The sequence below is a fragment of the Chelonia mydas genome, chromosome 8, assembly GCF_015237465.2.
Source record: "Chelonia mydas isolate rCheMyd1 chromosome 8, rCheMyd1.pri.v2, whole genome shotgun sequence".
Classification (NCBI taxonomy): Eukaryota; Metazoa; Chordata; order Testudines; family Cheloniidae; genus Chelonia; species Chelonia mydas.
This window is the reverse complement of record NC_057854.1, coordinates 21,257,647-21,401,825: the sequence shown is the minus strand read 5'-3', so window position 1 is coordinate 21,401,825 and position 144,179 is coordinate 21,257,647. Positions and strand designations below refer to the sequence as shown.

The 144,179-nt window shown below is 45.8% G+C and overlaps 1 protein-coding gene across 1 annotated transcript; it reads right to left on the bottom strand.

The window, feature by feature from the left end:
* Positions 1-30,277: 30,277 nt before the first annotated feature.
* Positions 30,278-96,738, bottom strand: ADRB2 (adrenoceptor beta 2). The gene is made up of 2 exons (XM_027824731.3): positions 92,549-96,738; positions 30,278-34,986 (listed from the first exon to the last, which is right to left on the bottom strand). Exons 1-2 carry the CDS (start codon positions 93,732-93,734, stop codon positions 34,952-34,954), a joined length of 1,221 nt encoding a protein of 406 aa, XP_027680532.2. The 5' UTR covers positions 93,735-96,738; the 3' UTR covers positions 30,278-34,951.
* Positions 96,739-144,179: the final 47,441 nt, after the last annotated feature.

Sequence of the window (144,179 nt, the reverse complement as noted above, 5' to 3'; positions counted from 1 at the left end):
TCTGCACTGGACACTTCTCTGACCAACTGACCATTACATACAATTTAAAGCAAATGCAAGCTATTTAATCAACAATTAATTTTAAAAAGAATAAGGGAAAATGGGAAAGGTTAAAAGAAACACACCACCCCGCTCTGTGGCAGGGAACATCACAAACAGTGTCTCTGGAATGTCAGGGCAGTTCACAGTCTGTTCCTTGCAAGTCCCAGGCCTTCTTCTCAGGCCCTGGCTGTGCTGTAGGGATGCTGTGGGTTGGACACTTGCTCTGGTGGTGGCCACACAAGGTTCTAAGTGGTAGGGCCCTTCTTCCCAGTGTCGCCCCCGCCCTGTCGAGGTTATGATCCGAGCCTAGCCTGCAGAGCCCCTTGGCTGAGGCGTCTCCCTCTGCTGGGCCCGCTGCCCAGGGTTCTCCTCATTCTCCCCAACTGCTCACCGCACCAAGCTCCAGACTGCTCCAGCCCCAGCTCCACCACTCTGTCTCTGCACTGCGGCTGCTTCTCTGCCTCCAGCTCCCTGGGCTGCTTCTTTGGCCCCTCTGCCTCTGGTTACTGCAGCTCTGCTCCCAGGACAGGTCTGCTCTGCAGGCTGCTTCTGCGACTCTGCTCCCAGCACTGACCTGCTTCATGGGCTGCTTTTCTGGCCCCTCTGGCTCTGGTTGCTGCAGCTCTGCTCCCAGGGCAAGTCTGCTCTCTCTGGGCTGTGCCTCTGGCTTTGGGGCTGCAGCTCTGCTCCCAGGACAGGGTCTGCTCTCTCTGCATCCTGCACAGCTCAGCTTGGGCCCTCGCTTTCTCCTTAGCTCAGCCCCACTCTGTCTGACCCAGGCAATTCCAGCTCACACGGAGGACGGGGCCTCCTGACTTCCTGATTAGCCTGCTTGCCCTGTCATTCAGGCTGACCTGGAGCATTGGCCTCTCCCCATTGTTCCTGGGGACTGTCCGTCTCAGGGTCCTGATTTCCCATAGACCCTTCCCCTTTTAGTACTGGGAGCTAGCCAACCAAAACACCCCACTGAATGTTAGTAAGGGGGCAACAGTCCCCTTACATTTGTGTGACAGCTTTCTCAGACACACTCCTAGAGAATTCAGTCTTTGTGGTAGAGATTCCTGTCAGATATGGATTCTGTGATAAATGCAATCTGTGATCCATGGATTTCCTGACTCAGGAATTTGCCCTATGACATATGGATTATTCCTTCCCATCTCTCCCCACAGCCGGCCTTATGAGTGGGTGACATGGGCATCCACCCAGGGCACCATGGTCAGGGCGGCACCAAGGTCAAGAGGCAAGAAGTGGGGCAGGCCTAGGGTACAAGGCTGTGGAAGGGAGTGTGGGGCAATGGGGGGAAGGGAGGCAGCAGAGCCTGGGTGTGATATAGTGTGGGCGTGGAGTCCAGTTAGGCAGCGGGGGCCAGCAGTGATGGGAGGATGCAGGGTGGGGGAGGCAGCAGGGGCCGGGGCACCAAAATACAAGTTCACCCAGAGCACCATTTTCCCTAGGGCTGGCCCTATCTCTCCCTCTCAAGATGCTTGTACTCGAGCTAGAGAAGTGTATGAGGTTGATTTCCCAATATGAAGCCCTTCTCGGAAACCAGAACAATGGGACTGGTGAAAATGACATGCCTTTGTATTATATATCCTTTCTAACAGTCTTTCCCTAGCAGTTCTATACCTGAAGGCTTAACTTGTTCTGAAGTGTCCAAAGTGTAAGCATCAGTCCCAGCAGGAATCAAGCAAGCCTCTTGTATTCCATTCTAGTGTGAACACCGAGGTGGTCTGTAGTTTCCAGCTCTTTTCTAATCTGAGAATGTGTGATCAGTTCGCCCCCTGCTCTTCACGCAGGGACATCAGATGTCTGAGAGACTGCTCTTCCTCGCTCCCCCACAGGGAGAATGCACACTCAACATGTGCGGGCAAAACACTTGTGACCCACCCCTTTGGCTCGGATGACCCTACCTCAGAATGATATCCTTCTGCACATATGAACTGGTTCTCACAGCATCTGAGAGATGAGTTCTGCAGAGGAATAAGGGCTTTATTTATACCCCAGACTTTACACTCCAAAGCACCTGAGACCAGAGCACAGATCCAAAACTCACTGTCTTTTGAGGATCTCCTAAGCTGCTTTCTTAATGGCAGCCAGGACTAGTGTAATTAGACTCCCTGGGTCCTGGCTGGAGCTGGGAAATGGTATTTGTGACCCTTTTTGTCTGCACGCTGCCAATATTGATATGAGAAACCTCACAAGAGAGCGTGCCCTGAAGACATATTTAAATGTATATTTGCACAACTATTGGTGCTGGAAGGATCTGCACGTGTTGTGTCCCTCTGCTTCAGTAAATACAATGGGGATTCTTTATTGAGGCTGCTGGACACAGACAGAGCCTGTGGATTTCTCTGGAAAGGCAGATTCTGATTGACCAATATAGACTGTGTTGCTTAATGTCACCAAAGGGTCCCCTAAATCCTGTCTTGGACTTCATAGACAGGGAATGGACTCTTGAATACATTACAGCCCGGTTAATTTGAAAGCTCTTTGTGGGGTTAGGAGACATCCAGTCAGGGAGCAGAAACAATACCAGTGTGATTTAGATGGCCAATCACAAAGTGGGAATAGTAAACTATGCCTAATGAACACCTGAAGCTGTAGGCACGGCCAACAACCTTCAAACAGCTGCCCATTGGCTGAGCTAGGCTTCTGTGAACCATTTGCTAAATACTGCATATGGAAGCATCTGTAAAAAGCGAAAGAGTCGGTTCAGAGACAAAAGGGCAAAAATCTGTTTAATACAGTTCACCTAGCTCTAGCCCTGACCTTAGATGTAGACCTAATCCTTCTGTGATTCGATCAAGTTCAGAGGATCAAAGGAGAAGGACTGGTTTAGTGTTAACAAGTCACAGACAAGCTTGTAAGATGGGGGGTGGGGGGTGTCTGTACAGATGGATTCTTTTTCTGTGTATAATAATACAAAACCAACAGAGCATTTTGTCCTTACCAAATGATCAGAATAGGAAACTCCTTTGGCCAGGAACTGGATTGGATGGAATGGATTGTTTATGAAGTCAATTAAGAGTCCTTAGGAAATGATTCCAGCCTGTGAGACAGAAACATAATCAGAAGCACAAGTTCTGGAGGCAGTTTAGTGGTCTACAGGCAAAGAAACATGGAAAAGGATACAAGTGGAACTAGTTAGACAGGACAGAGCTGCCAAAGGTGCACAACCGAGTTGCATGCAGCAAATGTGGCCTAGTAGAGCTAACCTGGAATATTTTGAGCTTCTGTTGGGTCCTCAATCCACGATGTGGTGCTGACTGTAGTCTTGGCAGATGCTGTCTTTCTTTTCCTGGTGAAAAGGGGTCTCCCACAGACATAGGCTACAGCAGAAGAGGAGCTGGGGGGAATGCATATGAGATTCAGCCCGACCTTCATTACAGCCAGAGTCCTAGGTGAACTTTATGACCACATCACACTCAGCAGGTTTGGAAGGGGGAAGTGAAACCTCTGAGAGTGTTTCAGGCACTGATCATTTTGTTGCTGTTAACTTGTATTTCTGCAAAGCCCGTAGCTAGGAAACTGCTCACCAACTGTGCAGCTAGTGCTGCTCAGCGTGACTTTCCTTTTCTACCAGCTCCCAATTGAAATGACAGGGAGATGATTTCCTTTCTCTGCAGCTTAGGCTCAAGCTGGGAGAATTAGAAAGAGAAAAAACTAATTGAACAGAGAGCACATTCAGTACATCCACCAAAAAGGCTTGTCCAATTTCTCTCTAATTAGGTGTGTGGATACTCAGAACAAATCTTATCACCTGCACTTTGCTTCTTTGTTAATGTCCCCAGTGATGGAAGGGGAATAGCTGCTGGGAAACGCTGCCCCACTTGTGTTCATTCACACACTGCCCTCCATATGATCACTCCGGGAACCTCAGCATTCCTTTCAGAGCCTCCAGCACCCTTCAGCCTCCATTTCAAGGCCACAGCACAACACACCCAGCTGTGGACACTCTCTTTTCACTTGAGAAGAAGGAAGACTGAGAAGGACTGGATATAGATTTGATTCATCTCAGAGACCATCATGGTGCTCCTTCATTGTCCAGATGGATTTTGCTCAAGAGATAGGGGATATTCCCTTTGCCAGAGCCCAATGCTTATAGGGCAGTGAAGGATTAACCCTTTCTTTAGTCATTAGCCAAGGCTAAAAATGTTATTCCCTACCGCAGCTTGCTCTACTTAAGGCTTAACAGTAAAGAACTTGCTCCATCCCTATAGGCTGCTAAGGGGCCTAACAAAGAACATGGCAAACAAAGGAATTTTCAAGCATATAAGAGAATACTTTGCATGCAGCGTTCCCATGATCAGAGAGTCAGGCATAACACAAAACATGACTGAGTCACACATCAAGATGACTGTGGAGACAACATGAAAAATCTTCTTCATATACCTTTCCCCCTCCCTCTTTTGGAGGTCCTGGATGCTGCTCCCATCTCCTCTTGCCCAGGTTTTGGTAACCATGTCACTATTCCAGAGTCCTCCAATTCCCTCCTGGCTCATGGGGATAGAGAAATGGGACGGGAAGTGGAACTCAGGGCTCCATGCAGAGCACTAGTCACAAAGCCCACTCGTTCAGGCTTGATTATTATGTATCTAGGTGGTTTCACATGCCCCACGTTATGTATTTTATGATTTTAAGACGAATGACGAGACACTATGGCACCCTGCTGCCACAGTGATGGACATTTTAGAAATGCACTGGCAGAAAGATGTGGGTCTACTTCTGTATGTCTTTACTATTTATTGTAATGAACCTACTGAACAGTAATAGGTCAGCAGAGAGCAGTATGATGAATCTGCTAAGGGGGAATCAGGAGGAAGACAAGGAACCAGGTGCAGGGAGGTTCCTTGGCAGTTGGAAAGCAGTGGATTATGGAGTCAGCAGGGCAAGGCCCCAGACAGGAGTGTGGTGGCTGGAGGCAGTGGGCAGAATGTTGATTGTGATCCAGTAGCTGAAGCACCTACAGCACTTGCCCGGGAGCGGTGTGCCTGACAAGGTACGGGGATCGGTGTCCCATGGCCCCCTCGTGCCCCCACAAGGAAGTGACTGCTACTCTATGTAAACTATAGAAAGGTGACCTAAAGAGTTGTTCCAGGGCTAATTTGTGACTTCAGGCTACAGTGAACACTACTGAAAAGTCAGTGCTCCCCACCTGTTACCCACACCACAGCAGCTGACTAACAGAGTGAGTTTCTATTGTAAGTTATCATCTCGGGCTGGTAAATTTTAACTGAAAACCTAGCACATCCATCATAACAGGAAAACTCTCCCCAGCTATCAGTGAGCTCGGTGCATTTCCCGAAGCATGTCCAGAACCCGCAGTGCATTCCCTGAGCCCAGTTGTCTGCACTGGTATAAAATACCTGTGAACAGCAAGAGCACTCTAGGTGCTAGAGCCATGCAGAGAAGTGCTCTGAGTAACCCCCTTCAGAAGCCAGTGCTGATATTTAGCGAAGCTGGTTCTTATTGGTCAGAGTTTCAGCCCTTTAAAATGAGTGGAGAGACCATTCAAACAGTTCCGTCGGGTACAGTACAGGACATTTTCTTTTTTGGCCCTTTAACACCTTCTCCTTTGTGCACTAATTTTATTACATGGATAATCCTCTGTGAATTAGAGGATCCTGAATTCAGAATCAGTTTGTTTTCTCGCTTAGGGTTGGGGATGGATTCAATGTGGTTCCCCTCCCTTGTTTTTTTAGGTCAAATGATTTCCCCCCACCCCTTATTTAGACAAAGATGGTAGAACCATATAATTTCAAAACCAGTGCATTGTCCTCTTGTTACTATTTTAGCACATGCTTTGTCCAAGAGTATTGCAGTATATGTAGCGAGGGAGACATCATGATTTTGCTTTATCCGCTCTGTGCCTTTAAAGTTCTAGAAGGCTTTGATGTTCTGGGGGAAACTGCCAGTCAGACTCAGCCTGTTCTAGAGAAAACATACACAGGCTGTACCTATTCTCTTATGGAGACTTTACTTTTGTTCTCGTTGAGCCTAAAATAAAAGCAATTAAGACTGAAACTATATACAAAAAGAAAAGGAGTACTTGTGGCACCTTAGAGACTAACCAATTTATTTGAGCATGAGCTTTCGTGAGCTACAGCTCACTTCAGCTCACGAAAGCTCATGCTCAAATAAATTGGTTAGTCTCTAAGGTGCCACAAGCACGCCTTTTCTTTTTGCGAATACAGACTAACACGGCTGTTACTCTGAAACCTGAAACTATATGGTCACTCCTTATGTGTGGAAAACATAACAAGGACAGGATCTACACAGGGGCCTCATTTCAGAAAAATTTCCAGGGCAGGGCAAAGTTGTGTCAGCATATAGGATATCCTCTGTGATTAGTTTATATTCCGCAAGGTCGGGGTGTGTGGAGTGGAAGACCTAATGGGGCATATAGACCAGGGGTTCTCAAACTGGGGGTCAGGAGGTTATAACATGGGGGGTTGCGAGCTGTCAGTCTCCTCCCCAAACCCGGCTTTGCCTCCAGCATTTATAATGGTGTTAAATATATTAAAAAGTGTTTTTAATTTATAAGTGGGGGGTCGCACTTAGAGGCTTCACCAGTACAAAAGTTTGAGAACTACTGCTATAGACCAGTGGTCTCCAAAGTGGGGTGCGCAAGACCATCCCTGGGGGTGCATGGCAGGAGGAGCGCCGCCGAAGGAGTGCCGCTGGCACAGCAGCAGCAGCGCTCCCGGACTTTTGATTCTTTGGCGGCACCTCGGCACTCCCCGCTCCATATTCGGCGGCACCTCTTCTCTCTTTTTTTTTTTTCTTTTTGCTTCCCTAGAGCTGGCCCTGGGGGGTGAGCAATCCAAAAAGTTTGGAGACCACTAATATAGACTATGAAAAGTTGCGGGGCGGGGGGGAGGCAACTTCCCCCCTAAAGCCATAGCAAATCACCCATATGGATCTAAAACAAGGAAGAGCTCAGAGGAAGTGAAGTAGACATAAAGAGGTCTTCTGGTGAAATAGAAAATCTTCAAGTTATGTCCCCACACATATCACTTCCATTATCCAGTCCTCATCAAATGCCTTGAAGAGGCCAATTTCCACATAATCACTCACTGTAGGCAAACTTAGCCTACACTAATGTTATGAATTGGATCTAGAAGCACTTTCATTGCCTGATTTTTGCATAGTTGAAAGTTTCTACCTTGAGGATTTGGTTTTCTTTAAATAACCAGTGACAACAATTGCCTCTACAAGAGCCAGTTAATGTTCCTTTGCTGAATTCTATCAGAAATGGATGATAAAAATGGCAATACCTAGCTCTTAGGTCAGCTTTTCATCAGTGGATCTCAAAGTGCTTTACAAAGGAGGTAAGTCATTATCCCCATTTTACAGATGGGGAAACTGAGGCACAGAGTGGGGGAAATGGACTTGCTCAAGATGGTCAACCAGGCCCAGGGCAGAGCCAGGAACAAAACCCAGATCTCCTAAGTGCTCTAGCCACTAGAGTACACTGCCTCCATCGGGACAGGCACTTGTTGATCATTAGGAGTCTGCAGACAAAACACCTTTAGCAGTCACTGAATCTCAGCCATTGTCAGATACTCCAAAGATTAAGCTCCTTCCTTCTGAAGAAGAGCTTCCTGCTGCTGTTTCAGTGAGCTCCTGTGCAGGTGTTTGGACACAACACCTGCACATCGCTAGGGAAAGGGCTCTGTTTAGACTCAATGTGATGTGGTCACACTATCCTAATGACCCCCATTCAGCAGGACAATATTGGAGCCAGGATAGCAGAGACACCTGTCAGGACTAATTTAGGAAACAGAGACCTCTTAACTCAGCCCTCCTCCCCTTTACACTGAGCTCATACCGTGTCAAGTGAGGTCTGCTGGAGTAAGGGTCATGGAAAGTTCTTTTTGCAGATACAGACTAACATGGCTGCTACTCTAGAAAGTTTTGTTCTTAATGGAAATGTTGGGTCAGGAACTGGCTTACCAAGTCCCCTTGTAACACAGCTCAGGTTATAACTTTGTAGGTTTTTAGTGGCTGCAAAAAACCTTACAAAGAAGCCCACTAGTGTAATTTGCAACCAACTTTGCTCCTAGAGGTTTGCCCATTCCTGGGATCTCAGGTTTGGTTTCAAAGGCACAATGGTTGGATTGAATCCCCATTTATTACAAAAGAAGCGAGAGTTCAGCTCAAGTTTAGACCCTCCAGGGGACTGCATGTCCCACTGGTGTCTTGGAAGGAGTTGGAATTTCACAGCTGCAATGCCCAATCTAAATCCATTAGCTTAGCTCACCCTCTGCCTGCAGCCAGCTTGTAGCTTTCACTTCAGTAACCCTCTGGAGGGACTCTTATCCCAGGGCAACTGCACTGGGAAGAAGTAAAACAGCCCAGATTTGCAGTGTGGACTGTAGACCAGCACAACTAGGAGACCAAACCATAGGGATATCTTAGGGCTGCTTTCCCACATACTAGAGGGCAATGTGAATACACCGCTCAGGGGCAGCATGCACATGCTCTTGTGCAGCAGGCATATTATCAATCATCATCAATTATTTCTATTATTATAGCACCCAGGAGTCACAGTCATGGACCAAATTCATTGAAGAGACAACAGTGAGGAGGTTTTCTCTCCTAGATCTGGGGTCAGCTGGAGATCACATAATGACAAACAGGGGCACTATATCCGACAGGGATGGCTCTAAGGTGGGCTCGGTGTGGCTGGTTTCCACCCTCTTTGTACCAACAAAATCAGTGCAAATGGGCCACAGAGCTACTGTGGCTCAGGCCCATGGAGCGTACAGGTCGACTGAGAATTCTTTCAGTGTAATGCAACACATTGCGTATTTGATAGACAGACACAGGCCAATCCCAGCAGACTCCCAGGAAGCAGGTTTTGGGTCACTATTATTCTTATCACTAACATTATAGCAGTGCCTAGAAGCTCCAAGCAGGAGGGGACCCAGTCATGTCCGGCCCTGGCAGACATACCAACCTGCACTTTTGAATCCTGTAGGTAACTGGTGAAGTTGGCAATACCCTGGGTAGGCTGGAATCAGTGGCTTTGTTCATAAGTGTTAGCCTTGGAGCCACTTTCTGCAGCATAGACTCTCCCCCTCCTTACTATTTTAAGCAGGCTACAGGTTTTCTGCTTCTAAGTGGAGGAAGCTGGGTTGGTCCAGACAGCTTGCAGTGCCACAGTGCAGGAGAGCTGGGTTTGGTTTCCAGTTACATCCTCTGCCATATAGCCTGGTAGCAGCTGGGTGTGCTGCAGCGACTATGCACTTTGGCTCTTTAGGGACAAAAGTATCATAACTAAAACAAGGGATTCTGACACAAACTGTAAAACAAACACAGCAAATGTTCTTTATGCAAACAGATGATGAATCCTCCCCACCAAGGACAGATCTTACAGTGATTTGCATGCAGAATGAAGCATAAATGTACGATTTCTCATCACAGTAGCTGATCTTGGCAGCCAAGTACACTCTTTTCACGATTATATTGCAATTAATTCAACTTAACGCCAGAGCTACTTTTGTTGTTGTTCCATTATTTTTCCAAGGCTTTGTCATACCTGAACTTTCTCTTTAGAATTACTGTCTTCTCAACACAAGGGGAAGTTATTGCCTCTCACATTTAATTTCCCTGGCAACAAATTCATAAACCCAAACCCCAACAAACTGAGTCTGAGAGATGCAAATGTATATCAGGCAAGGACAATCTTTAACCGCTGGGAAAAGAAAGTAGAACAATTCATCCAAAAACAGAGGAACTAATTTTGCTTGAGTTAAACCCTCACGTAGGAACACATGTTGTCAAACTTGATTAGACCATTGGACTATCAAGTCCAGTGTCTTGCCTCCAGCTCTAGCTAGAGTAATACCTGATACATCAGAAGATAAAACAACCCTGTAAAGCCAAGTGTGCAATTCTGTTCTTCTTTTCCCTTACCCCAGGCAATCAGCTGAGGCCCTGAAGCTTGAGCTTTCAATCCCTTTACAATTCCGTCCAGAGCCTGCAGAGCTGCAAATGTTATGGATGGTGGTCGTAAAGTAACCTGGACCTTTGTCAGAGCCAGCCATAATATTTAGCTTGATGTCCTTCTGCAGCAGTTACTCCCACAGCTCTGCCATAAGCTAGAGGGAGACATATCGCCCTCTCTTTGCTTTCAGTTCGAATCTGTACATTCACAGCAGTGATTATAAACTGAATGACATAATAGTTTCTTAACTCAGACATGCCTAGAAATAGAATACGGTAAAGCTAGAGGGTAAGACATGGCAGAGCGCTAACCAGGAGCCACTCTAGGAGACGGGCCAGGATTTTCAACAGTGCTTCTAGGCGCCCGACCTGAGACTAGAACTAGTTGGAAAAATTCCAACAAAACATCGTATCATCAGAATTTTCCAATTCCACAAAATCAAAATGTTTTCTAGAGATAGTTCAGTTTTCCAAACAGAATCCTGCCTACCAAGCCAGCTGCTAGACAGCCTGGGCTCACAGGGTCTGTGGCTTCAGGGCAGCGCACCCCCCAAGGGTCTGCAGCCCACCAAGTGGATTGCCCCTGAAATGGGGACATCAGAGCTTCCAGGTTTCACAGCACTAGGGCAACCAGCCAGGCAGGATCCAGACCCTTTAGAGGTGAATTTCCAAATTTAGGAGCCTGGGGGAGGTGGGAAGGGGAGGGTTGTTCTTAATCAGAATGAAACCAAATGCCAAAATATCAAAATCCTCTGGGAAACAGAATTACTTTTCTCTGCTCAGCTGAGCTGGTTATACCTTAGAAGGGCCTGGTTTCCTGAAAGTGCCAAGCTCCCTGCCTCTGAAAATCAGCCAGCTTTATAGTATTTGAGTCTGAACACCCCAAAACTGAGCCTCCCCAAACCACTAGCTCTTTATGGAAACTGTAGCCAGAGTGCCTTACCCTTGTCAGTAAACACTGTGGTCCCTCACTACCTCTCTAGTCTGCTGGGGTCCCAGTGCCAAGATGGCTCTAGTTTCCTTGCCATGCCCTTGTTTGCTCTTTGTTTAGAGATCCCCTGAGAGCAGCACTCCTGCTGGGGTGAGAGATTCAAGCATCCCATTGCTCACCCCCACAAGGCACTAGAACCTAGACTTCTAGTGATACTCGGGAACCCTCAACTCCCAACTGAAGTCAATGGGAGCTGCAGATGGTCAGGCCCTAGGCGTTCTCATTCTGTATCCCCTCTTCTAAGCACCGTGGTACAGGCATGCATGAGTGTGGGTGATACACAGCATAAGAATAATCCTTCTCTCTTGCTATCTTTTCCTTTAGAAGTCTGCAATGTTCTATCCTTTCCCCAGCACAAAGCTGAAACCTCCCCTTTCCTATGGAAGAGGCTCCTTAGATAATGGAGTGATACAGCAGGAACACAACTCAGCTAAGACTAGAATCTCTTTGTGAAATAGAAAATCAATAGCCTAGCTCCACCCTATTTTCGCTAACCCACAAAGTTAAGAGTTATTTTAGGTGATGAGGAAACAGCTTCCTTGCCCTAGTTCAGTTTGCCAAACACTAGATCTCTGAAACACTCAGCTACTAACTATTGCCACTAGCTAAGCTCAGCTGAGGCAAATTTACAGAAACACCTGCATGATGACCAGCTGTTAGCAGGAAATAAGGCAGTAAGGGCACAGGGTACAGGTACAAAAGGCCTGAGACAGAACTCTAAAGTCATTTCTGTTTGACACTTGAAGGGAACAGATCAGAGTGTAGAAAAGTTAGACTGTAACCTGGATTATAGTTCTGGACTGTGCTCAAGAGCTAAGCAAGCATAAAAACCTTTGTTTTACATCTTTAATTGGCTCTATCTGTATCCTCTTTAGGCAGTGTAGCTTGATGATACGTATATCCATTTCTTTTAATAAGAGCCTACTAATGAGTCTGTTTCCCTAGAGGGTTATCTTACAAAGACAGTGGCTTCTAAGTTAAGGGGGACACCAAAGCTGAGTGGCCTAAAGTTAGATCTGGCTCACCCAGATACTATAGTAATGAAGGTCATATAAGTTAACTCAGTAGACAGGTTATCCTGTCATTTGATTCCTAGTCTAGGAGGCCTGCTGGAAGTGGGCAGCAGGCAGATTTCAGTTGCTTCCCCCTGCTTGATTGCAGTAATGCAGTGGGCAAACAATGTGAGGTCATCTGGTGTTAAGGAGTGTACTCCACCCTGAGTTTGGTGATTGTGGAGGGTAGAACTACTTAAAGATTCAATACAGAGTCAGTATTGCAGCCTGTGTTTGGTGGGAGCTCTTCCTGACTCAGAAGGGCAGTTTATTTTGAGGTAATGGAGGAGAGGATGCTTGATGCTCTTCTACTCTCTTTGGGGTCATATGCCACTGCCATCACCATGGTATCTGTACTGCCAGTATCCCCTTTAAAGCTAATCCCCTCTGGGTCTGCTTGGATAGGAAGTCCAAACTCCTGACCACATGTTAGAGTAGTTGAGCATTTGCAAGCCAGCTCCCATGAGGTAGAGGGTCTCGAGAAACAGCCACCCGTGGATTCTTGCCAAGTGAATGGTTGCTTGTATCTCCTTTGTTTATGGTGCAATTTCTACTTTAATAAATGATAATCTCATTTATGAATCACAAGCAGACAGCCTTCAGCTAAAGCATTTTTCTGCCACTTGTAAAGTATGCCCTGATCAGCAAAAGACAGAGAAATAAATCTGGCACAGACTGAACCCAGCATTTGAACAGGGCAGACAGCTCTTTCTCACCCAGATGAGCACAGAGGGATGAGAGGAAATTTCCCACTCAGTGAAGCCTTTTGTCTTTCTTCTACTAAGACTTTAATACTAGAGGGGGAAGTTGGCAGGTCTAACTCCATTGCTCTCAAAGTACTTCACAGAGGTTGGTATTGTCATTCCCATTTTATCAGGGAAACTGAGGCACAGAGACAGGAAGTGATTTGCCCAAGGTATCATAGTAGTTCAGTGACAGAGGAGGGAATAAAACCCGTCACTGTCTAATCCCAATCCTGTGCCCTACTCTCTGGACCTACTTGCCTCAATATAACTTTATTTGTTCAGTGGGAGGTTGCCTTTGAGTTCACGCTTGAGGAGGCAATGAGGGGGAGAATTCCTGTTACTGGGATCCCTTAGGATCAATCCCCAAACTTCCTCTGCCTCAGAGGTGAGCTCTGCTTGTGTAAAGTCTCCCTGGTTTAGGCTGATGGGCAAGGACTCCGGAGGGAGTTACAAACAGAGAATATGCATTCATCACTGCATCAGAACTTAGCTTGCTCAGTGGTCCTAGACTCACCAGGCACCAGATCTGCCTCCTGTGATTAAAAAAGTCTCTTTAGCAGTTAGACAAAAGCTAGTCCCATTCCTTGAGGATAATAAAAGTCCCTCAGAGCAAGGAAAAAGCAAGTAGCTCCCCAGGCTTCTCTCCACCTTTTAGAGTAATCCCAACACACTCTCCCTTCCTCAAACCAACCTTCTTTCATCTCTTGATCAGGATCTTCCTGCCTTATTGCCTCTCTGCAGGGAGGGCAGACAATGGAAGTTAGGAACCTAACTACCTTTAAAGATCTGGGTCCTGGAGACTTCGGAGCGGGAGAGATTTAACCCTTTCACCTCCCAGCATAGGGCATGTGGAAGTTTTGGGAAGCAGACCCCCATTGGAGAGGTTAGACTTCTGCCTATTTGAATGTTCCGGGCAAAGCAGGGCTGGTCCCTACCGAGCCTCAGAGGGTGGCCTGAACACAGTGGGCAGTGCCTGCTGAGCACCCAGCCCAGCAGCCAAGTTTCACTGGGAAAGGTCAGCAGTGCTTGTGAATAGATTCCTGGGTGGGTGGGCTACAGACGGCTGGAAAAATGGAGAGGAAAAAGACTAGTCCAGCAAGGCCATGTGAGGAGCCCTCCAGCAGCGCCCGGGTAGCTGGGAGAAGAATGTTAAGGGCAGTCGTGAAGGGCACTTCTGTCATCAGGCAGACATCTGCATGGGGCAGGCCAGAGCGGCTGAGCCTCCACAGGCAAACAAGGCCCTGGAAAGACTAACGCCAAAAAGGGGATGGAAAAGTAGCTCAGTCATGAACTTTCGTTCCCTGGTAAAGGGTCTGGAGGGAAATTCAGACACAGGTGCAGCCAAGGCGAGGATGCAGTGAGCCAAGTTCTTTTTCCTCCGTCTAATAATACCATGTGACCTCCCCCCGGAGAAGTGTTACAGGGGGTGAGTTGTGCCCTGGGTTACATTAGGTCACATGGAGTCAAGCACTGAGGGAATCTGAGCTGGTGAGGCTCCGGGGGAGAGGCAGCGGTCAAGTAATTCCACCCGTGGACATGATCCTCTACTCAGTTACACCCGTTATGCAGGGATGTAGCTCCTCTGGCTTCATTGGAGTCACCCTGGATTTACTCCAGCATAACTGATAGGGGATCAGGCCTAGTAAGCCTGGGCTGAAATCAGGGTGGTTGATGCAGATACAGGTGGCTGCAAACTCCAGCAGGGACTCTGCCGGGGATGACCTCTAATTAATTATATCAGCTGGTGACTCTTTCTAAGAGAATGAAAGTCCCAATGGAGGCACTCTTCCCCTCCCCCAACTCAGCCCTACAGCACCCCTGAGAGCTTTTAGGGTACCCCAGGATTTGGAGCTGTGGGCTCCCCTGGAATAGAAACTAACAGCTCCTCTGGCAAGTGAGAGGATGCTGTGGGGAGCTGTTAGTGAGAGAGCATCTGCAATGCACCCCCTAGAGCAGTGTTTCCAAACTTGTTCTGCTGCTTGTGCGGGGAAAGCCCCTCCCCGGCTGGGCCAGTTTGTTTACCTGCCACGTCCGCAGGTTCGGCCGATCGCGGCTCCCAGTGGCCGAGGTTCGCTGCTCCAGGCCAATGGGAGCTGCTGGAAGTTTGGGAACGACTGGCCTAGACGTTAGTGATTGGTGCTACATAAATAAACCCTTTCAACAAATCCAAACTGTCTCCTCACCTCAACCTCCCTCGCCGAACGCCCTGCATGCGACTCTCAAATACGAATCGGATTCATTAACAGCACACACATAGCAAACAAGCCTTTATCATCTCCTGAGCCTTTGGTTGGGACAGAAATCCAGGCATGAAAAGGGAACAGACTCATGCCCCCTCTACCACCACCCTGACATGTGATCCTAACAGGGTGTAGGACTGTTGCACTCTGGAGGATAGAAGCTATGTCACGCGCCAAGGATATCATCCCATCGGATGCTGTGCCAAAGTTTCAGGGATAAACCTCCTGTACTCGGGGCTATATGATGGATCAATTAATAAAGATTAAAGCTTCATTGAGTTGCCTCCTGTTGCCATAGAGCCAGAAAGAAGCTGGAACGCTCAGAATTATAAAGCACTTTCCCTGCAGACCTACCGCTGAGCCCTCCCTGCCAGCTACCTCCGTGCCAGAGTAAGAAGAGGGGCTTAGAAATGGCTGCCTTTCTCCTTCCAAGCACCTCCAGAGGGACCCCCTCCTCAGGCCAAATCCTTGGCCCATTTCGTACCAAGAGGCAAGATTTGGGCTGTAGGTCCTGAGAGGGGCAGCCCGATTCAGGCTTCTCTATCCAATGGCAGGCTCCCCAGGGCTGTAGGTTGCTTGTATAGCAGTCCAGAATCCACACAGCTCTCAATGGGGGTATGACCTCTCTCAACTCCAGCTCTGACCCTGCAGTGCCAGAGCTTGCAAGGGGGGCAGCATAGGGACACATCAGCCCTACCCTGCTCTTGCACCTGGGCAAGGTCTCCCTTGGTACACTGAGACTTTTGCTGTACTCAACAGGAACGGTATAAAGCGGACAGAGTAGGGGGCAGAACTGGCACTGCTGTCTGTATTTAGGCTGCCAAAGGCACTGTGTTTATGCTTTGGGCAATTTAGAACCCCTCCCACACCTTCCCTGTGAGCTCATTTCATGTAGGCCAGCATCATCCCAGAGCTGCAGTAGGTAACAACACCTGGTCATTGTTGATCGGGGCTAGATTAAAACCAGTGAGCAAGGAGTTTGTGTCCCACTGCCTACCCCCTAACACTCTGTCACCATCAGCAGGTGGCCTCTTCTAATTTACTGCACCTTCAGAGCAGGACAAACCAGGATGTGATCTGGGTTCATTCATATTCATTTTCCTTCCATCTTCCTGTGTGCTCACTGCGAGCGATTCACATCTGCTCTCACTCGTCTTGCAACCCCAGACATTCTCTGCCCCTTCTGCTGGCTTCAGTCAGTCCAAACCCTGTCTGATGATTTGGACTTGCCTGATTTTTCTTGACAGTTATATTATTGTAACCTAATGTTTGCTCAGTCCAGACCTTGCCTACTGCTGCTGCTCCTGGTGCTACTGATTGTGTGAGGCTATCCCCCCATTGTAGGATCATGCTCTTGTTAGATTTAATTACTCAGGCATTGAGTGGGTTCATTACTCAGATACTGACTCAAAATGCGGTGTGGGACCTGCTTCTAGAGATGGAGCTGGTAACTGATTCATTACTCGGCTTATTGAAAGAAAGCTGTGCCCAGTTTTGCTCATCCCTAACTAGCTGAATATTCGAAAGGTCAGAAAGTATCTCAGAATGAATCAGATGTGAGATGTATATTTGAGCAAAAGGATTTTTATTTCAATTGGCAGTGGAAACCATCATGCTTATAAAACTTAGTCCAACTTTTCCGCTCTGAATATGACTCTGCATGAATCCCTGCACCTTCTGAACTCCTGCTTCTAATCCCCCTGGCTCTCCAAATGCCCTGAGATTGACAAGAGGAGGAGATGTAGCAAAATAATTTGATTCTATTTCTTTTTCTCTCCTATCACAGCTCTTCTGCTATATAATAATGCTTCTTCTCTTTCTTAGTGTTGATTAAAGCATCCAATTTCCTCACTGAAACTGCCCACCTAGATCAGTGAGAGGAAATCCCGGTGTGCCAGGTTTGTTAATTAAGAATTTGAGAATTAAACCTTGTGTTTCTTGGCATAAACTGATCACCATCAAAGTAATCAGAAAGATTCCTCATTTTGTTCCAACCTCTCCCTCTCCCCATGCTGAGTGCTGAAGTATTACAGGCATTCTGGTGGTTTACTTTTATAACTTCCTCTAAAACACTGGCTGCTCTTGGAGATAGACCTAAGGTCTATTATCCTGGTGTGTTAAAAGGCAGGATGTCAGACTAGGTGGAACATTGTTCTCTTCCAGCACAACAGGAGGAGGGATACCAAGCAAGAGAGACATTTGATCTTTTAATAATTATTCATCCTTTGTATTATGGTAGCACCTAGACCCCCAAACTGAGATCAAGACATGCAGCAGGTCACTGGATGAGCTGAGAATAGGTCCCAGGTCTCCTGACTTGTAGGCTGATGGCCTATCCACACTGCTCCCCAGCTGAACCATGCTGATATGGACCATGTGTACCAGATGTAACACCTTGCACAAAAAAAGAAGAATGGCATATTAATGCTTTGCATCAGTACAGATTCCTGTGGGAATATCTATGAAACCCACATTAATACCCTATTAGTTCATTAGGATTCATGCTGGGGCCAGGAAGTCTTCACCAAAGGAACGAATAGCAATGAGGCCATTATTTGACAGGGTTTACTGGAAACAATTACTTTTTTTCCATGCGGTATTAGTGTAGCGTAGCCAGAAGGTGATGTTCTAGGCAGAGCTGAGAGACGTTGCCAAAATGCAGTGATCTCGTAACTACTACCAATTGGCAGCTGAGCCTCTCTTCGACACTCCAGGGTCATGCTTCCCTGATTATTTTAGAGGCCATGACTTCCTGTCTGATAGTAGGAAACCATTCCAGAGCCATTGCAACCATGCAAGGGGTCACCTGGGAGAATCCAAAACTGGTCAAGGGAGCGACAGCTGCTGACTTCTTTTGCCTACTTTCCTCCTTTTTCTCCACTGCTTTAGGAATGTGGGACTGGGCAAATGGAACCGTGCCCACCTGTTTGCACTGTGAGATCTGTGTCTTTCCCCTGTCTGTCTGTCTTTCTTCCCTTGGATTCTTTTCTCAGTATGTCTCACTGTCTTTTCTCTTTCTCTCTCCCTCTTTCTGTCTTTGTTCACTTCCCTCATCCCCTCTTTTTCTAAGGCTGTGCTCTCCCCTTTTGCATGGGGAGAAACAGGGTTTGGCTGCCACTGAGGCGCAGCTGCAAAAGTGACATTTTGAAATCAGCACTTACTCTGAAAACAACCCCCTCGGAGATGTTCTGACCCTACCCTGGCACTGGGTGTGTGCATGCACGCAGGGTGGGGTATGGTCTGGGATAATGCGTGCTATGCCTTCACCTCCTGAACAAAACCCCCCAAACACCTGCAAGGCTAAACTCCTCAATGCACAATTTAAAATGAAGAGGGGAACGGAGCAGGCAGAGCCAGGGTCCCCAGCCACTGAGGAACAGCCTTAGGCAATACAAAATGGTGTCATCTCTCGCAAGCTGACATGCAGGTGTCCGAATATGGTTTGCTTTCTCCCAGCTTGAGTGCCTGGACAGCCTGACACTGCATGAAGCCAGCTTCTTCTGTTGCTTGTTTTCTCACATGGAGGTGGAAGCACGGTCATGCTAATTCCACCCTCAAAGCTCTCCATGTGCTCCCCAGTACAGGTGCAGATGAAAATTGCCTTCCTTGTTTTTTAAAATCCTCCAGAGACTCACCCCAGTCTCTCTCCCATCTCCTCCCTGATCCACCAGTACTGCGCTCCATTTGGTCCTTCCACATGATCTGGCTGCTGTTGACAAAAGTCTCCTCCTCCGTATCTCCTGCCACCTGGAACGGCTTCCCCTGTCTCTCCAGATGATTGGCTGTCCATCTCATTTCAGATCTGATGAAAGTCATCCCTGTTCTCTCGCATCCTTCCCATCCCCTCCCACATCCCCTGGCTATTTTTCTCTGTGATTCTATCACCCAGCTCTGTAAAGGGTTGAGGGATACAGTTGTACGAGACGCACTGGGCTAAACAAAGTTACACTACATTGCGCTGATAGCGGGCGGATAGCAGCTTTGTCCCCACATTCATTGTTTCCCTGCATTTTTGTAACAGCATCTGAATGTTGCCTGCTTAGTAATTTGCCATGAGTCAGAGGGGGTCTCATTTTAGATCAGCTTCTGACCTGGAACTGAAACCAAGTAAAGAAAGGCCTGTCAAGTCAGGCTGGGTTTTCCCCTCCAGTTGCTCCTATGGCTGGGATAGTACTTGTCCTGAGCTACTTTCTCTTCAAACTCTGCTAAAAACGGCTCTTTGAATTTTGGTCCCAATAATCCCACCTGCTCTCGAGTGCCTTCCAAAAACAGTGCCATGACTCTGTGCACACTACACATGTAATAGTACCCATAGGCTCCATCTTCTCTCAATTCCCCCTAACATCCACGAGAGCTGTGGACATGCAGTGTGAGGAGTCCATGGGAGTCTTTCGATTGAATCCACTGGGCTTTGGATCAGGTCCAGTGGGAAGAATGGATTCGTAAAAGGGCAACATAGCTCTGAAAAGGGTCTCCTTTCCCTCTTGGAAGAGGGGCAGTAGCACTGCTTTTCCTGAAGCATTTGCACTTGGTGAGCAACTCTCTAACCTGCTCTATTAGAAGTGGCAATCACATGTAATTACACTTAGCATGAAGGTTGAGTAGCCCCATCAGGGCTAAATCTTAAAGGTTAAATTTTATCTCTATTAATGGTTGAGCAATTTAGGCTTACATAGAGGCATAGTGGTGTTCAGGGCTTCACTGATAACTGTATCTGGAAATCATACATAGATGTGATGAGCTATTTATGCTAATGATATCTATATATGATTATCATAAATAGCTGGTACTGCATGGGTTTGTATTCCAGTAAGACTAATGAAAGCTCACTCTTCTTCAACACTCAGTGACAGAAATAGCATTAAGCTAAACTTACCCAAGGGACTCTAGTTTGAGGAGGAGGAGACCCCAGGAAGTATCTCTTTCCTGATCCTGAAACCTCAACAAGCTTGTGCTGAATATTGCATTTTTGGTGTCCATATGGCAATGATTTGTAAAGTTGCTTATACTTTTTGAAGAAAGATTTATAATAAAAAAAATCTCAATAGGGATTTAATATGTGCAAACTATACTGTAAAATGTCAGGTGTTTCTTTAATGCAGCACATGGAGTTTATACCCTCTGAAATATCAATGCAGGTTAAAATGACAGGAAGCACACAATCAGAATCAAACAATGCATGAGCTTTCTTTTCACTGCAAAAGATTAACAGCTGCAGGAGAGAAAGGCATTTCAAATACCTGCTACTGCACCTGTGACTATTGCATGGCATGCCTGGCATCTTCATTTCAATGGCAGGATTTGTGCAGACACCAGGCTATATAACTGAGTATGCCTTGAATCCCCATGTTATAGTGCCAAGCACAAATGTAGAAGGGTGCGGGTGTTCAAGCAACTCAGTAGCTAATTTAATCATCTCAAGGTCTACTTTCAAAGAAGTAGGCTCCTGAATGTCTATGCTATGGCTAACCAGAGTCCGTATACTCCTAAGACATGAGACGCTCACTGGATGGGTAGCTTGAAACATGACTGGCTGTTATTTCAGTAGAGCTGGCGAAAAAATTTTAACCAAAAAGTGGGATTTCATCAAAAAAGAATTTTTTTCAAGGGAAAATGTCATTTGTGACTAAAATTTTCATAGGAAAATTATGAAGCACAGCCAAACGTTCCATTTCAATGTGAACTGAAATTTTCACTTAGTTTCAGTTTTTGAAGACAGAACAGTTTTCAAAATGTTGAATTTTTGTTTTCCCCCTTTCTATTCCTTGGTTTGTTTTGGTTTTTCTGAACGCAATAGAATGAACAATATTGAAGGTGTTTTCCTCACACTTTCCCCGCCATTTTTAATTCCAACCTGTAATACTTTAAAACGTCTCCAACAAAAGAAAAAATAGAAGGATAAAAAAAAGAAAGTAAAGCAATTAAAAATCCTGGCCATTGTTCACTTTATCGCTCTCAGGCAAAAAGAGAGAAGTGTGGGGAGGGGTGGCAGCGGGAGGGGTAAAAATAGATTTTTAAGAAAAAAAATCACGAAACATTTTGCAAAAATGACAAATTGTTCCATTTTGATCCTTGCAAAATGGAAACAATTTTGAAATTCCAAAATTTTTGTGAGATTGTTCTTCCATTGTTTTGACCCACTCTGTATTTAACCTATTCTTCATCTTGACTGATGAGTGGAGATGGCCAGTTTTGCAATATTTGTTGTGGTATGTTTTTGCAGTGGCTGTGGCTTATGTGTGCTTTTGCAATAAACCAAGCAGGACTAGATGATGGAAACCAGACTGGAATTTCAGTTCTCCAAAGCTGCGAGGCTAATGCATTCATCACTTTGCTGCACTCTAATGGCAGGTGAGGTAAAATGTATCTCCACCACTGATCCACCTGCCAGGTATATTACCTGTGTTGGGCCTGATCCAAAGCCATTCAAGTCAATGGGAGTCTTTCCATCCAACTGAATAGTCACAATCAGGCTCATTGTGATTTCATTGGCACTTCAAAGACAACCAGCTCACCACAGAAGTTGCAGCAGAGAACAGCAGCATTAACAGTTCATCCTGAAGCATCGAGTACCCTTCTGCTCCTTCAATTTCAAGTCAGAAGTCTTGTCCTGATGAGGGGAGCAGCATCAATAAACAGTCTATTTTTTTGGCCAGGCATGGATACTCTTTACTTTTATTTTCTGGGATTTAATTACCAACATTTTCATTTTGGTAACACCATTTTCTCCCCTGGTTTCACTTCCAGTTGTCAGATCAGGGCCTTGTCTGCACAGATCCACATTTTCATTATGAATTTCTTGGGCAAAAAACATAAATAAAAATTAAAAAACCACTCTATGAGCCAATGAGGCAAAATCCTTCCCAGCAGTGCATCCTCTGCCAGGATTATGCAATTTAAAGGTGGCCCTTTTGTCAATTTCCATGGAAACCAAAGCGGCGAGTCAGAGTCTCAAAGTTCTTTCATAATACTCAAAATTATGGTAAATTACCAGCATGCAGTTATTTAACCCCACATTTACTGACAGGTGGTTTGTGCCTAATAGATTAGAAGGTAGATGTGATTAGGAGATGCAAAGATCTTCTTCCCAGCCTGACAGGCAGGGCAGAGCTGTCTGGCATTGTGAGAATCTATTAAAACAGAACTGGAAGCAACACTGGTGCTTCTTCAGTGGGGAACTAGTGGTGGCAGCAGATCCGAGAAGTCCTGCTGGGGGAAGGCAGGCATCAGGAATGGCAGGATAAGGCAGGGAGAGCAAATGGAGGGTCTTTATGCTTCTGTCTCTGGCTGACTTGGGGCAAGAAGATTGAGAGGCTGACGATCATGAAATAGTGGTGTCGTAGGCTCCCGTGAGTCAGTGGGTATCTTATACGTGTCTTAATTTTACAGCAATAAATTGATATTTAACTCAAGATGGCCAGCTGGGCATTATATTCCATAGCATAAACCAATCTTTTGCTGGTCTAAACCAAAAGGTGTAGTCAGAGTTAGGCCTCTGTTTCGTGGGTTAAAATATTAGAAATCCATATCTGTTGGCCCCTGGAAGAAGCAGCCAGCCTTTTCTATCTTCCCTCCTAAGCGGTGACTGGCTTCTGCCTGCTCCCAGCTCTTCTAGACACTGGGGGACCAATTCATTTTGGATTTGCCAACTGCTGATTCTGATTGGCCCTAGGCAGCTCATGGAGGTCTGAACTTTCACTGCTCTTTTTCTCCTAAAGTATACCTGCTTCAGGCATGCCAACGGGCCTCCAGCATGAGGCAGCAAATGCCTGGTACACCCCATCACAATTCAGGACTCTAGAACAAGAAAACATGAATGTTGCTGGTCTCTGGAGAAGAAGAACTTGAGAGGGAAGTTCATGCAAAACCAAAGAGAACACTGGCTGAATATCATTAAGACATACTTGGGTCACATCACAGGCCGAGAACTATGGTGGCTGTTGGCAGATCATCGTGCAGCCATCTTTTCATCATCATCTTAGAACAGCACGCATTGCCACAATATCCGAGTCTCTGTCACCTTTGGTTTCCATGATATGATGCCTCTGTTCATGAAACCCAAAATCTCATTGGTCCTTTCATTAAAGCCAGTGGTAAACAGGATGCTAAACAATAGCTACTAAGTTAGACATTTTAGAATCAGCAAATCCTGATAATGTGAATCCAAGAATTTTAAAAGAGCTGCCCGAGGAGCTCGGTAGACATTAATGAATTTTTTTTTTCAAAAAAGACTGGAAGAAAGCTAATATGCCTATATTTTAAAAGAATAAATGGCATGACCTGAGTAAGTTTAGGCCTGTCAGCCTGACTTTGATTCCAGGCAAAACAATGGAGCCGTTGCTACAGGACTCCATAAAGAATTAAAGGAGAGTAAAGTAATTCATGCCAATCAAAATGGATTTATGGAACACAGATCCTGTCAACATAACTTTATATCTTTTGCTGATGAGATTACAGACTTGTTTGATAAAGGTACTAGTGCTAATGAAATATACTTAAGACTTCTGTAAGGCGTTTGACTTGGTACCACATGGTATTTTGATTAAAAAACCAGAAGGATTGAAAATCAGTGTGGCACACCATTAAGTAGATTAAAAACTAGCTAACTGACAGGCCTTAAAGGCAATTGTAAGCAGGGAATCATCATTGAGCAGGTGTGTTGCTTAGTGGGATCCCCCAGGGATCGGTTCTTGTCCCTTTGCTATTTAATATTTTATCAATGACCTGGAAGAAAACATAAAATCCTCACTAATAAAGTTTGCAGACGACACAAAGATTGGGGAAGTGGTAAATAACAAAGAGATCACTGATACAGCGCAATCTATACTGCTTAGCAAACAGGATGCAAGCAAACAATGTGCATTTTAATATGGCTCAATGTAAATGTGTACATCTAGGATCAAAGAATGCAGGCCATGCTTACAGGATGCGGGATTCTATCCTGGGAAGTGGTGACTCTGAAAGAGATTTGGGGGTGCTGGTCACTAATCAGCTGAATGTGAGCTCCCAGTGTGATGCTGTGGCCAAAACAGCTAATGCGATCCTTGGGATATAAAAATGGGAATATCGAGCAGGTGTAGAGGGGTTACATTACCTCGGTATATGGCACTGGTGTGACTGCTATTGTGTCCAGTTCTGGTATCTGCAGTTCAAGAAGGATGTTGATAAATTGGAGGGTGTTCAGAGAACAGCCACAAGAATGATTAAAGGATTGGAAAACACGAGAGAGATTCAAGGAGCTTAACCTATTTATTTTAAGAAAGAGACTGTTAAGAGGTGACTTAATTACATTTTCTAAGTACCTACATGGGAAACTACAATTTGATAATTGGCTACCAGAAGGAGGTATAACAAGATTCAATGGCTGGAAGCTGAAGCTAGACAAATTCAAACTGGAAATAAGGCACACATTTTTAACAGTGAGGGTAATTCATTATTGGAGCAATTTACCAAGGATTATGGTGAAGTCTCCATCACTGGCAATGTTAAAATTGAGATTGGCTGGTACTTTGCTAAAGGATATGCTTTAATTCAAACAGAATTAATTCAGGGAAGCTCTATAACCTGTTTTATACAGGAGGTCAGACTAGATGATCACAGTGGTCCCTCCTGGCCTTATCTATGAATCTATAAGCCTGGCCAGATTCAGCACTCAGAAACTTAAATTGATACAGCCTTGAGATAAGTACTGGAGTGGAAAGTAAACAAGAGAAGGCTGCAGGAGTTTGCAATGCAGAAAAAGAAATGATGGCCAAGGTAATACAGATGCTATTGAAGGGGTGTGTGTGTGTGTGTGTGTGTGTGTGTGTGTGTGTGTGTGTGTGTGTGTGTGTGTGTGTGTGTGTGTGTGTGTGTGTGTGTGTGTGTGTGTGTGTGTGTGGAGTTATAAACATCTTGCCTGACCTGCTGCAGGCCTGGCACCGTGTTCATAATTGTAGCTGCCTGTCTAACATTGCTGTGATGGCACACTGAATCACTGCACAAATAAAGTAAAAATGACACACCATTAACTGAGACTCAGGGAGCTGGAAGTCAGGTGATGGCAGCCCCTGCCTAGGAGGAAGGTGCTATTTCTTCAGACCAAAGAAGCTGAGTAATGAGACCTGAGCCAGAGAATTTAAACACCTTGAACCACCAAAGATTAGCAAAGGATAATGCAAACAGGAAACAAAGTTTATATTTAAGACCAGTCCATTCTCTGCTCCTTCCCTTCTTCCTCAGGCTGAAAGAGCAACAGGACTCAGAGTACCATGAACATTCTTCTGGACCACTCTCTCTGTCCTTTTTCCATTTGCTGCTTCTTGTGACTATCCAGGGTAGAGGAACTCTGGAGAGAATCCAAGCTGATGGTTATTCCCCAGCTCTGCTAATGCTGCAACTCTGTGGATAAATCTAAAGGCATGGGGCATGCTCAAGGGTGCTAAAGTTGCCCCCCATCCTGAAAGCAATCCCAGTTTTGAACTACCCCACATCCTCCTAGGCTAGAGTTGGTGATGCTGGGAGAATCTGAGGCTGAATTCGTTAACCTCTGACTATAATGTTCTTTAGGCCCCTCTATCCCCCCATTTCAAAGAAGAGCAAACTATTATGGAGGTCTCATGATGTCACCATGCCATGCCCCTCTTTGAATCCTTTCATGACCTTCCTACTACTTGCAGCACCAGGCTCAAATTTCTCATTCTCATCGTTCAGGTCACACACAACTGTCTCCAGATGTTGTTATAATTAATAATACCTAGCTTTTATATAACACCTTTCATCTGCAGATCTCAAAGAACTTTACACAGGGAGGTCAGGATCATTATCCCCATTTTGCAGATGGGGAAACTGAGGCACAGGGAGATGTGACTTGCCCAAGATCATCCAGCAGGCCGGCAGCAGAGGCAGGAATTGAACCTAGGTCTCCTGAGTCCTAGTCCAGCACCCTGTCTCCTAGGCAGCACTGCTTCTTAAGGCCTCCACTTCTAAGCCTCACTCTGAGTCATGTCCTTTGTATCCCACTCTCATTTTTAAGCTTTTTTCCATGCTGTTATGGAATGCTAAACTGTGTTATACTGTTCAGCCACTAGGTGGCATTGTGTGTAAAATACCTTATTTAAAAGAAACCTCAAGGATTCTATGATGAACACATCCAGTGTGTGTAAGTAAATTCTGTGACCAGTCCATATTTGGAACAAAAGAACATGACATGGTGTCAGGAATAAACTAAGAACAGAAAGAGAAGGAAAACAGCAACAAAGTTTGCAGACAAAAGGAACAAAGAAACAAAGGTGGCAGGAACTCAACATATCACTCTTCAATGCACAAAGAACTTCAGCTTTGACAAACTGTCAGAGTGGATAGACTGGAAACAATATTTTGCATGACTTGGCATTCCAAACAAATTCCACAAAGAAACTGGAGATATACAGGTATGGTCTTTAACTTATGCTATGGGGAAGCAGGCAGAGCATATCTTTAAATCCTTTGACTTTACTGAAGACAGTCATACAGGTGACTATGAAAGGGTTCGGGCTAGGTTTGAAGTATACTTTTATATCCCAGAGAAATGTGGTTCATAGGCACCGACTCCGTGGGTGCTCCAGGGCTGGAGCACCCACGGGGAAAAAAATAGTGGGTGCTCAGCACGCACCGACAGCATCACGGATCAGCCCCTCCCTTCCCCCTAGCACCTCCCACCCGCTAGTGGCCTTGCAGATCAGCTCCTCCCTCTCCGTCCCAGTGCCTCCTGCCTGCCACGAATCAGCTGTTTAGCGGCGTGTAGGAGGCACTGGTGGGGGAGGGGAGTAGCAAGGGCGGGGTGCACTTGGGGGAGGGGGCGGAGCAAGGGCAGGAAGAGGTGGGGTGGGAGCTTGAGGAAAAGGGTGAAGTGGGGGCAGGGACGGGGTTGAGCACTCCCCGGCAACTCATAAAGTTGGCGCCTATGATGTGGTTTATGAAGGAGCGTGTTTTCACCAGAGAATTCAGCACCTGGGGAGAATGTTGCATGTTTTATAAGAGCTCTGCATAGGCTGGCTGAAAGCTGTGGTTTGGGGAATGCAAAACACGAAAATATCAAAGACAGGCTGGTTATTGGGTTAACAGATAAAAGCCTTGCACAGCAGCTACACTTGAAGAGAGATTTAACCCTAACCACAGATATACTGGTAACAAAACAGTCAGAATTAGTCAAACAACAGAACAAAAGGCAGGAGCAACTTGAAAACCTGAAACTAGCTTTGGAGCTAGAAACAGACACATAAATGTTAAAAGCCATTATCAACCTCCAAAGTGGCCAGACAGGAAAAGAGTAGCCAAATCTGATAAAAAGGCTAGAAGAGCTTGTGAACACTTTTACAACAGAAGTCACTCAGTTAGAGAGCTACCAGGTCTAGAACCTGGTGACTGTGTTACTGTCCAACTGGATGGAGAAATAGGATGGACAACTCCCGCTGTTGTGAAGAAAAAGAATTCAGCGCCCAGATCCTATGTGATTGAGACCAACAGTGGAGAGTTGAACGGAAACCGTCGACGTCTACAGTTTGTTCCTCAGAAGGAACAATCAACAGAGCAAACTCTATCGATGGCAGATGCAGAACAAGGATTCCAAACCAACCACAGGTTCCAGGATTCCAAACCAACCACAGCCAGTCATTGCCCCTACTGGACAGCCTGATGACCAATTTGTCATGCATTTGGGCCATGTAATTAGAAAACCAGTACAATTCTGGGACACTCAACAGACTGATATGTACTGAACTTCAAAGACAGCGTGATAGTGTAAATATTGTAAATGGTAGGAATGTAGAACTTAAAGGGGGAGATGTAATTGAATGCTAAACCGTATTATATAGTTCAGCCCTACTGATGAACCTCAACCATACGTGGCAGAGCATTAAAGGATCTTATGATGACCACATCCGGTGTGTATAAGCAAGGTCTGTGAACAGTCCCTATCTGGTACAGAAGAACATGACACATGCCATCTCTAATGCTTATCTGTAAGAAGCACAGATACAGCTCAGAGGGGCTGTACACCACATAGTTCACATCAGTTGCGGTGGATGCCCTCCTCCAACATTAACAACGGGCTCGCCACCTTGGCTAGATAAAATAATTCTGAAAGTGTCAGTAACAAACAAACAAGTTGCAATTAGTTCAGGAGCAATGAAGTCTTTCCTGCTGCCTTGCTGTAGAAGCAAACTGGATGAGTGAAAGATTTGTAATATCTGCTGCATTCTGCACTCTCTACTGTTTGCAAGATAGTAACAAAACCAAGACACATGTGGTTTTAAAATTAACCAATTTACAGTTGCAAAACCTGATCAGCTGCAAAAATGACACAGTACCAGAGAAATCTAGACCGTAGAATGAGCAAACGGATATTAAAAGCAGTCCTTTTGCTGCGAGGTATAAGCAAGAGCTGTTTGCCTTTTGGAGAGATTAAATAGATTAATAAAATACTCCCACTTGGACACCACTGTTTGTGAGTGCGGCTGGTTCAGTCAGATTAACAACAGCCACATAAAGCAATTTTACATTCTCCTATCAAGACAATCTAAGATGCCATAATTCATGTTTGTACATCTAACCATGAAAGGATGAAGCTGTGTTTTATTGCAGCCATATGCCTAGGAATATCTCCTTGCAGTTATTTTTTGGGATGGGGGAGAAGCTTTGGGCTGCATGAAACTTTTTGGAAAGTAAGAAAAATATTTAGATCAATTGTGGAAGTCTGGGTATTTAAAAAAAAAATCTTTTGGAAAGCATGGCTCAATTAATCACTTTGCCCCATCCCAAAAACCAAGGCAAACATCAGTGCTCGCTCAATTCTAGAAGCTAAAACATCCACAATGTTCAGTATGTGGGGAGTATAAAGAAATGTTGAGTTGATAAATGGTTGGTGGATTAGGTAAGCCCGACTGAAACTATGTGGGTTGGCAGGCTTGGATCTGGAACTAGACAGAAAAAAGATACATGAGGCATAATTAAGTTTTGACACCCTTTGGTGCAAGGTGCCATAGGCATACAAAGTGCCATTTCTGTGCCTTCAGCTGAGTTGTGCCCGCTGATGGCACAGCTGAATATGCCCTACCGTTTTCTAAGCCCTACTTCTTGGAATCAGTGTGTCAATGCATGTGTTGGAGACTGAGAGATGCGTTAGCTCCACAGAGCAATTATCTGTTTTCAGGGTCTCCAGTCTCGTGGCAAGAGGAAAGTAGGTGGAAAATGATCCAGTGAGATGAATAGGCCAACAAAAATACTGAGAACACCAGGACTGGTTAATAGCCAGTGACATGCTGCTGCTGGAATGCAGGCTTGTCTGACTGATGGACGGTTCTCCCGCAAAGGATTTGCCAGCCTCTCTCTGAGCAGCCGTCGTGCCGTTACATCCTTTCGATGTTTGTCTCTTCTGAGTGGGAGAGGACAGGGAAATTGCTGCTAAGGGAGCGTTGCAGACGCCATCCTGACGGGGGAGGTTCGTGGCTCAGTGGAGAGTGAAAAGGCCAGACTATAGATACCGTCCCAATGTCGATCAGAAGGTTCACTGTGCGTATAACACAAGGCACACTTGTAGTAACATTAAATGACTGGCTCAGATATTGGGAAATATTAAGGCCCTGGCTAAGCTTTCTTTTATGTTTAAGATCCAGATGATGTTTCGTAAGGCATGGTGTAAGAGTGAAATCTGGTTATAACAATGTGTCGTTTACATTCTCTAACGATGCAGGCATTGAATGCTTCCCCTGACCGGTGCTTTTGGTAAAGCTGTAGAGCTAGCCCCCTATCCACTCCACCCACCTCACAACCATAGGACTTCACTAGTGGCCGATACCGGCACTAGCTGGGGATCTATTAGAGAGGAAGTTATGGTACATGCGATGTTGTGGGCTGAAGTTATTCAAAGAAGCCTTCAAGTTACAGACCTTAAAGAATTAAAGGGTGATCGTCTCTCCTCCAAAACCTTCTATCAGGATACTCTTACACCCTGGAGAGCCCCAAGTTATTTCCACTTTGATCTGGTTCTTGTTCTCCTCCTCGCTCCAGTTAAAAAGATGAGTCTGATACAGTTCTCGCTTGGTCTACGCTGGCTCACAGGCTGCTCTCCCTAAGTTGAAGGATCCTCGCTCTCCCGGACAGCATTGCTGTTACCAGATTAAGCACACACCCCCACAGCAGCGACTGGAGTCAGTGGATATTGATCCCTGTCCTGGGACCCTCCCTCATCTCAGGTGACTTGGGCAAGGAAATAAAGACCAGCCCCTTGTATTCTTTGTGTCATGCCTTTATTGCAGCTGGAGTGTTCAGTGCTCGCTCAGGCTCAGACTTTTAGAGGCATTGGGGTGTGGCTGCACTCAGTGATCCAACACCTACGTCTCCTTTTCAAAAGTGATTTAGGCACTTGGGAGCCTAAATCCTGTTGACCTAGCCCCACAAAGCCTAAATACTTTTAAAAATATGGGACTCAGCGCTTAAGATGCTTGCAAGAGATCTGCTTAATTTTGTGTCTGGTTCCAGCTGGCTATGTGCTGGGGTAGCTTTAAGGGGGTTTCATGGGTTCAACTGAACCTACAGAAATCATGGAACCAAGGGTGCAAAACCAAGCAGACATAGACTTCTCCCAGCCTGGTGTGGAGGGGAAGCCCCGGGCAGTTGGGTGTTGGAAAGTGAGCCCACCCTGCATTCATCTCTGTCCCACAGGGCTGGGTCCGGCTCCTCCATCCAGGCATTGTGACCTGGTGCATGGGGTCACAGTGCTGCTCAGGTTTGGCCCAGTTTCCCCTTTGTCATGGGGTCCCCGGGGCCACTCCTCCGCACCAGACAGGCTTAGGGTTGCGATGCCAGGGCAGAGGTGCTGCTGCAGGTGGTCAGTGACCCATTGGCAGTTTAGTTTAGTGAACCCACTGAATCAGGAAGCTACATCCACCCCTGCTGTGTATAACAAGAGATTCACAGTGCCCTGGCCAGACTCTGTCTGGGAAGCTGAGCCCTAAAAGGCACAGCCTTTGATACCAGCACAGCCTTTACTTATTTGACTTTGGGGCAGAGACCATTAGTCACGTACCAATGAGGTCTTTTCTCTATGACCGCAGCATAGACTCTAAAGTGCTACTGAAACATTTCTCACCAGATGCATTTGACAGGCGACTTTTGGACTGGAGTTTTGGTGCCCACCTGAAAGGCAGCCTGCAAACCCTGCCTCTCTCTCCTCTCCTCTCCTCTCCTCTATCATGCTGCCACAAACTCCAGTGTGACTGTGCTCCTTTCTGTTCTCTTCAATCTGACGAGAGTCCCTTCTCTGATCCACCACAACTTTTGGTGTACAGTGAAAATTCAGGATAAAGGAACAGGGCATTTCTGACTTTATTTGTGAGAACAATTTGTTCTCTGGAGAGAACAGAGGACGTCAGGTTCACAATAGCACTCACAATAAATGCAGCGTACAAAGACTCCCTCTGCAAGCCTGCCACGTGCATTCACTATGCTTATGTGCAGCTTTATTCTGCATGCCTACAAGGCACATGTGCTTCTGTGGGTTGAGCAGTATACAATGGCGCTCTCAACATGAACTGTGGCATCAGCCAAGGTGGCACCAGAATAAACTGTGCCCGTATGCCCACAACTGGTCTTAAAAAACCCTCTTCCCAAGAGCCACGGGTCAATGCAGTCACACAAGCTGCTAAATGGTGCTGCCCACGCCTCCACTACCCAGTTTGAATTTGTGGGAGCTGGATTACTTTGGGATGGAGATTTGGTCCTATCCTGTCTTCAGCAGGATTTAGTCCCCTCCTGGATAAACTAGGACTTGTCACTGAACTTGTTCCAAATTCTCCCTGTGTCCCATGACATGGTAGCTGTCTGACCCCTCATTGTGAAACCTGTGTTCAATCTTCCCGGGTGGTGAGGGCAAGGTCAGCCTCACACATGCTACTGGGGAGCTATCCGTGTGCGGCTAGTGCTTCAGGCATTGCTTCTAGAGCTAATTTGAAAAAGGCTCTGTCACAAACTCCTCGCAGCTGGAGTCAAAATTGAATCAGCCTATTTGTATGTCAAATTAGAAGGAGTTTAGAGAATAGCAACCATCAGGGAGCTGGAGAGACTGATCTGTGAGGAAAGATTAAAAGAGTTAAAGGGGCAGTGCTTGGAAAAGGGACATCTTCCCTTAGACATGATAATGAGTGACATGGACTTGAAAGGTATGACCAGGTGTAGGTGTGATATTAGTAGAAGCTTTCTGACCTTGGCTGTGGAATGGTCTCCCAAGGGAAGTGGTGAAAGCCCCATTGGCTGAAGCATTTAAAAATAGACTTGACAAGCCGCTAGCAAATGTAACATAGGGAACAAACCTGTAGGGCCTCAGCAGATGGACGGGATAGCGTCTAAGAGATTTCTTCCATCTCCTATGACTCTGTGAGGAAGCAATTGGCGGTAAACAGATCATAGATGACTTTGGGGGCGTGTTTGTGAGCTACCAGTGAGACTGTGTCCATTTTAGTTACTGTCAGCTGCTGCCACGCCCACACAAGAGAGTATTAGCAGGAAAAGTAACTGAAAGGATCCTGTGTTGCTCTTTGGCCTGAAGAGAAAACTCATGGTACCATTTCTAAGAGAGACTCCATGACTAATCAGTCACTGTAATGACTCCTAGGCTTTGTTCTGTAAAAGGACAGTCCTCAAACGTTAACAGAGTCAGGCCCAGAGTTCTCTCTCCAGCATAAGAATTCACGGGAAAGTGTGCTAAGGGATAAAGAAGTGAGGTTCATGGCCTCATTCAGTCACACCGGTTTGAATGGCCTAGGCTGAGGGTGAGCTGTTGAGGAGAAGAGAATGCCTACCCCATTTGCCTACAGAGTCACTTCGCACCCAGCATCTAACCAGCTGCACTATACTGTATAGTAGTGTAGGGCACGTTGGAGATACTGAGCCAGATCATCAGATGCTGCCAACTGATGTAGCTCCTCTTCAGTGGAAATATGCCAACTCGCAGCAGCTGAGAACCTGGCCACCAGGCGCTTACAAGGCAACTGTATATAAAACAAATTTGATTCTGCTGTAGATGGCAGCATTGAGAAAACAATATTAAGAATATAAAGTACCAGAGTCTAATTAGCGTACAAACGTGTTTTCTTACACACACATACACATACACACACACACACACACACACGCTCTGTACTCTTCACATCCTGCACAGCAGATAAAGAAGGTCAGACTGCAGCCTCTTGTTTTCTAAACATCAGGCTACCGCAGCGAAATGGCTTGCTTTTATTTTGCTAGAGCTGAAGACCAGCTTACGGCATTACACAAGTTGTCAGTGGCTCCCACTTGCAGACACAGGTTCGGAAGCTGCTCTACAACAACGCTCCGCAGTCTTGTTTTTGTGTTACATCAAGCAGCAAATAAAGAAACCCAACTGTACGTTAGTGAGAGGTTTTCCAGGTGGAAGCCCGGCCTGTCTGCACACTTCTTGTCAAAACAGAGCTGTGTGCAAAGCTGAGAAATTCCGTTATCGCTGCTGGTGCTCAGAACTCAGGGGGCTGTTAAGCAGGCTGATAAGCAGAATCCTGCACTCACTCAGCTGAGCCGGGTGCTTGGCATACAAGACTATCCTTTTGCCATCCAAAACGGCAAGAACACCACAGCTTTCCTACTGTTTGAATTCGTCTTTCCAATGGTTCGCTGCGTGGACCTCTAGCTCTCTGCCTTTTTCTTTGCAACATGGGTAAAGAGATGAAGGGCTTCCTGATCTTTTGAGATGCTGAGCTCCTGGGAGGTGCTGGTCACCCAACGCCCCTGGGTGCCAGTGGAGGTTGAGCGTCTCGTGGACAGTGCTAGGCAGCCTCTGAACCTCACCAGATCAAGCCCTTAATAGCCAAACCAGGGCTTTTCATTTTGAACCCTTTTATATATTTAATAAGCCAGGGAGCTCAGTTTTCAACAAGGATTGACTTGCCCATGCACTGATTTCAATACCCGAATGAGGGATTTGAGCCTTGTATGGCATTTGGGGCTCAGGTCTGAAAACTGGGCTCCAAGGGTGTGGCGAGTGCTGTTTGACCATCAGGGCTGAAAAGTGAAAGGTGAAGCAGCTCTCTTCCCACCCCTGCTAAGTGCAAAAACATGGGGTCAAATTCTAGCGCCTTACAGTCATTGAAGTCAGTGTCTTGGGGTCTGTGGGAGTGTTGTCTGAGTAAAGACCTCAGATTTGGCCCATGTTAATGTTCCTCTTCTATCTGAGTAGGACTGAGTGGCGTATTGGGAATTTATTAGTTTCTACCCATGACATCTTCTCTGTTTCTTCCTCTGTAGAAACAAACACAGAGTAAATAAAAGCAAACTTCAGTGTTCCTTGTCTTTCTCGTCTTTAAAACGTTCCTGTTTCATCTGAACTCCACTGCCAGCATGTGGACAAAAACCCATGGCCATGTTCCTAGCAATCCCTTGGCCTGGCCAGGAGGCAGTGAGCTTGGCTTCTTTTCCATGAATTGGCCAATGGAGAGGACAGGGCAGCCCTAGAGATTTCTTGCCTTTTGAAACTGTGCTTTCCGAGGTTGACATGACAGGGAAACCCCTAGATGTCTTTTTTCCTCCTGCATGGAAACTCAACTCATTCCGTGCTGTGTTGTTGGGCCATGCTATCTCCTTCCCACAGTAGATCCAATTTCACATGGTTGGTTCTGGAGATGATGCTCTTTCAGGGCAGATCCTGCTTTTACATCCCCCTCAGATGCTTGATGCGCTGATGGATCCTAGCCTGGGTCGCTGCCACTCCTTCATCAGCTTCTCCTTCGGGTGACTCACTATGGGTGATGGGCTGAGATGAAGTCAGTTGCCAAAGCAATAGTTTCCCACCGTTTCACCAGCCTCAGAGAAGCATGGCTGTGCTCCTGCTTTCTCTCTCCAGAGCTCTTGTGAGCTCAGTGTGGTAAGGAAGACACTTCAGCCCATTCAACTTTCCACCATTCCCGGACACCCAGGGATCTCTGTGGAGCAGAGAAAAAAATTATCAGCTTTTTACATTACAGTTTTACAGGCCTAGAAAAAATGAAGACTTTATACTGAGTCCTGGGAAAGGGATTACACCTCCCCCACTGCAATTTATCTGCTAGTGGTGTGGGCTGTATCCAGCAACTACAGCCAGGTAACTTAAGCACCCAGTCCTGCTCCTGTTAGTGTCAGCAATAAAAGTCTCCTTGGCTCCACATGGCCTATACGTGTATTTAACCAGCTAATGCAGACCTCACCCGGCAGCTCTACTCACTGAGCATGCAAGGCACACATTACCATAGACAAGACTCGAACTGGGAGACTCAAGTGAGCAAAGCCTGACGTCCATGAATTTAGAAGGAAGCTCACCAGGCACCATATCCCAGGGGAAGCCTGCTCTGGCATTTCCAGTGTATTTACAGGGTCTGTCTCCTCCCCGCAGCATAAGCAAATAAAATATCTAGCCGCATTCCCTTCATGCAGCTTTAAACTCCATAACAAACTGTAGACAGAGGACAGCACTCCCCAGAGCTGCTCACTGTACAAGCAGGATACAAACTCAACAGGAGCTGCTTGTGTCCTTCAGGGAGAGAAGTCAGTTTCTGACTTGCAGACAATGCGCCTCTCCCTCTTTCAAGCCTCTGAGCCTAACTAGGCTCATCCACAGCTAATTACCTCAGCTGCAAGCAGCAGGCCTACCTCTAGCTCAGGGAGCCTCCCAGATGGCAAAACTAGTGAAGAACCATTCTTGGGACATGAACCCCTATAAGACCCTCCCCCACCCCTTTCAGACACCCCCTCAGGACACCACTAGCTATGGGGCACCAAAGAACCTGTACCCCTCATTGTGATCCTCAGCTGCGGGTAGCTGTGCTGTGCTCCCTTTGTCTGGAGAATGCTCTTTGCACACGTCAGAGTGCAGCTGATGCTTCTCCTTCTGCAGGTAGGTGGGGTTCCGCTGACACTGTCCCTAGAGACATTTCCACAACAGTCCTGTGATCTCCATTCAGGTTCGCTGAACAATCTCACAAGCGGCTCAGCAGAGAGCACACACAATTCTGGACATTTCAATTGTTAAACAATACTTTCCTCCCAACAGCAACCTCCCCGCCTCCCCCCCCGCCCCCAATGGCTCAGTATCACTTCCCTGCAGAGACCAAATAACAGAAATAAATAACGAATGCCTCCTAAGCACTCTTAGGGTATTACAGATGATCATAGAGCTTAAGACCAGAAGGGACCATCTAGCATGACCTCCTGCACATCACAAGCCACTAAACTCCTCCCAGTTACCCCGGTATTGAGCCCAGTAATCAGGATTAGACACAAGTATTTTAGCCTTCAGGAGACTCAGCTAGCATAATGGTCCCTTCTGGCCTTCAGATCTAGGAAAGGGTGGAGAGTGCAGTCTGTCAGAGGGATTTTTACTTTTCTTGGTTAAGTTTGTGCTCCTATACCCCAGTGACCGTAATGATAGAAGAAAAGAAGAACTCTCAAGAAGAACTTCCTGAAAATGGAAGAGTGTCAGAAAGAGAGAGAATATCCTGGGTCTGATTTTGTTTTTATTTTTATTTTTAAATGCTATTTTAATGAATGACTTGATGATTTTGACACACAGACCTAGCTTTATGGATCTTGGAGGGCTAGGGGAGGACCTTTCAGTTCTATGAAGGCTGAAATAAAGCAAAATTTCTGTTGTGAATGGAAGTCAAACTTCCATAATGAGACAGATGATTTACAATAGTGTTGGCTGCCAATTCTGTTTGGTTTCAAAGCAACCATTGCTGTCTCTGCTCTGTAAAATACAGACCCCCCTCCACCCTTCCTTCCTTCTAACTTACAGGATTTCTGGCTCTTGTGATGATATTTCTGCAGGGCTTGAAGATTATTTTGTACACTGAAATCAGAAGAGGGCGGATGGGCGCTAAACTCGCTGAGATGAGAACCACATTTTTCTTGAGGCTTTGTGGAGAGAATTGCACAGCATGGATACAGAGAAATGGGGCTTCCCTGGGAAACCATAGCCACACTGAGACATGGAATCAACCCAACAGCTGAAGAAAAAAATTGCAATAAAGTATTCCCAGACACTCACTATGGGCCTGATCCAAAGACTACCCAAGGCAATGAAAAGTTTCCCATAGACCTCAGTGGTGTTTAGATCAGGCCCCGATGTGAGTAATACAGTAGAAGAGTTGGTTTAAACTTTCTGCTGTGGCTTTCACACAGAGATTGATTCCTCAGCTGGGGGAAAGGCTATCAAGGGTTCTGGCCTGAATGAATAAGCCAGTGAGTACTCTTCTTTCCTTTATTGCGATTAGAACTCCTAGTATCCAGGCTTCAGAATTATCCAAAGAACCATCTCCACGCATGCTTCATGTAGCAGCCCAATGGCATTGTTTTGGCAGCATTGGGTCGTGGCTGGCAATATCTGGGGGAAGAGAGAGGCAATGTAAATAGGATTAAATTTTAATTTTATTCCTCATGAAAGTGAGGGGGATGGCTAGTGCTGACTAGATCCAGGATAGCATGGGAAGAAGCAGTGCAAGTTCTTCTCACTCAGCTCTGCCAAGGCACTATCAAAAAAGAACTACATGAGTTCATGGCAGATAGGTCCATCAATGGCTATTAGCCAGGATGGGCAGGGATGGTGTCCATAGCCTCTGTTTGCCAGAAGCTGGGAATGGGCGACAGGAGATGGATCACTTGTTCTGTTCATTCCCTCTGAAGCACCTGGCATTGCCACTGTCAGACGACAGGATACTGGCCTAGATGGACCTTTGATCTGACCCAGTCTGGCCATTCTTATGATGTGTACCACCTTCTTCTATGCCAGCTCTTCTCATAAAAAAAGACTCTGATCTATTGTATAGTGGTTTTGTGTGGATCGGATAAAGATCTCCAAACTCAGTAGTGACTTCAGCCGTGTGTGTAGGGTAGCTATCCAATAACAATAGTAGTTACAAATACTAATTAAAGGAAACTTAAAACTAAACCTCAAAGACAAAAACAGAACACTTTAAAACACTTTAATTATGATGAAAGCTTCTATTAGCCACACAAAGAAAAAGGAAGAGAACATGACCATTGGTATTTCCCCCTCCAAAAAGGTCTACTGACAGTTAGTATTTCTGTTGTTGGTCTGATATACACTTCACACAAAGTTAGTGGGAAACCGATTCAGTAAATAATCTTGGATTCTATTATTAATAATAATTATTTTATGTAATTTGTTTCTCTCATTGTCCACAGTGTATCATAAACTATTGAACCCTCTAAGAAATCATGTTTCCTGCTCCAAAAAACTTGCAATCTAGCAGCTTACTTGAAATTCCTTAAGGCTTCCTAGGTGCAATGTGGTAGATATCAAGATTCCATTGGTTTCAATGCATAACGGCACCACATTAGGTGCAGTGAAGGACCTGGAGCTAGAGGTTTAGCACCAAAAAATAAGAATATTGTAAAGTCTAAAGTACCATTGCAAAGGTGAAACAAATCAGTCTCAGCAATGAAATGTGAAAACCACCCTTGAGTGAGACAGGAAAACTGGAATCAGTAAGTGATGCTTTTCCTCCTATCTTACCAAGTTGGAACCTGAAGGGATCTTTTTCAGTTCCCCTACAGGTGGAGCTTTTGAGCTGACATTGACAAGGAAACTAACTTAAAACCTGGGGTTTGCAGACGTGCCACACTGCAACCTCTGAGAGAAGATCCTAATTTTTGCAAGGGATTCACTTTAAAATAAGGGAAAGAATATGCCGGGGAAATAATCTGTATGAAATCTGAAATAGGAAGTCCAAAAAGCAGATCAGGATTGGGTTTGATAGGACATAGCAATGGCAACATAACCACCCATTCTCTAACTTTGGAAGAGCCACGTTTTGGCTCTGCTACACACTCAGTCTTGTAGGTATTGACTGCCCAGAACTCTTAGGTCTAGGCCTCAGGTCCTTACGCAATTCTTACTCAGACAAACTCTCATAGAAGTCATTCTCTATCTGTAGGAAGTTTATGAGGAATTTATTGTGATTATTTGGTATTCTAAATTCAGTTAGTTTTGACTGGACAAATCGGTTACATTCCATATTTCTGCTTCCTGACTGGACAAGCTGAGCATTTATACTCAAATTTCCAGTGCCAACAATCACCGTTTCATTCGCTTTTTGTGACTATCTTAAAGGGTGCTGATTCCTGCCAGTGAGCTCCTCTCCTAGCATAGTCACAGACAGCAAACACAAAAGAGGCAGGAAAAGTTATGCAGCATTTCCCCATCTCTAATCATTCCCATTTCAGTATCACTGAGCAGTAATTTTCATCTTCCATTCATGCTTAGATCCAGGAGTGCTGCCTCTAGGGAGTTTTTTTCACTTTGATGGGACAATAAGTGTGAAATGAAAGGCGATGTCTCATTCTCACACTACCATACACATCCATACTGTCCAATCCCTTTCAGCCACATGTATCTCAGGCAATAAGAACTTAAGGGGAGGAATACATTTCTTCTTGAGTTTGTCATGTTCCCTCTGTCTGGGACACTGGCCACTGCTGTTCTGTGACGGGATTTGGAGCTTCTAGAATATCCTCACAACTGAGCGTGCCAGGAATCCTCTTTTTTTTTTCTCTCTCTTTCCTGGGGAGATTCATGACGCTCTTCCTCCCCTTTGGTGCCTCATGCTCTGTGACTTCTCGGGAGTTGCAGCAGGTGTGGAATCACTTCACTGTGTAAACTCTGCTGATGACACTACTTTCTTAGCACACAGGTACTAGTAAAAAAAAACAGTCCTCTAAAAACAATTAACAAACTGGCCAGAAGCCAATAAAGGACTTCAGGCCAGTGTGGGTAAACAGGAATAGCTCCACCACTGACTTTAATGGAGCCAGATGATTTAACACCTACTGCAAGTCTGGCCCTCCACTTCTCCCGCCATGAGAGCCATAAGAACCCCAGACACTTGCCAATACTTCCTCAAGCAAAAGCCTCTTTAAATCCCTGAAGGTTGACAAGCTCAGGCTCCCACAAACCCTCTAGGAAATGGAGTTCCTGAGCCAAAGGCCCTTTCCTGAAAGATCTGTTTCCACCTTCCCTTTCTGTTTAAAGCTAGGGGCTGATGACAGCTCGAGCTGCTGTACCATGACAGAAGGAGAGAGGCAGCCCTGAGGTAGCCAGGACCAAATAGTACACGGTCAGAGTCTCCCACTTTCACTTCCTTAGTCTTCAAACCGTTCCCATTGGGAGTAAGGGGGAGGGGGGAAATCTGGCCCACAGAAATGTAGATGCCCTGAATGACATCTAGTAATGAAGTAGAGGACAGTGCAGAATATTTAGACCAGGTGCCCCATGTTTCCTGCAAGCAGCACCACAAAGCAAGCATCCCACTGCATTTTTCCCGAGGCAGTTTCAGGTGCACCTGCAGACGCAGTGGGACATCTACATTTGGGACCAGTAGGTGCCATTCCAAATTAATTAATTACTGTTTCAAGAAGGTAAGTAATAAGGCACAACAGGGAGAGGCTGATGCTACTGCCTAGGGAGTGTAACCTGGGAGGCATGAGGCAGAAGTGTTTACAAAGGCGCCGGGTGTGGTAGCGATATTGGAAGGTATCGCCCGCCCTGCAGAGTCTCACTGCTATCATAGTATGGCTGGTGAATTAAACTAGATGGCCAGATTCATTCCTGGTGTAACTCCACTGAAGATAGTGGATTACCCCATGGATCAACCTAGCCCAACAAGCTTTATGTTGGAGCATAGGTTAATGCTTTGCTGAAGAAAAAAATAATCTATTTATTTGCCCCTGATACTCAAGATCTCACACTGGGATGATGACAGGCCAGATTCTGATCTCTGTTACACCATCGTAAATCAGGAGTAACTCGAATGGAGTTACACTACATTTATATTAGTGTAACTGAGATCAGAATCTGGCCTGATTTCATATTATCCTGGTTGGGAATATCCAGTGGTCATCCAGTTTCTTATTTCTGAACATTTTGGGCCCAATTCTCCTCTCACTGGCACTGGGGTAAATCAGGAGTAACACCATGAGAGTCAATTGTGCTGATTTTCCTCTCATTTACACCAGTGTAAAACCAATGTAACTCTCTTGACGTCAGTGGAAAAACTCCAGTGTACACTGGTGACAATGAGCGGAGACTCAGATCCAGCATGTTTACACTGCTGTAAAACTGTTGTGAGAGGAATATCAGTTCGGCAGCATACAGTATATACAGGCAGTGATGGAAGACAGGGCTAAGAACTGCATCACCTAAAGAATTCTTATTTATGGTTCCTGAATGTGTGTGCACATGTAGGAAGGAGGCTAGGAAGATGACAATTAAAATAAACTTCAGGTTGTTTTTCCAAAACATCTGTCATATAAACACAAAAATCAGATGTTGTTCTGGAATGCGAGCTATCTGCTGCTCTGCATAACCCAGCGGGAGCTGCAGCTTGCCTGACCTCTCATGGTCTCGCCTGTGATCTGGGAACTAAATTCCTGAGAGTTCACAAACTAAAACATGGGTTTCAAAACAGAAGCCAACTGAAGAAATCTCCCAATCCCTCTTCATGATTCCCAATCCCTGCTTGCCTATGAGAAGCCCAGACTTCATAAAGGAACAGACATAACGGTATGATGAACCACCTGCATACCAGAGTGCAATGGACATGACCAGGAGACTGGGCTGTGTGCCAGACGGAGGAATGTTACAGCCGGCATATGTGTGAATCTTATTAACTTATTGTATTTTACTAGGCCAGTCAGAACTCATTAACCATATTTCCTGGTTTTGTATCAATATGCCCTGTGATGGGTTTGGGCCCTTTGGGGTGTCACCTGATGTGCTGGGGTGCTACTGAGTCAGCCTATTCTGCCAGCCTGGGTCCCCTTTACCTGGCCTTTGCTGGGCTAGGCTCACAAGCCTCTTGCAGTCAAGTACACAGGCAGGGCCACACCCAGCTGCACAGAGAGACAGAGATCCATGCTGGAAAGATTCAGCCTGAGGGTCTTGCCCCAACACCCTGGTGCCCACTCCCTTTAAGGGGTACAAACCCAAAGGTTTTATGAAATTCGCTCCCTCTCTCAATGTGGAGGGAGAGATGCACAACTTCTTGTCCCTGTCCCCAGTTAGAAATTACATAAACTGGGTTATATTATAAACAAGAAATAAGTTTATTGACTACAAAAGGTGAATTTTAAGTGAATATAAGAGATAACAGACAGAACAAAGCAGATTACTGTCCTAAAAAAGCTAAATATGCAAGCTAAGCTCAATATACTTAAGAAACCGGTTACAAAATGTAAATTCTCACCCTAAATGTTATTTTAGGCAGGTTGCAAAGTTTCTGTGGTTCAGAGTTCCAGTTATACTCCTTTTCAGACTGGACCCTGTCTCAGTCTGGACTCCCCGGCACCTTCCCTTCAGGTGGCTTTACCAGTCTTTCTTTCTTGGGCAGACAGGCCATGGAGAGGAAGAGTCCCGTTTGCCTTCCTCCCCACCCTTAAATAGGATTTACATAAAGCGGAAATCCTTTGTTTCCCAAATTTGACACACACACCCATTCCCTTCCAGTGGAAAGTTACAAGAAGTCCCAGGTAATGTTTAGTATCAGGTGACAAGACCACCTGACCTAGTAGTGTCTCAGTTACGTCCCCAGATGCCTCCCAGGAGGAATAGGGATTAGTATCTTCGTGGTTTTGTTGTTCCTTCCTGATGGCTCATCAAATTTGATGGCCTGTCGTCTGCTGGGTGTCTTCCCAATACATACCCAGTTGTAATTGCATACAAATTGGATAATCACTTCAGTAAATCATAACCTTTCCAATGATACCTTACAACACCCATCTTGCATAAAATATATCTCATATTCATATCATAAGTATATTTCCATAAAGAATATGGAGTGAAACGTCACACACCCATGAAAGAGGTGAAAAACTAGTGGGGAGAATGCTTCTGTTCCATTGTGATAAGTCCAGCACAAGCTTCAGGGCAGCCATTTTGTAGGGGCACTCATTTGTTTGTGAGGAAAATGAAAATGACACTTGCACACACAAGCCATCCATATTTCTAACTGGATGTCAAAGGGCACTCTGAGTAATGGGTATTTGTGGTGAGGGGTTCAATGGGGGCTGGAGGGGGATAAATCATCTCCAGGCTATGGATTGACAGCAGAATGCTTCAGTGGCCTCTACTGTGTCCCTGTAGGAGCCCCTGTAACATGCACACCGTCTGAGAGGGCTTGGAGGATCAGCACAGTCATGGACTGCCAGCCCCCCCCCTCATCCAGCTCATCCCCAACTCCCCACCCTGTGTTGAGGAGCAGAGAACCACAGCATAGCAGGGAGGAACGGACACCCTGTAGGCAATCTCCAAATCCTGCTGTCCCAGCGCAGTAGAACCACACTATGTCCTGGATGCTTGGTGTCCACTGGATTTGGGGTTAAGTGGTGGCTGAGGCAAAACTGGGGTTAGGATTTACCCTAAATCTCTCCAGCATACTCAACAAATCAGAAGAGTCCATTAGCTTAGCATTGCAATGGCTCTGTGCTGACGAGAGAAGTCTCTTTTTGTGTTTTTGTAGTCACCGATTCCCACATCTTCACCTCACTGCCCTTTTTGCCTCACCTGAATTGCTCACGTATGAAAAGAGAACTCATCAGGAACTCTTCTTATTATATCTCATGCCCCAACCACCTGCCACCTGTAGTTTGCATCTGGCCACACGGCTCAAAGAGTGCATGCTAAACGGCTACCGCTCTGTCCCACAAAGCAGAATACAAAATGGCTCTAGGGCAACTGACTATAAAGTAATCTATCAGTTACTTCTTCATCTCATACTAAAGTACAAAGGAACCTGATTCCCAATGCGAAACAAGAGGAAGAGTTGTATTTCCCCAGAATGGCTGCAGGACCCCTCTAGTGTGTCAGCTCTGCCTGGCAGTTGCATGATGATAGACGCCGGGAAGCTGTGGTGTTCTATAACCCAATTTATTTAGGAAAAGGAAAGTTTGAGCATCAGACCCGTTGGTCGAATGTGAGCTAGGCAGAAGCTGCCCGGAAGATATTAGGATTGGCCGGAAAACAGCAATTCCTTTTTGTGAAAAATGCTGAGATTTTGAAATATATTTTTGTTCCAATGAGGAACTGAAAAGAGGCATTTCTTGAAAAGACCCACACATGAGAGACCAAGCCCTACATCCGAATAGCCAGTAGCCTGGTGGAGGAGACACAGCTTCAAGTGCCTGCTCTGCTGGATTCAGAGTGATCCAAGATGAAAAGCTCTGCTCTGAGTCAGGCAAAGCAGTGGTCTGTAACTAGGTCTCCTACATACCACGTCAGTATCCTGACCGCTCGCATATCCCTAACTCATTCCAAAATGCAAAGCATGGGTTTCAATCTGCAAACAGACATCTCGACCCAAATCTTTGCAAAGACTTTCGAAAGTTTTCCGATTGTTTTTATTCCAATGCAGAAAAAAAATTGTTTATTTTGAAATCTATTGGCTGCTCTGGGATGTGTGTCTGTCTGTCTCTCTCTGGGTTTGACCAGAAATTCCATCCTGGAACAGAGAGACCTTCCTGACAAAAATGTCATCTAAGTTGATATATTTCCCTGAAACAACATTTTTTAAAGGAAAAAAGGGTCATCTACCTTTTTCCAGCCAGTCCTAGTAGATATATAAGTATGCTCAGGAGGATGAGAGCTAGGGTTGCCATCCATCCTGTCACAGAAGTGTTCCTTCAAGGTTTTGTGGTCTGTCTTGCATCACGCTGGGCAAGCCAAAGCCGCTGACATTTGGATTGCCCCTGCCAGGTGAAATCAGTGCGTCAGGACATCACAATGCCAGATTGCAATAAGAGGCATGTCTCTTCCCTGCTGTTAAACACCCATGGCTGGCCCCTGTCAGTTGACTCGGACTCAGGCTGTGGGGCTGTTTTAATTACAGTATAGACATTTGGGCTCGGGCTGGAGCCCAGGCTCTGGGACCTGTAAGGAGGAAGAGGAACGTCTGTGCCACAGTTTCACAGCCCCGTAGCCAGAGCCCTACAAGCCCAAGTCAGCTAAAGTGCACCACCACGGGTGTTTAATTGCAGTGTACACATACTCATGATGTTCTGCTTTTGCATCATGGCAATGCTAAATGTTTCCATTCTGATGTAAGGCTACAACACAACACCCTCTCTAATGTGTAGTCAGGAGTCTATGCCACAACTGCTACATATCGGCTGGGACTTAGGGAGTATGTCTACTCTGCAATATAAGCCTCGAGTGAGTAGAACTCAGGTTAGGAGACCGTGGGTTTGTTACCCTAGGGCTTGACTGTCTACGCTCATTTGTAACCCGAGGTTAGAACTGTTGAACCCTGGCACCCAACCTGGGGCTCTAGCATCTACAGTGCATTATGGGGGCTCAAGTCCAACCACCCGATATCCCAGACTTCCTAGCATGCTCCCAAAACATGACCACCCTAGAAAGTCAGCCTCTGGGACTGTGGGATACTTTAGGTGGACTCCCAGAGCATGAGGCCATTGGAGCTGCATCTACACTGCAAAGCAATCAGACTTTAAACTCTGAGTCCGGGCTCGACTCAGTCTCAGACCTTCCATCGTTGTGGGGTCCTGGGACACTGGGTCTGTGCTCTGGGTTAGCACAATTTGTGTGTAGACAGAAGGTTAGGCTTGAGCCTGATTTTGAGCCCTGCACTTACGTTGCAGTGTACAGTGGTGAAAGTGGAATCCATTTCTTACTGATATGGGGGGAGGACACGGAGGGGCACGTGACCTCCTCACGTGATCCCCCCACATGACTCCTCCCCACCCTGCCACAAGCATGGGGCCCCCACGCTTTTCCTGTCCCCTCCCCATTATCCAACCTTGTACCTGGGGAAGGTGGGGCTCTGTCCTCCTCCTGCTGTGCCTTCGGAACCGCAGCAGGGAAAGGAGCAGAACCTGGTGCCACTGGGCAGCCCCACGCCGGCAGCTCCTCCGGCGCAACTGTACTGCCCCAGCCCTTCCACACAGGGTCTCATCCGTCTCTACAGCAGCAGCCTCACCAGAGGACAGGGATGGGGCGAGCTTGGGACAGTATAGCAGCCGCGCCAGAGGATCTGCCAGCGTCGGGCTGCCCAGCGGCCCCACGTTCTGCTCCTTTCCCTGCTGTGGGTCCTGGGAGAACTGCAGGGCTCTCCCGGGAACCACAGTGGGGAAAGGAGCAGAACGTGGGGCCACCGGGCGGCCCCATGCCGGCAGGATACCAGTGAAAATCACTGGCTCCTAAAGTGGTGTACATGACAGTCCAGCTGCTAAGTTCCAAAGTGGGTTCTCATTTACTTGAGTGAGAAATAACGTCCAAATACTATTTTACATTTCAGAGACATTTTCTCTTCCTGGCAGTGGATAATTTGAGTAATTCTGGAGTTTAGTCAGAATGTGGAAGAGCTGCAAGGCAGCAGGAGTTGAAAGGCAGTGTTATCCTATTTCTCCTTCTTGTTTGCCTGGCCCAGCTTTTCTGATTTTGTTTTTAAGTCCCTGAACAATTTGGACCTTGGTCCCAGAAGTGCTGTAAGTCCCTTGAAACTCTGTAAAACCAATCTATAAAATCTCCATTCTGGCAGGAGTTTTTGATTATATGAGAGTCAGGAGGGCTTGGGGTGTTTTTGCCAACAATATTTTTTTTCCTCCCTTGTATTTCCGTGACCGAAAGGCTACGTGTGTGTTAGTGCATGCACGAGAAAATATTTTCATGTGTTGAGTTTGTGCCCTCAAATCTGTGAAACTGGTTTCCTCCACTCAACAGAGCTACTGTGATGTGAACTACCAGGGGAACAGGGTAAGAGAGGAAGGCCTATGAAGATGGACGCCAGTCCTCCCCCTCCCCCTTGCCCCCGGATCAGAAGGGGAACTAACAAATAGGCTCACCCAGAAATATTGGCAGCAGTTTCATTTCCACCCAGGAAGCATTTGGTTATTGTCAAGGAGGAAGGGAAAGGAGGTGAGTTTTTACAGAAACCAGACTGTTGGGTTACTTCCCTAAGTGGGATTCACAAGGGAACATACAACAAAGATAAAGAAACCACAGCCTTAGAGTACACATTCCTTATATTCAAGGCCCTGACAGCACTGTAACAGCTACATCATGAGGCCTGGTTATAGATGAGCACGTGCCCAGTGTGGTGACATTTCTATCACAGTTTGCTCTTGCAGTGTAGATGGAGCCCACTTGAGCCTACTACAAGCTTGACCTTTGGGCAGCTGCAGCAGAGTTTGCGAATGCTTAAAACATGCTTCAATCTTGTCTGCCCTGCAAGACCAAAGCCCGGGTTTTAACTATGTCAGAGACAAGAGTTTGTGACCGAGTCCCCTGACACTGTAGTTATACTGTAGGCTGGACCCTAGTCTACCCAGTGCACATTCTTTCTTGTTGCTGATATGGTTCTAGTGTAGTATGGACAGGACCCTGGCTTGGGTTTAAGTACTATTATCAAAACAACATGTTCAACCGCTACACCTGGAAAAAATAAATAGCAACGTTACATTGACTAGAAATTCTCACTTTGCCTGTAGGGATAATGGAGCAGTCTAAATGCACCGCCGCTCCTCCATCTATCTGTGTTCTTATATGGCATCTATCATGGTAGTATCTGAGCGCTGGAGAGATGTCAAGGGATGCATGGGGGGGCATGCAAGGTTGTGTGCAAACCCCCCTCCCCCCCATTTGCTGCTTTTGCTGCCTGGCTTATACCAAGCATGCTCACACGGACTCCCCCCCACCCCCCACTGCTTGGCTTGTACTGAGCATGCTCACACGGAATGTCCTCCCATTCCTCCTCCCCCACACTATCGGCAGGCATGGGTCATCGGGCTTCTAACTCCCCATCCACCCAAATCAAAGCAGAAATGGAGAGCGAGAGAGCTTCCTTCTACAATATTTAATGACTGCAGATTCCAGTTGCTCTCTCTAAAAATGTGGATCCAGACACAGCCTTCCGTCTCCCCACACTCCTCTACTGACAACAGAAACAAAGTTCAGAGGAGAGGTAATTGCCAGGCAGACATCAGTGATCCCAACAGCTGTGTTTAATCCCTTCTATCGGTACTGATTCTGTCTCAGAATGTCGCACAACATGGCGGTGGCTCATATACATGGGGATAGCAGCATCCCTCTCTCCCTACCAGGCTTACCCAGGCAGCCATCATGTGTAAATTGCTACATTTAATTTCCCTGCAAACTGCCTACTCATGGGTAACATAAGACACCCTCACTCTCTCTCTCTCTTCCCCAGTCAGACATTAAACTCTGTGTGGCAGGCTCCATGTGCTACCTGATGGCAGTGCTCTTGAGAGGGGTTGGGTGTAATCGCTGCTGCACTAGAACAAGGAGAGGCGTCCCGGCTGCAATCTCAGTCACGGGTTCCTTTGCTATTAGTCAATTCCACCAGCAAGAGCCATTAACTAAAGTGTTGCTCTGGTCTCTGAGTGGAGAGGAATAATATATGTGAAATCAGAGGGGTCCTGTCAGCTTGATTAAGCCCTAAACCGGACCTCTTTAAATATTGCTCCTTTGATTCTGAAACTTTGAATCCCCTTCCAACAACTGATGTTTTAATTAATGATACAATGAATATAATATAGTTTGGGTTATTTTAAAAAACTGTGTCTAGCCTTCACAAAAGCTACCAAACCTGACACCCCGAGAGTCTGAAGCCCTCCATGCACTGAAAAGGCACAGCACCAGTGCAAATCTTCCCCTTGTTGTCTCCCCAGGGCTATGTGCCTCAGTCTGGATGGGGTGAGATTCCCACTGAGGATGGGATGGGAGTTCGGTCTCCATGGCTCATTCAGTCCTTTGCCGTTCTGCTAAGCTTGCCATCAGTAGGGGTCCTTAGTGCCAGTTCTGGTGGTGTTTTTAGTGAGGTGGCTACCTGTTCACTAGTAAAGGGACAGAGACCCATCAGCCTCCCCAAAGCCGTCAGCTGGAAATGGCTTCCAATGGCAATGCATGCTTTGGGAGCTGCCTATCCTTGTTATTACCACATGTGTTACCAAGCCAGTAACAAAGATAAGCTCGGCCAAGATTTTCAACCCTGACTAGTGATGACAGTGTCTTGGTTTCGGAGTACCCAGAGGGCAGGTGCTCAGCACCTTCTGAGGATAAGGCTCCTTTATGGTGTCTTGAGCTGGGCAGCTCAAAATGGAGACAACCAAAGCCCCAGGTCACTTTGGACAGTTTAAGCCAAGGTCCATGCGTTGTCTAATTTTAGATGCAACTCAGTGAGTGAGAGTAAGGAACAAAAGGGCCATGGGCTGAGGAAGGACAGGTCTACAGTCACAGGACTGTAGGATTATTCAATACTGGCATGGGCACATTTTGAGGATCCAAACAAACATTACTTTCAAATATACCACATTAAAATTGGTCCTGAGTCTGAAGGAGGAAACCCTTGTGGACACTTGGCTTCAGGGGATGGAAATACTTCCCCAGCTGTAAGACAATCGTTTGTGAAACTTGAGTATGAACTGCAATTCCCCCCTGACTGCTGAGCTGTTATAACAATTCCTGGGAAACTTCATGAGTGTATTTTTGGTGGCTTGTTTGATTGTGGTATATCGTTATGACTGTGCTATCCAAAAATAATTGAGGGGAAACCAATAATAATTCTTACTTTAAAAAGTCCAACTTCGTGACCATCCAAGATATGGATAAAGCTGTGCACACAAGTAGAGTCCACTGGTTGTTTTCGGAGCACACAAAGGTAGCTCTAGTTGTTACCATCAACAAGCAGATGGGTGATTTCTTGTTGTGCTGTGCATTTACGGCAAGAGGATCTGGAGGGTGACAACTACAAAAGAGAATCCCTTCTCAACTCTGTTGAGGGATTAATCAAGTTGACATCTCCCATTTATATGCCAGTAAAACCCATCCTCCCTATGCTGAAACACTGTTGAGGGTCTGACTTGAAATGATGAAGGCTGGGAAATTCAAAGTTAAACTGAGTATCAAGGTTAATAGATTTAACATGAGACCTGTCAGCTTTATTTTATTGTGAGAACACAGTCACTGCAGTCTCCCTTCCTACTTCCTTCTTGTGAACTGGCAGGGCCTAGAAACCTACAAGAATCCAACAAAAAAACACCGCAGTGACAACACAGCAGCCACGGCAGCAACCCTACAAAAACCAATCACTGGCTCACATATAACTCATGTAACCAGCCCCAAACCCACAAGTAACCCTACATTTACACTCTACCATGTGCAGCCAAGTGGCTACGAGCAACCCTACAATAATGCATTTTCCGCTTATATATAATGGACGCAACAAAATTGCTAAGGAAATACATTGCCATTCTAAGCGCCACACTTGCACTTAGGAGTGCGGCAAAAATGAAAACCTTTTGTGGGGCCAGTAGGAAATGTCACAAGGTAAACACAAGATTGGCCCTGCACTGACTGTCCAATCCAAAGACACTGAAAAGGCTCCATTATGGTCCTCCCCATGAACTCAACCTGAACGAGTTTACTTGCAGGAAGAATCACTTTGAATAGCTGGTACCTTACTTCCCAGCCTCTTTTGTTTTCATTGTTTCAATCCCCATGTAATTGCTATTAGTTTTATTACTGGAATGGTTGCAGTGTTTGAATATCAATGTGTGTGTATATATAAGAAAATTCCAACAGCATCCCTGTTTTAATCTGCTCTCTGGATTGTAGAGGCATTTTTGCAAAAGCCTCTGATCCTGCAGCGATCCCACTGAGATTACTTCTTGAATAGAAATACCGCTAACAGGCCCGATGAGGAGGAAATTCTCTATCCCTTGGTCATGTGCATTTCCTGCTCTGTGGCTGCGTCCCCGGCGTAAATTGTTCCCACGTGAGCCCACCATGCGGAGGGTCAGTAACCCAAAGTGGACCAGAGCGGAATGTGGGAAATGATTTACAGCTTTAGAGCCAAGTCCCTAAACCCCAGGCAGCCTATTAACCCAGCATGTGCGTGGGGGAATAGATGCAGTGCGCAGGGGTTGGAGTCAAACACTTTTACCTTTCTCTTTCAAATCGGGGTGCCCCCTGCTGCACCACAGCTGGTGGCTTTATACTGCAGGAATTCATTACTGGTACATGTTTCTTTTCTGCAGGTGAAATGGGACAATTAAGCTAAATAGAGCTGAGCTGGGAATGCGTGCTGCTGTGACAGAGACTGCTTCCCTTTTGCTCCTTTGCTCTCTCCCCAACTTCCAATGCACTCTGTTCCTCCCCCACATCTTCTTCCCCGTGGGCCTAGTGTACACTTAAAACTTAGATTGACATAGCTAATTCTTCAGGAAGAATCCCCCCCTCTGAGTGTTGTCGGCTCTGCTGACCTAACCCCCAGTAAAGGCACAGCAATGCTGATGGAAGAATGCTTCCATCAGCCTAGCTGCCATCACTCAGGGAGACGGAGTTAGAGAAACCCTTCCATCGCTGTCATCTGTGTCTGCACTGCAGAGTGATGCAGGCATGGCTCCGGCACTGTAGCGATGCTGCTATAGTGTTCGTAGTGTAGACATGGCCTCAGTCTTCTCAGTGTCGCTTTCCTCCTTCGATGACACACAGATGGTGGCAGGGTGAGATGCAAAAGCTTTACACTCCCCAAAAGCCAGCCACTCTGCTTGAGAGTAGGAACTGTTAAGAGCAGAATGTGGCTGCATAAAGGAGATGGCTCCCTTAACCCTGCTGAAGAGGGAATGTAGTGCTGCTGTATGAAATTCATGGTGGGCTGAGGTACAGATAATGCAATGAGTCCAGGTATGTTCCTATACACTTTATTCCAGCCAAACCCCTGGTATTTTGGGTGTACAAGCAAGACAGGATCCCGTCCATTGTTATTAATGTAATAATACATCGCTCTCAGATAGTACCTTTCATCTGTTGCTCTCCAAGCATTTTACAAGGGATATAAGTGTCATCATTCCCATAGGGTGAAACTGAGGCAAAAAGAGGTGAAGTGACTTGCCCAAGGTTACACAGCAAGCCACTAGCAGTCAATAATAAAACCCTTGTCTCCTGAGTTCCAGTCCAGTGCACTGTCCTCTGGACCAGTGACCAAGTGGCTCTTTAATGTGTCTCCTCTGGCTCTTTGCAGCACATGATATTCAAACACTGTGTGATTTCATTATTAGCCCATCCGGATGCTTTCCCTACATTATTAACCAATTGTAAGTTGATAAAATAATAATACTCGATCAATAATTTTGCTGTGAGAATAAAATATATATATCTATCAAAACTATTTCCCCTGTGATACTGTTTAAATATTAATATACAGTCCTATAATAAATGAAACAATGAATTCACACGACTGTGGCTCTTTTGGGTTATGCTGATCACTAATTTGGCTCCTGAACCACTGAGTTCTGAGTGTCACTGCTCTGGACTATCGTGCTGTCTCATACTATGAATTATTCATAATAATGTATACAATAACACAGATGTGCATGGCACTTCACCAGCAAATAAACAACTAGATCCCTCCTTTAGGAGTTTATGATCTACATTTATTTCTTATTTAGTTAATTTTTTTTGACTGATAAACTGGATCTGACCCAGCTATAGTTGATGGGTTAGGGTTAGAGTTAGGGGGAAGTATACAAGAGAACAAAGGAAAGTCCTGAGATGTGCTTTATTGTATAGTACACATCTTGTTACTTCCTGGGCTTTACAAATATTAATTAATTATATTTGCTTATAAATATTTGAGAACAGTGTCCACTCCAGAAAGAACTCTGGGTCACGGGTCAGGTCAATGATCATAGAATCATAGAATATTAGGGTTGGAAGAGACCTCAGGAGGTCATCTAGTCCAATCCCATGCTCAAAGCAGGACCAACACCAACTAAATCATCCCAGCCAAGGCTTTGTCAAGCTGGGCCTTAAAAATCTCTAAGGATGGAGATTCCACCACCTCCCTAGGTAACCCATTCCAGTGCTTCACCACCATGATGTAAGCCACGGCCCAAAAGCAGTGAGTTCTGAAGATGATTTTGATGATTTATTCTTTAAGCATTGTTTTTCAGAGTTGTACCAGTACGACTTCACATTCTATTCTGTTCAGTTTCTTGTACTGGGTCCATCGCTGTAGTATCTGACGACTCAGTATCAGTGTATAGTTTCGGGGTGCAGAGGGATATGTATTAGTTAATCTTGTTTCAGAGGGATCCTTGAGGATTTCTGTGGGTGTTCAGGGCACAATGTGGCTGTCTGGTCGAGGACTCACAATCCCTTTTGTAGAGCTTCGGTGGAGAGCTAAAGCTAAAGGGGAATGATCAATGAATTTTAGCTCTAACAGGGGCAGGCAGTGTTGTCAACTCTCATGATTTTAACATGAATCTTGTGCTATTTGGTGGTTTTTCTCAAGTCCAGGGCCTGGAGGCAAGTGATTAGGTGAGGATCTCAGCTTTCATTATAAAATAAAATATAAAAGAGTACCTATCCCTTGAGTTTCCAGAGGAAAGCTTAAAAACTTGACAGGTGTTCACCCTAACAGCTCATTAAGCAGAAGACAGAGAAAAAGGACTCAAACGTTCTTCTCTAAAAATACCCAAACCCATGATTTCTGCATGCTTCGAGTGGGAACTGTTGGGGAAGAGGTTACATTACAGCTGGTGGAATGATTCCGCAGACAGAAGCCCGTCACAGTCAGCAAAACCTCTTCCTCAAGAATTAGTGTCGACAATGAGAAAGTAATGTAAGAATCAGAATGTAGACAGGTTGGGCATCATTCCAATTTGAAAACCCTGGGTGTACAGCATTATTTCCCCAAGATATACCTCACTCCCAGTAGCCATTTTTAAAGCCCTTCTCTGACACTGGTGCATGGTAAGGGAGAAAGCTGGACTGAAGTTAACCTTTGTTTGCGAGGATCCAGATAGTTTCCCTGCCCCTGACATTAAACCCTAACCTGAACTGTTTGTAGTACATGTGTGTGTGATTTCCATAGAAACAAGTGTGCAGGAGATTGCTTTTTGTGTGTGTTTATTTTTAATTGGAAACTTCATTTCCCCTCTAATGATGGAATCTGAAACACAGCAGCCTTGTGTTAGCCTAGGAGCACCCCGACTGAGACAGACTAGAAACAGCAGTGACACTGACTAACCTTCCTCTGCTCTCTCCTCCTGAGCGGCGTGTGCAAATGAAACTAGCAGTGTGTAAATGTTGCACGTACATTGGATCCTTTACAGTTCTCTCAGCTGCAATGAAGATGTTGTTAGTGACACAGATAAGGACATTTGTTTTAATAAAACCATGCTAGCCAGCTTTATAAATACCACAGAGAACTGCAGCCAGCCCAAAGGATCTGTGTTTAGCACTCTGTGTAGCAGGCAGGAGACTCAGGCTCAATGTCCTTTCTCTTACTCCCTAAATTAGTTAAGGTTTGCCAACAAGGTGTCTTGCTCAGCAGTAAGAAGAACTAGGAGTACTTGTGGCACCTTAGAGACTAACAAATTTATTTGGGCATCAGCTTTCATGGGCTATAACCCACTTCATGAGATGCATGGAGTGGAAAATACAGTAGGAAGATAGATAGATAGATATACAGAGAACATGAAAAGATGGGGGTTGCCTTACCAACTCTCATAAGACAAATCAATTGAAGTGGGCTATTATCAGCGGGAGGGAAGATCACTTTTGTAACGGTAATCAGGATGGCCCATTTCAAACAGTTGACAAGAAGGTGTGAGTGACTCTTCTGGCCAATCTGAGTCTAATGCTGGTGATCTCAAAAGGGAGTGCAATCCTGCCCTTTACATCTGAAGGCAGGTAGCAATGGCACCAAGCCGTAATACATTGTGGGGTCTCTGCTGTAGCACAACACAATCCCAATTCAACCTGGATGCTGCAGGGTGGGGTACAAGTGCCTGTTGATAATGCAGATTCATCTCCCTGCAATGACGTCTGTGTGGCTGCTAAAGCCTTCTGCTTTAAAAGCATTTTATTTTTTCCCTTGCAGATAATTTGACCCAAGTAACCATCTTTCCACTAGCTATAGGCTGACATACACTAAGGACCCAATCCTGCTCCCTTGGAAATCAGTGGCAAAGCTCCCAATCATTTCAGCAGGACCAAGTCCATAACATGCTCCTCACCCTAATGCAGCAATGCCTATTTATTTATGAATACTCCTGTTCTGGGCTGAGTTGTGGGGAAAGAGCCCAGGGACCTACGATTGAGTTTGCTAGTTTAGAATGTAAGTGCGCTCCAGTTAGTTTTGGGTGCCTTGCATCAGGACTCCGTATCTATGTGAAAGTGACGGGTGCTGCAATAGTTGCAGAGAAGTCCAAAACTCTTTTAATATTAACACTCTCTTGGGTCTGTGTCTAGCTCCTCCACGCCACAGAAGAGCTCTAGCAGCAGCTGCAGAAACTGAAACCACATAGAGCTCCATGGCCTCTGACATCAGGCTTCTAAGTATGTTTCCTTATCAGGAGGCCAACCAGCAAACAAAGACCAGCATCCTGCAGGCAGTGACTACCTTCTGACCCTGCTCATTGATCTTGTGTGCCCTACTCTCCCGACAAAAACTAACTGCCACCAACAAACCAAAAAAGGGAGCAGAACAAAATGCCATTTCACTCCAGAATAGCCTCTTCCTATGATTGCACATCTTTCCCCTTCCCCCACCTACTTTGCTGGGGGCGGTTTGGGGAAGAGAGTCCTCTGCCAGAAACCAAAGGATCCCTCTCATTTGGACTCCTGTTCACGCTGTCACTTTCATCCTCGAGGTCTCACTGGGCAGTCTTCATCTATCAGGGCACTGAGGACTGGACAGGGTTCCCCTCGGGGCTGGTCGGCATTGGTCCTTAATGGAGGGTACTATGCAGCAGCACAAGACATCTCATTGCCTTACTGGGGTGGTCGGTATGTTTCTTTTGCAGTGGTATTTTTTTGTCTGGGTTGTCCAGGGCAAATGAAAGCATGACGGAGAGAGCTAGGAACCAACAGTTAAACCTGCACTTTGGTCAGTTAAACTCCAATTAATTCTCCTCCAATTAATTCTCCTCAAGGTAGACCTGATGGGCCTAATTAGTGGGTTAGAATGGGCGGGGGGAGGGCTAATGAGCAAATTGGCCCATTAACACAGGAGGGATGAAAAGGCACAGGAAGGATGGGCATGGGAGAGAGAGGCAGGGTAGCAGAGCTAGAACCAGGAAGAATTTCTGGGTAGAAAGATCTCTTCCCTCTTCTCAGCAGAGAATTGAGGAGAAACTGCAAATCATTAGGAGCAGGATGCTGTCCTGTCACAGAGAAACAGGGGATCGGAATCAAACTCAAGTCTCCTGCATGGCAGTTGCAGACAGCCCTGGCTTTGCCTGCTAGCCCAGGGTGAATGAGAGACCAGGAATGGAAACTGAAAGTGGAGCTCTCTGATGGAAATGTAGAGCACAGATACAAAACCTGCAGGCTAGTTGGCAAATCATTGTGCTCTATAATAAATCATAGGCTGGTGAGTTCCCGCACTGTTGCTAGCTCCCAGGGAAGTAGACATGGAAGGTCTTAGTCTGGATTCTTCTCCTGATTTGAGACCGAGCACTGCTCAGTGAGCAGCACTTTTGACTTTCGCCCTTCATGCCTGTTGGATGCTCCTCCAGTGGAAAGCCTACCCTGTTTCCTTGCACAATACATCTGTAGTGTCTCCCTGCCTGAATGTATGGCACCTGACTGTTCTCCTCGCTTTTTTCAGTGATATGTAACCTGAACAGAAAAAACTCAACAGGCCAGATTCTCATCTCAGTTACACTGAAGTAAATGAGAGTAAATCCATTCACTTCAAGCCAGTTATGCTGCATTTACACCCAGACAACTTGGCTAAAAACAGGCATTGAGCCACTTTTTCTAGCCTGGGCTGTGCCATTTGGGGTTCTAAAATGTTATCTTTTATGGGAAATCCATGGACCTTGTTACTTCAGTAATGGTCATACTAAAATTATGTAGCTGGATGAACGGATGGGATAGGGATAAAAAAAATCACTTGTTTTTTAATTCTCCGCTGCAAGATAAATCTAGGGTAAAAGTTTCAAATGTACCCAAGTGACTTAAGAGTCTAAATTCCATTTTCAAAATTGGGCAATAGTTCACTCATCAAGGGTGAGTAATTTTTATTTGACAATATGTGGAACAAAATTGATTTTACCCTAATCTGCACCATGAAGGGTGGAGCAAGTAGATTTTCTGCTTGAGCAGATAAATGTCCCTGAGTTTTACACTGGGGAGCAGAAGAGTCTGTGAAAAGGATGTCAAGGCCAAAGGTGACCAAGTTATAGTACTGTCTGTTTGGCCTAATCTATCAAACCAACATTACAGCCAGCTAAGCAACGGGTGCAACTCTGAAAAGCTGGGCCACTGATGGTCTAGCAGACAGAATGTAACATGACATGATGCAACCCTACAGGAGGTGAGTGACCTAGTTCTGAAATATAAACAGAATAAAAGTAATGACCTGGAATTCATGGGTGGAGCACATGTAACTCCCAGATAAATAATGTCGCAGCAATGGGGCCTGTTTTTCCAGGCCCTGGCTTTGTGTGGTGATTGCACCATATCAGCCCTCGGGGGCTTTTCTGCAGAGATCTCTAGCAATCACCATCTTAAATGAGCAAGAGGTTGGCATCTGCCACAAGGATATAAAAAGATTTCCATGTGAGGCAAAGCTCTGCTTGCTGATGATATCATGGTTTCAGTCACGGTGATGTTCCATGCTTGGTTGGAGCACCCACTCCAACATCCTGCTTGCTCCCTGCTTTGTTAGCAATTTTTTTTTTGGTTGTGCTTTGAGCCAGGAAACCCAGGCGCTCCGAACCTGCTGATCTCCAGCTCAGATCTCATCCTGACGTATAGCTCGACGTAAGGACACTTCCTCCCTATCCCCAGAAGGGATGGTAGAGATCAGACAAGGCTTGGAAAAGTTCCAAGAGGGGAAAGTAAAATCTAAATGTCGCCATCAAGATTTGGAAACAGCTGTTGCAGGATTTTAAAGGCACACGGCGGTCTAACGATCATCAAATCCTTACATCACAATATCATGATTCTACAGCACAATTTCACCTCATATGGTGAAGGCAAAATGTAACATGGTACCAGATTTAAAATGTGGATGGTCCCATGATATTTGGCAGTGACAGTTTTGTACCACAGGCCTAACTGGACCTTCGTCACTACTGTGATGAGCTCCTGGGGAAAGTCCTCTGGATTCCTGATTTTTTTAAAAAAAATTTTTTAAAGGTAAATTTCATCATGACAAAAGCTGTGCCACTGACAGACCTAGAGACTGAAGTCCTCGATTTACCCGAAAGAGAGGTACAGTACAGGCAGTGGTAGTGGAAGTTTCTCCACCACTGGCCTCCAACATATCTTAATCCTGACCCAGAGGGAACCCAGGAGAGATCAGTCTTCATGACCATTGGCCTCTCTGCTGAGATTGCCAATAAAGTAAAGGTACAATTACTATCATTTGTGGTGGTGGTTTCAGTGACATAAAAACCCATCCACTGAGGCTTAGAATGAGGGCATCAGAATTTATTTCACATAAGCTACTGAACAGCCATCACATGCTAACATCTTCCAAAACAAGCCTGGTAAAAGAAGGTGCTGGCAAGTTACATTTATTCTTCTTCTTCGCCATGACCTTGTCCAGACAATCATGGTCAGTGGCTCTCATTCTTCATCTCCAACAGTTCCAGTGTTGTGTGTCTTCCACGATGACAACAATATTCTTCATGTCTTTCTTCAGCATCTTGAACCATTTCTTGGATCTTCCTTATGGCCTTTGTTCTGTGACTACTATTTCTTGTATTCTCTGGCCAACATATTATGTGCTTTGTCATATCACATGACCCAACCATCTCAACTGATACTGCCTTGGCTTTTCTGTGATGGAGTCTACCCGCATCATGGATCGTACCATTTTACTGTGTAGCCTATCAGCTCTCATCTTACCCAACATCCACCTGAGCAGACTCATTTCAAAATATTTATATGTCTACTTAATTCTATTAATCTCTCCTCATAAACCAATCCTTCGGTTGGTTTGATTGCTCGTCTCTGAATTCTCTATTATATGTTATTAAGAAGAAGAATTTATTTATTATTTGTATTGCAGTAGCACTGATGAGACCCAGTCGTAGGCCAGGACCCCATTGTGCTAGGTGTAACACCGACAGACCCCAGTCATCAGCGGGTGGAATTGAACCTGGGACCTCTGGAGCTTAGTGCATAAGCCTCAAGCCAATGGGCTGTTAGCTAAGGCTGTAGAGCAGACTCATTTAACTCTCTCTCTCTAAGTGGTCTCGGTGCCACTAGATGGGACAGAACACCACATCCAGGAGGTGTGTAGGTAACACTAGGCACTGTACAAACACAGAATAAAAAGATGGTCTCAGTGTCAAAGAGTTTATAATCTCAGTTGATTGCATTTTGTTGATATCTTTCATATATTGAAGTGCTCAGAACTGAGGGCATGGCTACACTTGCAGATGTAGAGCGCTTTGAGTTAAACCTGCCTTCGGAGAGCGCAGCAGGGAAAGCGCTGCAGTCTGTCCACCCTGACAGGAACAACTGCACTGGCATGGCCACATTTGCGACACTTGCAGAGGCATTGGGCAGCTATCCCACAGAGCACCTCTTCCCATTCTGCCACTGTGGCTTGTGGGAAGGGGCGGGGGTGCAGGGCATTCTGGGTCCTGTCCCAACGCCCTGTGATACATCAGTTCGCATCCCAGCAATCCCTGTGCTTCCGTCCGCTTTTGGCGCCATCTTCCCAATTTTTTTGTACTGCGTGCTCTGTCTTCCCTTTCGGTCTGTGGGAATGGAGCCCAAACGGCTGAGGAGTATGCTGATGAGTCTCGCCAGCACGTCACGTTTGGCAGTCGAGTTACTCCTTACGATCCAAAGTGTCAGCAATGGCTCCAACGACGATATCGACTCAAGTAACGCATATGACACGAGTTTGCTTGTGGCATTCACAGACATGCTCACCAGCGTGGAACGCCACTTTTGGGGTCGGGAAACAAGCACTGAGCAGTGGGATCACATCGTCATGCATGTCTCGGATGACGAGCAATGGCTGCAGAACTTTCGGATGAGAAAAGCCACTTTCACAAGACTGTGCGGAGCTCGCCCCCACCCTGCGGCGCAAGGACATGCGATTGAGAGCGGCCCTGATGGTGGAGAAGCGGGTGGCTGTTGCAATCTGGTAGTTGGCAACTCCAGACAGCTACCGATCAGTCACTAACCAGTTTGGAGTGGGAAAGTCGACCGTTGGAATCGTGTTGATGCAAGTTTGCAGGGCCATTAATCGCATCCTGCTCAGAAGAACCGTGACTCTGGATAACGTGCATGACATTGTGGATGGCTTTGCACAAATGGGTTTCCCTAACTGCGGAGGGGTGATAGACGGCACACATATTCCAATTCTGGCAGCAGCCCACCTAGCCTCCAAGTACTTTAATCGGAAGAGGTATTTCTCTATGGTTCTCCAGGCGCTTGTGGATTACCGCGGGCGTTTCATTGACATTAACGCAGGCTGGCCCAGAAAGGGTGCATGATGCACGCATCTTTCAAAACACTGGCCTGTTCAGGAAACTGCAAGCCGGGACTTTTTTCCCAGACCAGAAGATCACGTAGGGGAAGTCAAAATGCCCATTGTGATCCTTGGAGACCCCGCTTACCCTTCAAACCCTACACAGGGAGCCTTGACTGCAGCAAGGAACGGTTCAACAACAGGCTGAGCTGGTGCAGAATGACTGTGGAGTGTGCTTTTGGCCGTTTAAAGGGCCGCTGGCACTCTCTGCATGGGAAGCTGGACCTGGCCAATGACAGCATCCCACGGTTATATCTGCGTTCTGTACCCTCCATAACATTTGTGAAGGGAAGGGTGAACAATTCACTCAGGCATGGAACTTGGAAGTTCAACACCTGGAGGCTGAATTTGAACAGCCAGAGGGCAGGGCTATTAGAGGGGCCCAGTGTGGGGCTGCAAGGACTACGGATGCCTTGAGGGAGCAATTTGAGGCTGAAAGCCACCAGGAATGTCTGGTGCCCTGCAAGGGAGTGAGGCGCAGTAGTTCCAATGTTAGTAGGAATCTGTGTTTGCTATGCTGACTTGCAGTGCCTGTTTCTTTCCTGGGCTAAGGTATCTTTTACTTTATGCAATAATAAAGAATGTTTTCAAAGCCAAAAAAAGTCCATTTATTGAAAAGAAAATTCATTTATTGCAAAGAAACACAACTGCTTGGGAAATAGAAAGGGCAAAAGGGTGGGGTGAGGAGCGGAATGGTACAATCACAGATTTGCATATGTCCTGTTATGGTACTCAGCCTTTCTGTCTGGAGTGCTGTGCAATGAGTGCTGCACTTCAGGATGGCTATACTGCATGGTGATGGGGGTTGATTGCAGAGGGTAAGGGTGGTAGTTTTCAGGGCTGGGTGGTGAAGCTTCGGGGGTTGGAGGCAGCTGGTGGCGGTAAGAACCCGGATGTTGGGGAAAGTGGGTTGGAGGTGAAATGGGGACACAAGGGAAAGAGTTTTGGGACAAGGGCTGCAGGGGGAGTTGGGCACGGTAGTGCTCCACCTGCATGGCTACGAGCGCCTGGATTGAGTCCGCTTGGTGCTCCATTATGCTTATCAGCCGATCCGTGCTTTGCTGCCGGAGCTCGGTGCTTTTGTGCCAGCGCCCCTCATTCTGCTGGTGGATCCTCCTTTCACTGTCCCGCCACTCCTGCACTTTTTGATTTTCATTACTTGAATGCTACATTACTTCATGCAACATGTCTTCCTTGCTTCTGTGTGGCCTCTTTCTGATTCTTTGGAGTCTTTCAGCCGGTGATAACACAGATGGCTGAGATCTCAAGGTTGCATCTGTAGAGGCAAAATGCAACACTTAACAGAGGCAGCATTGTTCAAACCAGACAGAGCAATGATTCCCCCGTACTTAAGGGCAAGAACAGTCTACAAAATAGCATAATTTGGCCTGTCCCAAAGCGAGCACACATAACCCACGGGAGCCCCAAAATGGTGAGTAAGCACAGGGTCAAGCATGACTGATTGTTTCATGGCTGTACTGTCCTCTGGGTTTCTGTGCCTTGGGGAGAGCCAACAGCGGCAGGGGACCCCTATGCTGAACACTGTCCCCACATTTTCCACAGGAGTTCGTCCTAGAAGATATCTCACTGCTGAGGGTGAACTGGGAAGCAAGGGAGGGTCTTCTACTGCAATGCGGATTCCGCCCTGGCCCATATGCAGCTTGCCTGTGTGCAGCAATGGTCCCCCTGCCCCTCACGGCACAATGGCGCGGACAAGTTAGCCTTACTGGGACAAGGAACACAGTGGCTCTCCCAAGAAACCTGCACAAGTGCATTGCCCAAGTTCTGGATGAGACCTTTCAAGAGATCACTGAGGCCGATTACCACGATGTGAGAGAGTACATCAACGCCCTATTCCGCATCTAGCCATGCACGCAGCCCTAAACCTCTACACCCCAAGAGCCCGCACCGAATAACTGCCTTCCCAAAATACAAGCCGCTTACCGGGAACGTCCTCTGGTGTTTGTCCTTCCCCAAGCACCGGCCGCCATGACTGGCTACCTTCCTCCTGACTTGAGAACAGCTCCTGGCTGCATGCATCTAGGGATTCCGGGGTGTCTTCCTCTGCCTCATCACCCTCGCTCCTGCTTTGCTGCTTCTCCTCCTCCTGCTGCCTTAATGAACTGGGCTCTGAAGTGTCCATGGTGGTACTTGGAGTGGAGGTGGGGTGGGCCCCAAGTATTGCATCCAGCTCTTTGTGGAAACGGCAGGTCACAGGGGTAGCACCAGAGTGGCTGTTTGCCTTGCTGTTTTGCGGTCGGCATTCCGCAGCTCCTTCACTTTAATCCTGCACTGCAGTGTGTCTCGGTCATGGCCCCTTTCCATCATGTCCCTTGATATCTGCCCAAAGGTATCGTAATTCCTATGGCTGGAGCGCAGCTGGGACTGGACAGCTTCCTCCCCCCAAACCCTGATGAGGTCCAGCACCTTGCCATTGCTCCATACTGGGGATCGCCTGGCACGTGGAGGCATGGTCACCTGGAAAGATTTGCTGAGAGCACTCCATGCCTGGCTGAGCAAACAGGAAGGGGATTTTCAAAATTCCCAGATAATTTAAAGGGCAGGTCTGATGGTTGGTCACCTGAGGGCAGGGCAGTAGAGTTCAAAGTGATGACCAGAGTGGCTAGAACAGGCATTGTGGGACACTTCTGGAGGCCAATCAGAGTGCACTAACAGACCACGGCGTCCACACTGGCGCCGCGGCACTCCCAGAGGGGGCGCACAAAACGTTATTCCACTCACCGAGGTGGAGTACCAGGAGTGCTCTGGGTACGGAGTCAGAGTGCTCTACGTGCCTTGCCAGTGTGGACGAGTAGTGAGCTAGTGCACCCGGGGCTCCTTTAATGCGCTGTAACTAGCAAGTGTAGCCAAGCCCTAAGGAAAGTGTCCAAAGGACTTTTAAAAGTGAGAATAACTTAACAAGGATTGCAGTGGATTCACCATCACTGGCAATTTTTAAATCAAGATTGGAGGTTTTTCTAAAAGATCTGCACAAGTTCAAACATGAAAGAATTCAGGGAAGCTCTGTGGCCTTGGTATACAGGAGGTCAGACTAGATGATCACACTGGTTTCCTCTGGCTTTATCATCTAAGACTCTGTGATGAACCCATATATCTTGGTAAATCCAGCAAATGAAAGAACATGAAAGGAAATACTGAGATCATGAGGAGATATTTAAAAGCATAGAACATGCATAACTTGGCCAAACGACAGCATAAAGGGACTGGTGGAACATAACTGATTTTAAATGTTTGAGAGAGACAAGGTGGGTGAGATAATATCTTTTATGGGACCAACTTCTGCGAGTGGATGGGACAAGCTTTTGAGCTTCACAGAACTCTTCTGCATGTCTGGAAGGGTTTGTCTCCTCCACCAACAAAAGTTGATCCAATAAAAGATATTACCTCATCCACCTTGTCTGTCTCATATCTTGGAACCAACCCGGCTATAGCAACACTACAAACCATAAATATTTTAAGCATCTAGATACCAAGGAAGGAAAATAATTATTAAGATTGCAAACTAGTGGGAGCAAGAACCAAGATTTCCTTTGTGTCTTGTATGGCACGTCTCACGCTGTCAGTACCGAACAAACACATTCTGATAATAATCATTGTTTAGCGTGGTTCAAGCAGAAATAACTAGTAGCAATGGGATGAAATTGAGCAAACATCAAATGTAGGCAGGATAAGAGAAAATACAAGGCACTAAGGTATATTGGACAGATCTCCCAAGGAAAATGGGGGAAGCCCCATCATCTGAACTGGGTACAGTACTCAATATTTATTTTAATAACTTTGCAATTATTTACCCAGTGACGTCTAGTCACAACACAGGTGTAACTGTGTGCACTGTAGTGCAAGAACAACCCGGCACTGGGCTATTGGCAAGGGACAAGATGATCTAATAGTTCTATTTATCATCTGTTTGTAACAACTAGCATGTGGAAATCATGGCTGAAATCCCTAGGGGCTCCCTCAGAAAAAGCCAAGACAGGATCTAGCCCTATGATTCTATAATTAGTGTGTGTACAGAAACTTACCCAGTAGAACCCTCCTGTTCCCCTGGCCTGATTCACTCAGTGATTTTGCTCTGGTGTTTGTGATACAATTGCTTCCTTGATGCTGGGTTGTTATATCACAAACAGCAGAACGTAGCATCCCTGAATGAATCACGCAATAGGGTGGGTATAAAGAAGAAAGTCCTGTGTAAACAAAAACCCTCTTGGCAATCGCCATCAAACATGCATAGTCTACTAAGGACTGTCGCACCAGCCAGAGTGACCACGGTTGATGGTGTCACACCAGGCATCGTGTACTGAAGTTCCTAGATCAAGCTCAATCCTGCAAATCCCCAGTTCTCTGGGATGATCCTGTGGGTGGCACCAGGGCGTGCAGCTCTTTGCACATTGATGGAAACTTTGAGAGCACAGTGTGCTGGGATGGTTTTATCCCTGCTGGTGACACAGCCAAAGAACACGCAATGCCACTTTGGATATAATGAACAATTGAAGAAAGGCCAGATATTTGCAAGTTTGTAACATTTCACATAAAGTCAAACCACTTTATGCTCAGGATTTTGCACATATCCAGTCAGCAGAGAGAAGGAAATACAGAAAAAGTTAATAAGCTCTTAGTGTGAAAGAAAAGATAGGTTTTTGTGCAGGGGACCGTTGGTTTTAAATTAGACAGGATTATACAGAACTAGCTGACAAATATAACGCCAGGGCCAGGGCCTTCTACTGCTACTAGCTAAGAGTTATTACTCTGTTATTAGCTCAAGTAATTATGTCCTGGGCTTTAAAAATGAAAGCCCTGGGTTTTCTCACTGGCTGTTTTACAGACAATCTCACAATAGTCTAGGTAAGAGCTGGCAATATAACAAAATGTGTTGATTAACAGCTAGCAAAGTCTTGCTGAATCTCTGTTGGTAACCGGATCAGGCTGAGGTTCAACTTCCCTTGAGGATGCCAAGTAATGATAATTTCTGGCACTTATAAAGGTTCTCACCCCCTTTGCAAAGATGAATGAATTTACTCTCTCAGCCAGCATCTGAGGTAGGTGAATAATATTAGGTGACCGTCATTCTGGGATGTATTAGCAGGAGAGTTGTAAGCAAGACAGGAGAAGTAATTCTTCCACTCAGCATTGATAAGGCCTCAACTGGAGTACTGGGTCCACTTCTTGGCACCACACTTCAGGAAAGATGTGGACAAATTGGAGAAAGTCCAGAGAAGAGCAATAAAAATGATTAAAGGTCTAGAAAACATGACCTATGAGGGTAGATTGAAAAAATGGGGTTTGTTTAGTCTGGAGAAGAGAAGACTGAGAGGGACATAACAATCTTCAAGTATGTGCAAGGTTGTTATAAAGAGGGAGGTGATCAATTGTTCTCCTTACCCATTGAGGACAGGTACAAGAAGTGATGAGCTAAAATTGCACCAAGGGTGGTTTAGGTTGGACATTAGGAAAAACTTCCTAGCTGTCAGGGTGGTTAAGCACTGGAATAAATTACCTGGGGAGGTTGTGGAATCTCCATCGTTGGAGGTTTTTAAGAACAGGTTAGACAAACACCTGTCAGGGACGGTCTAGTCTTGCCTCTGCACAGGGGACTGGACTCTATGACCCATCAATGGTCCCCTCCAACCCTACAGTTTTATGATTCTAGCTCGATCTTACTGATGAGAGAACTGAGGCATGGAGAAGTGAAATGACTTGACCACAGCTGGGAACAAAACACAGATTTCCTGACTCCCAGTTCTGTGCCTTAACCATAGACTATTGTTTCCAGAGCATGGGGGTGATTTTTTCTCACCCCAACAGATCCTGCCACTCACAACCCCCCTATTCTCTCAGAGAATGGAGTCAGTCCTCAAATGAGCCCCAGGTATTGAGGAGCCTTTGTGCAGAACCGGAACAATTAAGCTTGCAGAGGCACACGCCACAGACTCGCACGGGTTTTAGTACCAATAAAGATGCAATCGCCACCCACTAACCCTGACAATTGTGACTGCTCGTCAGTGGAGACTGCAGATGTGAGATTGAGAGTATGTCTACATTAGTCAAAGGCCACGTCTACACTATGAGCTAGGGGTAGGATTCCCACCCGTCATACTCATGCTAGTTCCCACCGAGTTAGTGCCAGTCTGAATAGTAGCGTAGCTGCAGTAGGAGTGGTGGCATGACTGAGCCATGCTGCATACATACCCACCAGTTTCAGGTGGGTTTATGCTTAGCACAGTTTAGCTATGAGAGCTAGAGCGAGTATGTGTAAATGAGCTGGGAATCGCACCCCAACTCATAGTGTAGACTTAGCCAAGAGGTTAGCTAACATCTTAGCTTATCACTTACTAACCGTAACTTTTTCTCTAGTGTAGACACCGGCAAACATCTTCTACTTCGCTCTGGCTGGTTGACCCTAGGGCAGTCAATAGGTTACATATATGCATAAAGTAGAGCATGTGTTTAAGTGCTAGCAGGATGGAGGCCTTTGACTGTAAACTCTTCAGGGCAGTGACTGGCTCTTCCTGTGTGTTCGTACTGCACCTAGCACTATGGGGCTGTGACCCAGACAGGGACCATTGTGAACCACTGCAAACTGACTAATATGAATTAAAAATAAACTAAGATGAGGGAACAAGAAGAGATGGACAATAGGGCAGAGGAATCCTGCACACAAAGCAGAGTCCCAGTCAGTGAAAAGCCCGTATTTGAACTCCTTTCTTTCCACACTTTCTATGCATCTTTCTATGGAGAGAGGTAAACAACTTTGATTGCTGCAGGGAAAATGCCACATTATTCACACATTCATTGGCTTTCAACAGGTGGCCATGCTTAAAAGCCAGCCCAGTCCCAGGGAGGGAGATACAGGAGAGAGTGAAAAGACCATGCAGATTCATCTCTGTACCTGTCGGACGCACTCACTGAAAAGGGATAATGACTCAGAATAACAGCCACACACCTGCTCCACACCCATTGTAAAAATGGGTTTCAGGTAATTAGAGCAGCCTTGGAGAAGGAAGCTGGCTTGCTATTAATCTTAAAGGGACACATCAAAAAACAAAACTCCAACAATCAAGCCAAGCTTGGGAAGGGACACAATGAAAGAACTGTATTGCCACAGATAGCCTGATGTCTGCAGGGCAGGATTAACTTTTTGTGGGCCCAGTGCCAAACATATTTGTGGGGCCCCCTGGGGAATGAAGGGGTCGGGGGCAAGAGCACAGAGGGCAGGGTGGATTTGATTTAAATCATGATTTAAATCACTATTCAGGAAGACTCGATTTAATCATGGTTTTCTACAGAAAAGTGCATTCTTGTTGGTTGTTATAACCTTAATACATATTCCTCACAACTCAGAGATAGATGTAGGTTTCATTTTTAGAAGGTACACACTATACATTTTTAAACAGTGATTTATTTTGAAAACTTTTCAGATGAACTTTACAGCTATATCAGAAAATGAATGATTGGTTATTTCATTTACCAAAGATAATTGAAGCACATATTTATGAAGTCATTGGGAGGTGAACTATCTCCAATTCAACAGGTTAATCATTAATATTTGGAGGATTTTCTTGTCAAGCTGTATTAGGAGGAGAACATCACCAGACGGACATTTAGATTGTTTTATTTAACTAAAACAACAATATTAAGTATTCTGGATTTTTTTCTTCAACAGCAAACATAATATTTTAACAAAAAAGCATATGTCCCTCGCTTCTCACATTTATCTCCAGACTTCTTCTTGTCCAGATCTATTCCGCCCCCAAAAATCTTCTATTCATTGAACTTTTTGAAACTTCACTTTTAAAGAGAGGTAAGGATTGACTCTGTACACAAATTTGCAGAGGGACAATAGAGTTGAGATCTGTTATTTCTCACCTCTATATATTATTTATTTAAAAACATTTTTGCTGTTAACAAGCATGTTACCTCTGGAGACACAAATCCACAGTTTGAGAACTGCAAAACTAAGCATCGCTGATGGTATCTTCTAGACTGAGTCCCATTGGGTAGATAGAAAGATTAACCTAAATAATCTATGCAGAAGCCTATGGAACCCCATAAGATTGGGTCCTTAATCCATGAACTATTAGAACTCATTTACAAAACTTTTCTTAAACATTACATGAATATATTGTCTCATACTATAGAATTAGCATTTATAATCCCTATTCCATGATGAGATATAATAGGTTTTTTCCCTCAAAAATCCAATTTAAATTTAAAAAATCCGATTTATTAATTTTTTTTTAAAAGTAATTGATTTTTATCCACCCTGACAGCGGGGCATGGTGGGGGGAAGGATTGGTCCCCAGCTGCAGCGAGGCAGGGGCCAGGGGCAAGATGAGCACAGTGGGGCATGTGGGGAGGATTAGTCCCTGCTGACTGGAGCAAGGCAGGGGCCAAGGGCAAAAGCACAATGGGGCAGGAGCTAGGGTTGGTCTCTGGAGCAAGGGAGGGGCCGGGGGTAAACTGCAATTGCAGCAGGGCTGGGGAAGGGGTAAACCGGATTCCCCCCTGCCCCTGCCCACATAGAGTCGGTAACTACCTTCTCCCTGGTTCTAGTCCATTCTCTTCGTCTCTCTCTGCACTGAGCTGAGGGTGGGGGTGCACTGAGCACAGGGCTGGGAATGCAAGGTCTGGGAGGGATTTAGGGTGCAGGAGCAGGGTTGGGGTGCAGGGTCTGGCCAGGAGCTAGGGTGAGGGAGGGGGCTCAGGGTTGGGGCAGGAAGTTGGGGTGTGGAGCGCTTACCTGGAGCAGCTCCCATTTGGTGCAAGGGGTGCAAGTGAAAATGTGCGGGGGGGGGGGGTTGCAGGAGCTCCCGTTTGGTGCTTAGGTGGGGGGTGGGGATGGAGGGGGTGCAGGAGTCAGGCATGGGGTGTGGAGGGGCTGGGTATGTGGGGGGGTGCAGGAGTCAGGAGTGGGGGCTGGGTATGTGGGGGGGTACAAGAGTCAAGGCTGGGGTTGTGGAGGTGTGTGGGGGGTGTAGGAGTCAGGGCACAGGGCTGGGGGTGTGAGCTGGGGTCGTGGGGGTGTTCCCAGCCTCCTGCAGCTCACGGCAGGGGGCTGGAGGGGGTATGCTCTGATTCCACCCCCTTCCCCAAGCCCCAGCCTCCTCCCCCGCCTCCTCCCCCGAGTGGCGAGTGCGCTGTGGCCCCGCTCCTCCCCCTCCCTCATGCCAGCAAACAGCTGTTCGGTGGCGGGGGAAGCACTGGGAGGGGGAGGGGCAGAAACACGGCATGCTCAGGGGAAGAGGCGGGGAAGTGGGGAGCTTGGCTGCCGGCTGAGCCGGCCCTGCTGCAGCAGCAGGAGTCGGCAGGACCAAGGTTCTGCCCGTTGCCCCCGCAGAAGGGAGTAGGGGGCGGAGAAGAGCAGGCTGGGCCAGGGCCCCTTTGGAGCGTGGGCCCGGCAGCACGGTAAATCCGGTACTGACACCAAAGCCGTGCATCCAGGAGCAACGGGGGAGGGGAGGGGCCACTACTTTGCCCTCCCTCCACATCACAAGCCCAGGAGGTTGTGGCTGCAAGAAAACCCCTTGGTGGCTGCATTTGAGAAACGCTGCATAGACCACAGGAGGGCTCTTGCTGGAGGAAACCTCTTCAGTGAGGCTTGCAGGTCTCTAAGAAGGATTTAATGAATGCTCTTGGCTGGTAGTATTGTGAGGACCCTTGCTCTGTAATCTCAGCCTTGGCTGAGTGAGGGTGCTCAGGTCACGCTGGGTTATGCAGAAGAGCTAATCTATACGTGTACCTCAGTCACATAGGGTCCCATGTACGCAGCCCATTGAAAAACAAGGCACCTTTTGCCAAGATTTGTCTATGAGGTCACTGTTTGGACCAACAGCTGCTGGACTGTTGGCTCCCGACTTCCAGTGAAAACCTCTGACAAAATGCAAACTTCAGTGTTTATGTGAAATGAGTGTGAAATGAGGCTTGGGGCTCATGTGGAAATGCCACAGGGAACTCAGGCTGGAAGAGAATCAATGCCGAACAAGGTTTCTGTTCATCTAAATTCCCAGAACTAAAGCAAGGGAAGGCCCCACTTGACAATGCTTCCAGCTAGTAGCAGCTCTCGCAGGATTAACATATCAGCGAGGCGTGTCACAGCCGCCGAGTGGAAGGAAGGAATGTTCTGAAACGGTTTCTGTGGCGCTGGCAGCTGAGACTACAGGATGGTGGGGAGGGGAAAGACGACTCTAGCCTGCTAGAATTTGGAAGAACGTTCTTCCCTGTACAACAGATGATGGGGCAGGTATAGGTGAGAGAACAGGGGAGAGGTGGCCATGCAGGATGCAGCTGAGGGGCCAGGTGCAAAGAATGCTGGAGGGGGCAGAGAGGGTTCAAACAAGGGTGCAGCGTGCAAGTCAAGCTGCAACTATCAGGGCAGGGTGATGGGGCTGTCCACACACAGTCCTCAGGCACAACCGCCATGAATTAGATAAGTAGCCTTGCAAACTCTACTGACCCTGGTGCCAGTAATGCCTTTTGATGGGCGAGTAAAATGTCATTCAGTTTTTCCATTGCCACCATCATTCGCATTAGTGCAAAGGGCAGGAAAGTAGATTTTATGACTGGGTAGTCAATTTCACGTCACAGGGTTTCAAGAGATTTAAAAACTGCAATAATACACCCTCGCTGGTGATCTGCATTATCTTCATCACAGGTATATTCACACATAGATATATTGAAGTCCTAGGCACATTGCTCATGTCTGCATGACTATTTTGCCTAATGGGGGATGGCAGTATGCCTTTCTTTCTTTCTTTCCTTCTTTCTTTCTTAAATCTCCTGAAATCCCAGTGGTTGAACCTAACATTACAAAGTGCATTGGTTCCCAAAAGCAGCCATGCATTTTATTATTATTAATCATGTTTATTAGGGTAGAGCTTAAGAACCCACCAAGAATGGAGCTACATTGTGCTAGGCACTGTACAAACAGTCATAGATGGCCCTTGACCTGAAGAACTTACAATCTAAGTAGGGAAGCCAGATGTAGGGTGGGGGAAGGGATAGAACACACAAGCAGAGTGAGCAATGTGATGGCAACAAACATTGTGTTAGTTCCAAATGGGAGGGGAAGGGAAGGGGGATTTAGTAAGGAGGGCATCAGCTAAATGCACAGGCCAGAACAGTGTTCCTGCACTTTTGCCACACGGCATGACCTCACGCGTATGCCAGTGGGAGTGTTCCCGTGGTGTGGAGCCCATTCAGGGGGACAGGAAGACCAGGATAAGAAGCAGCTAGTGTAGAGTGAAGCTGAGGGGAAGAGACAGTGAAGGAGGGGCCCAGGGAAAGAGACGGTGAAGGAGGGGCCCAGGGAAGGAGGGAGTTGGAGTAAACAGCCAGTCAGGGCAGGGCAGAGAAAGTCCAGTCAAAACTGTAGGAAGTTCTCCGAATGTTTAGATGTTCCTCCTTGGGCTGCTTCTGTTTCAACCGGCTGCAGTCTCTGGATGGATCCTCTCTGCAATTTCCCCCCAAGGTCACATAAGAGGGGGAACCACCTGCATCCCAGGGACCCCAAAGGTGAGGGGGAGGCTCCCTGCACTTTTTAGGGTGCTGGGGAGAGGGGTGGCCGCAACTGGGCCCCTTTTTACCTCCTCCTCCCAAGTGCAGCAGTCACTTCTTTGTCTGCTTCTGCTCCTACCAGCTGGAGTCTCCGGCTGGCTCCTCTCTACTTCTATCCTCACTAGAGCAGCACGTGTCTCTAATGCTCAGGAGGGGGGAAGGCAATACCAGCCTAGCTCTAAGGTACCCTGTGCCAATGGTTGGCATTGAATCGTTACTTGAACAGGCGGGAAGGGGTGGCAACACAGTCAAAATGGAGTTCCTCAGCCTGCCACTCAATTCACTCTTGAAACAAACAGCCGTTTAAAGAGGTGGAAAGCCCCAGGACCCAGCCTGCCTATGCACATTCCTCATGAAGAATGTTTTCCAAATAAAGGCCCTAAATTGTGTACAAAGTAACAAAAAACACAGAGCACAGGTGTGTCCGAGTTGATTCCTGCAAGAAACTCTAGCTGTGACCCTGAAGTCAGACACCTCCACATCGCCAGTGGGTGAATGGTAACAAGTTAGCTCCAAGGTAGACCTCTTTCTGCTATTTTTAATACTTTGTGGCTAGGCCTGGAAAGTGGAGGACCCTGCATGAAGATGCTGCACATGGACCAGACTCACCAAATGTTTCCGTGACCTTGTTTATGTTCTGGTTTCATTTCAGAGTCCTATCAGACATGGGATCATGACCATCCCTAACACTACACTAAGTCAAACCTGATTGTCAACCTAGCTGCCAGAGTTTGTACCCAGGGGGTCAGGCAGGATGGTACTCGGGTGACTAGCCCAAAACACCACCCATGCCACTGAAGCCTCGGTCCTAGCTCGAGCACACTTATTATGTATACATCCACCAGAGCTGGAATTACACCTCCCGGCTACTGTGTAGATGTGCCCCTACTGAATGCACAGCATCTGGGGTTGGTTCAGAACACTCATAGCCCACTGGAGCCAGGAGCTTTTCCATTTTCATGGCTTCATTCAAGACCTCCACTGGAAACCTGTGGAATTCCATGGTGGACAGCTGTGTAACTGGAGAGACATGGCCATTTTCATCCCTATTTTAACTCCATTTACTCTACTGGGGATACATGAGGGCTGAATTTCACCCATGATGTTAAATTGCAATGTAGAGTCTTAAAAGTAAAGATGTGTTTGAATCTTGGATCTCATATATTCTTTTTACATTGATGAATCCTGCAGTTTATGACCTAGGAAACTAAGGGTCTCTCTACACTACAATTAGACACCTGTGGCTGGCCTGTGCCAGCTGACTCAGGCTCACAGAGCCTGGGCTAAGGGACTGTTTTATTGCAAGGTAGACATTTGGGCTTGGGCTTGGACCCGCCTGGACTCCAGCCCCAGCCCAAACATCTACACCACAGTTAAACAGTCCCTTAGCTTGAGCCCTGCTGGCCTAAATCAGCTGGCCCGGGCCATCTGCAGATTTTTAATTGCAGTATAGACACACCCAAAAGAAACAATATGGGGGCATAAGTGACATAGCAGATTAGTGCCCTTGTCTTTCCGCTCTGGAGATGTGAGTTCAAATCCTGCCTCATGGTTACCAGTGAACACAAAGAATAGGAATTTCCTCCTAGGATTAAATGCTGGCCAATGCCACAGCCCCTTTTGCCTGCTCCAGGGATGAATTTGGCACATACATTGTGGCCAACTCTTGTAATTTTTAACAGGAGTCTTGTGGGTTTTGGTGTTTTTATTATTACATAAACATTGCAGCTTTTTTTCTTTTTCTTCTTTTTAAGTTTCTGACCTTCCTGGCTGGAAAGAAAAGCTTGAACATGTGAACCCTAAATGCTCAAAACCCAGAAGGGAAATAAACAGAATCCAAAATGTATTCTTAAAAAAACCCTCCGGATTTTTATGTTAATCTCATGATTTGGGGAGGCCTAGCTCATGGATTTTGAATCCTTGGGGTTGGCAATACTGCCATTAGTTATTATTATTATTAATTATTATTTGTATTTCCTAGCAGGCCCAGCTATGAGCCCAGGACCCTATTTGCTAACACTGTACATAACAAAATGATGCCCCTGCTTCAAAGAGTTTAGTGCTATTGTTGTTCTTCCAACATTTTCAGCTTTAGGGGAAACTCTTATGCAGCAGAAAGATATTCATTCAAGCACATGAGGTTTGCTGTTCACCTCTGGCATAGAGGATAACATGATAAGAAAAATACTCCAATCTATGGAAAAGCCCCAAGAGCTTTGCAGAATCACCGTAGCACAAATGCTAGTGTTTTGGTCCATTCCCACAGAACCCTGTAGTGCTGTCCTACAAGGGCAGACACGTTGTGATGTTTGCCCCGGGTCAGAGGGCAGAATGAGCCTGATAAATGCCTGCGTCCAGAGGGGAGATAGGAAGATGATGTCACGTCTCTGGACCTCCCTGAGCCAGGAGCTGGAGGGACATCCGAACGTGCGTGTGTGATCAAGATCAGCAGAGCAGAATGTTTCGCCAGCCGGCAGCTACGAAAGCCAAAGAAGTTGAGGCTTTGTGATTTGTTTTTTTCTTCCCCATACTTTGTTTTTATCTCCACAGGCCAAAGTAAACGAGTCACACCTAAAAACAACAGCCTCATCTGCCCTGTCCTGCCTGCTGCCGCCCCTGCCTTTGGTTCTGAGTCTGGTGACACTTCATTTGCATGCTGTGCTCCTGACCTTTCCTTGCTGGGAATGGCCTGGGCCCTTTGCCACGGATCACTTGACTCTTGTGCTCCTCACGCTGTTAGGTACAGTGCAGCTGGATAAGCCACCCCCCCGCATCCTCCCCCATCCCCGCCCACTGCTGGCGACGTACAGCATGTCATCACCTTTTATTGCTAGTGAGAACTGACCACAACTGTCACTTACGGTCTGCTAGCAAATGTCAGCCCACAGGCTGCATTGGGAATTGGAGGATGGGGAGGGGGAGCACAGACAGAACAGGGTGTACGTTACTCTCCTTGTGGGAGACTGAAAGATGTTCATTCGGGAATGGACAGTTCAGTGATACCTCTTTGCAGGGTTCCGGCCTGGAAACAAACATTTCCAGGAACCCCTGGGAGAGGGGATTATCTCCTCTGCTGATCCCCATGCAGGGGCTTGGACAACCTGCCAATTTTTCAAAATGAACTGAATAAGCGAATGGCACATTTAGTGGGTGCTGTCCTTTTTTAAGTCATACAATGCCTTTGCCATGATTTTGTTCACACACACACACACACACACACCCCTCTTCCGGCCCTTCCCCCAGGTCCCCTCTCCCTCTCTCATTCTCTAATTGCACTGAACACATATTAATTAGTTCAAATGGTCTCTGATCCTGCCAGCTGCTGAGTCCCTTCCATTCCCCTGTACTTGGGGTGGGGGCTCTCATGGTCTTACAGCCACCAGCGTCCCCACTCTGCAGGTGCCCAGGACACCACGATCTTCCCAGATCTTCTTTGCCATTTGCAAATGTTACCCTGTGGTGAGTGTGTGCTACAAGAGCCCCTTTGTGCTGGGCCACAGAGGCTCTGACTCTGATGTAGAGCAGTGATGCTTTAGTTGAAGCTGTAGCCCCTCATATGTTTATCTCTGGAGGTCTCTGGTTCAATCCCTGCTAGGTCAGCTAAGACGACAGCCCTCACAAAAAGACAACATCCCCAGCCAGTTGGGGTAGGAGCAGAACTTGGGAAGGAGGCAAGGCCCGGCATGGCCGGGTGTATTTGGATCTCAGCCTCCTGGGCAAGGAACTGTGCTGGCTCCGTGGGGACTATTATATGTCAGGTTTGCTCCCTCAAGAAGCAGGCTGCTATAATTACCCCAATCACAGGCTGCTGTCCATTTTCTTTTTTAAACTGGCTGTTGTCTTGGAGGGGAGATAATGTTTTAGGTGAAGAGTGACAGGGGAAGGAAAGGTGTCCGTGAGTGTCAGGGTGGGAGAGGCAATGGAGGGCTGGTTCTGATCTCACCCTGGTTTTGCACTGCTGTAACCACTGACTTTAATGGTGGTATTCTTGATTTATTCCCCCAGGAGAGAGGAAACTACCAACTCGATTCTGACTAGAACTACAGGCTTGTACATGGGCGCTGGGCACAGTTGCCAACTTTCACAATAAGACAAAAATCAAGCTAATCCCATTTCAAAACAAGGTCAAAACAAGCCAATCCCTAAGAACCCCAACACTCTAGGCGACTAGATCCCCATGACGTGCAGTCCGGGACTGTGGTGGGCCCGCTGTGCACCCCTGACTCTCTCCCCCCTTATCCCTGCTTGCCCCTTGCCTCTGCTTGCCAGGAGCCAATCAAAAAAAAAAAAAAGAAGCAACAAGCTACAAGCCAAAAACTAGCCCAATTTCTGTGTTTTTTTCGCGGATTTGGCATGTCTGGCACTGGGAGGAGTAAGCCCCCATCTTACGCTCCTGCATAGGCAACCAGGACCACAAAGGTGTGACTGGGCACTGCATGCCTCTTTCTTCCCCTGGCACTGGCCAAAGCAGGCAGGAAGCCTTGGCACTGTGCCCCAGCCCACCAACCGGCACAGCACAGCCAGTGCAGTGGGTGTCGTAACTTGGTGCTAGTATAGAACAGCAAATTACTGCTCCCCTGGAGCAGGAGGGAAGCAGGGAAGGAACTGTACCTCCAAGGGATATCGCTGAGGCACAATGCCCCCCTCAGGCTATGCCTGGTGCAGTGCATTTTGCATGAAACCCCCTAGTTCAGGGCAGTGACTAATGTCTCACAATCAAGCCCTGAGCAAAATACAAACTGAAGACACTGATACCTTGTCTACACCAGGGAAATTTGCCACATTGAGTAATATTTGTTCCACCAGCACAGTTGTGAAAGCCACCCTCTCCGCAGTCGTTTCACAACCATGCCAGCAGCCATGCTTCACAGATTATGCTTTTTCAGAGTTTAATATCAGCTGTTGAACTTGATGTCAGTGGAGTGAACTGCAGATTTTCACCAGTGTGACAGAGAGCAGAATCTGACTGTGAAAGGACAAACAAGCTGAATAATAGGCAATTAAAATCAGTGCCCCCGCAGGTCACAACACAACCAAACCTACTGGGGAATTACAAGAGCTGAAGATATTTGGGTTTAATAAGGATGAGTCACACAGGCCCTTTGCTTCTGAGTCCTGACCAATTGACAGCACATGTACAGAGGGTGGGATCAGTGAGGGAGGAGACATGGGAATGGTAAAATGGGGATCTGCATATAACAAGGTGTGATGGGGAAGATCAAATCTTCTAGTGAGCACAACCTAGAACCTATCCTCTGAGATTCAGCATTAATTTAGCAACCCCAGACCAAGGCAGTGGTCACTGTGATGTTTCTCCCTCTAATTATCTTTGTTTCCTGACACAAAGAGAAGGGATTTCTTTTTCTTTCTATTCTTTTGGTTGCTAGGCTAATCACACAAACCTTATACCCAGGAGACTTCTGCACCTAGAACAAAAGGGATATTTTAAACCTAGAACGTGCATGGAAAGAAAAAGGGCCAGGTTTTCAATTCAGCTGCACTAGTGTAAATCTTCAGTATTATGATGATTGATTCATATTACAGTAGCATGCAGGGACTTCAGTCAGGACCAAGGCTCCATTGGGCTAGGCACAGTACAAACACACTGCGGGAGACAGTCTCCCTTCCCCAAAGAGTCTGCTGATTGAAAGCAAGGGATGCCAGGTTCATTTACACTAGTGTAACAGAGACTTGGCTCATGGGGCCTCATTTCAAGCAGGAGCTTATTGGATATGGAATGACAACCTATATTTAACATACACGGCTACCTGCCATCTAGTCTCAGAACAAATAAATCAGGTGGGACCAAAAAGGGTGGGGGTTCCTGAGCCAGGAATGAGAAAACGCTTGGATAGTGAACGGTCCAGAACTGGGGACCAATATTAATATATTGATAAATGAATTAACAAATAATTAAGGTAGTTCCTTCTCTCCCTCCTTCCCCTACCCCTGCAGGCACTGTAACTCTCCAGGAGCTATGTCCCATGAAGCAATATCTCCTTTTAAAAACATGTGACCGAGAAAAGCTATCTTATCGAGCCGGATTGTGAGCTATTTACTCAGGTTTTATTCAGTGCTTACTCAGGCAAAACTGCTAGTAAAATCAATGAGTAAAGACTGAGTAAATGCCTTCAGGATTTGGTCCTGGATCATGTAACATTTATGAGCCCAGTTACACCCAGGGGTTTGAGAAGCAAGTGTTCAGGTTGCAGTGGTGAGATTCAGAAAGGGTGAGTAATGCTTTCAGCTGGGTGGCTCTGATAGGAATAAGGACTGAAGCCTCGGGGCGAGAGAGAGCCCTTCCCTCCAAGCCCAAGGTTCCCTGAAGGGTTTCCTCCTCTTTGTGGACCTAAAAAATCAAGCAAAAAGAAAAGGAGGACTTGTGGCACCTTAGAGACTAACCAATTTATTTGAGCATAAGCTTTCGTGAGCTACAGCTCACTTCATCGGATGCATTCAGTGGAAAATACAGAGAGGAGATTTATATACACACAGAACAGGAAAAAATGGGTGTTACCATACACACTGTAAGGAGAGTGATCACTTAAGATGAGCTATTACCAGCAGGAGAGTGGGGGGGGGGCGGGGGGGGAGAAAACCTTTTGTAGTGATAATCAAGGTGGGCCATTTCCAGCAGTTAACAAGAACGTCTGAGGAACAGTGGGGGGAGGGGGAAATAAACATGGGGAAATAGTTTTACTTTGTGTAATGACCCATCCACTCCCAGTCTCTATTCAAGTCTAAGTTCATTGTATCCAGTTTGCAAATTAATTCCAATTCAGCAGTCTCTCTTTGGAGTCTGTTTTTGAAGTCTTTTTGTTGTAATATTGCGACTTTTAGGTCTGTAATCGAGTGTCCAGAGAGATTGACGTGTTCTCTGACTGGTTTATGAATGTTATAATTCTTGACATCTGATTTGTGTCCATTTATTCTTTTACGTAGAGACTGTCCAGTTTGACCAATGTACAGGGCAGAGGGGCATTGCTGGCACATGATGGCATACATCACATTGGTAGATGTGCAGATGAACGAGCCTCTGATAGTGTGGCTGATGTGATTAGGCCGCATTTTTCCAACTCCTCAGACAAAGACAAACACCTATGAGCTCTCTATCAAGCATTCTTACAACTACAATACCCACCTGCTGAAGTGAAGAAACAGATTGACAGAGCCAGAAGAGTACCCAGAAGTCACCTACTACAGGACAGGCCCAACAAAGAAAATAACAGAACGCCACTAGCCATCACCTTCAGCCCCCAACTAAAACCTCTCCAGCGCATCATCAAGGATCTACAACCTATCCTGAAAGACGACCCACCACTCTCACAGATCTTGGGAGACAGGCCGGTCCTTGCCTACAGACAGCCCCCCAACCTGAAGCAAATACTCACCAGCAACCACATACCACACAACAAAAACACTAACCCAGGAACCTATCCTTGCAACAAAGCCCGTTGCCAGCTGTGTCCACATATCTATTCAGGGGACACCATCATAGGGCCAATGAGAGACTGCTGAATTGGAATTCATTTGGAAACTGGATACAATTAACTTAGGCTTGAATAGAGACTGGGAGTGGATGGGTCATTACACAAAATAAAACTATTTCCCCTTGTTTATTCCCCCCCCCCCCGCCACACCCAACCCCCTACTGTTCCTCAGAGGTTCTTGTTAACTCCTGGAAATGGCCCACCTTGATTTTCACTACAAAAGGTTTTCTCCTCCCCCTCCCCCCACTCTCCTGCTGGTAATAGCTCATCTTAAGTGATCACTCTCCTTACAGTGTGTATGATAACACCCATTTTTTCATGTTCTGTGTGTATATAAATCTCCTCACTGTATTTTCCACTGAATGCATCCGATGAAGTGAGCTGTAGCTCACGAAAGCTTATGCTCAAATAAATTGGTTAGTCTAGCCACAAGTACTCCTTTTCTTTTTGCGAATACAGACTAACACGGCTGCTACTTTGAAACCTAAAAAATCAAGGAGACTCTTGCACTAGCATGCACTTGAGAGAAGCAAATATTTATCTAAGGAGAAAGGACTTGGAAGGGATTTCCCTGAGGCTCCTTTTGCTGCCTATACATTTCACAGGACCGGGTTGAAGCTGCAGAATTCAGCTCTGGAATTTGAACACCTGGAGCCCAGGAAGGGGGTGTTTGGAACTGTGGGTTGGGATGGTCTATAGTAAGGATCCCTGCCTTCCAGACCAGGTTTCCCTGCTGCTTGAGCCTGCCATGAAGTCAGGTGTTTGTGAGACTGCAGGTAATTTTCATAGTAACCACTGTGATGTCACATTGTCCTCGCTACAGTGACATCACTGCAGGATCAAACCTGAGGAGGAGGCAGGTTGGGGAAGGAGGGAAGCCCCGGTTCAAACACAAAGGGATTGGAGAATTGGTGGTCATGGCTCATAAGGGTAAAATGCCTTTCTATGTAGTGTGATGTGGCTGGAAATTTACTCCAAGATGAGGTCCCACTTGAAAGCGTAGGGCTGATCCTGTGCGGTGCTGAGTGCCCTCAAAGTCCATTGAAGGTCTGGCACCAACTCAGCGCCCACCCTGTCAGGAAAGGCTTGGATCTCTCTAGTGTTCTCAGTCCTTTTTAAAACTAATACTTATCAATGAAGAAAATGATTAGATTCTGGATAGTCGTGGTGGCTTTGGCAAAGACTGGATTTAACCATTTCCCTGCCCAAGCTGTGCTGTGCCTCTGCAAAGTCCTGCTATTATTTTCTGGGAAGGGGGAATGCTGAACTACGCAGGGCATACACAGGCCTTTCACTACAGAAGCCCTTATCACAGCCCTATGTAGCATGAAGAATGCAAAATACTCTTCATTGCAACACTCTGGGCTGTGTTTCTGGCTGACGTTAACCATTTTGTTTCATCTCGGACACCTGCAGTGATGGGTCCCCTGGAGCAACCAGAGGAATGAGGTTCTGGAACAGCCTTCCACTAGGAGTAATGGGGGCAAGAAACCTAACTAGATTTAGGATGGAGCTTGATAAATGTATTAATGTGGGGTTGCCTGTGATAGCAAGGGACTGGATGATCCAGGAGATCTGTTACAGTCCAGTGTTCTTATGTTCTTCACCAGAAATCTTTATCTGCATGGTGCAACGAGCCATAAAACTATCATACTTTTCAAATACCCCATCTAGTTGCTCCAGTCCTGACCTGGAACTACCTTCAAGGAGTTGTAGAGGGTACAAATGGAAAGGACCTATCAAGGTATGTTATTGCCATTCCCTGCCAATGTAGGATTGGTCTCCAGGATACATTTTCTAGTGCTCGGTCCCATCTCATGTTAAATGATCTAATCTAGCAGGGGAATGCTCTCAGTATTTTATATCTGTTTCTCTGAAGTCCCGCTGGAACACTGGCACTGGAGATCAGCAACCAAACGGTTTAACAAAGCTGTAAATAAGTGCATGACAGCACCTCCTAAGCAGGCCTGTTCTGTGGCAAAAGTACATTATTCATTCAGGATACAAGGGGGCGGGGGGTGTGAGGTAATATCTTTCATTGGCCCAACTTCTGTTGGTGAAAGAGACAAGATTTCAAGCTTAAAAGCTTGCCTCTTTCACTAGTAGAAGTTGGGCCAGATTCAGATTAAGTTGTGCTTAAATTCAGCCGGAGTTGTCCGAAGCAGAGCTCTGGTAAACATTTCCAAGCCCCAGTGTGCCTCCCATGGAGCTGAAGCCCCAAGCCCCAGTGCACCCACCCCTAGGGGGCTGAAGCCCCGAGCCCCACACCGCACAGGGCAGAAGCCCTAGCCTCACCAGCCTGCAGGGCAGAAGCCCTGAGCTCCACTCACCCTCCCCCCACCCCACCCCAGCCCAGATGCTGGAGCCTGGAGCCCTGAGGCCTCCTGCTTCCCCTCTCCTCCCCCACCCTCCCCTCTCCCCACTTGGTCCTGGAATTTTTATAGCATGGCGCAGGGGGCGGGAACGACATGTCCATTATTTATCATATCCGGGAAATAATCTGTGAGAATTTAAGCCCTCAGTTGGTCCAATAAAATATATTACCTCACCCACTTGATCTCTCTAATATTCTGAGACCAAGATGGCTACAACGATGCTGCAAGCAGTATTCATTCAAGACAGTGATATGTTGTTTGCAATGTGATCAGACAGAAGAGCAGAGACGGATTGTTTGAAAACCATTAGAATGATAGCCCTCGATGGTGAGATGAAACAGAGAGAGGGCCCTATCCTGGGAAGTGCTAAACACTCTCAATTCCTGCTGGATTCAGGAGATGAAGGTGCTCAGTTCCTCATAGGATCAGGCCCCAAGAGAGGAAAACCTTATGCAAAAAAGGTTATGCAAACTCAAGAAGGTTTTGCATCCTGCCTGCTAATGCATGGTTGGTGGCTTTGTTTTGTTTCCAAATCTTGGAGGATTTATCAGCAGTGTTTGGAGGAAAGTGTGCGACATACAACCAGCCAAAATGACAGCAAATCAACGGCAGAAGCAGTACCATAAATACTCTTTATTTAAACACATGTCAAACAGTAGGGCCTGTAATAAATACTCAGACTTTGTACATACATATTTTCATATATCTCTCTCTCTAGCTAGCTATAAGAACAAAAATATATTTACATTTCTTTACTCCATATTTTTATATAAACAATTGTGCAAAAATGACCTTACCAAGGACAGTAAACAAAAAACTATTTCCCCATGCACTCTCACTGGCACCAGCAATATTGCACAGGAATTCAGATATCCTTTCCTGCCACTGGGAAGATGAGAAGATGGGAGGAAAGCTGTCATTATGTTAATGGAGGACCTGCAAGCCCATTTTTGTGATTCAACAATATTCTCTCAAGGTCTGACACCTTGCAAAATATTGGTCCTGATTCTTCACTCCATTACACTATGATTCCTGTGTAAAATTGGAGTCAGAGTGGTGCATCATGGTTATTTTGGCACGATCTTATGAATAGCCCCTGGCAGCACTTTACGGGCAAGTTGGCCCCAGGAATTCTACAGTGCAGCCTGTAGCTGCCTTCATATTTAGTACAGATAGAAACTACAGCTCCCACTATGCTCTGTCTTGATCCAGGCTGCGTTACTGAGACCTGCTGGGGTACTTCTACGTTAAAGATTAGGCTAGTTCATAGTCTGCTCTGATCCTACAGCTAATACATACGTGGACTGCGGTGCCCAAGCAGAGCCTGTTGTAGCTTCAGAGCAGCACCCCGTGCGTGAAACAGTCTGCCCTGTGCGATCAGCTGCAGCATCAGGGCCTTAAAGTGCAGTCATAGGGCTCCTGGCACGCTGCAGTGTTGGGCAAAGGTTGAATTCCCTGCTTGTAGTATCACACGAAGTGGCTGGTCCTGTGCACTCCCTTCAGTACCCACTGCGTATGTCTCCACTGCAATTAAAAGCCTGCAGCTGGCCCGTGCCAGCTGATTTGGGCTTACAGCACTTGGGCTAAGGGGCTGTTCAACTGTGGGGTGTTGACATTCGGCTGAAGCTGGAGCTCTGGGACCCTCTCACCTTGCAGGATCCTAGAGCCTGGGCTCCAACCCAGGTCTGAATGTCAAACACAATTAAACAGCCCCTTAGCCCAAGTCAGCTGGCATGGGCTGGCCCCAAGTTTTTAATTGCAAGGTAGACATACCCATTATGATCAGTCATAGTTATAGGTGTTGCCATACCCACTATCACGAGAGTGATCAATTAAGGTGAGCTACTATCAGCACTCTCGTGATAGTGTGGATGGCAACACCCATTTTTTCATGTTCTCTGTGCGTATATCTATATCTTCCTACTGTATTTTCCACTGCATGCCTCCGATGAAGTGGGTTTTCGCCCACAAAGCTTATGCCCACATAAAATTTGTTAGTCTCCAAGGTGCCACAAGTACTCCTCATTCTTTTTGCTCAGTATGTGGCAGTTACTGATAACAAGGTCATGCAGGAACCTTGTTCCATCCTACTTTATAGGGGAGGGCAGTTTCCATTACACAGGTGGGGCTCAGCGATCCCAGACAGCAGAAAGTGAACCTAGCAAAGGGAGAGTAAACAATGGAGGGAGCCTGCAGCCTGGGGAAATGACCCATTCCATAAGTTGATCTCATTGGGAAACAGATTTGCCAGGCTGGTGAAAAGAAGCAAGCAGAACAAGTGGAAGAGAAAGGCGAGAGAAAGCCAATCTTTCCTGTTTGCCAGCCTCAGTGTTTCTAACTCCTGAAGACAGGGCTGTTGTAACACAAGAAGGCAGGGAGATTCAGTGGGAGGATCTCAGCATTCTGTTAGCTCTTGCTCAGCACTGTCAAAATTGGAGGCCTCGTGCACTGGCTAAAATAGGTCTTTTACAGTAAGTAAGTAAATAAATAAAGGGCTTGAAAAATGTAGAGCCTTGTGACATTGCCAAGCTGGAGAGCATGGTATGTGCTCGCTCACCCTTTTGTTACCTCTCCAGAGAGGCAGGGGCTCTTTCTTGTTTCTTAACTTCTTTAAATTGCAAGCTGCTAATATTTCTGGATATTTGGTAACTAGCTCTCCTCCTCCCTTTCCCTGCCTCCGCGCCGTGTCTCAACACAGCTCTTGCTCTCACCTTTAATGTGCCCAGCACATTAGACTTCAGCCATTTAGGAGCTAAACGCCTGGCCCAGAATGCATAGGAATGGGGGTAGATTTACATGTACAGTCAGTGGAACCTCAACTGTTTGCACTTGATCCTTCAGCTCACAACCTTGGCTCCTCTATATACATCCATCCATACATGCCCTTTTGATACCATGCTACACTATAATATGCATTGACCTGCAGTGCCTTTCGTCACTAACTTCCTATAGCAATCAGCTGTTTTCTGACTTTGGGGATATGAATTAGCTAGGTTCTACAGCATATACCATATGTCTGAACTAAGGAAAGCACAGCTGAGAGAGAGAGAGAGATTCCATAGTAATTAGAGATGGGCAGAGAGCAAAACCCTGCTTTCAAAATTCACCATAGGCAGAATCAAAGCGCAGGGTCCTGAACTTGTGGGAGTGAAATATAGGTGTAAACCTGGACTTCTCCAGATCTTGGGGTGTTTGGAATTGGCCCATTACAGAAAGAGGTTTGAGCTGTGAGAATTCCCCATAACTGGGGCTCTGGATCAGCATACTTCTCATAGGTTAATTGTACACACATCAATAATTCTCTGATATTGACAATTCATCTTCTGAGGCCAAGGCATCTCACAAAACAAAAGCTCTCCAGGAATGTCTCCAATGAAGCAAAAGACTGACACAGTGGAGGGACTCTACATACTATGTCTGCTTTGGAGGACGGAGCGAAGACAGCTCCTGAAGTGGAAAATGCAGCTACCAAAGTAAAAAAAGACTCAGGGGTCTGCAGCTACACCATTATTCTGCAACACTGCTAAAGCAAGAATTACAGCACCAAGACTTACAAGAATTCAAAGAATTACACAACTGAGCGTGGATGTTATGCAAAACTCTATTCATCCAAAGTGCAATAAGCAATAGATGGGGAGGGCACTTATCCCCCACTATAAAATATATTCACAGGGACTATACATATACATACACAAAGGGTACAAAATATTCTACTTGCCTCTGGTGCAATCTCAGTGACACGGCAGTGTTTGTGGGAGGTATAAATCAGCAGCACAGAATGTAGGCCTGTGTGTTTTCAGTGGAGCACATTATCTTAGGTCTGGACATGGTATTTCATTTCAGTGACAGTGGAATTCTCTAGGATTTTTTTTTCCACGAGTGAAAGCAGCACAATGCGTATTATATGCTCTGAGCCAGATCCTCAGCTAGTATAAACAGACAAAACTGCATTGAAGTCACTTTACACCAGCTGGGGATCTGGCCCAGATACTTTATCTATATATACCTGTTTCTGCTGGTTTTTAGGATATTTTCTTCATTACAAAATAAATGATCAGGCAAGAGGTTTTCCTTTCTGCATTTTTTAATCTCCACATGGCAGTTTCTATAGGGGCCCATTTATTGTCTGTGTTATATTGTAACTGGTTGGGTCCATGACAGTTTCATTCTCTGAACTGTCATGTTTCTATGGAAAGTCAACAGTTTTCACTGAGCCAAGTCCAATGAGAGTTTTGGCTGAGTAAGACTGAGTAACACATGACTAAGCACCTGAGAATTTGACCTATTGTTTGGTGGATTTCCAAAGAAGTTGCTGATCCTTTCCTTCAGCTTCAGCTAGTTTGAGACCTCCACAGCTTACACCCCACCTGTGTTGACGTCAGAGAGAAAAGTAAAACCTGAAGCAATTGTCAGGTGATCTACATGCAAATCTCAGGACTAATGATGCCTCCTTTACCCATCCTGTCTGTGTTGATCAGTGCCACCATATCCTGGTCATCTTCCCAGCCTTGCCTCACAGTGAATAACCTATTGCTTCCTGACCCTTCCATCTTCCAGTGCTTGGAACAGCACTGTGGTTCTGAGATAAGCCATGTCCCTGTTCACGCCTCTTCTTCAGATACACACAGCAAGAGCATTTGAAGTTTTAATACCAAATAGCCAAACAAATCTGGTCATTGACAAAATATGCACAACACTAGCAATGAGAGTGTGGCATTGTTTGCACTCAGGGCCCACTCCTATTCCCACTGAAGTCAATGGAAGTTTGGCAGTAACGTCAATGACAGTAGAACTGGGCTCTTGCTAAAGAGAATGTCACCCTGCCACTTGTGAGGGGTTGCCGTTTCCCCCCTACTTGGACCAATCAATCTTATAAGCTACCCTATCCTGGTGTGTATCGTCCATGTCACATGTGCATGTAATTCCATTCATGAGGGTATATTCATATTCATATTCCAAACACTGACAGCGATTGTTGGTTGCTGGTTGTTCAGACTAAAAAACACAGGAGAGGAAATCGAGAACCACAACTTGTACCTAATTTTTTACTTACTCTGGACTGCTATATAATAATAATTAATATACACACACACTGATGCAGCATATGCAACATGTAGATAATGAATGTGTGTGTTTACATGCACCTACTGTACTGTACAACAGCATTCTGTATCTAAATCCTCATACTACCCAAAACGAGCTTCATTAACAAATGGCACCTGATTTTCTGAGTTCCTAAATCTTGCACTGTGTCAGGTTTCATTCTGCTAGGACAGCGTGTTAATGTTTATCTGGAAAGAGGTTGTTTTTGTAGACCCGGTGACTCCCCTAACAGCAATTGCATGTACCCTGTAACGTCATCACTATGTGTTTGCTTCAATGGGACTGGCTGTATTTTAAAGGCTTAATATGGGAATTGAACTGTGCACAGGATCTGCTTACAGCCTGACATCAACAGCAGGGAGCGATGCACCAGGCAACTTTCTTAAAGCAAACCCTGTTCTCTGCTTGGTGCTAGGGGGCAGTCAATGGCAGATAAGCAGGGATATCTTGGAAGTCATCTCCCATAGGAGGGAGACAGCTAGTGAAAGAGAAAGAAGCTTTCTCAGGCCACATTCTCTTTCTCTGTATATACTTTGGGCTCAGCCCTGCAGTCCTGACCCAGGCAGAACTCTTTGTAATGGCAACCACACCTCCCATCCTCTGAAGGAGGATTCAAGGATCCGGCTCTTTTAGCCACTCTTCCCAGAGGACCAGGCCCACTTTGCTGGGGAGAGGGAGGAGCAGCCATTTCAACTCCTCTTCCCTATAAAATGCCCATAGTTGAGACAAGGCTTCACGGACAGGGTTCAAAATGTCTCAGAGCTGAATTCACCCTAGCACCTTGTATCACCATTGCTACCAGTGCAAAGTGAGCGTGAAAACAAAGCAGAATGGCATCGTTTACACCTGCTTTGAACTTACTTCACAATGGGGCAAATGACTACACAAGGTGCAGGTCAATGGTGAACTGGACCCTAAAGGGAATGTGGGCGCTACACAGTTATCTCTACAATCCTTCCACAGACTTCCTCAGGGTTGAACGCTCCGCATGTTTAAAGAATGCCTGGTATTTTTCTTTTAAATTTTGTTGCCATTATTTTTTATTTCACATTCCACATTTTTAGAGGCGATTTGAATCATTCCCCCCCATGCCGCAAATTCCTTCATTTTCCCTGCACACACACACTTTTGTAGTCTTTGAGCTCGCATCACCTTGGCGGAAAAGCCATGACATGGTGGCCCCCCTTTAACTTGCAGATACTCCTTTGCAAAGTAGCACAATAGTGCAAGTGCATGTACTGTGACTGCAAGGTCTCCGCTATAAATAGTCCCACTTCATTGTGTTGCATGGTGTCTGGCTTTGTCTTTTAATTTGGCCTTCTCCTTTAAGGACAACTGTTAAAGGTGCAAAAGATAACGCAGCATTGTTTTTGTGGAGATTTGCCTTAGCATTCTTCTAATTTCACAGATGCAATGAGTCTCTCCGTTAATCACACTTCACAATTGGCCCCAAGCTGCAGGAAGGGCTGTCAGAAAGCCCCATGCATTTTGCTCCAAACTCTGCTGCAGCATGTCCCTCCCGGTCACCTCTCTTGAACCTGACGGCAGGCTTTTTACTGTCTTAATAACCACCTCGCCTTAATAAACACTAATCCCAAGCATGACTATGCACAAATTGGAAGGTTTATGAAGGTGGTTCGGGCTACATATGCTTACTAGCTGCTAAACTAAGTGCTTTCTCCACTTGGAGGGTAGGTGAGTGAGTTGGGCAACAGGAAGAAACACTGTACATTCTGCAAAGAACAACGCAGCATACCTTTTACCAGTTTGGCCGGGGAGGGGGCTCCGCTACTTAGTTACATCCCTCTGGCATCTGCAGTTAACAGACACAACAAAAGATCTAACCTGAAAGAGAGCAAACTACAGATTTCTGATCAAGATGCAGAGACTTTAGCTTGTAAGAAATCAGTAGGCAAATCCTCACCACTCACTTGACAATCTCTGCAGCAGGCCTCACTTGAAAGGATAACGCTTAGGAGATCGAGCTTCCTGACTGCTCAGCAGCTCCCAGGAACCACAGGAAACTTCCCCAACTATGTGCCAAAAGTATTTTCAATACAGAAAGAACATAAGGCAAAGCCAATCTATGCTTTACATGGACAGCTTTCCAGGAGTTATCACAAATGATTTGCAAAGGCTCACTCAGAAATTCATTGGAAATACCAATTACAGTCAGTGACGATATTCTTGGTGGAAAGTTTTTTCAAGGCAAAGGCGTGGGTGTGCGGTGGAATAAATGCTGAGCTTGGGAGCAGCTCACCATTTGAAAACACCACGACTCTTTGCATTTGTTTTTTTGTTTTGTTTTCTCTGATATTTCTTCCCACTAAGACACTGTTCCAGGAAACTCCTTGTTGGAATCCTAGGGCACAGGTCAAAACAGTCTTGGTTGCCTAACCCATGCCTGACTCCAAGATTGACCAAAAGCTATTTCAAGCAAATTAGTCAAAGCTCAAAGCAGTTCCCTAAGACAGCACGCCTGTATTAACAGAGTGCAATAACAAAGCAGTAAAATAGAAACATACCAAGATATTAAGCATTCAGATACTCTGTTGAGGGATCTGGCATACAAATACATAGAACAGATTGGAATGGAAATGTATCACTGCTTTGTAAGGGACCCAGTGTGTGATCTTCCCCCACCTCAGTCTTTTTCACGTGTTTCGAAAGGATCCTTCTCTTTCACATTCTCTTTGCAGCCATGCTGCACCCTTTTAAAAAAATGTCTACGTAAGCCTGAAGGAAGAGTCCCGTTTTCTGATCACTGCTTCCTGCATTGAGAGGCTGCTCTGCTGAAGGGTAACAGTCTCCTCTCGCTGCCCCACAGGTCTCTGTACTCCTCCCCACCTGCACCTGTCCACTTGTGTCTGAGTATTAGCTTCCCATCTGACAGCCCCGGGGAGCTTGCAGCCAACATGAAGCAAGGTTTGCAAACCAGGAACAAAATGTAAAACCTGCCAAGAGGGAAAGCTAATAAATAAAACGGGGCCAGAAAAACAAAGACTGATCTAGCCTTCCATATCCACTGTCTCCTGAGACCAAACACTCTCTGAATTAAATACACCTTGTTATTTTATTTTAAAGATTGGGAAAACCTTTAGCTAGAGGAATTTTCTGTGATTTTTAGCAGCACACAGGACAACTTTCCAGCTACCTTCTCTGGGAAATTTACAGTCATAGTCTTCTACATTCTCCCAAATTCCCCAGGCCTGTTTCTTTTTTTTAATGAAAAAGTCCCATAGAATTGAACAGAGAACATTAGTTTATTTGTTTCTTTAAATCAGCCTTCCAAATTTAACAGAAGTATCTCTCTTGTATAGAATTCTATAGAGCGATTCTATCTCCCCCTACAGAAATTATCTGGTTTCCTTTAAAAATCTAAAGGTTTGATGGTAATTTTAAAAGCACCTGACAGAACTTTGTTGGCTTCACCCTTGTACAATTCCAGAGGACTTTTCCATAAACAGGGATTTGTCCCAGACCCTCCACCTAAGGCTAAAATTGATTCATGTTTTGACCGCGCGTTTCATTTGATTGTTTTGTTTTGTACATGAGAAATCATGTTCAAGAGCTGGTTTATTGGATGTGGAGGGGGGATTTCACTGTACAACAGCCTGGGGTGGCCTGGCTCATGTTCCTGGCCCTCATGTGATGGGGGACACAGTCAGACATTACACAAAATGCTTTATAAGAGCACTATAAAGGGCAGACTGCCAGCCCCATGATCCCCTTAGCGCTGGGACTCCAGCGGGGGTGTAACCACCGTTGAAAGATGGGAAGACTAAAAGGGGAAATTTCAGGAGGGGGAAAATACAGCCCAGATGAATTTGCTCAGTGACCCCCAAAGCCCATGATTTAGAGCTTAAGCTCGCTCAGACCGGAGGGGTACAGCTCCGAGCACACTGAGTGCTTAACAAATAATACAGAACATAATGACCCAGATCAAACCACCCTTTATTTCGCAGGTCATTGCCTAAGAGCCCCCACTGCGTGTCCTAGCCTACTCGACGCTTGGACCTCTGAGGCCACTGAGACCCAAATAGACAGGGGGAAAGCGCCTCTATTGCGAACACTGCCACTGAAGTGGCGTTGAAATGTCTTTAGAGTCCCTCTGTAAACGGAACAAGCTGTCAATGGGAACTGCTCACGGGCCACTCCCTGAGCTGAAACCTGTTGGAACCTGCCGAGCACTGCTCTGCCCACCTTTCCAATCAGTGCTCGCTCGCCTCCAGGGCAGAGCAAGCTCAGCCACGGGGTGGTGGCAGGGGAATCAGGTTCAGTGTGGCCAGAAGGGAAGTGCTAGTTATCGTGTTACAGCCCTCGCTGAGCTTCCCAGCCGCCCCCGCTCCCTGCTTTTGGATGATGTCAACTGCAGAACCCTAGTGCTAACAACTTTATAATTATGGGCTTAATCCTCATGAATTCCGCTGGCATTTAGGCTCAGACCTCTCCAGATGCCAAGAGGGAACAAAGATCCCAAGTGAAGAACACTATTAGTGTAGGAAGCCTCTAGTAATGGGGAAAGGGGCTGGTTTCTTCAGCATACACGGACATTGCCCATTAGTTTCACAGCCAAGTCTTTGGGATTTAAATAATGCGCAGTAATGAAAATGTGACCACCATATTTGTGTGGGTGGAAGGGAAGCTCAGATCTCAAAGGAAGGGCAGTTGAAAGGTATGTTTACTGCACTAACATGAAGACTGACCAGCTGAACTGGGATTAATGGGGATTTGGTGCGGGGGAGATGAGCCATTCCTAGCAGAACTGAGTATGAAGTCATTAGAGCATCATTTAAAGTTGTCACCATACTTTTATACAGTGGACAGGAATTTGGACAAACAGGTGCAGTGAGGTCATCCTTACACCAGTATTCACTGCACAAAGAAGTAAACTTCAGACTCGATTCCCCCAAACGACGGCAAATCGAGCCCTGACTCATCCCTGAAGTAAAGGCCCCATAGACAGGCCTATCATCTTCCCTTCTGATGGGAGACAGCCCACTCACCAAAGAGACAGGAGTCCTGCTAGGCTTGAGGGCAGCAGTTACGTGCTTATTATTACTAGATCTCTGAGGTAGATAAACACAAACACCACAATAGTCATCAAGTCTTCATGGGATGAACCTCATCCACAGTCTTAAAATAATCCCCGGTGCATATAAATATGTACTTGCCCGAGGATTTTGTACATCCTGCAAATAAACAACCCCCTCCCGCCCCTAAAGGGGGCACTCCCACATACTTGTATAAAGGTTGCTAGCTTTAGTTCTCTTGCAGTTACTACATTAAAGGTGCCTTTTTCATTGGACTGGGTTATTTTTGTTTTTGGTAAAGGCTCATCTCTCTACAATATGCAATCGTGTGTGCTATGACTGATGCTCTGGGACTCAACGCAACCGTTCAGCACAGTACCTTTACAGTGCAATAAGTCCTCACTGGCAGGTGGCCCCGCTCCATCACACAGCAATTCACACGTTTTGTCTTGTCCCAACTGATATCCATCGTCCTCCTCGTTGAAGTCACTTTTCCCGTTGCTGTTGGAATATCCATTGGCGTGCATCTTCAGGGCAGATCGCCGGAGGCACAGGAGCTCCTGGAAAGCATACCTGAAGTCCGGGCTTCTGCAGTAAATAAGGGGGTTGAAGCCGGAGTTGACGTATCCCAACCAGTTCAGGAGGATGTACAGGTAAGTGGGGATAATGTTGTCCTGAATCACGTGCACGATGTTGACTATGAAGAAGGGCAGCCAGCACAAAGTGAAGGTGCCCATGATGATCCCCAAGGTTTTCAGGGCTTTGTGCTCCTTCAAACAAAACTTGGAGGTTCTCTTGTGACTTGCTCTCCCGTTCTGCTCCTGCTGGTGGTTGTTCTGGTTATGAAACCTCCTTTCACATTTGTCTATCTTCTTCAACTGCTTCTTGGCTACCTGGAAGACCCTGGCATAGACGAAGACCATGACCACCAAAGGCAAGTAGAAGGAGATGATGGAAGAAGCGATGGCATAGGCTTGGTTGGTGAAGAAGTCACAGCAACTCTCATCTTTGTAACACTTTTCGGCTACCGGGCCCTCTGCTCTGTACCAGTGCATCTGGATTGGCAAGAAAGAGGTCAAAACAGACACAACCCAGACCACGAGGATGACAATCCTGGCTTTGCTCTTGGTCAGCAGGCTCTGATACTTGAAGGGGGAGGTGATGGCGAAATACCTGTCCACGGCAATGACGCAGAGGGTCTCGATGCTGGCCGTGACACACAGCACGTCTAAGGAGGTCCAGAACTCGCACCAGAAGTTCCCAAACTTCCACTGCTTCAGCATGATGTGGCTGGCTCCGAAGGGGACCACGGCCAGCCCCATCACCAGGTCGGCGCACGCCAGGGAAGTGATGAAGTAGTTGGTGACGGTCTGCAGCCGCTGGAACTTGGCGATGGCGGTGATCACCAGGATGTTGCCAAAGACGATGGCCAGCACGATCACAGACATCAGGATGCCCATGCCCACCATCCAGACGTCTTGCGACAGGCTGGAACTGCCCGTGTCCTCGCTGCTGCTCACATTGACCGCAGCAAGCCCCGGGCTGGTGGTACTCACCGATCCCATGGCTTCCTACCCGCAGCAGCGCACGTTCTCCGCTCTGCTCCCCGTTGACATGCAAGCCTCGGGCGGCCCCGCGTCCGATCCCCCGCCGCACAGCGCCGGGGCTCTTCGCAGGCAAGTCTGGGACAGGCCGATGCCCAGTGCGCAGCGCCGGCGCTCCGCTCGCGCTCTTTACAGGCCCGCTGTCTCCTGCGCTCGGTGCCCGGTGCGCCTGGCTGGTGCCCTGGAGCAGTCACACGCGCGCTGCAGGAGATCCAAGCTGGCCCCCCGAGAAATGCCGGCGGTGGCTTGGCCGGGCTGGGGGCCTCTTGCAGTCAGACCTGTTGACAGACTGTTTGGTGGCCAGGGATTTGCATTTGTTTGTTCCCCCTTTAGCCTGCTCCCTCCACTTCTGCAGCTGCAGCCTGGGCAGCTCCTGCCCTGCCGGGAGTCTCGTCTACAAGTGTCCTGAGTCCGTTATGTGTTGGGGAGCTTATAGGAACACCCAGCCGTGACATCAGGCAGCCCCCAGCCAATGGGCTGCTAGCAGGACACACACACACACACACGGCTGACAGTGGTGCCGGTGCTCCTGCTGCTCTGTCCCCTAGGGTGGTTCTCGCAGCCCCAGTCCCGGTCTCTCCCGGTGCCGCAGTTGACGGGGGAGCCTCCGCTTTGATCCGCTGCAGCCTGCAGACGTCCCTCTCTCCTCACTCCCCAGCCCCGGCCACGGGTGCTTCTGGCAGAGCTCGCAGTCAGCCCGGATGGCTGCTTGCCCCGGTCGCATCTGCCTCTCAAAGCAGGGCGCTCCCTGGGAACACAGCCCGCAGGTTGATCCCTGGCTCCAGGCGCTTTTGCTGACAGAGCCAGGCGCGCCTTCCCTGGCGCTTTGGTTTCACTGTTGACACTTCGGCCCTTTTGCAGCGAAGGTTTCGAGTCTGCGACCGAGTGGCATTTTGCACAACTGTCTGCGTTCACCCTCCCGCCTCACTTGTGCATTGCCAGCGAGGTTGGTTTGCGTGCGCCACGCTCCGTTCCCAGCGAACATTACCGCTTCGCGATCAAGAGAACTTCTTCTCGCCAGTAAGTGCGTGCTAGGTCCGTGTGTGTTTTCAGACACACAACTGCAGCAGCGTCCTGTGGAAGTGGATTGGCCCGGAAACCACCTGTGGGGCGGCAGACTGAAAAGTTACAGATGCTCACTGTAAAAGAGAGGACGAGGGATACTTTCTCAGCATACCGCGCCACCTAATCCCCTGGGGACCTGCTGCTGCATCGCTCGCAAAGGCAGTTTGCCAACAGCCTGTTGTTATTCCTTAGACCTGAAGTTTCTCTTCTTCAGCTTTAATTCAAATCACCGCGTAGCGCTGGGAATGGTACATTTCTAGTCTCCCTGCCAATCCGCCAGTACCCTGATATGCAGTTAGTTAGAATCACTGAGACAGCTACCCATCTGTCTAGCTACTTTCAACAGTTAGCCCATTTACATCGGATATAGATCGGTATGTGTAGATATGATCGAAATCAAAGGTTTCGAGCAGTAAGCGCAACGGCTTTGTTTGCTGAATTAGGCTTCGAAGTAGACTGTGTCTCTCTGTTTACAGCATTCATCTTCCAAAGCCTCCTTTTACATGCATGTCTAAACTTAGCACGGGATCTCTGAAACCAAGTCATTTAACCGGTGTAAAGAAAACTTCCTTCCCGGTCATGGAGGGGTAGAAGAAAATATAACGCATCATTTACTCTGGAGAAAGCAAAGAGCCAGAAACCGAAAGAACAGTGATATATTGACAAGGCACGGTCACTTTGAGACAGGATCCGAATCTGCCTCCCCCTCCAATTATTCCTGCTAGAGCTAGACCCATTCAGCGAGACCACTCGCACAGCAAAATAGGGCTCAACAGGAGTAAGGGTGGCAGAATCGGGCCCTTTACTATTTTTCAGTGTTTGTTTTAAAAGCAGGCACAGTACGCCATTGCATGGGGAAGTCACGTAAACAACGGACAGCGCAACACTGGAACGGAGGGAAGCTTCCCCAGATCTGATCCTAATGAGAGGTGTTGAGGATACAACAGTACAGATTTCTCATTGTTAGTTTCCATCCAGATACTATCTGTCTATCTCCCTGCCCGGGAGCTATCACCTGGATCAATCCAAGAGAAAAAGAGAGGATGGAGGGAGACCATGTGTCTTGGACTGAGTTGGAAGATGGCAGGGGAAGTGGAGTTCAAGAAATCTGGAAGAGGTGAGGCCCCAATCTCAGACACATTGTTTGAGCTACATCTGTGCTCTCAGAGGCCATATACAATTAAAGACCAATATAGTCTTTTTTATAGTCAGTTTAGCTCATCCTGAGGCCCTGAACACAAATAGGAAGACCTTATTCTTCGTTGGATTGTGCTGCAATTTAAAGTTTTCTGATTTCTTGGTAAGTAGAGATATCTTTTGACTGGAGAAAAGGAGTATACAAGGAGAGGAAGGAATTTTTAATGTGCTTTTCTTACATGATAGCTTTCTCATAGTTTTCCCCCCCTCTACCTTTCACTGAAATTGTTATTACAGATTGTACCTACTTTATCTGGCTGTACACTCAAAAGATAATCTTTTCAAATTAAAGATTAATAACTTTTAATTTAAATGATTTGTGGCACATGCCTGGAGTGAGTGCCCTTTCTCTCAACAGCTCTAAAGGTTTCTCCTTAATGCACATCTGCTTGTAATCACAGCTGTGACCCATCTCCAGTAAAACCAGGGAACTGAACAAATGCATTCAGTTATTTCCCAAACACTTGAGAAATACTGTTAGAAATATGCCTGAGCTGACCATGTAACTTCAGTGCATCCCACTTGGTGATGTTGAAGCCAGATATGGTTAACCTGGTGGTCTGAGTGTAAAAGCATTTTCCCCAAAAGCAAACAGTTTGTTGTGTTAGGGAATAAAGACTACCACAAGCTCCTTTTCATCTAAATGAAGATAATTTTGCCTTTTATGTTTAATATCTGCTTGTTTATTTATAATTAAACCATATTCACTCAGCCCTTCTTGTTTCTGAGATAAATTGCATTCCATGCAGTGTGTGAAGTCTTTTGGACATGACTTTAAAACTGAGGTCCTGTGGGCTGTGATTTGAATGGACTTAAAGATCTCCTGGCATTTAAGATTAAGGATTGCAGTGGTGTCTTTGGCTAAAAATACACTTCCATCCATAATGACAGGTTTCAGAGTAGCAGCCATGTTAGTCTGTATTCGCAAAAAGAACAGGAGTACTAGTGGCACCTTAGAGACTAACCAATTTATTTGAGCATAAGCTTTCGTGGGCTACAGCTCACTTCATCGGATGCATTCAGTGGAAAATACAGTGAGGAGATTTATATACACACAGAACATGAAAAAATGGGTGTTATCATACACACTGTAAGGAGAGTGATCACTTAAGATGAGCTATTACCAGCCGGGGGGGGGGGGGGGGGAGAGAAAATCTTTTGTAGTGATAATCAAGGTGGGCCATTTCCAGCAGTTGAGAAGAACGTCTGAGGAACAGTGTGGGGTGGGGGAAATAAACATGGGGAAATAGTTTTACTTTGTGTAATGACCCATCCACTCCCAGTCTCTATTCAAGTCTAAGTTCATTGTATCCAGTTTGCAAATTAATTCCAATTCAGCAGTCTCTCGTTGGAGTCTGTTTTTGAAGTCTTTTTGTTGTAATATTGCGACCTTTAGGTCTGTAATCGAGTGACCAGAGAGATTGAAGTGTTCTCTGACTGGTTTTTGAATGTTATAATTCTTGACATCTGATTTGTGTCCATTTATTCTTTTACGTAGAGACTGTCCAGTTTGGCCAGTGTACATGGCAGAGGGGCATTGCTGGCACAGGATGGCATATATCACATTGGTAGATGTGCAGGTGAACGAGCCTCTGATAGTGTGGCTGATGTGATTAGGCCCTATAATGGTGTCCCCTGAATAGATATCTGGACACAGTTGGCAATGGGCTTTGTTGCAAGGATAGGTTCCTGCGTTAGTGGTTCTGTTGTGTGGTGTGTGGTTGCTGGTGAGTATTTGCTTCAGGTTGGGGGCTGTCTGTAGGCAAGGACTGGCCTGTCTCCCATCCATAGTTGTGCAGTGTGCTGTGCACCTGGTAACTGCTGCCCTCCCCCCACAAGAGATAGCTGTATTTCTGCATTTCAGTGGTGATATATATACACACACCCTTATTCACAGAAGCAGGCCTTACTCACAAGAGTAATCCCATTGATTTCAGCAGAGCTACCATGTAGGGACTGCTTATGTATGCAAGTGTTTGGAAAACGGGGCCCACAGTTTGCAAAGTTCTTTGGGGTGAAAGGTGCTATTCAAATGCAAATATTATTCTTAATTGAATGGGTTTGAAGTAGAGGACTGATGATTAATCTTCTTCAGATTTCTGAAGGATTAGTAATGTTGAATCACACTTTAAAGTTATTAAGACATTAAACATGCATAGGGTTTCAGGATTCTGCCTCATTTTTCTATTGCTAATATAAAAGTAATAAAACCTTAGATGTTAAGTTCTGCTGAGTAAACCTGCCTACAGTTGCTCTGCTTCTCTCATTGTACCCATCACTTCTCTGGCCTTGTGGTATGAGCAAACTGCTCAGAACCTACTGCTTCAAAGCCACTACTAGATGTCCCATGTCATGCAAATGCTGCTCTTAGAGGATGTATTTTTTCAGCCCAGAGCTGCTATTGTTAGAGCGCTACATTGGTTATAGGAAGTTTATATAAAGTTTTGTGGTTTTATAAAAGAAGGGTTAGTGAGGTGCTAGAAACAAGAAATAAGCTGTGTGGTTTTTGCTAAATGTTGCAGAAGTTTCCTTAAGAAGTATCAGCCACAGTACTGCAAGCATTTTCTGACCCTACCCCCACATTTTGTAGTTAAAAACCACCCCTGCACGCAGGGTCTTTAACATTACTAAAATGAACAGTATTTAAAAAATAAAATTGATGCTCTATACACCACTTGTTTCCACTGGAAATATCCAAGGCCTCTGGAAAGAATAAGGTTTGGATAAGCAAAGCATGCGGAATATTACGCTAGAGAACATAAATGACCTTTGATAAAACAGGAGTTTCAGTTAACTGGAGATTGAGTAAATGGGGTTATACTCTAAATACATCTCTATCCATAGTTATAGGGCCAGATCCCCAACAGGTATAAATCAGCCTAGCTCCATTGAGTTAAATTGAGTTACACCAACTGAGGGGAGGGAGAGCTCAGTGGTTTGAGCATTGGCCTGATAAACCCAGGGTTGTGAGTTCAATCCTTGAGGGGGCCATTTAGGGATCTGGGGCAAAAATTGGGGATTGGTCCTGCTTTGAGCAGGGGGTTGGACTAGATGACCTCCTGAGGTCCCTTCCAACCTTGATATTCTATGATAGCAGCTGAAGATCTAGTCCATAATTGTTTAATGTAGTCCCACTTGCTTCGAGACCATTTAATAGCTTGCTCTTAGCATTCCTCTTTTGCACATGCATTCAACCCTCCTCTCACCAAAGCTAGTGGTACACACTTTGCAGTGGGTACACTGAAGAAAATAATTGGGAGAGCATGCGGGGTATTAGGAGAGCAATATCTGAGAGAAGATAATGGGCAAACAGAGTAGAGAAAGGAAGGTAGGATGCACTTGGGACTTTAGGCACCTAACTACCTTTGGGGGTCTCGGTTTGTCACAACACCAAACCCACTGGCTTTTTGTCCTGTCTTAAGAGCTGGTCAAATAAATCAGAAAATGATCAACAAATGTTTTTGTGAATAAAGTAGGAAGTTCACTTCGCTGTACTTTGTGGCGTATGATATTATTTATTGATTGTATTTAAATATCTGCTCCAAGAATTCAAAAAGCATATGACAGTCTCATGACATTTATTTCTAACCTCCATTGCATAAAATCTCCATATCCCTAAACATTCCTTACACACACATACACAGTATATGCCTGTTTGCATCATTTCAAAAAAGCATCATATCTTGAAAAGAGGAGGAAACTTACTGGAAAATACCTGGGAGATAGTAAATGCTGAATGATTTGTTTCCAAGTCCAAAAGTGCTGCATGAGGCCTTGCTGCTCTCACTCTCTCTCTCTTACACCCACACACCCCATCTACTTCAAGCAACTGGCCCATTTGCTCCCATCACAACTGATCTCAGAACTCTAGAGCTCTCTATCATTTTGGGTGGAGAGAGCCACTCAGCCCACTTTAATTCTTTGCTGATTTACAGACTCCATGAACCACTGCCTGGTTAGCAGGGTACGGTGGGGAAGTCGGGCAAGGAAGATTTCCACTGACTCAGGCAGGCGCCTGTTGGCCAAATGGTGAGACTTGTCTCTTTACAGACATTCCATGGAGTTTTTGTATGAAGATGGTCCATTGACTGATTTGTCTGGACCTTGTCCACTTTATTAACTCAATATAATCTGCTCTGCTGCTCTGAAACTGAAGATCTCCATTTGTTATCTCCAACACAAAGTTTTCAAGAGTTGATTGTATTGTTAAGAAGTAAGGGGGCAGGTTCTTTGGTCCACTAAGGCCATTATACCAGCCAAAGATTACCAGTAGAGAATTCTCCCTACCTAGATGTGACAGGGAGGAGGAGACATGTTGAGTAGGTGATGGGGCTGAGGTCCACGTCACCAATCCTCTGCTGGTTGAAGGACCCTTATGCCAGCAGTGCCAGTGGCATGAGTTAGAGCAGGATCTCTCCTACTCTAACTTACACCAAGGCCTGGCAGCTCTGAATCAGACATAGTGAAGAATCAGGGGGGTATGGGAAAATACTCTGTGTGAAGTGCTGGCTCTGGTGAAGCCAATTGCCAAATTCCTATTGACTTCAATGGTGCCAGGATTGCACCACAGACATCTTGTCAGAGTGAAGCCTTCAGAGGTCTCTGGGGCTTTAAACTATAAAATTGGAGCTCTAGTAACATTCTAAAACATTCACAAGACACCACATGCACATCATAATGGATGCTGCAAACTCTGGGACATGTTTCTGCAACCCTTTCTGTGTAAAGAAGATTATAAAGCCGTAATACCACTATTCAAATAACATTGACCCATTCTAGTTTTTGTGGTCACTCAATAAAACCAGACTTTGTTGTGGATGGACAAATAGTGTAGATTTTTGATCTGCTCTGGGCATAGCTACAAGGGGCAGAAGTAAGATTGCCCTATTCTCAGAGGTTAACGAGAACAATTTTTCTCCCTCCTTGTAAAAACCTTGTATGTACTTGAAAACGGTTACCATGTCCCCCCTCACTCTTCTCTTCTCCAAACTAAACAAACCCAATATTTTCAATCTTTTCTCATAGGTCATGTTTTCTAGACCTTTAATAATTTTTGTTGCTCTCCTCTGGACTTTTTCTAATTTGTCCACATCTTTCCTGAAATGTGGCGCCCAAAACTGGACACAATTCTCCAGCTGAGGCCATATCAGGGAGGAGTAGAGCAGAATTATTTCTTGTGTCTTGCTAACAACACTCCTGCTAATACATTCCAAGAGGAGGAGGATCTTTTTGTTTTCTTTCTTTCTTTTTTTTTTTTTTGCAACAGTGTTACACTGTTGACTCATATTTAACTTGTGATGCACTATGACCCCCAGATCCCTTTCCACAGCACTCCTTCCTAGGCAGTCATTTCCCATTTTGTATGTGTATAATTGATTGTTCCATGAATACCCTGAGAGAATCTGATGCAAGAAAGAAAGAAAACCTTCTCCAACCTCACACCTCTACTTGTCACCCCCATACTGGAACCCATAAGGGTATCATCAAACCATTACAATCCATACTCAAAGGGGACCCCATGGTGAAAGAACTCTTTTCTGAACCCACTCTTCTGGCCTTCAAACAAGGCCAGAACCTCACCAAGCAAGCTCCCCCACAGGCCAGGACACACAAACTCAAAGCAGAACCAGACCCTGCCAGAACAACAGATGCAAAACTTGTAGCCATATCTCCACTGCTACAATGATCAACACCCCCCACAACACATCTTTCAAGATCCAAGGGTCCTACATATGCCTATCATTCACAACATATGGAGAAGTGTTAACGGGCCACTTAACCTTCAGTGGTCCCTTGAAATATGAGTTAACTACTTATGCTAAACAATCGGTTCCACCTTAGTTAGCTGTGAGCCTCTGAGTACATTTCTCAGACCTGAAGAAGAGTTCTGTGTAAGCTTGAAACCTTGTGTCTCTCATCAACAGAAGTTGGCCCAATAAAAGATATTATCTCATCCACCTTGTCTCTCCTGGGGCTTGTCTACATTTAACACAGTACAGCTACACTGCTGTAGCACTTCAGTGTAGACACTACCTAAACTGATAGAAGGGATTCTCCCATCTCTGTAGGTATCCACCAGGCAGTAGCTCTTCTGTTGACCTAGCACTGTCTACACTGGGACTTAGATCATCTTAACTATGCCCCTCGGGGGTGTGGATTTTTTACACCTTTAACCAACATAGTTAAAACAATCTAATTTTCCAGTGTAGACCTGGCCTCAGTTTGACTCTAACTCTCTGAAAAGGAAATATGCAGTCAGACCATTACTGTGTGGCTGCTGCTCTGGAGTCCAGTAGCAGAAATCAAATGCAGTCCCCACAGCAACATCTGTGGCAGGTATGACTGTTGTGGTGGAGAATTAAAAAAACAGAGGAAGGGAAACTTCAATGGGTGGGTTCACAGCTGATGCGGGATTTGTCCAAACTTCAAACAAAAGAGCCTGGCAGGCGGCATGTAGCTTTTATGAGGGGATTGTTGTGGTAACAAAATAATCTGGCCTGGTGGTTCTTTATTTCTCTTTCCTTTCTCTTTTTAAATTGTAAGGTGCGGCAACTTGAGATTAACCTGGCACCATGAATCACTAGAGAAGGAACGTGTTTATATTTGTTTTGAGCCACAGCCTGCTTGCCTTAGTCTGATTTGAAATTAACACTGAAGTGACACATGAACCTGAGTTTTTCCTCTCAGGGTTTCCTCCATTTCCCTATGAAAGTCCTGAGGACCCCCCCCCTTCCTACCTTTTATACCCTCACTCGTGAGGCCCCACTCTGAAGCTGCCATTCCTACAACCAAAAAGGAACTAGATGGGAGCTACCTTCAGAATCTGTCAGCACTTCTACCAGAGGGCTTGGTTTACCAGGGAATAAAGATGCAGCAGTCCCTTTCTTTTCCTTTCCCACAGCGGGAGAATGTGCCTCCTCTGAGCTCTAGGAAAACATGCTCCCCTATATAATGAGAAGACATTTACGTTAGATCTAGGCTAATGGCCTGGGCGCAGTCTCCAGGCTGGCAGGAGCTGTAGGTAATGGAAGGACACCTTAGGTGGCAGATGACAAAGAAAAACTTCTTGCTTCATTCAGTGATGATATTACCTCTTGTTTAAGGAGTGACGTTGGCCTACTGGATGGCTCAGCATATTGGCTGTGAGCTATTGTTTCTTTCATCTCTAAGTCACCAATCCGAATCCAGGTCAGTAGTGATTGGAAGGTGTTGCTGTTACAACCTGGCCCAGTTTTCTCTCCTGGACCCAAGTCCTGGGCCCCACACACTTCCAAACCCCACCAGTCTGGGTAGTGACTGATAACAATTCCTAGCTCTGGGTCTTTCAGACACACTCCCAGGTGCAGACCCTTTGTCTGACACCCTTCTTGGGCACTAGGACCCAGGAATCCAGCTGCCTTATCCCCTGAAACCAGTGCTGCAGCCCTCCCAAGCTGACAGTTGCTTAGACATATTTCCCCAGAGTGCACTTGGCTGTGGGAGCTGTAGTTTCTAGATAAGCCCTGCTGGGACAATGTGGCAGGAAAGCAGGGAACACAGGCTTAGCGGAGGAATTTCTTAACCAAAGATACTTTATTCTTAATAAAGCACACTAGAGGGCTATAGCCAGCAAAATCCTGAACATACACCACATAGTCTGATCTCACCCCTCCTGCGAGTCCTGGGGTTGGTGAGCTTCCTGCTTTCTTTCTCCTTAGTCTGGAGTTCTTGCCTGTGGTGGTGCTCTGACCTCTTGCTTAGAAAAGCACCCTTCTTCTAAGACAGACTCTCCTGTTTCCCCATGTGCTTCAGCCAAGAGACTTCCATATTGCAACTCCCCTTTCTGTTTCTGAGCAGACAGACATGCAAAGGCAATGGCCCTACCAGAAGAACACCCATTGTTCCAATACAGGAGAGTCATTTAATGTTGGTGGCCTCTGATTGCTCTCTCACAACTTCTCAGACATAGCCTTCCCCTGAGGTGTCAAGTCCCCATTACAAAATGGATGCTCTAATACAGTAGTTTTCACCCTGTGGTTTGTGGTGGACACCTGGGGCTCTGCAGACTATGTCTAAGGGGTCTGCAAAAGGTGACCGTGAGAATAAAGTTTCAGATCCCAGAAAAGGCATTCCATTTTTCTGATCAATCAAAGGTATACGAATATCCCCGCCCACAGGTCGAAACCCAGAAGCATTGTCATTACCCTAGAAGCCCACAGTTTAGCGCCCGTTCTCACACTGTGTCAAATGCTGTGCCGAGCACATGCAACATTTGTAGTTGAATTCTGTTCCGTCAGTTTTCAGTCTTAAGGCTTCTATGGCAGCTGTCCACGGACCACAGGTTGAATTTCCAAAGGGGTCCGCACCTCCATACAAAATTTTTAGGGGACCACAAATGAAAAAAGGTTGAAACTGTAATTCATAAATGAGGGTGCAAAGAGACCGGAAGAAGGTCACACTCCAAACAGAAGCAGACAACACAAAACCAGTTCATGGTGTGACTCAGAAATCTCCCCAATCTTCCATAATTACCAGAAATCAGCCTGGTGGGTCTCATTCCAGTGAACAGGTCTCTACATCACAGTGGCACTGTCTGGATTTAGGGCACTTGATAGTCAAGAGCTGAATGAGTTGCAGAGATCTTTTTCCAGGTCAGGAGGGAAGTATTTCCACTGCCCAGCCGAGTCAACAGATGTTGAATGTGGTCTCAACTCCTTACATGAACAGGCCCTATGTGGGGACGGTGTGGGCGGTCCGCAGGAGCACTGTGCGAGAGGTATTTTATTTTACAGCAGGCTAAACAACAGCCTCTGATCTTCTTTCTGCCTTCTGTGGAGTGTGCTGGAGATTAGGATAATCAGAACTGCCTTTCAGACAGGACCAAGGGAACGGGAAGCTGGTCAAGATGAGTAATCATCCCAGTATATTTGATCTGCTTAATATGAAATATGATATTGGATACAACAGCTGAACACTGGGAATTTATAGTCTTCAGAACAAGTGCTAAATTGTTCCGGTAAAAATCAATAACAATGCTGAATAGAGGTTATAAAATGACACAGTGTGAAGGCAAAAGAGGAAATAAAGAAAACTCCAAAATAATAGTTAAAAGATAAATGTGTTTTTGAAGAAGCTTCTATTATTACTAGGGATGGGGGGTGAATTTTGTGCTCATAAATGTGGGTGACAGATAGTGCGAGCTATCACCAAGCATAATGCTGGCTGTGCCTCCACCCCAGAGCTCTGGCAATGGACCTTGATCCTGTCCTGCAAACATCCCCTTCTGTTGCCTCCCTGTCCGCCCCAAAGCTCTGGGATGGCACCTCATGTCCTGAGCTGCAGACCCCATACTGTCCCTGGGCCTCTCTGGGGCAGAGACTGACTCTAATGGTGAATAGTGCAGGGATTTTATGATGTTTTGAAGGCTGGGTTGAAAGCCCTATAACTTAGTTTTCACTTGTAACCTAATTCTGAGCCAAATTCTCATATATGGACAAGACTCCCACTGAAATCAACTTGGACTATGTATGCACAGCTAAGGGTAGATATCCAGGTGTCCAGCAGTGAAAGGTTCGATCTTTTCTTAATTGTCATTCCATGGCTTTTCAGTTGCTGGTAACACATAATGTTATTTGTAATGTTCCAGTCTAGAGCAAGCCCTCTCCTGTCAGACACAATGGCCCCAAATCATCCCCTGTGAATGGAGTTACACACCAAGGACGAATTTGTACCACAGGAAGTAACTACATCATGTTTACTACATGAAAGTCAGCTCTGATAAAGAGAAATGGTAAATACTGATAACGAGCCCACTGCCTATGTTCCTGCATTTGGAGAGTACATGCATAAAAATAATTGAACCGTAATCCTCCCCCATATTCTGCTCAGGCAAAAGCTGGTATCTCGGGCCTTGTAGCGTGCCCTCAAATTCAGGCTCTGATGGAAAAGCTTGAGGAATGGTCTCCCAAGTCAAGGATCCTTCAGATAAAACATCCTGACCTAAGACTTTTACATATGGCAGTGTCAGGACCCAGGACTTTTAAATAAGGCAGTGTCAGCATGGGCACCTCAGCTGATTCCAGCCCTTTTAGAGGTGGTCACTAAGGCGTCAAGAAAGCCAAGCCTCCCACATGGGCTGTGTAGTCTGATGGATAGCACTAGAGTTGGGAGTCAGGAGCTCTAGGTTCTATTCATGACTTTGCTACTGAATCATGGTGTGGCCGTTGGAAATCGCTTCCCCTGCATGTGCGTCAGTTTCCCCATCTGTAAAATGATGGTAATTATCCTTAATCTCCTTTGTAACCCACTCTCAGATCCTCAGAGGAAAAGCCATATTAAAGTGTTGTGTATCCTTATTATCACTAGACAGGACTCAAACCACAGAGGGTTTACAGATTTCTAATGTCAGACAACTGATGCTACTAAACCTGTGGGGACTTGAACAACAAGAAGGAGCAACATGGTAGAAAGCATAAAGAATGCATAGGGCCAGCCACCCTTCTTCCATTTCAACCACGGATGTGGGATAGCAATGGACTGAGAGTGAAATCCTGGCCCCACTTAAGTCAATAGGAGTTTTGTCATTGACTTCTATGGGTCCAGGATTTCACCCCTGGTTTCTAATTTTAGAAAGGCTACTTAATGAGATTATAGGAAAGGGAACTCTATGTGCTGCAGTATGTGCCCAGCTCTATTTAGTCCAAGAGGAAATTCGTTTTTTCCTGAAAGCTTTCTTATCAAATCTGCTGCATATCAAACCCAAAATAACTTGTGTGGCTGCTGGTCAGAGAGATTTTTCTTTCAGTTCTATGGGATCATTCCAAGGGTTGATGGAAGGAAGATAGAGCCAAGAAGAGTCATGGGGGTGAAAGAGCAACAGGGTATGAAGAAGTGGAAGTGAAGTATTGCCCCTCTGTTCCTGATATAAAAAACACTGTCACATCTCTCCTTCCTCCAGTTTCTCTCCATAGGGAAGGGCCAGCAAGTGTTCTCTCCTGAACAAGAGGGTCAGCTGTGGAGGAGGGGAAGAACTGCTTTCAGTTTCTCACTCAAGATAGTGAGAATCCAATCCCCTCAGTGGCTGATACAGTCAGAACCTAATGAGGGACGACAGTCCAGCCACTGACAAAGTGTGAAAGAAGGAAAGTGTAAGGAAAGGATGAAAAGTGAAGAAGGGTAGTTTTGTGGTTAAAGCACTAGATTGGCTCTCAGGAGAGCTGCGTTCAGTTCCTGCCTCTGCCACAGGTGTCTTGTGTGACCTTGAGCAAGTCACCTAGGCTAACATTTTCAAAAGTGACCTAAGTGACTTAGAAATCTAAATTCCCATTGAAAGTTATAAAGAAGGGCTGTGATCAGTGGGATTTAGATTCCTATCACTATATCACTCAGGTGCTTTTGAAAATGTTATTCTTGATCTCTGCGTGCCTCGGCTGCCACTCTATAAAGTGGGAATAACACTTCTTTACCTCTCAGAGGTGTCTGGAGGACACATTCATTAGTGTTTGTGAGGTGTTCATTGGCAAGGGCTACATAGACAGTGACTGGTGGTTATTCGTTCCCTGTTGTACAATCCACAGCAATGTTCTGGAAGAAGGTTGTTCTCTTGGCCCCTAGTCTGTTTGTCTTAGATATGGACCTGCCCTTTTCCTGTCAGTCTCTGTCTGCTCTCCTGGTTGGTTCTTTCACAGAAAGGGAGGGAGTTGGCTAGAGTAAGAATAAAGTATTCTAAGGCCATGCCTATGACACTGTCTCGCTGTGTCTTGGTTTCCCTGATTGTCTATTTGGATCCATCTGTTATCTCTTCTTTTATACTTCGATTGTAAGCTCTTTGGGGGCAGGGAGCATCTTTTTGTTCCATGCATATACAGTGCCTAGCAGAATGGGGTCCTGGTCTATGGCTGCCTGGGGCTCCTATACACTATGATCATACAAATAATAATGACTCTCAAACCAAGAGCAATCATCTCATTGATAATTGTCCATGCAGCTTATATTCTTTGCACTCCATAAAGCATGATCTACAAGCCACTCTTCCAGTTACATGTTTGTTGTTAAAAATGGGATCAGGTTGTAAGAGTCCAAGTAGGGGCACATGGTCAGTTCATGCCAGTTCTGTTAGACATTCACAGACTGGGTGGGTGATGGAGCATTTTCTTTTTTAGGAACATATCTATCCCTGTTGCATGAGGGCACAAGCACTCTTTATGTTAATAGTTTTGTGGGAGGCAGTCTTTACAAGTGAATGTAAGGCTGGTGGAAGGTGTCTGATTGACAGCCCTGGAGACTAAAGTCTCTAGAACAGGTACAATATGGGCGGAGACAACATAACTCCTAACTCACCATCTGTGGCCAGTGCGCCTCAACTCTGATCTGGGATAACCTTTAGATGTGAGAAGGACATTAGCTTAATAGGTTCTTCTCATACTGTGCCTATTGCCGTGGTATCTAAGTAGAATAATTCAATCTCCACAGCTCATTCACTCCTTGATCTTTCTCTGGAGTTTGTTAAGGCCAACTGTGGTGGTGTGTTTGGGGATGTGGTATCTGTTCACTAAGAACAGGACTCAGATCTCTCCCCATCCACAACTCATCTTGCACAGGCCATCCACCTGTCGGATACTATCAGCTTTTTCTGCTTATTAACAACCTGAGCCAAATTCAAGCTGGTCACCTGCAAGCAAAAGGCACCGTATCCCATGACCACCTAATCCCCTTATCCACCCAGGCCTCCGGTGTCAAGTCAAAACAAATGTTGTGTGTAATTTCTTAAACAATGCATGTAATTGATTTTAGATTTACTATTGTGTGTGGCATTCATTTGTGTGATGGTATCAGTGAGTGGTGTTTTGCACTGTTATTTTATGTTAATAGCCCATGCAATTAAATCTCCGACTGGTGTTTTTATATCCTATTGTGTGGTAATGGATTGATTTTTCTCTCTGACTGATGGTTTTATAGCTCCTGTTCCTCAGGGAAGAGAACTAATGTAAAGATGTATCTTCACTGCAGAGAAACCTGGGCTCTTACTCAGATGTAGACCCAAATGACCTCCTGTCCACAGGCCCTGTAACCTGAATTTGGGTATGCTTTCAACCCAGGCTAGCTGGTCTGGTTGGGGTTGCGGGCCAGAACTTTGGTTCTGTTCTCACTCTGTCTGGGAACTCGCCTGCTCTTCAGTGAGGACACAAGCTAAATCATCTGAGTATTGATAGGTTTCAGAGTAGCAGCCGTGTTAGTCTGTATTCGCAAAAAGAAAAGGAGTACTTGTGGCACCTTAGAGACTAACAAATTTATTTGAGCATAAGCTTTCGTAAGCTACAGCTCACTTCATCGGATGTATTGATAGTCCTCCAGTGCCTTCCCACAATTCCCTCCATGTGCACAGAAGGACAGACAAGTTCCCCCACAATTCATTGGGAAAGAATCATGCAGCAACTCAGCTTACTGTAGCACAAAGAACCATGGGGTGTTGTACGTCCTGGGGACATACGCACAGTGAGAACGCAGTAACTCAGGTAGGGCTTTATACTCTGTAGTGTGGCTGGTCACACCTAGGCCAGGCTAACCGGGGCACTCAGACCAGGTGCCAGTCACCTAGGCTAACTCAGCAGTGGAGATAAACCCTAAGTGAGATCCTGCCATGGCAACTTGCACAAAATGCAGCATTTCTTTGCAGGGTCCTCTGCCTCTTTCCCTGGGACCCAGTCATGCAGTTGCACTGAGTCTTTATGGGATCCCTTCAGTGACTGGGCTCCTACCACAATAAGTTTCTTCACACAGGTTTCCTACCTATATTAGATACATGGGGCCAAATTCTTCTTTCAGTTGCACCCAGTTCAGCAAGACTGCTGAGGTGTTATTGGGGGCAGGGGTGAGGGCTATGGGCCATAAACTGGGAGGCACAGCAAAGTTTAACATATGAATTGGGCATATCATGAGCTGGCTCCTTGCCATGCCCCAACAAGTTCAATAAAGAAATACAATGGCACTTGAATGCTTGTAAATAATACCACAGTGAATTGGTCCCGCCTCAGCCCTTCACTTCCCACTTCAAAGGTCAAAGTCACTTGGTTTCACAATAGTTGATGTAGCCACTTAACAGGAGTGAAAGGCAGAGAGAGGGAACCTGGAGAGACAGGTGAGGCAGCGAGAGTGATCCCACATTTCCAAAACAGCCAAGAGAAACCCTGAGAATATGCCACCTACGAGGGCTAGGAGTGGTGAGAAACTGGGAGATTGGAGGGCTCAACACAACACCACCCTAGTATGGTGCTGTTTTATAGCCAGTCCCCATAAACAGCCCTTTTTTATGCAGTCTGAGTGAGGAGGCCAAAGACTGAACGAGTGGTAGAGACTGAGTTCCTGTCTCACCTCTAACACTGCTTCCAGCTGAATCTGGATTTGAGGCAGATGGATGAGGAAGAAAATCACCACTGTTGGAAGGCTGAACTGTATGCAGTGCCAATTCCCTGGATAAAGAGGGGCCATGTATACAGTGTCACAAGCATAAAATTCCCACATAAACTTTGATGGGAAACTACAAACATGGCTTACATCAAAGGAATCAAGTACATAATTCAGCTAAAACCATCTCTAGCACTAAGCAGCCAGAGGGCTCTCAGCATTGGTTCTTCTGTGCAGAGCATTTCCAGGTGAGAGTGAATACATCAGCCCAGACTGTGGGCATGTCTACTCAGCAAATGAAGGTGTGACTGTAGCACAGGTGGGCATATCCAGGCTAGCTGTAATTGAGATAGTGCAGGTAAGGGATGTGGCAGCACAGGGGCTAGCAACCTGCGTATGTACCCAGGGTCCCTGGCGGTGTTGTAGTCAGGCTGCTAGCATGCGCTGAAGTCCAGGTTAGCATGTCTTCACTCTGATTGCTACCCAGGTTAACTAGATTAAAGCTAAATCAGGTATGCTTACCTGTGCTACAATCTCACCTTCGTTTGCTGTCCTCTTCCCATCCCCCCCGTTTGGAGAGTCTTATAGGGAGAGGAATAAATATGTTTTTGTGTAGGCCTGAAGGGCAGCTACATTTTTTATCTTCATGACTCACATATAATCTTCACACACACATACGCCCCCTTCCAGTGCCCGGGTGCCATTCGTGAGTTACTTAGTCATCATTACCTCATTCATAATGTAACCACAAATGACCTGCTGGATGTAATATGAACACCATAGATCCATGTGCACACATTATATATGTTTCCTATGACTGCCATTCTCAGCCCAGCATTAGCAAGAAATGTAGCAGGTCAGGGTTGATGTGGGTAACCACAGCACTGTGTGTTTGTATCTAGGCACGTGTGAAAGGGCGGGTATTCTATGACTGGCATGGCAGGGGTTGTTGCTTGACAGGATTGGCAGAACTGTGCCAGGATCCTGAAACTGCTCGCACAAGGAATGCAGCTGATCAGAATTAAGGTGTATTGCATTAAGTCATGCATGATGTTAATTTTGCACAGTTCCTGCCCACATATGGTATGTCTACACTGCAGTTAAACACCAGGGGCTGGCCCATGTCAGCTGACTCAGGCTCGTGGGGTTTGGGTTACGAGGCTGTTTGATTGGGGTGTAGATGTTCAGGCTTGGGCTGGAGTATGGGCTCTGAGACCCTCCTCTCTGGTGGGGTCCCAGAGCTTGGGCTCCAACCCGAGCTTGAACATCTACACCACAATTAAACAGCCCCATAGCCTGAGCCCCGCGAGCCTGAATCAGCTGACATGGGCCAGCCACAGGTATTTAATTTCAGTGATAGTGCTTAATGCTGGCCAGAACTACTATACAGATCCTCAGTTTCATGAGTGTTACATTCATACCACACTATTTTCATATAGCTAACAGGAATGGGCTGATGCTTTCAAAGCTGTCTAAGGGATTTGAACACCCAATTCCCATCAGAATTGTCCAGATCTCCTAGATGGCTTTGAAATTCTCAGCCCTGGTGGCTGTTTCATAGGTTAGGTCCACATGTAATTTAGTTTGACATAAACAATGAGGAGTCCAGTGGCACTTTAAAAACTAACAGATTTATTTGGGCATAAGCTTTTGTGGGTAAAAAACCCACTTCTTCAGATGCATGGAGTGAAAATTACAGATACAACATACATAGACTGGCACATGAAGAGAAGGGAGTTACCGTACAAGTGGAGAACCAGTGTTGACAAGGCCAGTTCAGTCAGGGAGGATGTGGTCCACTCCCAATAATTGATGAGGAGGTGTCAATACCAAGAGAGGGGAAATTGCCAGCTACTCCCAGTCCCTATTCAAGTCCAAATTAATGGTGCCAAGTTTGCAAATGAATTGTAGCTGCAGTTTCTCTTTTAAGTCTGTTTTGGAAGTTTTTTTGTTGAAGGATGGCTATATCTGAAGAAGGTTTTTAACCTAGGAAAGCTTATGCCCAAATACATCTGTTAGTCTTTAAGGTGCCACTGGACTCCTCATTTTCGTGGAGACAGGCTAACACAGCTACTGCTCTGATACTTAGTTTGACATGTGGCGTTTTCCTACTATATGGGCATGATCAATGATTTAGGTGAAGGACTTGTCACCTATCAAATGCAACTCAATCCTTTTAGCAGTCACCATGGCTATTGGATATATTTCCTACTAGGCTGTCTAAACTTAAAATATCCTAGATAATTTCATAGGCAAGACAGAGATGTGGAGAAGATCAGTTATTTAGTTATGTCGGCTATTACAGACACTATCTAAAACTGTATTGTGAAGCATATAGAAGACAGTTCCCCACCACCACTATATGTTAAAAAAAAAAAAGAACCTTCTTCCTTTCCACATTTAGACATAAGGTTTTTCCTGGTCTATAAACCCTAATAGGAGATAAACTATTTTTAGGAAGGTATTTATTCCCTTTCCTTGCAAATCCATAGCTCATTCTGATTGCATTAGTTAAGGGAGAACAATAAAGCTTTAGTGTGTGTGTGTTTTTAAAATTAAAATCATAAGATCCAAAAAAAACAGCACAATGAATTTGGCATTATAAAACGCTTCAACCACACTTAAAAAATCAGCACTTCCATCATTTATCTGCCAGGACCTGAGTTCAGAGGTCTGTGCTTCCCCAGCAAGGGTGGATTAGGATGGTTTATACAAGAAGCTAAAGCAGCCCAAGGAATACAGAAAGTGGCTTCTACTGCTTATTATGGCAAGGGAGGCAGCATCGTTCGCTGAACTGAGCATGGTCCCAGGAAGTCGTGAGCTGTAGTTCTGGCTCAGCTGTTGATTTTCTTGGGTAAGTCACCATCTAACCCTTCTTTTTGCCCATAAGCAAGAGTTTGTGAGGATTAATTAGTTAACTTGTGTAAATTGCATTAGTATTTATTATTATCAGGCCATCAGCTTTTGTGGGAGAAACAAAGAACCCTGATTCATTAGGGCGTCAAAGTTAGTGCAGAAGAAAGTATATTTGAGTCCAGCCCTGCAAGATACTGGGTGCTCTCAGCTCCCACTGTAGTTAATGTGAGTAGCCAGAGGAAGGTGCTTGGCAGCGTTCAAGCGGTGCTCACCATCTCACAGGACTGGCCCTCTATTTTCTATTTTGAAAATTAAACACACCTCCTACACACGCCTTCTCTTACAACCAGTGTGACAGTCAAGGTCCAAACATCCCAAGAGGAGAACAGAAGGGTTAACCCTCCACCCCCAAATGAGCAGTTAAAGCTACTGATTGAACGATATTTTACTGTAAAAATTTATCGAGTAAGTGCTTTTATGAGAGCTTGTAATGTTCTGGACTTGATGGTCATTATGAGATATGTATGCAGCCTGTGATTATGAATCTGTGTACACAGAAAACTGTGCTCATAATCTGTACTACAGCTTCAACGTCATCTCAGAACAAGGCAGTGACGCAGTCAAGCGTGGAGGGGCATCTCTAGGGCCCTACCAAATTCACGGTCCACTTTGTTCATGGTCACAGGGTTTTAAAAATCATAATTTTCATGATTTCAGCTATTTCAATCTGAAATTTCAGGGTGTTGTAATTGTAGGGGTCCTGACCCCAAAAAGGAGTTCGGGGGGGGTTGGCAAGGTTATTGTGGAGGGGGTTGCAGTATTGGTACCCTTACTTCTGCGCTGCTGCTGGCGGCGGCACTGCCTTCAGAGCTGGGCAGCTGGAGCGCGGCGGCTGCTGGCCAGGAGCCCACCCCTGAAGGCAGAGCCGCCGCCGGCAGCAGTAAGAGTGGCATGGTATGGTATTGCCACCCTTACTTCTGTGCCACTGCCTGCAGAGCTGGACCCTCGGTAAGCAGCCGTCACTCTCCTGCCACCCAGCTCTGAAGGCAGCAGCGCAGAAGTAAAGGTGGCATGGTATGGTATTGCCGTCCTTACTTCTGCACTGCTGCTGATGGGGCGCTGCCTTCACAGCTGGGCACCTGGCCTACAGCCGCCGCTCTCTGGCCGCCCAACTCTGAAGGCAGTACAAAAATAAGGGTGGCAATATTGCAACCCCCCTAAAATAGTCTTGTGACTCCCCCCTGCAACTCCCTTTTGGGTCAGGCCCCCCAGTTTGCGAAACGCTGGTCTCCCCCGTGAAATCTGTATAGTGTAGGGTAAAAGCACACAAAAGACCAGATTTCACAGCAGGGAGACCAGATTTTATGGTCCATGGCTGTGAATTTTGTAGGCCCTAGGCATCCCCAAGCCAGTTGTTTACATGAAACCACCTTCAAGTACCCATCCATTGTCCAGCCCTGGAAAAGACAAAGGTAGACAATCAGAGTTAATGGGAAAACATTGAAACAACTTGAAACTGAAAAGCAAATCCCAGTCTTCAGAAAACAAGAAATTAGGGAGTTTCCCCCACTTTGCGTATCTAGTGACTGAAGGGGGAAAAAAACCCTGCAAACCCTTTAAAATGGAAGAGATTTGAACTGACGACCATCCAGAAACTGAGGGGCAGTCTGTAGGTGGGAAGCTGTCTAGGAATAGCTGGATCTCCTCTTTGGCTAGGTGGTACTCCGGGAATCTGTGCAAAGGCAATAGGCAACTTGTATTAGAAACCAGGGTTTATCTAATATGAAAGTGTAAAACCTACAGTTGCTCTTGAGGTTTGTTTTCTGTGTAATTTGTCTATGTTTGCTTTCCCTCACTATTTCATCTTTGAATCTGTGGTTTTTCTATTAAATAAACTTTTTGTTTATTTTTACCCCAACTGGTGTGCAAACTGTGTGTAGCGTGTGCCAAAATGAACTGATAACTGGGGAGCTGGTTCCATGTCATCAGGGGATGACAAACCAGAGGGGAATGGTCCAAGTGTCTGGTACTTAAGAACTTGGGAAGAATGGCTTTGGGGAAACTCAGGACTGGAGGGGTTATTGGTGTCAAAGAGTAACAAGGCTGGTGAGAGCCAGGGTGAGGCCTTATGGTTGTGGGGTGGTTACTGGTGTCAGGGATTTGAATCATAGTCGCGCGGCACCAAGGCACCCAGAAGCTAAATGACAGGCTGTGAGTGAACCCCTTACTGGTCTGGGTGGTCCCCAAAACATCATGGCCAGATCCTGCAGCCCTTACACAGGCAGAACTGCTAGTGACATCAATGAGAGTTTTACCTGAATGTCTTTGTAGCCACTGTAGAATTTGGCTAGTTAGGTTAGCTGTCTAATGATTAGAACTTAGATATCTTATTCTTTTTCAAGGATTTTTAAATAAAGCTTTATTGTTCCCCTGAATCTGGGAAGCCACTTCTCAAAGCTGGCTGCTGAAACTATGTGCACAAAATGCTGCCTTAGTGGGCTGTGGTTAGAACTTAGGTGCCTCATATTTAAGGCACTAAATGGCCATGTAAAAGCCCAATCATGAGGTTGGGGGATCAAGTTTGAAAACTGAGTCTACCATCTGTGTCTCTTTCCAGCCTGTACCATCTACCTTTCTCACTTTTCCATTTGGCATTAAATTGAACTAAAACACATTGTTCACGATCAATATCATGATACTACCCTCTAGTGAGATTTGATTTTCTTAGCCAGCATTGTTTCAAGTTGTGCTGTATTCCAATGTCCTTAGAATTTGTCATTCAAGTAGTGTAACTCCAACATTTGAGCCACAGCACCTTCAAAGAATTGTAGCCCTGTAGGAAATGTCTTCTGTATTCTAAATCCTCATTTTACTGACCTACTTACTTCGGAAATATTTACCCAACAAAATAAAAAATACATACCAAGTGTTTCGGTTTGGTCTCATTTCTACATGTCAAAGCCAAAAATATGCTGGATGCTTGGTTATTCATTATGTAAATAGTTTTTCGAAATTAAATAACAACCCTCCAAAGAACGGATTGGCCCATGTACATCAACATGGGTTGATAAAATGGGGGTTGGATGCTCCAACTCTAATAAAAAAATTAGCAGGTACTTAGCACCCACTGGCAGCCAAGCTCCTCTTCCTCCCGACCTCCCAGCAGCGCCTCCCCCCCACCGGTGGCCCCGCTGATCAACTCCTCCCCTTCCCTCCCAGTGCCTCCTGCACACCGCGGAACAGTTGTTCCATGGCATGCAGGAGGCGCTGGGACGGAGGGGGAAGAGCTGGGACGGGGCGCGCTCAGGGGAGGGGGTGGAAAGAGGCGGAGTGGGACAGGAAGAGGTGGGGTGGGGCTTTGGGGAAGGGGTGGAGTGGGGGTGGGGTCAGGGGCCGAGGGAGGGTTGAGCACCCCCCAGGTAGAGAGGAAGTTGGCGCCTACGGTGCACATTACAAGAAGATTGGTACATTAGTTCGGTGCTATAGTAAAATCAGGAGACTAAAGGGTGGTTGTAGTGCTGATCACTGGGGAGAGCGTGGTGCAGTGACTTTTTGCACTATTTTTTTTTATCGTGGGAGACATGAGTACAAAATGCTGCTTAGATTGGAAGTGCAAAAAGGCTGGTGGATTTTATTATAGTTCACATTTTTGCAGCTCATTGCAAAATTTGCAGGTGCAGCCAAAGCTAGTCACTGAACTGGAAAGGCCAAGGGTGCTGCAGGTAAAAAATGAAGTATTTTGTCAAAGTTGGCTAGGGACCCAAAAATGGACTATCTGGGGATAATGCAGGCCTCCATGAGATACACTGAAAGAACTGTGTGTGTCACAGGACTGAAATAACTGGGGCTGGGACAGGTCATAACAGGTGTATTAACAAAGCTGTAGGGGGCTGTGAGACAGGATTCTGCAAGGTAATCCTGAGGTGTGTTGATGAAGCAGTCAGGTGTGCAGGACGGGAATGTCAGTGTACAGGGAAGGACTGAGGTGCGTTGACAGAGCTTGTATGGAGGAGCCACAGCCTGGAAATGGAGGTGATGCGGGTGGTCAGGACTCACACAAAGTTCTATATGTGGGAATCTCTGGGGAAGTCTGCAGTGTCTGTGGGATTCATACTTGGTCCAGTAGGTGGGCAGCAGGTGCAGAATGATAGCATGCAGGGGTGGTATCTGGAGGCCCATAGAACTAACTCTGCTTCTGATACCACCTCTATCAAGCTCTAGTAACCTTACAGTCCTTCCCCAGGAAAGGGGGTGTAGGGCTTGGGGGGATATTTTGCGGGGAAAGACGTTTCCAAGTGGGCTCTTTCCCTGTTCTTTGTGTAACACTTTAGTGGTGGCAGCATAAGGTCCAAGGACAAAAGGTGAAAGTTTGTACCTTGGGGAAGTTTTAACCTAAGCTGGTAAAAATAAACTTAGGGGGTCTTTCATGCAGGTCCCAACATCTGTACCCTAGAGTTCAGAGTGGGGAAGGAACCTTGAATGCATCCGATGAAGTGAGCTGTAGCTCACGAAAGCTTATGCTCAGATAAATTTGTTAGTCTCTAAGGTGCTACAAGTATTCCTTTTCTTTTTGTGGATACAGACTAACATGGCTGCTACTCTGAAACCTCACAGTCCTTATAACTTAGGCAGTGAATACACAATACGTGGTGAGGGGGAGGGAAAGGACATCCGAGAGTGCTAAAGGAATTGGCGGATGTGATTGCAGAGCCATTGGCTATTATCTTTGAAAACTCGTGGCGAACAGGGGAAGTCCCGGATGACTGGAAAAAGGCTAATGTAGTGCCAATCTTTAAAAAAGGGAAGAAGGAGGATCCTGGGAACTACAGGCCAGTCAGCCTCACCTCAGTCCCCGGAAAAATCATGGAGCAGGTCCTCAAGGAATCAATCCTGAAGCACTTACACGAGAGGAAAGTGATCAGGAACAGTCAGCATGGATTCACCAAGGGAAGGTCATGCCTGACTAATCTAATCGCCTTCTATGATGAGATTACTGATTCTGTGGATGAAGGGAAAGCAGTGGATGTATTGTTTCTTGACTTTAGCAAAGCTTTTGACACGGTCGCCCACAGTATTCTTGCCAGCAAGTTAAAGAAGTATGGGCTGGATGAATGGACTATAAGGTGGATAGAAAGCTGTCTAGATTGTCGGGCTCAACGGGTAGTGATCAATGGCTCCATGTCTAGTTGGCAGCTGGTGTCAAGTGGAGTGCCCCAGGGGTCGGTCCTGGGGCCGGTTTTGTTCAATATCTTCATAAATGATCTGGAGGATGGTGTGGATTGCACTGTCAGCAAATTTGCGGATGATACTAAACTGGGAGGAGTGGTAGATATGCTGGAGGGCAGGGATAGGATACAGAGGGACCTAGACAAATTGGAGGATTGGGCCAAAAGAAACCTGATGAGGTTCAATAAGGATAAGTGCAGGGTCCTGCACTTAGGACGGAAGAACCCAATGCACAGCTACAGACTAGGGACCGAATGGCTAGGCAGCAGTTCTGCAGAGAAGGACCTAGGGGTTACAGTGGACGAGAAGCTGGATATGAGTCAGCAGTGTGCCCTTGTAGCCAAGAAGGCCAATGGCATTTTGGGATGTATAAGTAGGGGCATAACGAGCAGATCGAGGGACGTGATCGTTCCCCTCTATTCGACATTGGTGAGGCCTCATCTGGAGTACTGTGTCCAGTTTTGGGCCCCACACTACAAGAAGGATGTGGATAAATTGGAGAGAGTCCAGCGAAGGGCAACAAAAATGATTAGGGGTCTGGAACACATGAGTTATGAGGAGAGGCTGAGGGAACTGGGATTGTTTAGTCTGCGGAAGAGAAGAATGAGGGGGGATTTGATAGCTGCTTTCAACTACCTGAGAGGTGGTTCCAGAGAGGATGGTTCTAGACTATTCTCAGTGGTAGAAGAGGACAGGACAAGGAGTAATGGTCTCAAGTTGCAGTGGGGGAGGTTTAGGTTGGATATTAGGAAAAACTTTTTCACTAGGAGGGTGGTGAAACACTGGAATGCGTTACCTAGGGAGGTGGTAGAATCTCCTTCCTTAGAGGTTTTTAAGGTCAGGCTTGACAAAGCCTTGGCTGGGATGATTTGATTGGGGATTTGTCCTGCTTTGAGCAGGGGGTTGGACTAGATGACCTCCTGAGGTCCCTTCCAACCCTGATATTCTATGATTCTATGATTCTATGACCATAGGTTCCCACAGGTACAGGTTGATAGCCAAATATCCACCCTCTTATCTGTGGCCCAGTAACTAGCCTCCATACCCAGACCACCCCATTTCTTCACAGTTATTCTAGGAAGACCTTGCCATGGATTCTCAAAAAAGTCAAAGTATGGTAACAGTGCCGAGAACCATTTCAGTTACAAAGGAGGAAAGGCCTCATCAGCAATTCTAGGCTTTGCCTGCAGTGACTTCTGCTGCTGTACTGGAGAGACATCAGATCAGATTTGCAACTGATAACTGGTTATCCCCTTTACAAGACATGATTTCAGCTAATCCCCAGCTTCCCACTGGTGTGACATGAGATGAGGATTTCAAAGCAAATATTATCTGATATTCTAACAGCTGAAACATAGAAATAGCCATGTAGCAGGTGCAGAAATTATGAGTGAAGTAGAAAGTCATGAGTGTAATAAATTATGCAGTAGAGGAACAAGTAAAATCTTTATAGTGTCACAAGCTGACTTAGTGGAAAGGGGTTCCCTTGGGAGCCCTCTGCTTTCCCTGAACTTGCGGCAAGTGCTGGTTTTTGGAGTGAGCAAGAAGGAAGATGAAAATCAGGTAGACATCTGACAAACTTGGATGACTAGGGTGATGTCATAGGTTAGGGCATCAGCCTTTCATCTCTAGGAAGTGGGTTCAAATCCTACCTTACAGCCTAATGAGTTATGTGTTCTTTTATCTTCCCACCTGCGTCACATTTGTCCACACCCCAATATTGACCATGGCTACAAGTCTCTGGAAGTGCCTCAGGTCACAAAGGGCGTTTTGGAGGCGAAAAATGCGCTACTTTGCAGAGGTGTCTGTGGGCTCAGGACTGGAAGAGCCAGCAATGTTGCAGGTCAAGACTGAGGTTGAAGGGGCCTAAGATTATAATAGCAGGACGTCATGCAGCTGGATTTAAAATAAAAAAAACTTCTTGCTGTAACTATGGTAAAAATCTATGCAAGTGTCTTAGGTCATGATTGGAGTCCATGATGCACAACTCCTCATTTATACAAGCTATTGTGGTAGCTAGAAGTTACACATTGATGTTCTCTGCACCAGGGAGGTTAGAATCAGAACTCTTAGATCCTGGTTAGGAACCCAGGACTGGAACCCAGCCAGATACATCAAAAATCCCCTCCCCACTTATCAAAATCTTACAGGACCCAGGAACCCATGTAACTGCTGCATCTCCATCTGGTATCTCTTTTGTGCGAGTTGCTGATCTCTGAGATATGCTTGTCGATAAAAGGCTGTGCACGTTACTGGGGATGGGAGGGTTCGACTTGTCTGTAGCATCAGGTACAAGCTGCTGCCAGAGGCAGAATGCCCTGTCAGCTGAAACAGACCTTTGATCTGGTATGAAAAGTCTTATATTCTTCTGAGCCTCTCCCCTCTGCAGCAAGCCCTGCAGTGTGCTCAGAATATCCTGCAGAGACAGGAGAACAGTTCCCTTTGCACACACGTGACTTGGCAAGCAGCAGTGATGGCAGAGGAAGAGCAGATCAAACAGTGATAGCTGGAGGTGAGGGGGGTTAAGGATTTGATAAAATCATCTGTATTTTAATATGGTCCTGAGTCTGAAAGGCCTGGTAAAGCCAGGGTCCACTCCATGGAAAGGATTAAGGGCCAGTCCTGCAAGAGGCCAAGCACCTTCAACTCCCATTGAAGTCAGTCCTACTCCCATTGAAACCAATAGGACATTTGCCATTGGCTTCAAAGGAAGCAGGATCAGACCCGAAAGGAAATGAGAGTGCACCGCCCATTGCAGCATTGGGCCCCAGGTTGGTAGCATTTCCTAGTTTTTATGCAGTTATGGACCTGAATTGGATTCCCTGCTGTGCCACTTCTTCTAATAATCTCTGTCTAGGGACAGAGCGATCAGAGCTGTAATGCCTCCTGGCACATCAGATGTTCTTGTGCCACTTCAGCTGAACTCTCCAGTGCTGGTGGCATGTCTTCAGTAGGAGGCCCTGCCTTTGGAACTCACTCCCCTTGGCAGTCAGCAGGATCCGGAGCTTTGCTGCTTTCAGAGCATAATGTAAGGTGGGTTTATTTGGTTTAGACTTGGGTTGAGGTTTATTTTTAGTTCTTGGGGCTATATATTGTGTTTACAGCACTGGTCTAGTCTAGTCTATATAGATTCTTATACCACCCTCATCACCATTGTATCCGAGCAACTCCCAGTAGTGCATGAAGTGACGTGACTGACATCTGTTACATGTAGTTCATTCTCTGACAAGTTGGAGAATTAGGTGTGCAGTGAAGTGTTTTGCTTTGGTACTTATTGGTGTTGTATTTTAATGTACAAGCTGCTCCAGGTTTATGTTAGAGAAGGCAGGTCAAAGCAGGTGGTGAGGTTTGTGATGGTCCTTAGTTCTTGTAGGAATTTGTTCCTAAGAAAGGTCTGTCTCCTGCACACAGAAGCTTTGTGGTAGAAAGGTCCATTATCTCTGAGAAGTGGAGTTGGTCCTCATCCTGGAGCTTTAGGCAATCATTTACTTATGCTGGGCCCACTGATCACTTCAAAAAGGAGGAATGTGATCCCGAACTTAACTTGACATTCTAAGGGAAGCCATTGTAGAGCGTAGAGGACAGGTTAGATGTGTTTGCAGGAGCCGATTGTGGTGAGGGAAGAGAATATTATTTGGAATGGGGGAGTTGTATGTTTAAATATTATGAAGGCCTTATTCTGTCCTTGCTTACATCATTGCAACTCCATTGACTTGAGTGGAGTTGCTCTTGATTTACACTAACATAATGAAGTGGAGTATCAGGCCCTTGGTGTCCATAGCAATGATATGGCAAAGCAAAATAGTACTTTATGAGTTAATTAATCAATATTCTGGGTCTGATGTTTCTCTCACTCTTCTGTAAATCAGAAGAAACTCCACTGAAGGCAATGGCATTGTGCAGCTGCACAGGAGAATCAGGCCGTCCATGTTTTGATTAGGCTGAATGTTCTAACTATTAGTAGTTATGAATTATTATTGTCATCATCAGTAATTTGAGTGCAAGCGATGTGGCTAGTGTTTTGAAAACAGAGAAAGAGATGTGATATCTGCCCCAGAGAGCTTACAGTGTTGCTCAGATGTAGTCAAAAGTTTGGAAGGTGAAGGGACAGACTTGAGGTGATGTCTGTAGGAATCTGTAGTGGTGATTGCTGAAAGGTCCTTTGAAGAAGAAAATTTGGTTGAGCAGGGAACTGAAGGGAGTGGTGGGGATGTTTGGGGCATAAGACAGAGATGCATTTCCAAGCATGGAAAATGTCACAAAACTGAGAAGGATACAAGTGGGCAGTGACGAAAGAGTCTTGGATGGAGCAAAGGGAGAGGGCGCAGAGCAGAAGAAAATAAGAACAGAGATGTAGCTGTGCAGGGTCCTTAGAAGTGAAAATTAATAGCTTGAACCTAACATAGAAGGCCAGGGAAAGCCAGTGAAGAAATTCGAATATGGGAGTGACAGGATTGGAACCATAAGAAAGGAAGACTGTCCTGGCAGCACATTCCTAGACAGATGTTCCAGGAAAATCCTGTCTTTAGATACTCAGTGGGCAGAAAGATTCTCTTCACTGTGCCAAGTAACTCTGAGGGCAGCTGAAGATCTCCAGGAGTGTGGATAAAAAATGCTAACTGTGCTAGACCCTGAGCATAACAACAATCTAGGGGTGTTAGATACTTTACAATTAAAGAAAATGAAAGCACCCTGTGTCTTTCAGCCTGCTGATTTCAGTCTCCCCCCACCTCTTCATAGCTGGTGTTAGAGATAACAGAATGTACTGACACTTCAAGGAAAAGAACCAGTGAAAAGTGTTGGCCTGTGTTTGGAATCAGAGGGCCTTCACCACTGATCTCTCCCGCACTACTCTCTAGTCACTGAATAGTAAACCTAAGGAAATGTAATTGGAAGGAAAATAAGCCTTCAGAAATCCAGTGCTGTCAGTGTTAATGATAGAAACATAGAAATGTAGGGCTGGAAGGGACCTGGAGAGGTCATGTAGTCCACCCCCCTGCACTGAGGCAGGACCAAATAAACCTAAACCGTCCCTGACTGTTTTTTTTTACAAATCTCCAATGATGGAGATTCCACAACCTCCCTTTGAAGCCTATTCCAGTACTTAACTATCCTTATAGCTGGAAAGTTTTCCCTAATATCTAACCTCAATCTCCCTTGCTGTAGATTAAGCCCATTAGTTCTTGTCCTACCTTCAGTGGACAAAGAGAACCATTGATCATAGGCCTCTTTAAAATATATTTGAAGACTCTTCTTTTCTCAAGATTAAACATGCCCAGTTATTTAACTTTCCTCGTAGTTCAGGTTTTCTAAATCTTTCATCATTTTTTGTTGCTCTCCTCTGGACTCTTTCTAATTTGTCCACATCTTTCTTAAAGTTTGGCTCCCAGAATTGGACACAGTACTCCAGCTGAGGCCTCACCAGTGCCCAGTAGAGCAGGACAATTACCTCCCATGTTTTACATACAACGTTCCTGTTAATACACCCCAGAATGATATTAGCCTTTTTTTGCAAGTGCATCACATTGTTGATTCATATTCAATTTGTGATCCACTATAACCCCCAGCATTTCTTTTCAGCATTTCTACTGCCTTCTCAGTTATTCCCTATTTTGTATTTTTGCATTTGATTTTTCCTTCCGAAGAGTATTACTCCGCACTTATCTTTATTGAATTTCAGCTTTGCTGATTTCAGAAAAATTCTCCAATTTGTCAAGGTCCTTTTGATCTAATCCTGTCCTCCAAAATGCTACCATCCCCTTCCTGTGTAATGTCATCTGCAAATTTTAAAAGCATACTCACCATGCCATTATCCAAATCATTAACGAAAATATTGACTGTGTCATCAGCTGATAATCTAGCTGGCCTGTTCTTTCTTCCTAGCCTACTCTTTTTCTCCTATCTACCCACTTGCAGACCGACATCACCAATACAGCTACTTACTAAGAATCAGACATCAGTGCCTCTCTGGGAACTAGCCCAATAAAGGATATTCTGTTGGAGAGTTAGCTGAAGCTTGCACACACACCCTACTTCCTTCTTTTTCTGGCGCTTGCATGCAGCCGTACCTCCATGGGAATCCTGACATCTTTCCAAACCCAGGTCCCTAGTGTGCCTCTGACCTGACACAATGAGGGTCCTGAACTGCTAAAGGAATTGGGCTGGCATTGTAGAATGCATTCTCTCCCCAGGGGCTCAGAAAACACACACTGAGTGTTCACTTCCACCCAAGCAGCCAAGCTTCCAGGACCCTGAAAACAGTGAGATTAGGACAAGGAATGGTTTTGGAACTCCTCCAGGGCTGGGTCAGCACAATAATACTTCAGGATTTTTAAATTTTATTTTTGGATTCTTTAAATAATAGCCCGTACTGCATACAGTTTAGTCAGGGCATGTTCTGCGCAAGATTTCCACATAGCTCCATAAATGCATCTAAGTTGTGATCTGCAGCACCATCTGCTAAACTAATTCTAGCCCCTGAAACAACTGTCATAATGGCCCTCATTCCTGGCTTGACCATGCTATCCCAGGTCTGGCCCTTCTCGCAGCTTTTCCTGTCAATGCAACCCTGTCCTGACCTACTGTGTACCCTACTAATCCAGACCTGGGCCTCTCTTGAAGAGGGAGCATCATGTGCTAGGTCTATTTGGTTGTTTTGTGCTGGGCTGAGACTGCATTCACTCTCTTGGTGATCCAACAGACATTTGAATGCTAGTCTCCTCTTCTGGAGAAAATGACACAAATTCAGTGCATCATCCTTATTCCTTTGCCCTCCAACTAGTGAAAGACTTGCTGATCTTTTTGTTGTTTGTTTGTTATCTGGGTTGTTGGTTCTGCCAAACCAGCTGTTCTTTATGTATAATGACTTTGTCAGTTCTGCAGCCTGGTGTCTCCATCACCTCTAGACTGTTAGACGCTACTATCTCCTGCCTGTAGGAAGATCACTCCCTCTGTTTCCGCAGCTTAAGGACGTAACTCAGCTTAAAGACGTCTAGCCACCAGTTTTCAGAATAAGGATCTTAGTTTTAATATCTCTCTGCTCATCACCACAATTCTTATGGACACACACATGTATAGGCACATATACGCTCACTGATACAGCTTGATGGATGTAATTGGATACAGAGGTATTTCATACAGGAATAGGGCAAAGCACTTCAGAAAACAGGGCCATGCGTCAGTAGCTTTTGGCCCACCCCGCAACAAATGTTACTGCTGATAAGGACAGAGCATTGTTAGCTTTGGATTCTTTACTCAAATGGGGGGAAAAATCATACATTGCTACTGTTACATATTATAAATCATGAGCTTCTTAGCAGCCAACTGGCAGCCAGGATTCCCCAATGTTCTACGGCACTCTCACTTTGTTAACAGTTCCAGCTTATGCTGCTTTCAGAGCACGGGGGCATCACAGTTAACGGAATCACTTTTTGTTACATTTAGCCAGGGGAGATCGTCTCTAAGAAACCAATTGTGTAAACCAATAAATAAACCATAAGCTGATAATAGTAACTGCAGAATTAAACACTCATAGGGTTCAGATCAGCATTATTATTATCTGACAAATGAAGTCTATGAGCCTTATTGCCACCCATTAACATTGCTCTTATGCTGTTATAACTCCATCCATTTCAATGGAATGGCACTTGATGGCCCTGAGAGGAGAATCGGGGCTGTAAGTCATGTGACAAGGATAGTTCATGTGATGAGAGGCACAATGGCTGAAAATGGTATTTGTTCAGAAAAGCAGCCCTTAAAGTTTGATTGCACTGTAGGAAACCATTGTATCCCTTTCACCATTTGGCAATCACAGCTTTGCTTAGCCTTTTGCTTAGGCCTTTCATGACCTTGCCAACTGCTGCTCTGTCCTGTGGGGGAAGGTTTTTGAAAAGGTCATGGCAAGGCAGTTCTCAAGTCATCTGTTTTCCTCTGACTTCCTGAATCCGTATCCATCTGCTGTCTCCTTTTCATCAGACCTGAATAGTGAGGGCTCTTTTTTCCCCAAAAGCTAAAATGTTGGAGGACAGTCCTGAGGCCTGGAAATGCTGAGTGATTGTTTTTTCCCCATGTCCCTTTCAGAGGCTTAAGGAGTCGTCTGGCTTTTTCTCGCTTTATACACCACTTCCGCTTTGTGGCCTTATATCATGTCAACCCTCCCCCAGCCAAAAGAGAATGGAGGGGACTCCCTTAGGAACCTACCAGTGCCTCACTTTTAATCAGTCAGAGAGGTCATTGATTGATGAGCAATGCAAGGCCCCTCTAGCCCCTTCCAGCTCCTGCTAAATCCTGGTAAGAAAAGCCCAGGAACTAAACTCTGGCATAGGCCTTGCAGAGCACTATACTCAGCTCCTCCTTACCACATTAGCTGTAACATGGTAGAACATGAACAGATTTTTAATAATTGCATTGGAGGAGATCCTGGGGAGATCATGCAAAGATTTCTAAAGATACCTGGGCCATGCCCTATAGCACATTTTTAACCCTGCCAATGGCAGAAAGATTAAGGAGGGATTTTTTAAATTCATTTTTCCAAGATTACCTCTATTTGTTCAACATGGCTTAGCACAATTGCATTGTCCCTATCCAGGGACAGATTCAGTAGGTCAGTGTTTTTCATAAATAAGTACTTGTGAGAAGGGACTGAAGATCACCTGACTACTATCCAATACAGCAGAGAAAGGGCAGAGGCAAAGGGCAGAGGATCTACTTCTGCTGCTACGTGTGAATTCTCTGGTTATTTGTTGTTGTTCTGAACCACTATATCTCTCCCTTCACCCAGTGGCAGATTTAGAGTTAGTGGGGCCCTGTGCACGGCTTCATTTTCGGTGGCCGCCCCCTGGGGACCCAGTCAAGAGAAAGAACCTTCTCTCTTATCTCCCCCTCTGTTTTTCATTCTTTTTTCTTCATCCTCCTCCTATATTATAAGTAATGGGAAGTAAATGAAAATAAAGTGAGGTACCTTGCTTGGGGCAGGGGGTTGGGGTGTGGGAGTGGGTGAGGGGTGCAGGCTCTGGGGGAAGTTTGGGTACGGGATGCAGGCTCTGGGCTGGGGCAGGGAGTTGGGGGCAGGAGGGGGGCAAGGGGTGGTGCTTACCTCGGGCAGCATGGCTCCCAAAGCGACCGGCACACACACTCCTCCGCAAGCGGCTCCTAGGCAGGGCGGGGTCCAGGGGGTCTCCAAGCACCGCTGTCCGCAGGCGCCACCTCCACAGCTCCCATTGGCCACAGTTCCCGGCCCATGGGAGCTGCGGAGTTGGCGCTCAGGGTGGGGGCAGCGTGTGGAGACAAGACACACACACACCCAAGGGCCGCAGGGACATGCCGGCTGCTTCCGGTAGTGAAGTGGTACAGAGGGAGGGAGGCAGAGCGGGCAGGGAGCCACCTTAGCCCTGCTGCTGGCATGTCTCTGTGCACCCCTTGGGAGGAGGGGGGCAGCGAGTCTCCAGCCGCTGCCGGGGCAGTGCATGGAGCCACCTCCCCACCCAGCTAGGGGCGCACAGAGACATGCCAGCAGGCGGCCGCTTCCGGGAGCGGCATGGGGCCACTGGCCACGGCATGCAGTCAACCTGCCTGCCTCAGCCCTGCTGTGTCACCGGCTGGAACTCAGGGGCAGGTTGTCAGATATTTGTCCTGCCTTTTGGGGGCCCTCCAGTCATTGGGGGCCCCGTGCCACCATACGGTTTGTTTCATGGTAAATCTGCTCCTGCCTTCACCCCTTCAAAATGTGTGTGTTTTGGAATGGAAAGAAAGAAAGAAAGAAAATACATAGACAGACATTTTTGGAAGAGAATTCTTCCAGTTTAATAGCACAGCCTGGTCTGTATGTGCGTTCATGGTCACTTATTTCCCAGCCTTTTCCACTGGGAAAGAATGTCCCCCCTGCCATAGTTTTATAGGCGCATGTTTATCTATGTGGGGGGGCTATCACTCCAATTAAGAATGTGCAGTGGATTCCCTGTTAACTGTTTCACATAAGCAAGTTTAACAAAGTCAGACTCTGAAGAAAAACAACTGCTAAAAACGGATGAGCAGCAGCAGCAACTGGAGACAGCAGAGGCTCAACACCCGCTCTTGCTCGTCCAGCTCTTCTTTGTTGTCTGCAGACACTGGCGTAAGTGTGCAACCACACAAACACACATGCACCCACATGGAACTGTTACATGCACACATAACAGGCGTGTGCACACTTACACATATACGTAAATGCACATGCAGACCCACATGTACACATACAAGTCATGCGCACACATACAAACCACATGTATCCGCACAAGCACACACAAATGGCATGTTTGCATGTGCACATACAGGGAGACACACAAAAGCCTGTCTAACCACATATGCAGGTTTGCACACACAAAGATTTACTATTTCCTTCTAAATCTCTATCTCTGATTCCCCATAGATTTCCTATTGGCTACAATCACTGAAGAGAGAAAAGATCCCAAGTGGGTAGCATTAACCACAGGGGGGCTAGTTTTAGGAAACCATCCTTTTATTTATTTTTCACCTGTTAGAATTTCAGTTGCCATACCAGTATTTTGTGTACGTTGGTTCACAGGACAAAATATTATGTGTCAGCAAAGTACAGCTACAGAAATAGTTTCTGAAGATTTGCATAAAAGTAGCACAGAACCTCTGCCCTCCCTTCCTCCCCATCATCTCGAGTCATTACATTTTTCTAAGGCTTAGCATGCCAGATCCTGTCAGGAGGTTGCCGAGAGGTCTAAGATATGTATTCAAGGTTCTGCCATCTATAATTCTCAGTTCTCTTTCCCAGTGTAGATTCATGTATACAGTTTCCATTGACATCAATCACATATGGAACCTAGACCCCAATCCAGCAAGCACACGCTCAACATTAAGCACATGAGCCATGCTGTTGTCCCCCCATGCTTAAATAAGAACATGGCTAAATGCTTTGCTAGATCAAGGTCCTAAAGAGGAACCATGCTGTTCTTGGCCATGGTGTCTTGATCGGAAAATGTCCTTGTTTCTAAAGGTGAGTGGGGGATAAATGACCTCTTGAAGACTCAGCATTCCGTTTAATGAGCTAATATTTCCTCTTGAACCTGGCAATAAAAACGCTCCTTGTAGTCCTCAGGGAGTTGTTCAGTCATATCCAGTACTTTGCTGTTTGGATTTGTGTGGCATATAAATCCTATTTTTAAGTCTGCGTGGAAGTTTTTTTTTTATGGTTCAGGGCAGATGCTCACGTAGCACTATATAGGACTAATAGTAAGCCCTAATTAGAGGCCAGAGGGCAAGGCTATTCTACAATTAAATGTTACTTTCTCAACCATTACTGAGACCCTTTTGTCTGACATAGAGAACTTTAAATGAACCTGAGCCCAAAGAGGGCTACATACAATACAATCTTTCCATCAACAGTGTCAGGACATCCTTGGAATCTACTGAAACTGCCCAGTTTTCCTTTTAGCTGGAAATACCCAGGGTCGTAAAATCTTGGTTATTAATCTTCACAATATACAAACATGTCAGTAAAACCTGAAGCAACCCACAAAATCCCATGGTAAATCCTGGGCTATGCAAAACCTCACACACTGCACATGACAGGTTGGTACCAAGTCAACGATAGTCCTTTCCTGTTTGGAACTAGAGAGAATGGTTGTTTTTGGTTTTGTCTTTAACCCGCTCCTTTGGTTAAACTTGTCCATAGGATGAACTCTAGCATACAGTAGGGCCTGGTTATCCTCAGGTACAGGAAAAAATTGTTTAGTCTAACTGTAAGGAATTGCTTCAGGAATAGCGTTCATGCAAGGGAAGGGGAGCTACACTGGGAGGAAAACCAAATAAATCAGTACAGAGTCTCCAGTTTTACAACAGATTGCTGACAGGGCCTTTTATGGACATAATGGGTTACTGCGTAGGGTGTGGTCATATGCCACTGGAAAGTCAAGAGACAGTAAGGTGGGGAATACATTGAAGATTTAGCTCTAGCTTTATTAATAATTAGAATTCATCAATATTTGTCTCTCAGGGAACCCATCTAGGCTTCTGAATCTCCCACCAAATGTCGGAGTAGGTCACAGCTGCCTGTCCAGAGCAATGGAAGGTACTCTCTTTAACATCTCCCATAGTTGTGTGAGGAAGAGAGCTCCTTTTATTGCCCCTGCTGAGTTGCCATCCCCCATTCACATTTGTTAGTATTAGGGGGTACAATGTTCCTGCTGGGACTGGCCTAGAAGGTTCAGCCATATACAACAGATGAAGTTGCCTGAAGCGTTCAATATCACAGTGCACGCATTCTCTGTGGACAAACTTGAAACATGCAGCAGTACCGCAGGTGGGTGTAGTTGGATGCAGCCCAGCATATTCTGCAGTATGGCAGGAGCAAGTTACCCAGAACAATAGAGAGGTGAAGTGACTTACCCCAGGTCAGCTGCAAAACTAGTCAGAGCTGGGAACAGAATCTGGGCCTCCTGGGTCCCAGTCTAGTGCCCTAGCCACACTGCCTACCCACAGGTTGTTGACTGTGACTGTTCATTGGAATCTTTTCTCGCTTTCTTTTCTTTCTTTTCTTATCTTTAAAACCTGCTCATGGAGTAGGTACAGGGTGGAAAGAAAGTGAAGGAAACTTCCCAAGCAACCCTTCCAAAGGAAGCCTGAGGATGGTGCATCCTTGCTCAGATTTTTTTCTCTTCTCAGCGTGAATCATTGTTATTTTATCGCACATTCTGCAGCAGTAACCCATCAGTTTGCTCAGTTGTCTAAATAGTTCTCAAACCAGAGCAAAAGCCAGATACATTGCCCCTCAGATAACAGTGCTTAAGACATAACTCCATGTCTAAGTCACATCAGCACAATATGGGCACAGGCAAAGTGACAGCTTTTTGCATTCGCAAAACACTGATTTGTATGCACAAAACCGGTCTTTGCCCTGCAGACAGGTCAATGTGCACGCTCTTGCCTATTTCTACATGCCCATATGTCACGGTGCACAGTTCAGCCACTGCAATTGGAAAAGTTAGTCCCATGTGATTATTTTAAAAAGAAAACTTCATCGAGGGGGGAAAAAAATCATGACTGAAAATGATGACTGTCGTCAGCCAGTGGCCTGTCTCACTGATTTAATGTGGCTGACATGAAATGCTTCAGCGTGCTGACCTATGCAGGGCTAAATGTTAACAAATGGGTAATATCCCAATGACAGCAGAACGGCACCGAGCCTGCTGAGATATCAATAAGTGTTAAGTACTGCAGTGAGTGATTGTGTTAAGATTTGAGGCAGGCCATGCAGAAACAGCAATTAATTAGGAACAAAACACAACTACAGTCATTGTCAAGGGAAAACTGAGAAACAGAGAGGGAGAAGAAATGGGCAGGTTCTTGGGAGTCGCTTGTTCTTAAATTTTAATTGTATAGAGTAATTTCAGGGGACATACTCCATGTCCATTATGGGCTCTATTACTCTCCATGTATCTAGTCTTTGTGTCTCCATAACACATCCATAACTAGCATCCATAACACAGCACTGGCCACTTTTGTCGCATAGCCTGCCTGGTGCAGACAGGCCTTATTTAGCCCAATGGCGTTGATCTAACAAGATTATCAATGAGCTCTGCTGCCAAGCAAAACTCTGCCCACTTGTCTCATAGCTTTTATCCAGGAAAGCTGCAGTACTGTTTGAGGTTGAGGCAGGAGCTTTCCCAGCCAGATGGGGAATGGAAGGAGAAGAGCAGAAGACGGAGAAAGGCAATCTTTGCAATGTTTATAAACTGGCAAACACAGCAGTTGCCCAGTCGCTGGGATTATTTTGGCCATGCTCAGTCTACTTACATGAGTCATTCAAGGTATCCCTAGTTCTGGTACCTGGGTTTGGATCATGTATATGATCCACATCTTCAATATTGCAGCTTCATTTCTTCATGATGCGTCTTGCTACCACTCCTCATTACATTGTTTGCAAAGAAACATTTCTAATTAACCTGTTCTATCCAGACTAGTGCCAGTTGAAAAGTCTCACATTGTCATGGGGTTGGGGATGGATCCAAGCTCCAAAATTCAAATCTTGATTTTATCAACTTAAAATCTAGCTGTGTTCAGAATTGAGGTTTGGGTTGAGGCCTGTTGCTAATTACACTCAACTCATCAGCTTGGCAGTTCATAGGGCATGTCATCTTCAAGGTATCCCACACGCTACACAAAAGAATGAGTAAGATAGTAGCTGACAGTGGTCCTGCTAGTGAAATATCTTCATATCTGACTATTTAGGGTTCACAGGCCAAAAGTGTTTCAATAAGAAAACAGCAAGAAATATGTATTTTATAATTAGTGATTTTCTTTTCTTTTTTCTTTTGCTTATGAAAATTTGCTTCTTAAATTTTACCTTGTTCCTGAAAATGTTCACTTTGAAATGTATCATAGATGTTCGTACCGCAGGTGCTAAATGTACTATCTGTACTCAGGTACTCAGTGCTGCCCCATACTGGAGATTGCAAGACAAGTGCCTTCCAAACACTTTCCTGCTATTACTGAGGAAGACCAAGAATTTAATAAAAGAAATACGAAAGAAGTACAGAAGAGATGCTTTCCCGCATAGTTGGAAAGTGCAGCATTAACGTAAAGCTGAATGAGATTCATAGTGCCAAGCGCTGCGTTGTATTATTTGAAAGGTGAGTTCACGCAAGCCTGGTACTTTCTGCATCAGACAGAAAACAGAAAAAGAGTAAAACATAAACCTTAAGATAAGGAACTTTCTATATAACCAGGGACAGTCTTATTTTTCCATGTAAAGGGAAGATTCAGAATTGCGACATCCTGCTGCCTAGTTGTGATGGGACCTTTATCTGAATTACAGCTACATGCAGTTTATTAGTGATGACATCTTCCCTCTTTCCTAAACCTATTCAATGTGCTCGTATATCAAAATAGAAACAGACATCTTTGCAGCCAAAGGAGAGAGATAATACGATCATTCCCCTCCATTACACCAATGCCACCCAAGTGAAATCAATTTTCAGAATGTCTTTAGAGTTAAATGTCTGTGTGATTTATACAGGTGTTTCCTTGGCTTCCTTTTTTAAATTGCTACACATAGTGTTCTTTTCCCTGAGAGATGCTTTCTTCGTTTTGTGATCTTGACACAAATTACGAGAATAGCAAGATGAGACTTTGTGACTGCTTAGACTCTGGGAGAGATTAAATCAGGCACAAACTCAACTTCCAGGGTTTTTATACATCACGTTTGTCCTTATTCTCACCACTGAACAACTACTCTTCTCCAAAGTGATGGAAGGTGGAGAATGGAGACCCATGGATGGTACAGAAGGTGCTACAGTGTCTTATAATAATGAAACCAGAGATAAAGTAGTAGCCTTTGCAGGATTTCTGCACCAATATTTGGTGGCACATAGTGAGGACTTCATTTTACAATAGTCAGAATGAAGGTCTGATGAAGATAATGAAGACAACATCCAACTATCTATTTATCTAACTAGGTTTTTATATGGTGCCCATCACCATGGTACCTAGTTCACGTGGATTTTGAAGCTTTCAAAGCAGACTGCAACATAATTTGGATTTACCTGAACTGCAGAAAATACTGAATTTTGCAGTGTATTAGACAGAAATGTACCTTGGCAGTTGGACAAAATTAACGGCATCGTAAATTGCTGCAGCAAATCTCCTAGTCCTCTGTATTAAGCAGTAAGATTCTTCTCAGCTTGTATGTCCTGACATAAACTGAGACCATTGTGTTACAGAAATAAAAAATAAATAGAATTTCTTTACAGTTTAGAATAATAGTCTTGCAGTGGCCTCTGTGTAGTGAACATGAAGTCTTAGCTCCTAGATTTGAGCTGTATAGAATGATTGGCCTGTGAATTTTTTGACTTCTATCTAAGGTACTTGTATGGCCTCCATTACTGAAGTATCTGAGCACCTCACAGTATTTGTCCTTCCAACACCCTGTGAGATAGGGCAGTGCTTCTATCCCCATTATTCACATGGGGATCTGAGGCACAGAGAGGCACAGATTATTAAAGGTATTTAAGCATATCTCTGTTCAGCATTGCAACACCTAGCTGACTTAGGAGCTGAAGTATCATTTTCAAAAGCGACTTAGACACTTGGGAGCCTAAATCCCATTGACTTTCAGGGAGACTTAGGCTCCTAAATGCGTTGTCATGTTTGAAAATAAGACAGGCTCCTAAGTCAGCTGGGCATTGCAATTAGAGTGGGGAGAAACTTTTCAGCAAATAGTTTATTCACTGAATACTGCAGTTTGGGATCGATTGAAAGTTTCATGATTTCTGCTTGAATTTGGCAAATAGTTTCAGCTGGAAAAAAATGGATTTTTTCCCAAAAAAATGTTTCTATTCAACATTTTCAAAACAAAACATTTTGACTTTTTGTTTCAAGTGATTTTTTATTTAAAATTTTAGCTAGATTTAACCACAAAAACAGGGTAACCCTTCTACACCCCCCTCCCCCGCCCCCACTAAACCAAAAAAAAATTGGTGTTTCAGGTTGACCCAAACAATTTTCCCCCAGATTTTTTGGTTTGGCCACAGAACCAGAAAATCCTCTTCCCCTAATTGCAAGACTGAGCAGAACAATGCCTCAGTATATGTAAAAATCTGGACCTTAGTGTCTTATTCAAGGTCACACAGGAAACTTATAGCAGTGGAGGGACTTGAAGGCAGGTCTCCCAAATCCTAAACTAGCACTCTAACAACTGGCTTATCTTTCCTCTCTACTTTGTTGGTCTCACCAGCCTCACTGAATGTGGAGGAAAGGAAACCCTTTTGTTGCTGGGACAGTTTTATGATGGTTTTCCTTAGCAGCTGTGGGTTTGGGTTTTTTATTTCTTTTGCATTCTACTGATTCAGCTACTATAGGTTTCAAAAGTGAAATAAATTGAATTAGACAGTTAAGTCATGAACTTTCAGCATCTTGAAATAATCTTTAAGAAAAGGGCAGCAACATATTCCTTAGACAAAAGGAGTACTTGTGGCACAGACTATGCTGACAGCTTGTGCCACACGCTCTCAAAGAAACTGCGGAATCACCTGATCAACATCCTCTACAGCTAGTCTCTAAGGTGCCACAAGTACTCCTTTTCTTTTTACGAATACAGACTAACACGGCTGTTACTCTGAAATCTGATTCCTTAGACAGTAGTTACTGCAAACAACTTTGGGGAATTTGTCCCCTCTGAAGTGAGTTCTTGTGTCTGAGGAAGACCTGGAAAAGCCTAGATGAACAGTGTCTTGTTTGTGTTGGAAGAACTTTGGACAATCACTGGGAATATTGAAAGTGGCTGCGGGGAAACGATAACTTCTGACCAATCATTAGAGCCCTTTGGAAGCTGCTGTTCTTCTTAGCTTGTCTGGGTTTCTTTTAACTAAATGTTCTTTGGTTAAAGCCAAACTGCAGCTCCACACCAGCTAAATGCATTGAAATACTAAAAGACACTAAGCTATGAAAATGGTGAAATGGCAATGAAATAGGATTGGAGTTTTGACACAGGGATTAAACCCCATTGCCCCAACATTGTTTTCTCTGCACAACCTGGCTTCGTTAGCAGGTGTCCATTTAAATGGGGAATGAGTCTGGAAACAGCCCCTCAACTGTCACCTCCCCTTAAAAGCAGGGCCGGATTAACTCTCCTGTGGGCCCAGGGCTATTAGATTTTGTGGGGCTCCTGTATACAAGTCTTTTTCCTAATTTAAAACAAAATGATCACAATTATGGCATCGAGGCTATTAACACTATACTAAACTTGCCTTTTAATTAACATAAAGCCGTTCTGTGGTTACATTTCAGTCTTAAAATATGTAGAATATAGTTAAGTTAATTCAAAATAGCCTTCTTCTTACCTTAGAACAGCTGTTATATTAGTTTCTTTCTGGGAGAGAGTTTGGGTGCAGGAGGGGGCTCCAGGCTGGGGCAGAGTGTTGGGGTGCAGGAGAGGGTGCGGGGTGTGGGCTCTGGGAGGCAGTTTGGTGCAGGAGAGGACCTGGGGCAGGGGGTTGGGGTGCAGGAAGGGGTGCGAGGTGCAGCCTCCTACCAGGAAGTGCTTACCACAGACAGCTCCTGACTGGTGGCGCAGCAAGGGCAGCCTGCCTGCCAGAGCCCCACACCACTCCCAAAAGCGGCCAGCTGCAGGCATGTCTCTGCGCGCCCCTGCTGGGAGGGGGACAGCGTCTCTCCATGCACTGCCCGTGCCCGCAAGTGCCGCTCCCGCAGCTCCCATTGGCTGGGAACTACTGGACTTTTAGTGGCCCAGAGATCACAATCGACTGGCAGAGGCTCCAGGATCGACCAGTCGATAGCGGTCGATGCGTTGGTGACCACTGAATTGTATATAATTACGGATTTATTTTTGCAGGGCCCCCCTTAGCAGAAGGCCCTGGGCTGCAGCCCCTAAAGCCCCTGCGTTAATCCAGCCCTGCTTAAAAGGACAGCCAGGTGTGAGGATGGGATTTTTCGAAAGCACTCAGCACTGGCCATACTCTGCTGTCACTGAAGTCAAGGATAGTATTGGCTCCACTGGGAGCATTGTCAGGCCACCATGCAGCACCACTGGAAACCTATTTTAACTGTCTTCCTGACCTGAACAGATGCTCAGCCTCTCTCAAATGCACACAGGGGCTCTGTTAACCCCCCCACCCCCTCCCCCGAATTTTAGCATACAGACAGGTCAACAGGAATGGGAGTCAGGCATTAGGTATGTTAGGGATTTCAGGAGCACATGTGAGATTGGGCTGGTGCTGTCTGTCTGCTCTACAGCGGGCTGGAATGGTTTTGCATTTTGAAATTTCAGCAAAATTTTATTAAAACAAAACAAACAACCAAACACACAGAAAAAAAATTGAAAAATCAAAGTTGAGAAACTTCCCCTTTTTCAGTCAGTTCTACGCCGCTCTTTTCTTAGTGCTGTATGGGAAATTCCAGTGTGTTGCTGAGCTCAGTTGGTTTCTGGGCTGTTTTGACTCTGTTGGTTTAGTGTAAAAAGATTGGAATCAGATGGCTCTATGGCTGTTGGGAGCAGCAGTTTTATGAGCAGCAGGCAGGAGGCAATGATGTGCTCAGCTACCTCCTGGATCTGCCTAGGAGTTGTGAAAGCGCCAGTACATTATTTCCCTCTTTATAGACCGCTGAGAACTCGGTGAGTCTAATCCAGGAGCATGCAGCAGGTGAATACAACACTTTGAAGCCAGGCACAGGACTGGGAATAGCAACTTTACTCCTGGAGGCAAACACCCCAAAACAAATCATATTGGTGTCCCATTAATGGTAGATCAGAGCAGAGTTTGGTAAATGATCAAAGAGCCATTGCAGAAACTATAAGAAACAATTCCAACCTTTGTCCATCCCGTGATCAAGAATCTTTTTCAGATTCACTTTAGTTCAGACCAGACCCTTACCCTGCCCTTTGTTGCCACAGTTGCAGACCTTGCTAGTTGTAACAGCCTCCCCTTGCTAGGGCATGTTGCGTGTCTAATTGGAAAACATGCATGATCTGTATACTGGGGTTCCTCTTACAGGATCTTCTGGGCCATGTCAGGGTACCAGGGCATTGCCAGTGTTTTGTGGCATTGGAAACCTGTGTCACAAGATGTTTATGGGGCATTGCAATCCTGTGGGCATGAGAGATGGTGCCAAAGGTTACTGGACAAGGAAGGAAGGAATGTGGAAGAACCTCAAGAAGTTCAAAGAAATCTGTTCTGAGTACTGGAGCTTATGTAAATGGCACCTTCTGACCTTCACCTGTCACATGACTCACAGGAGTGACTGTAGTCAACCAAGTTCCTTCCTTCAACAAGTTCTCATTGGCATGACCTCCGCTGTGCAAACATTCCCCACAGGGGGGCAATCCATAGTGAAACCTGAACCATGTCTGTACACAGAGTGAATGAGTGAACAACATCTATCATTAACAACACTGAGTTTGATGCTCCAGCCAGCCTCCAAGTGACCGCACTCTTGAGAGATCCAGATACACACAGTGACTAACATCACAGGGACTCTTGGCCCAGCCTTATCAGCTCTTTCACCAGGGTGACTCAAAGGAGATAGCTGCAGCCTTTTAAGTCTTTGAGCTGGGCTGTGGAATTCTGGCCACTCGGCAGCATTCCAGCCACTCCAGGAATATAGCAGGGAGTGTTCCATTGGAACTCATGTGACACACTCTTCCAGGCATTAACCACCTCGTTTATTTTCATTCACTGCAGTTGGGACAGGGCATCAGGATTTGGCATCTTTGCCACACAAACTTTTGATATTTTTTATTTTGTTTTTAGGCTTTTCTGTGGCCCTCGTGACCTTAGTTTCTGAGCACATCTCAGGTATTAATGAATTTATCATCACAACACGCTGGTGAGATAGATCTCTATTAACATCCCCAATTTACAGATGGCGGGGGCTGATGCGCAGAGATATAAGGGATTTGCCCAAAGTTTAGTGGTAGAGCCAGGATTAGAACCCAGATCATCTTATATCCAGTCTAGTACCTTTACATCTGATGTCACACTCAGTAATTTGCTACACTTATCATTGTCCAGTCTTTCCCTTCCATCTAAAAAAAAAGATACCAGTGAAAAATGATCCAAGGAGAAACTTAGGTGATGGGTAAAGAAACAGATAAAGAATTGTAAAGAGAACTAGCTTTCAAATGAGAATAGAATTGCATTAAATATGTTATTTGTCATCTGCGGGGGAAGTCAGTGGAGAGCTCACTTGATCCCATCTGGAGCCACATAAACACAATGTTGCTTGCTTTGGATTTCTCTCACAGAAGCAGACCCATGAGGATTCTTGTCTAGTCAGAAGTGAAATATGAAACCACTTTACATCTTAGCTTAAACAAAGGTCAAAGTTGGAGGGTTTCCTCTTGGTGCAGCCTGATGAGGAGATCTTTCTATAACGTCTATGACTTTCTGTTTCCTGAGCGGTGTCTGACACTCTCCTATGCGCAGATTGTTTTAGTATTTATAATTCAGTAGCATCCAGAGGCCTCAGTCACAAGCAGGGCTCCATCACGCTAAGAGCTGTATGAACACACATACAGTCCTTGCCCCACAGAGCTTACAGTCTAGGAAGAGAAGTGAAAAAATGAAGATGGATACAGTCAAAAATATACATAGCCTTTATATATATTACATTAAAATACTGCACAAAAAGACCATCAAGGTTGAAAAGTCAAGCACTCCAAAGTCAGGAAAGGCCAGAATTAAGGCAATCTTTAATTGCATGACCACAAATATTCTTTTGGAGGTATTTGGCTGAGACTCTGACAGTGGATCGGCTGAGGCCAGCATCGCTGGCACAGCAAGAGGGGCGAGGAGGGGGTGATGTAATAAGAGACAAGAATGGACAAGCAGGGAGAGCCACAGATGTGATGGGAGATGAGGACAAGAGGCTTGAAAGTCCTATATTGAAACAGGGGCTGCCAGTGGAGGGATTCCAAAGAATGAGGTGGCATATCAAAATAGTGAGCAGTTGTGTTTTGTATGGAGTGGAAGGGGTCATGTGGGAGCGGTGGAGGCCCCAAAAGAAGCTAGCACTCATCTAACTGAAGACTGAGCAAGACCTTGATGTCTCTTCTTGTAGCTAGCAGAGCTAGAATGCTTGGTGCAGAGAGCTATTTCCTGTGAGAAAGCACCAAGGATGATCCATTTGGGGGGCGATGGTAAATGAAAACATGTTGGCATCTTGAATCTTACTTGAATGTGTATTTGAAGGCTTTTAGTTCTTTAGTACTCTGACTGATCCCATATTGAACCAAAGTTTTGCATCAGAGCACTACAGTGCTAGGTCACCACGACCATAGCTGAGTGGGTATTCCTGGGTTAAAATAAGGTGTGAACTAAGGTGCATTGGCAGAACTCTGTGTGTCTGTGTGTGTGTAACCGGCTCGCCATATGCCAACACCATGCCGAACCCCAAGATATCTTATTAATCCTTTAATCTAGTCTTTAAAAAAACATATAATTGTTCTCGTTCAGATGCAAGTTCTACGGCTCAGTGCTCTGCTGACATAATTCCATTTCCTGTAATGGGTTTACAGTGACAGAGAATTTGACCTCTAAAGTTTAACTGAAGCATCGTGTTAAAATATTGGGGTTGGCAGAGTTTGTTTGTTTCAGAGCTGAATCAGAACTCACTAATTAAAAGCAAAACATGATATAGAAAAAATAAGCTACACCAATAATGGCATGCAAATATCTGGTTGTTGCTTAATTCTAGTGAGGAGGGCAGAGGACACTACTTGAGCCTAGTGAGCTAGATAAATCTTCCATGTGCTCTGAGTTCCCAGAGAGAGTTGCTATTTTTAGTAAGACTTCTTGGGCCAGAGTCTGCTGTCAGTTACACGGATATAAATCCAAAGTTACACTATCAAAGGCAACTGAGTTATTTCCAATGTATACTGGTGCAACTGAGGGCAGAATCTGGCACTGTATTCACCAGAGACTCTTCTGAGAACTTGAAGAATAACATCTGGGTGAACTGGAATCAAAACTTTGCATAAAATATTGTGCCTAATACATCAGAGTGTTTATATTGTGAGTCATAAGGTTAACAGATTCTGACAAGATTAGCTAGACCTTTTCTTGTTCACATTTACATTCATCTTGCTGCTGAACTGCACTGGTTTGGCTGGAAAAGCCACAATAGAAACTGATAGGGGTTTCCCAGCTGAAAATAGCTGTAAGAATACCACATTCCAGTTCTGACTGGGTCCAGTTTTGTAGTGTCTTCATTTACTTTGAAAGAAAAGAACAGAGGTAAAGCAGCTAAAGGCTCATTAAGTTCCCAGAACTTTCACAGGATTGTGCAAATGTAATAAACATGGATTTAGGTAAAACTGAAAAGCATTTTGTGTGATAGTGGACAACAAATAAGATACGTTTGCTGTGTGAGTGGCAACAAAAAGGACCAATGTGATTTTGAGCTGCATACAGATGTAAGCAGGATCTGAATGAATTCTCCCCTGACAGCTAGCTGGGGAGGGGAGAGACTTCAGGAGCAAGCTGTAGTTACATGAACATACTTATTTTGCTTAGATATCCAAGAGATAGAGCAGTGTTGCTCAAAGTAACCAAATTTGGCTGGTGTTGGGTTACAAATCACTTTAGTACTGAATGCAGGGGTAATGAAATGCTGTTGTCAGTGGTGCTGTCATTATTGTATGAACAAAGGCAAGCAGAACTGTGCATAAGCTGCTCCAAATGAGGGGGTCACCCTCAACTGAAAGGAACTCTTTAAGCCAGGGGCTCGAATGCCAGAGCCCCGTGAAAGTAAGAGGGGTGGGGACAGGTGTCCTAGCCAGGAGGTGTGGCTTCTCCCTACAGGTTCCCAGTCTGGTTTAACCTGTTCCTCCCCACTGTTCAAAGAAAGAGCTAAATAGGCTTCATTAGGAGCCTCTTTGTTATTTTAAATGATCAATCAGAGCTGAAATCAGTTGTGGTGGGACTATGTTTCTGCCCTGCCTGCTAAGAGCTAAAAATCACTAGCAGACTGAGCTGCAGAAGTCACAGCAGAGAGACAGGTAGCAGCAGAAGGTGACTGGCAAGCGGCCGGCTTGAGTGGTGAGCAGGTGGCCAGCAGGAGCAGCTGGCGAGAGTGGCAAGCAGGCAGCCAGCGGAACGAGTGGCCCAGCCACAGCAAGTGCTCAGAGGGTGAAGCAAGCAAGGTGCCTTCTTCCCCAGGTGGGAGGTGAACTCATACAGATGCACCTCAGAACCCTGGGTCCTCACTGACCAAGGACAACCACTGTGAGTGGGGTATGGTGAGGGGGGCACAGTAAAGGAACTTCTGGTTGTAGAACTCAAGAACAAGGCAGAAGGCACTGCCCCACGCACTCTGGAGTGGATGTCCTGCTCACAGTTTTATGTTTATGAATCCTGCTTGTGGCATTTTCCCTAATTAACTTCAGGTGACTTATCTCCTTTCATTAAAAGTTTCGTTTCTACACTCAGACTCTGTTTGCAAGTGGGGAAGTATTGCCTCTCAGTGGTGCCCAGGGATAGTGTGTAATTTTCCCAGTTACTGGGGGGGGGGGGGGGGGGTCAAGCCGGTTCTGTGTTGTATTGTTGAAAAGGAACCCCTAGATATTGAACCCAGCCCTGGTTGCTGCTGGCTACACCTGGCAGAAGGGTCACACACAGAATCATCATAATGATGGAGGTTTCAGAGTAACAGCCGTGTTAGTCTGTATTCGCAAAAAGAAAAGGAGTACTTGTGGCACCTTAGAGACTAACCAATTTATTTGAGCATAAGCTTTCGTGAGCTACAGCTCACTTCATCGGATGCATACTGTGGAAAGTGTAGAAGATCTTTTTATACACACAAAGCATGAAAAAATACCTCCCCCCACCCCACTCTCCTGCTGGTAATAGCTTATCTAAAGTGATCACTCTCCTTACAATGTGTATGATAATCAAGTTGGGCCATTTCCAGCACAAATTCAGGTTTTCTCCCCCCACCCCCCACACACAAACCCACTCTCCTGTTGGTAATAGCTTATCTAAAGTGACCACTCTCCTTATAATGTGTATGATAATCAAGGTGGGCCATTTCCAGCACAAATCCAGGGTTTAACAAGAACGTCGGGGGGGGGGGGGGGGGAGAGGTAGGAAAAAACAAGGGGAAATAGGTTACCTTGCATAATGACTTAGCCACTCCCAGTCTCTATTCAAGCCTAAGTTAATAGTATCCAATTTGCAAATGAATTCCAATTCAACAGTCTCTCGCTAGAGTCTGGATTTGAAGTTTTTTTGTTGTAATATCGCAACTTTCATGTCTGTAATCGCGTGACCAGAGAGATTGAAGTGTTCTCCAACTGGTTTATGAATGTTATAATTCTTGACATCTGATTTGTGTCCATTTATTCTTTTACGTAGAGACTGTCCAGTTTGACCAATGTACATGGCAGAGGGGCATTGCTGGTACTTGCCTACAGACAGCCCCCCAACCTGAAGCAAATACTCACCAGCAACCACATACCACACAACAGAACCACTAACCCAGGAACCTATCCTTGCAACAAAGCCCGTTGCCAACTGTGCCCACATATCTATTCAGGGGACACCATCACAGGGCCTAATAACATCAGCCACACTATCAGAGGCTCGTTCACCTGCACATCCACCAATGTGATATACGCCATCATGTGCCAGCAATGCCCCTCTGCCATGTACATTGATCAAACCTACCATAGCTCATACAGATTCAGCCAGAGGAGCACTTGTTTGCTGCGTCCCTCATGTTTCATGAGTCTTTGGTCCATCTGACTCTATCTCTGTGTTAGCTGAATTTAGATCAAGAGGGAGGAGATCAGACTACAAATTCAGTACTTGTGTCTCCTGCTTGTAAAAGTGCTGTCTCTGTGACTGTCACACACACCTTCCCCCATCCCCACTCCCGGCAGCCTCTGCCTATTGTTGTTGCTGCTCCAGGGGCATGTCAAAAGTAAATTGGTTTAGGAGGCAGGAGGGTGAGCTGAAAGATCAGTTTGATAGATAACCTACTTTCTGCTGATTTGTTGTTTTCTTTACAATATAAGTGTGTTTGTGAAGAGCGTTAGCTCTAGCACCGGCTATCAAGATAGGACCATTTACAGATTCTGAGAGGCCAGAGAGATCAAGGACCTATGAGCACAACAGTCTGACATGGATTAAGGACTCCGCACTTTGGCAAACGCTCTGCAGC

Excerpts from the sequence above, each read along its gene's own strand:
- ADRB2 (XM_027824731.3), bottom strand. The coding sequence starts at position 93,734 with ATGGGATCGGTGAGTACCACCAGCCCGGGGCTTGCTGCGGTCAATGTG. Across the intron at positions 34,987-92,548 it reads GGACTTATTGCACTGTAAAG|AGATCCCTGGGTGTCCGGGA; the intron begins GTACTGTGCTGA and ends TCTGCTCCACAG.